This window comes from Phalacrocorax aristotelis, chromosome 7 (genome assembly GCF_949628215.1).
Source record: "Phalacrocorax aristotelis chromosome 7, bGulAri2.1, whole genome shotgun sequence".
Lineage (NCBI taxonomy): Eukaryota > Metazoa > Chordata > Aves > Suliformes > Phalacrocoracidae > Phalacrocorax > Phalacrocorax aristotelis.
In genome coordinates this window covers 42,173,682-42,317,860 of record NC_134282.1, presented here as the reverse complement: position 1 = coordinate 42,317,860, position 144,179 = coordinate 42,173,682, and the positions used below count along the sequence as shown (strand labels likewise).

Below are 144,179 nucleotides of genomic sequence, written 5' to 3'. Positions count from 1 at the left end.
CTTTCAACTTTCTTAAAACCTGTAGCCTAAGCTTAGATTTTTGACAAATGCTCAAGCAAATCTACCACATCTTCTATCAGCCTGGCCAACAGACTACTAAGACCAGTCAGTACCAGCTGTTATTGCTATCCTCACACAATAGAGATTTCCTGTTAGCATCTCAGTTCTGTAGGTATCACAAGATATAGTAATAAACAATATCATAGGTCTTTCAGAGTATCACACTCTGCATTTTTAAAGTAACTTAGCACATGAAATCCTGAGAAATTTAAGCAACATACTGAGAAACTTTACTACCTCTTGGTATTTATATGAAGGCAATTTGGCTAAACAACTGATACAAAAATTTTTTGCAGTTGGAGGAGATTAAAAAAACAAAAGTACATGCAGGCAAATGGTAATGATTTAGTAGTGTCTGGTGATAGTTAATGAAATAAGCTATCAGCCTTTATAAAAAAGTTTGAAACAAAAATATCAGTTTCCCATGTTCACAGGGGACATAACTAAAATCCCTCTTACTTATGGAAGGGTATTTTAGTTTGCTTAGTTTTTTATTTATGAGCTTCTTGTTAGTACAGGAACCATGTAGGATTTTTTTATTACTACTGCTAGATGAAAGCAGGTTCAAAGTGAGATTTGACTTTCAACATCTTTCAACATCTACTGTGTATAACACACACTAAAAGCTTCACCTAGTTTGGCCTTATTACATCTTCCTTAACTGAGTTTTAATAAAAAGACTGTGTTTGAGTGTGATATGTATTAATTGGTTTTCAAGAAGAGAGGCTTGAAGTAGAATAGACATCTCAATTAGGGATGCATTTCAACATAAATACAAAATTTAAGACTCTTGTTATTGCCAAAATATTGACTTAGAGCTAAACATAGTGAACGGATGCACCAAGTCCCTAGATCTATTTTGTACCTAGCTAGCAAGGCAAAGTATTTCTATAGTAGATTGATTTAATGCTGCTGAAGACTAAAGCAGGACTACATCTTGAGTGTGTGAAAGGCTGTCACAGAGGGAAAGCTTAATTTATCAATTTGCCAGTTTCTCAGGGGAAGCCATTACTGACAACAGCATGAGACTGCCTTTTAGCAGGAGTCATTGGACTGATTTTCCTAACTTAAAAAAAAAAATTATAACTTTCCCCCCATAAAATACCAGACCTGTCAGCCACACAAAAGGATGACAGAAAATGCAGCTCTAAGTGCAGAAAGTACCATCTATTCATCTTACAGATTCCTGCTTATATTCAGAACTCAAGTGCCATAAACACAGTATATTTTAAAAATAACAAAACAGAACAAAAAAAACCCAAAACCTAACAAACCCACCCTACAAAACATTATACACTCACTTTGGACATAATAAGAGATGGTGTCTTAAATAGCATGGCTCTGTTTACACTTGTAGATGCCCAAAGTCACACAGCAATAACATATCATGAATAAGTCAGTAACTACTTCCTGTAAGTATCATGGAGCATTCTAGTAACAACTATGCAACTCAGTTCAAGCTTTTTAAAATAAAACAATTTTCAGTACCAACCCTGGAGGCCTTTAAGGCAACTTCAAAAATCTGTGCAGCATAACCAGAAGGAAAACCTTAGTTGCATGTGCAGGTCCAGTCCAGAAAAATATTTGAAAGTATACCTGAGTCTGTGACTCACTGACTCAAATTTAGTTTAGGCCTATCTACAGTCCTAATAAATAGTTAGACCTATGGAATACGCCAAACTTAGGCAGAGCATGTATGACCTCCACTACTAATCACCATTGGCTCTGTTCCACCACAAGTCTAGAAAACATCTAATAAGGAATACTGTCCGAGAAAATAAACTGTATAATGATATACATATAGTTTTCTGCCTCTTAATTGGAGTTTGTAGCTTGTTAAATTAGTGTAATTTTAATTAAAGCACCTGGTTAGTTGCACTGGGTTCCATAAGAGCTACTGCTCCCAATGAGAAGGAGTGATAGCTGATCCTCCTTTCAGGCACTCCAAAGCAAGCTCTCCTTTCGGCTTTGTACATGTGCAGACGTGTCAAGATTCTTGATCTCACCTCTGGCAGATGGATCACTGAGAAGAGGGAAGCCATGCTACTGTGCATTTTCTCCATCGCTGAGCTTGCATGCAGCTCTTGTAGCAGCTTTCCCATCCAATGACCCCTACCTTTGATCTCACAACAGGTTCAGAGAAAGAAAGGCTGATACTGACGTACTGGAAGAGAAAGCTATGGTTTTCTTTGCTTGCAGAGACAGAAGAGCTGACAAGGGAAGGAGACAATGGTGCACTTCCTGGTGTTTCACCCCCTGCTTGAGTGACAGGATGAAATGGAGAAGTGTACCCATATTTAAACTCCTTATCATTTAAAAGGATTCACTGTGTTCCAACTATTGTTAACTCTCAGAAAAGTAAAGAAAAAGGATACTGTCACCTATAAGAATGATCCTCTTTTACCAGGCAACTCTCCAGGGGGTTTGATCACAATTTTTGTGTTTAACCCATGGGAAGAGATGACCTAGGTATGTTTGCCCCAGAATATTAATTGCCCCATAGGAACTGAATCAAAAAATGTTGAGGGCAGAGGAAGGCCTTCAAACACCTTTTTCATCAATTAACAGCATAATGTCCTTCTTTGACCTATTTAGGCAGACTGCAGCAATCACAGAGAGAAGCCTTATGGGACTGGAGTACCATGCAAGCATAGACACACATACTGATTTGCAGAAGACAGGCACTTGTTACTAGAACACAGACACCCCTGAATAACAGTGTTCAAGACATACATCAGGTGTTCTCTGAGGCTCTGAACACTTCCATTGGTACATACAGAAAATTCAAACCTTAAAACTCAAGAGCATGTTACAAAACTTAGGCTCAAAGCCACAGCAGCATGTTAATCAGTGGCATTTCAATGACATCCATATGAATACCAGAAGGACATTAAAGCTAATACTGCAGAGTAATCTTTGCATATTCCCGCACTGACACACCACTGGTTGTATGTTATCATCATGTGATTGGAACACACTGACACCTGAAGCAGTCAGAATAACTGACTTTTTTTGGTAGGGGGGAAAGTCAAGGTTTTCCATCCTCCCTAAAGGTCACTGGGTGGCTCACTCACTGTGATTCTCAGACTGTGAACACGAGAATTAAGGAACAATAAGTCCTGAGTGACTGCACTTAGTGTTCTGAATAAGAATTTCATTTATAACTGCTCAGTATTTTCTCTGTTGTGAAGACAGACCTGTTTTCTTGAGAAACAATACAGTTCCCTGGTCCTTAGAAGCTGTTATTTTTTCTCACAGAAAGACAGGACCTATTACCATTCTAGAATTACAGATATGGGAACAGAGAACAAAGGCAGCTAATCTCCTTTCTTTTAAACCCATCCACACAGGCATGTCCTGATGCACAGCTGTGCTGAGAACCCACAGTCTATTTTGAAATCAGTGAGATTTGTGCAAGCTTTGTACTTCTTGAGCTGGAACCTACATTGGAAAACTTGAAATTTTGTCTCAAAGATCACAGTGAGAATTGGTGTCCTAGTAGTAGTTTGTGATTTCCTTTTACCGCCCATTCTTCAGACATTTCCAGGCAGCTGGAGCTTACACAGCCATTCTGCATAGAGGCTGGATCAACCTCAGTCAAACCATTCAGGTTTTTATGGCTTCTCCAGTGCCATTGCCAGTATCTTGCACCAACCCTATTTTTAGCTGAACTGAACTAATCTTGGGTTTTCTCAAAGATCAAGGAATGTGTGAAGAGAGTCTCCAGACCCAGAAGACCGGATTTAGAGAGCTGTGATTGGTAGGGAAGCAGCAAGCAAGTAGGTTGCCTTCGTGATCCATTTGATTAGCACGCTCCTTTTTCTCCAGCAATGGAAGTTAAATTCTCTCTTGCAAACCCATTATCCTTTACCATGCTTTCATCTTTTAAACCTCAAAGCTGATGAGAATTCACTGAGTAGAAAGGACTAGAGTAGGCTAAGAGGCCAGGTTTTCATCCAGTGTCACTCCAGTCATTTTAAAAGGATATAGATTAGCCCCTGATGGCTATAGCTCCTGTCTGCTTCCAGACTAGACAAAATCTCCCCAAAACAACTAAATATTCTTTAAGATATTCCAAGGATTTATCATAGGGCCACTCCTGAAGGAGCTCAAACTCCTTTTGAATGCAAGGTGAGCTTAACTGTTAAGGCAGTTGAGCCTGAAGAGGAGCACAGATATTTGAATTCAGGTGCCTTCTCTTTCTTAACAGCCATGTAATCCCACTCCTTCTTTTGCACACAACAAATGAAAAGAGAAAAAAAAAAAAAAGACCTTTTTTGCAAGCTAGCTATAAAATACAAATTTAAACCTGCTTTGCCCAGTACAGAATGTGTCTGAATTCCATCTGTATCACACCGCTACATGCCAATTACTTTAATTAGGATGAGATCCAAGACTTGCAAGAGAAATTTCATAGTGTAGTTAAGAAATAGTTTTTCTCCTCAGTGCTCTTCTTTCATCTTCTTTGCTCACTTTCCTGCTTCCCTCCCACTCTTTCTCCATTCAGGGAGTTTCTCATTCTGATTCTTTAGCCATTTTGGCACCAGCATTGTTGTACTTACACCTTCAGGCAGGCATGAAAGCAAAAAAGCTCGTTGCCTTTAATGCTTGCAAGATAAGGTGTAAAGAATAAAAAGCAAAGAAATGAAAGCAAAAGGATTTATACTGTTTTAGAGTGCAGTTTGGTGCAGTGTGGCACAATGCTTTGAAGTGCATCTTATTAAAAACAAAGGCACATTCTGCCAAGAAATGCCACCACTCAGCTCTCAGGGAGCTGGGTAATCTCACACAAACACAACAAATGTACTTGACAATGAAGGAAAGACTGATTAGGTTGTGTAGATGTTCTGCAGGGCCTATAATCAGCTTAATACTTGATGAATCAATGAAATGAGTGTTGTCTTAAAAATACCAGCAGAAGTCATACCACTGTCAAGGTTTCTTCCAACATCAATTTTCATTTTAAGAGCTACCACATCTCAATCTGCTTTGCAGCTGGGAAGAATTAACACCTACAGTGGACAACTATTAACAACTCCTATCTCACCTGGTAGCCAGTGCTATTTATTCCCCACTTTTGATACTTCACAAACCACAACATATCAGAATTTGTCTGAGCAAACTCCCATGTAAAATCCTTTGTCTGTAACAAAACCCTTCTGGGAGTTTCTCTAGATCGTCAGTATTACATAAATTCATCACACAGATATTTCAGAAGTGGCAGGAATTCTCTTTCTTCTGAAGGATTTGTAAAGTATTCACTAGATGCGTTCATCACATCTTAATTCAGCTATAAACCTTTCACTGCCTGGCAACAGAGAAAAGCCAAGCTAAGTGTTATTTCTAATATTTAGCATATTTTGTGAGTGTTTTAAATCACCCCAATATATTATTATTTATTATGTCTCTTTGTGGATAGATGTATAAGCTTGTCTTTATTTTAATTCAGGTTTAAAAGTTGGGTATATTCCTCTAGGCAAACAGGTGCCCCTATTTAGAATACATTATTACAAACTGATTTAGAATCAGGTGCTAATCATAAACTAACACACATTAAAGCTTGGCAGTTAAACTGTGTTATCAAAGTAGATGCCAGAATTAAACCCACCTATTTCTCAATCTTATACACATGCAGGTTATTCATCATACATTAATGTTACACACTTAGACTGATGGTCAAAGTGAAGTGACATTCAACGCAAAATTTTGTCCACCATTACAGCTATAATGAGATATGTACTTCTTTCAATCATGAAACTTTCATAATTTTGCTGTACCGCTGCATCTGAAATGGAGCCTTGCTGAAAATTCAGTCATTAAGAGCCTGACATTCAGCTGTCTGCTGGCAATAGGAATGTCATCATTGATTATAGAGATTAGTGTGGAAACAACATCGGGTTTTAGAATTATATGAAATAATTTCTGAATAAACACTTCTCTGCTTCTGTGATAAACCTGAATACAAATCTATCTTTTTTTTTTTTCAGTGGAGAAAGTAGGTTAATAGAATTTTACAGAATCAGTGCTAACTAGAAAATAAGTTTATTCTTTAAACAGAAGAGGACGGATTCTTAGCCAGGATAAATTATTTAAACACTGATTTACACCAAATGAGAACTAGCCCCTGCCTCATTAAGAGAATGATTCAACCTCTCTCTTGTAGTAAGTGGCAGTATCTCACTGACCTCATCAAGAGCCAGATCAGATTATAGATGCTTTAAAAGTGGAATATATCAGTGTGACCTAAATGCATTCAAGCCAATGTAGTTATACGGTACAAAATCCTCAGTGGGACACTCATCAGTTGCTTCTGAAGGGCCCTTTTTTTTTTTTTTTTAACTAAAACTTGTTTCCAGTTGATTTCAGCAAAACTAGGAGAAAATTAAATATGGGTCTTCCGTATTTTGATCTACATCAACTCAATTTTGGAACTTTACAGTCATACCTTGGTTTGCTGGAGCACCTTTCCAGGCAAAGCCCTGCTACTGCAGACAAAGCAAAATCATAAAAGCTGCTTTATAACCCTTAGTTATTTACTCTGGTGAACATCTGCCGTATTCAACAAGTTGTACAAGCATACAACTAATTTGCAATTCTTCAACTCCTTTTGCATTGATGTAAGAGAACGTGATATGGTGGTGTTTTGAGTTTTGGGGTTTTTTGACTGTCATTATCAGTCATATTTTTTCTGAGATAAAAGGCTGAAAAAGGAACAGATTCTTAAAGTGAGTTTGGTCCAAGAGCATAGGTAGATTTGGATCTACAACATAAGTAATCCTGAAACATATACACAGTTTTTAAATTTCAGGAATGTACATGTGCACACACATTATCATATGAGCGTCAATTTACAATGAAACTGATCTTTGAACAAAAAAAGTAGCACAATGAATTGAGTATATGTACTTCTAATCAACTAGGCAAATTTACATAGAGAGCAAAGGCCACACTTAGGATCAACTATAATGACATTATTTACATTTCCAGAAACATGTATGTCCAAAGTTTTATTCCACTGTACCCTGATACAGTAATTACATTATTATGTAATTCGCGTTTAAATGAAAATAAATAAAACATGCAAGATTTTCTTCGAAGTTGTTTTGCAAGCTCTGAAAGTTTTCTTTAGTTTAAGTTATTCTCCTGGTAAGTAAAATTTTTTCCTGAAATATCAGCATAAAAAAAACACACACTGTGGAACAGAAGTACTGACTTGATACTCAGTTTTGGAGTCCCACGTGCCCTATCATTAGTGGCAGACTGATTGTTTTCTACATTTCAGCAAAACACACTGGGCTAATTATAATTCCACCAACAATGGAGTTGAAGAACACAGATTAATGATCAGCAATTAAAACATCAACAACATCACAAACAATAATGTTTCATACTGTTAATTTCTGTTGCCTGAAGTCATGCTATTTCTCTTCGGGCATGATATACATAACACGATCATTACTTCCAACATGAATAAAATGCTATCATATTATATGCTGAGATTCATATACTGTAGCTGATTTACAGTACCTAGAAAGGAAAGTACACTTGGTGTATTGTGCATATGTAATAAGAAGCTAAATCAGTGTAAGATCTGAAATATTAGAAGTCAGTCACATTGCTCTATCCAAATATATGCAGCACCAAAACCAGATTTTAAACAACCATAGGCTTGATGTAAACATAGTACATCACACTAGAGCCTTTACCTTCAAAGGTTTTTCTCACACAGCGATGCTGTCAGGTTCAGCTGACAGGGGTACAGCCTAGTCTTTCGTGCTACATGTTTTCTTAGAACCTCTAACATCATTGTAATCCTTTCTGTCTGGTGCAGCATCCAATTTAATCAAGTCTCTAGCACAAAGCTCATCTGATGTCATCTCTCATTTGTGCACTAGGAAATCAACAGATGCAGCTGCAAGTCATTGCAGCAGGTAACTACAGCTTGCCCTTGCACTTTGAGCATTTGCCTGCAGAGTTTATGGAGGCCATCACCCCACAGTCAGCATGGCTTGTGGTAGCACAAGTACAGAATTTGAAACAGTCCTTTTGTCAGCACATTTGCAAGGGCATCCCATGAGCTACAGTACAAGAGATTTTGTGATCTCTGTTGCTGTTCCTGATATAGTCAATATTATCTGTTATCTTTTTCACTTACTGAAATTTATCCATCTTGAGATGTTGGTAGATGCATTCAGTAAACTGAAAAATAAACAAATATATTATCTCTTTTTTGAATGGCACCACATTTATGTGATCTGAAACATGAAAAAGCAAGCTGGGGGCACCTTTGTTACAAAAGAATGGTAAGCAGTGGCAGAAACACAGAAGAAATGAAAACAAACACATTAATATCACTAATCATTTTCAGAATGGAAATATTCCTTTCACTCAGATGCAGGAAAATTGTGGAAATTGAAATGGGTAATAAACCCAACAGAGTCATCCATGAATTAATGTTTGCTACATTTAAAGCTTTCCCTATGTAATACAATAGGTTAAAGCAAGATGCCAACACTTGATGTATTATTTATTAATTATTTATCAAGGAACAGCTAAGTGGTCTCTCACCAAGGTTACAGATACTCCTGATAACTACAGAAGTGCTAGACTGATATGGAGTAAAACATCCCAACAAGAAGGAGTATATAACCTGACACTGTCAGGACTAGGTATGTACCAAAGCTGACACAGGTGCAGAAGCGTGAATGGACATATGGATAAATAATTCACCCACCAGCTCGCAGGGATGATCAGCCTGGTATAGCAAATATCAGATCATTACGGGTATCATGGAAGAAGTGGAAGGGAAGGTCAGGTGCTTTATTTATCTGCAAAAACTTTCTGATTCTTTTCTAGTTTTAGATATTTCTGGTTCCTTTCTAAGCAGCTGAAATTAAAGCTATTCATCTGCCACTCATGAAAAAAGTAAGGTTCTCCTACCCTGACTTTCTGCTACAGTATCTCACAATTGTCATTAAAACCAGCTGGTATATTTAGGAAAGAAAATATTACTTTGTGAAAAGCTTGGCAGAATTTTTCATTAATGCATTAGCAGCCCTGGAGGCATTGTCACAGAACTGTGCAAAGCAAGAAAAAGATCTGGTTTCAGTTCCCACCTCAGATTCCCAGGATCAGCAGGGATTACAGCAAGAAAAATCTTTAGTGATTGCAAGAGGCTTTCCTTATGCCGCTTAATGGGATGCCCTCTGGCCAAATGAATGTACTCAGTGGGTTCTGAATATTGCCAGGTTGAAATTCACAGTATGTCTTCCTATAATACAGAGAAGTAAGGATGCTTCCACCTGACACCTAACACATGGCATATGGGCAAGTATTACAAGCGATATACAGAATGTCTGTTACTGTTTTTCAAACATGAGCAATGATGGCTGAAGGCCCAATTTAAGAAAATTCCCCTTCATAGAAACTTTATGGGCATTGTCAGATGCTCAGACAATGGGGCTGATATGCTTAGCTTCTCTGCTTGCCTATGCCATACTTGGGATATGGACTTTATATGCATTTCAGAAACAAAGAACTACAATTCACAAGTAGTTTTGCCAGCAGAGGACAGCCAAAGACACAGCCAAAGAGCTATGCATGGAATTCAGATACCAACTCAGGGAAAGAGTTTCCTCTCAGTTGTGGAATTTTTCATTACCTTGTTCATTAACCTTTCCTTGAGCATTAAAATATTCATTACCTTTTCATGTGCAGTATGTTTATGCTGCATTTTTTTTGATCATATACATTCATGGTATGGTGGCGTCCAGTTAAGATAGTCCTCCAAATGGCAAACAGAGAGTTGAACCACTCTGGAGCTTAGTGTTGTCATGACAGCTTCAGACAACTTCGCTGCAGCTCCATAGGAGGCTTCAAATGCTACTGTGTGTGAAGAACCAGCTTCATATTAACCTTATATCCACCATTAGAGAAATTTTACTTGACCATAGTGTTGTTCTTAAACATATTTTCTTAATTTTGGGGTTTTTTTCCTTGCATAGACTTTTATAGGCCTTGAACTCTGTACAGGGATCCTAGTATAGGAGCACAGATGTTAAAATAACAGACATCATGATTCTGATGATTCATCACCTAATTGTGCTGGCCTGCACTGTCATAACCAACACCTACTATCTGAAGACAGCAGTAAGAGACATCCAAATTCTGTAAAAAACCCTCGATCATTCTGCAGTGCAAAACTTACCAAGAACATTTCCTTGCGTCCCTAGAAATACTACCACAATGATACTAGTTGGTAGAGAATAAGCATAAGCAAGCTCCATCCATCACACAAGCAGTGTTTTTGACTCTAAATTCTATTACCTTCAATATGTGATTGGAAGGCATAGCATTGTAAGAAGAATCAGTTTCAGAGGCAATGTCTCAGGGGGTCTGTGTTTGAGAAGTGTAGAAGTACCTGTACAGCTTGACCTGATATCAATGACATCAACAAGTGCTCAGTTCCAGACCTGCATATAATGGAATCAAACAAGCCAATACATTGACTAGATCTTCACTTCCTCATCCATGATAGCACAACCTTAAAAAAGCCACTGATGACCTCCCCCAGGCACTCTGCCTTCACCTTTTTTGTCTTATCACAAAGCCAAACTCCAGTTCAATGCAACCATGGAATGAAATCACTTCCCACTGCATTATTCATTTTGGATGTAAACTTACTGGGGCAGATGTCACCAAAGGACTTCAGAAATACAAAGACGTGTTCTTACATGGCTTCCAGCAGCAAATAATTAGGAATTTGCTCTCAGAATAATACAGTGGATCGTTTGAGGAATATGTAATCATAAAGGAAGATTCATATAGCAGATTCACAGTCAGCAAATTAAACACATCTTATCAAAATGTGACCTATTCAAATGGCAGGTGATGTAGTGAAGAAAGATCTTCTCTTAGCTGAGTACATATTAAGTTCAGCAAAACTGTCAAAGCCCTTTAAGGCAAACAACCCATTACAGGCCATGAACGTTGTAAACTATTAGCACTGCCAAGGTAACGTGGGAAAATTTCTCTGGAACCAAGAAGCTGATAGGTTGTCATTTGACTTTTCCTCACAAATCTACAGATAGATCATCTGTGCAGATAACACACTTAGCAGTAGAAAGGTTCTCTCCCGTCTAAGAACAGCTAACACAAAATAGATGAAAGGCAAGTCTGTACAGGCTGCAGAAGTTACAGCAGCAAGGAAAAATACAGCAACAAAATCTCTTAAGAATTCCATAATTCTGTACTTCTTTATAGTACAGAGCTTAGAAAAATCAGCTGGAAGACTGGCGGAAGCCAAGATGCTAATTTCTCTGTCAAGATCAGAGAAATATTGCAGCATTGACTCCCAGCAGTAGAACGCAAAATCCCCAGGGAAAGCAGAAGTTTACATGATTAAGCTGCGACCATTTAACTTACTAGGCAGTTGATCAATATCTCTCCTATCACACAAGAAAGGACACAAACTGCTTTGGGAAATGCTAATGGACATCCTGGGGTAAATCTGTCTTATAAGAGCATCTCCCTATGTTTGTACACTAGAGGGACCTAAACCAGTAAAAGTGCTGCAGTTGCACAGGAGAGCATACACAGGAGATATATTCTGCATTGTTATCTCTGTCTTTTAATTACAATATCTAACCATGAGGCAAAAAAGGTTTTCCAAACATATATGACTGTTAAAAAGCCAGTACAACAGCCTAAGGTTCTTCAATAACAAAAAGCAGCAGACCACCTGCTGTACCTATCAGAACAAATTTTTTGTACTCTTCCCACATGCCAGGTTAACACTGGCAGAGTGTCAATGACACTTTTAGAATAATTACTTATTTACTCTGGCATGAATCAGGCCCTAAATACATAAGCACTCTATAACAGATGCAAATAGGTATCCGATAGGAAACAGATAGAACATGAGCATCTAATGGAAAACAAATACTCCCTTAGTCCTTCAAATGACAGCTTTGATACAAAATACTGCAAGAAATCAAATAATCTGACATTTTCTACTCTCAGCAGCACTAGCATCAGTATATTACCACGTCTTATGGAGCTCTCACTGGTTTGATATCACAACGGTCCTGATGTAAAACAGTTACAACAGTAAAGAGAACAAAGACTGAGTTCCCTGTGTGAAGATGCTGAAAACTTGTCCCACTGGAGTTTTACAATAAAAGTTTTGATGACCAGAGACCAAGTTGTTTTAGACCATTGACTGAGTACAAGATTATAAGCCACCGCTTTTCTAACTCAAAGGTATAGATCTGTGCTGTTAAGTATGAATAACAGCTCTAGAAAAGCAGTAAAGTTTTTGTACAACTTTTACTAGCAATATACCTGCCCTCTCATATGCTAGTCAACCAAAACTGCAAATGTCTTTAGCTACAGAAAGTTGAGCTCATATCATACAGATTCCTGGGTTTAGCTGTAAAGATCAGCCTGGTTCAGACTTTAACAAATTTGGAAAAAAATCACTCACTGGACAGTGATTTGATTGAAAAAGTGTGTGTCAACCCAAGAAATTAAAAAGATGGAAATTTCAAAACAACACTGAACAAATTCCTAACATTTCTAAATAGAATCTTTTGGATTTATATGTATTACTTGTTCCAAACAAAACATTTCATATTAGTATTTCTTTACAGAACTGACCTGAGCTGATTTTCGGTTGCCTCTGCCACCCCCCCACCCCCCCCCCCCAAAAAAAAAGTTTGATTTCTTTTTATTTAAAACAAACCCAAAACTCTGAGTAATGCCTGTCTCAGTTTAACTCAGCCATGTTTTTCACACCTGCTTTTCAGTTTTGTCAAGTAACAAAGAATTCCACAATTCACACTGTTCAATTCCTTCATAATTATTTTATTTAAATTCCATATAGCTTGTAAGATACTGTTAGCCACAAAATGCCAAAGGTTTCTGCACCAAGGTACAGTTCTGTTAAGCCTTACTTTGAACTAGGAGATCCTCTGGCTGAATTTTATGCAGAACAAGTTTGCTTTGAGATTCAGATTCAATACTTACGAAAATTACTTCATTTAAAGCTACAGTATTCAAAGGTTTTTCTGCCCAAAGGAGCCCCTTTGTCTTTCAAACTGTACTTACTGTATGTATTTATGTGAGCTTTGAGTAATCCCAACTCCCTTCTTCACACAGCAGCATTGTTTATGTTCCCTGATACCTGTTCTCTGTATCTTGGAATTTTCTCCAACTGAACTTTGCCTCTAGAGGGTTCTCATTCATCCATTTTCTGATAACTCATATATTCTCTTGGGATTTCTAAAACAGACAGCAAGTACTGCAAAAGGAAAAAGAAAAAATGTTTTGAAATTTTAAATACATTTGTCTTGGCTACATTTACTTCTCTCTCATATTTGCTTTACATGAATATTCATTTAATTGAGTTTCATCAGCATGAATGAACACAGGAAGTGAATTTTTAATTTGCTTCTTTCAAGCATTCATTCCAGAAACCAGACAGGTTAGACATCTACAGATAATGGGGAGAAATACAAGTTTATTAGTAAGAACTGCATCCTCATGCTTCAAGGCATTACAAAAATAAATCCAGAACTGGTACTCCTTAGCTCTATAAATAACATCTAATAGAGATTAAGGAGGAGCTTTTCCTTCCCATATTTGCCCCATAATTGCTTGATGGTACTATATTCTGAAGCAAGTTTATCAGAGAGACAACAGACACGTGCACACTTCACTGCAGAGAGAGCTAAGTTTCATCAATTATTCCATGATAACTGTGCATGTTTTTAGCTCATAGAAGGGTGAGGTTGCTTATCCCTTGGTGAAAAAATGCAATCTCTCTTGTATTTTCTGTTGGGTATATGAGGGTATGAATATGCACAAGGGTGTTTCCTATATAGCAAACCAACTGAAAATGATCTCGGAGTGACTCGCCAGTGTGCTTATACACTATGATAAAAGGTAGGCCTTCCTGTCCTGCACAAAAGAGCCATTCAAACTTATATGCCAATACATACACCTCTCTCTTATAAATATTCAGTCTTAGAACAGAAACAGCAGTAAGGGACTACCCGTACTCAGATCAAATCACACAAACACTTCTTAAAAAAAAAAATCTTAATCTGAGAAAGCTACAGGTCTTAGAAGATATTTCACTAAGAAAAAGGTGCAATTCATTAAGTAAATTATTCATTGTAACTTATCAGCAATAACCATTAATAGATGTCTACAAACTTGCAAATGTATCAATTTTCAACACACTTTTCAGGCAACTATTTAGAATATCATGGCATTTTAACAAAATGTTACCAGGTGACACCTGGATGTGCTATTTAATAATTTATATGGACACATAAACTTACTTCCTTCAGCCCATCAACTAGCAGTTACAAGTTAAACAATCAGTCTGGCAGTTCAGAGTTATGAGTCAAGAATGAAAAACTAACTACTCAGAAGCAGTTTCCTATAGAGGCAGGGGGATGCTACAAACTTTACCTGCCCCTTCTTACAATGCCAACTGTAGGAAGTCATCAATTTACATGAGATTTTATCTTTGAGGCATGTACTGAGAAGCAGAAATTAATATGTCATTTTAGGGTTAAACAGCCATAGACAGAAAAAAACAAACAGCCCTAGAATTTTTACATTCAAACTTAATTTCTAAAGTAAATTATATAGGAAAAAAAAAAGAGTGGTTGACCACAAACTTCTCCAAAAATATTTTGATAATATATTTTCATATTTATATTATGTTTATATTATAATGTAATTTGATAATTATATTATCTATAAACAGATAATTCCATTTAGTGCCTTTGATATAGTGAATGCTGCAATAAATGTTTTTATTTCAAGTTATTGCAAATAAATGATAGAATACATTCTATGTCCTTTCTTAAGGGGTTTATTCAAATAGCCATCCCAGAGAAGCATTATTCCTACAGGAAAAAAAGAGACCATAAGCAAGACTGCATTGAGTGACAGACTTTATTGAACTGTACTCTCGTTTCCTACAAGATCTAGAACTTGTCATCACAGACAATTGCTATTAAAGCTCAAACACTTTAATGAAGAAAACTGCAGTATTTTCACTGCTGTAGTCTGCACAACATTATACTAAGGGCGCCCCTAAATGATAAACATTAGATTATGAAATGGTTTATGATGCATATGTACACTCCATCCTCTGTTAATGCCCTTCCCCAGTTCCAACTTCTTCCACATGTAGTAAATATCATCAAATGTCTTCAGCCATTTACAAAACCACACTCTAATGTTGGAAAAAAATATAATAGATAATGCTTCCTTTTCAGTCTTTATCTTCCATTTAAAATGGTATTATGGTACACTTTGATAACAGGAAAACCCAATATGCAGACAGGATAAAACAGAGCCTCTTTTCTGGAATGTTCATCATAATGTAACAACTAAATAAAGCAGAGGAACAAGCTTTTACTAATAACTGGACAAAAAACGAAAATACTTTTAATTAATGCTGTCATGAGGTCTGGAGGACAAGATATTTCATTTAGCCACTTAGGACGTATAGAATAGACAAGGTTTGTGCCTTGTCCTCATCATACAAACCAATCAAAAAGCTCAACTGTATGGGCCCTATGGGGAGGTCAGGCAGCCTCCACATCCATTCAGTCCTAGACCTCTCAGTGTCAATGAGCACCAGGTGATCTGGTCTTCATTAGATGGCTCTACAAAAACTGAGGACAAGAAGTATTGCCAATCTTAATCACCCTCAGTCCTGCCTAAACTCAAGGCAGTGTCTATGACAGAGGCTCACACCCCAAGGCCAAATCTTCAATATGTACTTTTAAAAGGAAGGATTTTTCAGTCCTTCTTGGGCCTTCAAATTCTTTGCTCTTACCCAGTCTTTCTTGCTATTCCAAGTCCAGGAATAAGGCTATATAGAAAAAAAAAATCAAAACTTTATAACTGGGAATTAGAAACTTGTTGCATTTAATATCTCACCCTAGAAGTGTTTCACATATTCCACATTGGTAGAAGAGTGCTGAATGTTTTGCACAGCCACACATGGAACAACACAGGCCCCAGCAGCTTGCTATACTCTGTTGTTTTTAATCACTGAAGAAACAAACACGCGAGCTTTCTACAGGCTCAGAAAGCACTTTGTAAAGGTAGAGGACAAAACCATTTCCATGAGTTTAGAACCATTTTCTTCTTTTCAGAAAAAAAAAAAAAAAAAGAAGGTGGCGGGGGAAAGGAAAGAAGCTACCTGTATACATCTTTTCCCAGAGATGGTTCAGCTCAAAAGATATGCATTGTTGTATGAATATAGAGATTAAAAAATAGTACAGTTGTATATTAAAACTTAATGGCTTATAATAGTCATGCCTGTGTTCTAAGAAGGGAATGAAGTTAGGAAAATTATTTATTTATCGCTATGAGAATACTGATCTATTGAAGAATCCATACATTCCCTCCTACAGTTCGATGACTTGCCAGATAATGGGCTGATGAAATGCTCAAGTCACTTGCACTACATTTTCCATTTTAAGGTGATTTTAACAGAGTGCAAGTGAGCCTACAGAATGCCTAAGGTCATCGGATACAACTGGGTTTAAAACATAGCACTCCATTCATAAAGGCAAGATCTACTCATGCATACTAGTACGCATATACATGTATATTTTCATTGAAATAATTTCAAGACACAGTTGCAAGTGTTTGCAACATTTCAGAAACAATGGACAATATTGCAAAGTGTGTTCTAAATGCCTAACAGATATCCAGGACATCTCTAAAAAAAGTTCCATGCGTAATAAAGACCCAATGGCTACCTATATATTTTGTGGATTAAAATTACATTAGAAATACTTCTAATGTAGTCTGTAAAAACTAGCTTCCTAAATATGAAAATGGCAATTCTGAAGCAAGATGCTATTAAAAAAAGAAACAACTAAAATTCAGATAAAAAGATCTCCAATATAAGCCCTTATGTTGCCTGAAATAACTGAAAAAAAGATATTGGCAGACGTTCAACCTCTAACGAAAAATAGAAAACAGGAAAATTCTATGTTGAGAGCATCTGGGAAAAAGGCAGTGGTTGTTAAATATCATAAAGTTCCACATCCATGTTGCTGTTTTGCAAACATGAACAATTTTTCTACAAAGCTTGGCAATCTAAGAATCAAGTTGAGTTCTTCCCACATAAGAGTAATTTTTACTCAAAAGTACTATGATAACCAAGTTTCCTCTGCTGGGTTTCAATGGAACCATGAGAGGAACATAATAATGTAACTTGTGACACAATGAGGACTAACAATCAGATCAGCATAACTTTTCAGAAACACCTTTTAATGTAAGTTTTTAAGCCCATGTTCTTGGTTATGAGCCTCTGATCTGGTGTCTACAGTTATCAAGTTCTTGCAAACATTCTGAGGTTAATTTAATGTCTCAGAGGACATGAATTTGACAACCACAGCTTAGAGGTAAAACATCTGTAAAAAATCAGAGGGAAAAAAGAGGTTCATTACACCTTATTTCCCACTTCCCTTGTCTGATGCTAGGAAAAATGAAGTTATTTACATTTTTGTTTGATCCACTTCCAATGAAAAGAAATCAAAAAGTTATTCTTCCCATTTATTAAAAGATGTTTTATCTTATAGCTGGATTTTTAGTTCATTTACACAATAATAATATAAAACATTAGCAAAAACACAAGTTACACGCTTAGAGGAGGGCATGTGTCTATGGTCAAACATCACTGAAAATGCCAAGTGTTCTCACGTCACTGCTTGCTTACTGAAATACTAAAACAATAGTGATGAAGACGAATAGAATAACGAGCTTTAAGGAACAGGTATTAAAAGTGGAAGAATTAAGAAACATACACCTGTGGAGAAAGACAAAAAACTTTCCCCCCACAGATTTTTATTCAGTTAAGGTTGAAGTAGTGCCCCTACTAAAGATTCTGTTTTCAATCACTTAGACCAGTGAAAAAGCTCTGATTGTTTGTGTCTTACATCTGCCTTGGCCTGAATTTTCCTGGAAATTCTCAGTCAAAATACTGCAGCTGCTCCCAAGAAAAAGGCTAGCGGAAATAGTATTCTTTTAGAATGTTAAAAGATTCTGAAGACCTTTCTTTAAGAAATCCCATGCTTTAGAATAAGGACTTGCAAGTTGGCAGAGATCTTGTGCCTTTTGCACTCTCAATGAAAAAAACACTCAAAAATGTCCAACTTGCAAGTCTTGTGGTTTGTGCACAGCCAGTACTTCCTGGACTTCAGCTGCTCTATTTCCCAACCTTTCTGTCTGTACTGGACATGCTCCAGGGGCCTGAGAAGGTCCTTCTCTGCAATTGCAGCTCAGTGCCAAATCTGAGTCTAACAATCTGAACTAAGGCCAGAGGTCTTTGCTGCTGTTTCAATACTCTCCTTACTAAGTCTGAGAAATACAGAAGAGGCAGATCTCAAACTCAGATATAAAGGGAGAGGACCAGTCCTTCAGGGGAACAGGCTGGGAAGAGGAGCCTGAGGAATGAAAAAGAGACTGGAGATGGGTGGGGAAAAGACAGAGTGAGACCCAGAACGTTTGGGCCAGAAGAAAGAAGATGGAGAGCAAACGGAACTAGGTCTACTCAGAAACAAGTAGACTGCTGAGCAGAGACTAGGGTAGAATCCAGATGTGAAAGGGAGACAAAGTGCTGTTGAAGAACACCCAATTAGGAGGTATCTGGGAGTGAGGCTGGAGGAGTGAAAGGGAGACAAAAGTGAAGATATGGAAGTCAGACGCCATGGCCAGGTAAATAAACTAGGTCTAATAAAATATGGACAAGGCAATGCACATGAAAAATCTGCTTATCGAGACTGTGACTTTTTTATCAGTAAAAAGCATATGCCAATGGAGGGAAAAGCCAAGACTGGCCTAGAAGGGAACCAGAGATTTCCAGGTCTCATCTTTGCTGATGGCAAACGCCTATGAAACCCATTAGAAAATTATCTAGGTCTTTGAAAACAAAAAATCATGAAGTAGCTTTGCTGCTCCTGCAGTGTAATGACATTGTATAATGCTAAAGCTTCTATGAGCAGAAAGTTTTTCCTTCCTTTCTCTTATTTCCTATTACAGTCATTATTTATCTAATTTTACTACTTTCCTCCAAGGCAAATATTCCAAAACATCTCTGTCTCCCTCTGAGTATTCCAAGCCTTTGTCTGATAAATTCTAGTAAATTCCTCAGCACTACTTCTGGGCTGTAGTGACTGGCACTTAGTTATGAACTGCTTAGCTTCTCCAGGTATAGAAAAAGAAAATATTTCAGGGAAGAATTTTATTGGAGCGCTCCATTGGAGAATGATTCTCAAAGAAACTGTCATTCCTTTGGTCTTCTAGTATCCTTTTTCCTCTTTTGTCATCCTCTGCTGAAGTTCTTCAGTATCTGCTGTGAAGTGAACCTCAAAGTGCTATCTGGAATTGATATGCAGAGAAAAGTAGTGGTAGCCACTTATAAAAATAACTTTATGGCTGCACTTGTACTTTTAAATGAATGAAATGATTCCTCACTCTAAGAACATGGTTTTTCTTCCATGTTCAAACACAAGACATGAAGGAAAGAGAATACCATCCCAGTTACTACTCACTCAGCTTTCTAGAAGTCCCTACTATCTGCCAAAAGCTGGTTGTATCACTGGAACAGAGAAACAGAGATTAAGCCAAATATTGTTGTTGGAGATATTTTCAGGACTAAAATATTGAGTCATCGGGGATAGAGAGGGTGATGGTTCAGCAGACCATGCAAGCATATTAGAGGATGCAAATTTAATTACACCTGCAACAGGAGGGATGAGAGAAGGAATATCTGTTTCACAAAAGCTTTCAAGTTCATCACAGGTGCAACAGCAGAATAAAATTTCCAAACAAACCAATACCCTCTCTCCACCTGTCCCCCAAAAGCCCTATTTTATCAAGATTTCTGAAGCCAAATGCTCAAGACAAAATTTTAATTAATCAATAACAAAGACTAAGTACAAAGAATATTTTGTAAAAAGTGAAAACATGCCAACATTTACAGCATTTACATTTTTCTTACATTTGAAGGAAATAGTTATCTAAGTATTTCCTGAAGTCTTTACTTTTTCTGACATCACAATTTTTTTTTTTTAAATAAAAAGACCATATTTAAATTAAAAAAGAAAAAGCCTTCAATAAAATGTTTCACTTCTGTGAGTGTACATGAAGCCAGCTCGGCTCAAAGGCACTTCCAGGACCACACCAAATTAACCTTTTTGGTTTTTTCTCTTTAATAGTTCACCAGTCATTTTGCAGTAAATCTATTTAGCTCAAATACTAAGTTTTATTTGCTTTGGAAAGCAAATGCAACTGCTTCTACAAACATAATTTTATACAGAGAAGTTCTTTTCAAAACACTACAACATTTCCATTCTATTTTTACAATTCCTTAAGCATCATAGCAGATATGGGTATAACTATATGTGACAACTAGTTAACCATCTTTACAAAATTTTTATTCTTTCTATAGATTGGTTACAACTGAAACAACTCCCAGGCCAACAGCGTCTGACCCACTTAAGCCAAACCTCACCAACTTGGGTATGTAATATCAAAGCCCTTTGATAAAAAGTAGACATTAAAAATAATGAGGAGCATAGCATGTACCCTGAATATCTATATAAATTCCCAGAGATTTTTTTTCAACATTGAACAAAGACTCCAGTACAAAATTAGCCACAGAACCCTCACCTCCTGATTCCCAACCTTGATAATCACAGCAAAAGCATCCCTCTAAGTCCAAAAATGTCTCACGTGTCAAATGATCACAAGTTAATCAATGGGATTTCCTTAAGGATTATTAGAATGAAAAGTTCCAATGAGAAAAGGTTCTTTGAACTATAAAAAAAAATTAGCACAAAGCTTTCTTTAATGGTTTTCATTTCATCCGTTGCTTCTGGCACTCATCAGAATAGTTCTGACAGCTGCATTTCAATTTTCAGATTTCAATATTGCCTTTGATAGGTGTTATGCTTTGTACACATCTGGCTTATTTCTGAGCCTTATTCTTCTCAAATTCACCTCTCAGCTGGATCTAGTTTTCACTGTCAATGGCCTGAACAAGACAATCACTTAATGTGAAAGGACCCATGAAGCAGTATGAGAGAATATGTCACAGTGTCAAATTTTGCAAGATTGTTCTGTATTACTTAAGTTGATGTGACTGAATCACAGTCTGGAAAACTTAATTTTGGAACTCGGTACTAAGTTTTGGAAGACAGTTCTTAATTGAAAAGTTCATTTCTAATGATAGTGTGAGGTGGTGAAAGGTTGGACTAGCAGACTAGATCATTTGAGTCTTTATTAATAACATGAGTTCATTTTAATTCAGTGAAGCACATAACTGGCATCAAGTTTTTCAAGAGCAGCACTCCCTTCTGTGACTGGAATCTAGTATTTTAAGACTTTTTAATGTTATGGTAGATGTTTTTATTATTTGCATTTTTAAATTAGGTTTCTGTAAGATAGGTCAGACTAATTATAAGCTTGTTGATTTTATAGAGCCCAATGATATCCACTGGCTAGCAACAAATCTTTATAAGTCTATACCTGAATTCCTTGTAATTACTCTGCAGTCATCTAGCACTATCGTACGGAGATGAACGGGTCCCCCTGAGATTACTCCACCTTGAACAACCAGAAGAGGGCAATAGGGTCAATTACTCTTTCAGTTTACCCCACAGCTGCTGCATGTAAATCAGTTTACCAGAAGCTCAGGAAGTGCTTTAATAGCATTTATTTCAATGCCTTTATCTCTGCAATTTCAGGCATTCTTGATGTAGGACAATGACATTCAAAATTAAATATACACTGAACACAATGGAAATTGTTTTAGCCATTTAGAACAGAGATCACTACTCTGCAAGTACACAAACTTTCTAATGTTTGCCATACTGATACCATCCTTTTTATTGGGGTACTTGTCTACAGAAGAGATACGCTTGAAAAAACCTGTGTAATACAGATCACTCAGTCACAGGTACCATTCTATTGGATATGACATTTTATTCAGTAAGGGCCTGAGTCCTTTTGCACTCTTAATGTTAGCAATGCCAGGATTTTCTGAATAACTGAAGGTTTTTTACAAATCCATAGTCTGATTCTTAGTTCAATTTTTCAAAAGAATCTGTGATTCAAAAGTCTGTTATATTTCATTAGCCTTTTAGGCACTGACAAACTTTGCCCTAGAACAATTGACAGTTAATAATCTTCAGCTAAGTGATTACCAATTAAATTCTTTTTTGTTATTTTACTTTATTTTACTTAGTTACTGAAAATTGGGAATCTGCAGGTCTAATTTCTTTGAAAGAAATGAGGCTTAGTACACAGGTAAAGATAGAAGCAATCTCAAACCGCCAGAGGGTATGTTGAAACTATCATCTTGCATCTCTGCACAGGTTTACAGCCCTCATTACCTGAATCTTCTGCTTTAAACAGAAGTAACATGTTGGAACAGTCTAACAAAAAATGCTCTAAGGTCTTTTTAAGAAGTTTTCAGATGCATAAATGAGCTACCCATCTAGCAATGGAAAACCATGACCTTTGAATTTTCAGAAAGACTCAACTTGCTATAGTTGAGCAATAGGGTGAGATTTTTTCCATTTTATTAGGTTGATAAAGCTGGTGAAGGTGGCAGGAAGACAGATATGGTATGATGCAAGCTGATGCATTGCAATAACTTCTGGCTTTCAGTTGGGCCAGAGCTGAACAGTAATCCTCATGGCTCTACAGCATTCTCTTGGCTCCAAATACAACCCGGTCCTCAAACACAGCAACAGAAGCTGAACCCTACAGAGCTTGCAAAGCAATAACATCTCTAAAACCAAGATTCTCATTTCTGGAGCAGCATCTCACCAAAGCAGGAGCTTAGCTGGATCCCTTCCCATACATATTCTCTGAAACTGAGTATGAAAAAGTGTCAAACAGGAGACCTGACAGAACTTTCTTGAGATGAATATTCAGACTGAATTGTTTTCACTGCATACATAATTATGCATTTTTAAATAATTCATAAATACAAGATATCTTAGATTCAGTGGATATTCTTCAAGAACCAAAAGGGAGAAGACAGAAGGAGGTACCAAAAGGACAGACAATATCTTAGCACAAAACTCCATGAGGAGTATTTTAGCCAGTCTCTCAGGTCCTCAAGGTTTGAAATCATAACCAACCATGACACTTTTTCCTTAGCATGCTTTCTTATCCATTCAAAGTACTGCATGAGAAATCGATCGCAAACTTTAAACCCCATGTTTTCACAACATTTAGACAACGGAGATACATTTCTTTTATCTGCTCAAAGAAGTTCACAGTTTACTCTGAAAGAACCTGCAGAAGTAATACTGGACCACCATCCTTTCAAAAATACAATTTTAAAAGTGCTGACACAGTGTTTTCCTTCTAATGAATTAAAAAGTAGCATTAAAGATTTTCTACTAAATTGTTTCCTTTTATTTGATGACTTCAGTCTGAACTCTCTCTTCTTTTGCTGTGCCAGCAGCTATCATCATATTGCATGGCACTTCTTTAGAGATCATGTCTGCAGACTAGAACTCTCTATAAAAGAACAAATGCAACTCTGCAGACTGCATGTTCCACTTAAGCAAATGGTTGTCTGCTCAGGGCAATGCTTTCCACTGTGATAGTCAAAGCTTTGTAGCTTGGTCCAACTTCTGGTACCCTGCAATCTGCTTTGTGTCAAGAGCAGCATGCAGCTGCACTCTGGCAGAAGCACACGAGGGGTAGGATGGAGTGCCACTAGTTACGCCAGTGCTTTGACTACTAGAGATCCAGCTTTGCTTTCTGTACAAGAATCTGAGTCCCACTAGCACTGTGCCCTACTCATTCATCACTCTTGTAACAGCCTCTAGAAGAGCTTCCCTTCAATCTTTCATTTCAAAACCTTCCAGAATCTCAGCAGACCCCTGGGTGGCTGTTAAACACAAAGTACAATTTATGAAGCAATGTCAGCTGTGTGCCAGTTCCAAGACAATGGCACAATGGACCAGCTCTTTCTGTCCACCAGCTCTTAAGCAGCAAAGTGAAAAATACTGTTAACAGAACCCCAGGCAAAAAAAGGACACACAGCTATGAAGCCAGACAGTCTTCATGGATTGAGAAACCGTCTGAAGGCAGCCAAGGAACCATGCAAACACTACCTATGCAGTAATTTCTTAATATGTTCTCTCACCTGTCCATGCACACTAAGGACAGCAACACACAGAATCAATTAGATTCAGTTCAGACTAGGCCTTTCTGTCACTCCCAGCTCAAACATAGTACAAGTGAAGTGAGTACCTAGGCAGAAGAATACACTAAGGTCAGATTAGAATGCTTAAAGACCATGCAAAAATAACCTTTGTTATGTATTTCCTTCATAAAAATGAGTTATATTATGTCAAATGAAAGACAGAGCAGTACACATCTAGAAATGTAATGACAACTGGAAACAAGACTAATAATTGTTTCAAAGAGGAAGGAAGGGTTTGGGAGGTGTGGTGAGGAAATTTATTTTCATTTTAGCTGCTACACCAAGATAAGGTGTCCACCCTTAGCGAGTTGTCTGGTCTATTCACTATTACTAGTTCATTATTATTTCCTCTTGCATTTATGTCATTTTAAATACTGAAATCTATAATCAAGGTTATACTTCAATACTAAATAAGCAATTAGCAGTCAGACACTAATATTAAGCTAACATTTCATAGGGATTTAAAATCCTCCAGACCTAAAGTTCAGCCTGTATATCCATTAACTTGTGTGCACTATTTTTTAAGTAGCACAATCTTTTCCAGCTAATTTGGTGATGTAATACCACAGTTTCACAAGACTAAATAAATCATTTGCAGAGGACTGTCCCCATCTCATGACAGGGTTCAGGAACTCCACATCTTAGATTTACTATAACTTTGTTGCTGGGATGGAGATCTGAATTCATTAACTTCAAAAAACCTACAGTTTTGATCCTAAACCTACAGTTTTGATCCTTTATGGAAAAAGCAGACCCAAATTTAAGTATTATCTTTTCCAGCTTTGTGATCTTTGCACACAATGCTACCTAGGTCTGTAACTTAGCTCTAGAGACTAGACAGATGGGAGTTCTGCTTGTAAAAGGATGGCCAGTTGTTGGCAAGAGAAATTCCCCTTTACTCCTTATACCCTGGTGTAGCCTGTGATACTAGAGCTGGATGATATATTCAGATAAAACCACCATCATTTTCACAAATACTCAGCTTTTACTAACTCTAATATGTCCAAACTAAAGACATTTAAAACAGTCTTTTCTTGGAAGTGACACTCTTTTTAAAATCTTTGTTGCATGACAGATCTCCACCAGACAATAGAAAGTTTCTAGGCTGTTCTAGGCCTGCACCTCTGCTCTAATCAGTTTTGCCTTAGTCACATCTGAAACATGTATTCATATCATGTTGAAGCTCAGCAGCTCCTAGACAGCTCACCAACAACGTTCAGCTTAACCACTCAAAGTCCTTAAAAAATCACATGCCTTTCAAATGACCCTTCCTAATAAAACCAGATTAGGCACTCTCTCGATGGTGCTAGCCACGTATGCATTCATATTAGGAAAAGTGGCTGCATGAATGGTAGCAAGGTGCAATTACTCCTCCTCCATGTTAAATCAAACAACAAAGTAAAATATCCAAAGGCATTTTTGTGAGAATAAGTCCACATCTCTAGGTTTTCTCTCTAGAGACACTACCACCTTCCTCATGAGTACGTTGGGATAGGGAAGTTCCAGCAACAGGTAGGAATAGGTTTATCTTTTGCTAATAGAATAAGACATTTTGGCAAACAAAAGCAGCATTACATTTTTCTACTACAGTAGTTGTACAGATGACAGCCAGTAACATGTCAGAAATATTACTTATACGTATTTTAATCATAATATTAAATTACATGTTTGTCTTAGAATGTAAAAAACAAAACAACCACTTTAAAAGGAAAAATTCCAGTTCATAATAGCAAAGTCCCCAGTTTCATGTTATGCAGTTGTAGGCATTTCTGAGGTCACATGACATCAATCTTCCAGGTAGTCACATGATAAAACAATCATTCTTAATGTGATTACTTCACCGTATAATTAAGGGTCTACTCAAGCAAAGGTCCATCATATCTTTACTAGTGTACTTTCCTTTTCCTGTGTGATCAAATGCTACTCAGTAAACAGAAAGTATGAACACATTGTGCAGTAGCCAAAACCTGAGAGTAATGCAAGCACACAAAAATGAGAACGATATCTCATAGCAGTTGACAGCCCTTAGATCACTACAATTTTCCCACAGGGACTGGCTCCAATATTTCTGCCGTGGCACTGAGTTTTTTGATGGAGATATTATCATCTACATTTTCAGCATTGCATGGGATTTAGCCACAGGAGTTATGCAGCTAAATCTTGTTCGTGCAATGCTCAGAAGATTTAAATGGAAATGATTAATTATTACCTTTTAGCACTATCTTCTGCATAAAGAATTTAGAGTTCAGGAGCAGTCCTTCAGGAAATTACCCCTTAATGTTTGTCCCTCAGTGCTTTATAATAAAACATTCATTGCAATGATTTTTCACAGATGAAATTTTTTTTTTCCTTTTATTCTCCTTATTTGAACACTCTTTGTCTAATCCTTTTGATTTATTTTTTTCTCCTCATGGGTTGAAGCGATCATCTCCACCAAATTCTTTAGTACCGATTGTAATTAACAATCACAGCCTGAGCGACGCTATTTACTGGCTGGGCATTTGGCATTTTTCCTGCAACCAGTGACTGAAGGTGACACTGACACACTGGAAAAACCTATAGACAAATCAGAGGTTTCATTGTTCCATTTTTTTATGGATGTTTGAAAAATTACATTATTAATTTGGCAGACACAAGGCTGTTCTTGGTAAACTAATAAAAACAATCATTTTTCTTCCCTCTTCCCCCCAACAAGGTCATAAGCAATTTCAGATTATATCTAAGACTCTTCCTCTGCCTGTAGCCACTACTAGAATTCTGGTGAAATTTAAATGAGCTAACATTCTTCCATTATATATGTTGACACAGCTTTTTGCAGGGCATTCCCAAACCTTGATTACATAATTACAGAATTATTTAGGAAATCCACTCACATGGCCAGAGAACTATGCTCCAAAATATACAGCAAGCATTACAAAAGTTTGCTCCAAACTGTGTTTATAAAACTAACATCTAGTTTGTGAAATAAATACAAATTAATACAGTGGTCTCTGTAGAACAGCTCTGAGCTGACTTCACTTTATGAAGTATTGCATAGAAGATGTCTTACTACCAGAAAAGACTAAGATTAATGCTTATGAAGAAGACTACTACTACACACATTCAGTGTGTAATACAGTTCATGACTCAGGTCATCCAACCTCCAAGGCAGCTGAGGGAAGAAACCAACAATGTGAAATGCAGGAACTAGCTTCATAGATTGGATGACTGCCTAGATACATAAAGCTTCTAACTTTTTTGTCCTTAGCTATATGCTTGAATATTTCTGAATATTCTGAATATTGTATCCACTCCAGTAGGACTGGATAAAAGGAGTGGGAAGGAGAGGGTGTATGAGCATAAATGTTGATCTCCCCACTTAACATTCTGACCTGTTACAGAGGTGCAAGGGGAAAACCATCAGCATGTGCTATCTGGCTTAAAAGTAGAGAGAATTTAGGTTACAAAGACAATGGACGAGTTAGCTCAGGAAGCCATGTGGACAAAATAGATTCAATGAAGGAACAAAGAGAGGATTTCTGCTCAGCTACATCCATTTACTGCATTCTCATTTTTGCAGGAGAGGAGAATATTGTAAAACATTCCATTCAGCCACATCTCCAGCTGATGTTGATCATACAATGCACTGACTTCAGTGACCCTTCAAGATTGACCAAGCAATTCCACCACAACAGCTAGCTGGAGGCATACTCCTCTGCATGTTCAGAAACTCTGTGGCCTCCTGGAATACCACCCAGCCCCACCTTCTTTTAAAAGGAGGTTACTTCTTAAAAGTGGACAAAACTTCAGATGTGAAAGACTTGACATGAGCAGGCAAATTAGCAGCTGTGTAGCTGCAGTAAGGGAAACTTCCTTTCCTACACAGAGGGAGCACCCTTAGGATATGCCAACTACAGAGGAATTCAGATAAAAACAGTAACCTTCTAGAAAACTGCACAGCCAGATCTCAAGGGGAAGCATACAAACTGAAAGCACCAAAGTGATAAAAACGAAAAATATTTTAAATCACACCAAATATTTTTAAATTTAAACCAAACAACAACAACAAAAAACTCCAACAAAGAAATTCACAAAACCTCCACTCAGCTCAAAAGGACATGTAATAGTTCTCTGGAACTATAAATTCTAATTTCCACAATAGATTTTTACTTGCGGGGTCCAAGCTGCCCTGTATCAGTAGCAGAGTGAATCTGACAGTAATATCAAATTGGTCAGGGAAAAGCACATCACAGAAAATAAAAAAAAATTGAAGACTGTTGTAAGGCTTATTTACTGACCAACTTGCTTAAAGCCTGGGAAAGTACAGGGATATGAAGGCAAAAATGCCATTATGAAGATGCCTTGTAAATAATGCTGACAGAGCTAACTGAATATACATTTCACTGGATACCATTAAAATAATAGAGTATCGCAGCACACATTACAAATCCAAGAATTCCACTTCTGATGGAGCATGGATATTTAGAAAAGCTGAAAAAAATTTCAAAAATGGGAAAAGTCTGACATGAACTTTCTTGGTAGGAAAGAGTTAACATCTGCTGCTGTCTGTGGATATTCTTAATTGGCAAATTTGGCGTTACATTTGAAAAGATTTACCTGCAGTATGTTGCATTCCACTGCAAATGGTATTGCTGCAGTAGCATCAAAACCAAATCATGGAACATGGTCAGAGGATAAGCAAGAGTGATAAATTATTTTGCAGCAATAGCAGGGAGAGTCGGCTGATTAGTTTTAGCTACAATGCTGATTGCAGCTACAATGTTTTGTTGCTCTGAGACAAACAAATGGCCAATTAAGACATTCCACTGACTTCAACAGAAATTCACTCAGCCCAGAAAATCTTTAAGGAAATATACAACTGTTTTGTGATACTTGACAGTCTGGTGGATTATTTCTACATAAAATAACCAGGTTCTATTTTTCCTACTTGTCTTCTCAACCAAACTCTTTTTCCAGGTTCTCTTCTTCCAGTATCTCATATATTGCAATACCACCTTTCCCTACCAAAAATAAAAGTGCATAAAAGAATAGCACAGCATAGCATAGAATAATTTCATTGGAAGGGACCTACAACCACCATCTAGTCCTACTGCCTGACCAGTTCAGGGCTGACCAAGTTAAAGCATGTTACGAAGGACATTGTCCAAATGCCTCATAAACACTGACAGGCTTGGGGCATTGACCACCTCTCTAGGAAGCCTGTTCCAGTGCTTTACTAACCTCTCGGTAAAGAAATGCCTCCTAATGTCCAGTCTAATCCTCTGCTGCTGCAGCTTTGAACCAGTCCCACACATCCTACCGTTGGATACCAGGGAGAAGAGCTCAGCATCTCCCTCTCCACTTCCCTTCCTCAGGAATCTCTGGAGAGCAATGAGGTCGCCCCTCAGTCTCCTTTTCTCCAAACCAGATAAGCCCAGATTCCTTAGCTGCTCCTCATCGGATATTCCTTCCAGCCCTTTCATATATCACTGTAACAGTAAGCTCTTCCCACAAAAAAAGAATTGGGGGCGTGGGGTGTGTGTTTGTGTGTCTACTGTAATTGTGTCCTGATTCAGACCTCTTAATAATATGAAAGACAAATGATAAACAACAAAGCTGAAAAGCTGAAAGCATTACACAAAACCCAGTAACAGTTGCAGTTTCCTTAAGTGGTGAACTGCTGATCAGGAAAATTTCAGATACTGCCTCTCATGCAGTGGAGTCCATTTCCACTCTACATATGATTCTTAGATAAGATCATTCAGTGAACCCATGCCCTCAATTCTAGGCACCCTCACATTCTGTTTTCTCCCTTTTCTTCTGAATTGCCTTCTCTTCTTCAGCACTGATTGAATGACTGATTAATTGTAATAATTTTAGTATTGCCTTTGCTGCTTACATTAGAGATGTCATTAATTTGTGTGAGAAAACAAAGACAAGCAGTGCTTAGTTTGCCTTTTTGTCCTTGTATAGGGCCTGGTATTTGTTACTGTGAACTCTGAGTGCCTTGAGGCAGAAAGATCTTGTTACCACAGCATGTTTCACAGGTTTTTGTGACCACTGACAGAAGCGTCCAAAACACATGTCTTGCAGATAAAAACAAGCAGAGAATTTCCAAAAAGAATATTGAAACTTCAATTTTATGCTGTCTGGGAAATTGAACACTTCTATGCTCCACTGACAAAATATCTTCCCAGCTGCCTAAAAACCATACAAGGCCCAGCCTTGTAGTCTCACTGTACAAAGATGAAGGAGGGAAAAAAAGGCTTTTGCAATGCCTTTTTTAACATCCCATCTCCCTGTATCTTGGCCCTTATCCCTGGCTCTGCTACAGCAAACCTGTGATCGTGAATGACTGATATAAAAAAACCCCAAATGTTTAGAGCAGCAGCTTTTATTTTGTACTTTTATGACTTTAGTGAGGGCAGATTTGTTTTAATTACATCTTGTGTTTTAGTCGTACATGTGTGTTCAGACACTTGTCACCCATGATCAGAGTCTATGTTCTACATGAGTACCTGTCCCCTCTGTACTCAGACTGAACAAGGATGAACGCAATATAAAAACCCTATATAAAGCAGGAAGATCAAAGATTATTTAATCCTACCATGACTCAGCTACAGAGAAGCTGGCTGTTTTTATTCTCCTGTACCACCCAGTTCTGTCCAGATTCAGGACCAAAGGCTAAAACAGTCAGATTTGCATTCTTTTCAGCTAACACTGAGAAGTATTGGCAGAGGTCCCAGAAGACTCTCAGTGTCATGGCCCTTGAAACTTCTTCACCCACTGCATTATCGCTCTTCTTGACAGTCAGGAATTCAGAAATTATGCTTTACTTCCTTTGCATCTAATTTACATCTCAGACAGGCCTGTCATTCTAACAAAAAAAAATGAAGCACCAAAGAAAACAGAATGGCTGCAAGAACACCACCAATATACTATATACTATTATTAAGACAGCTGTTTTTAGATACAGATAAATTCTTCTAAGGCTAGGATAAATCCCCCTCACAAACTACCACCTCTAAAAACAACCTTATGACCCTTTGCTGATTGTAGGAAGGATGATAGAAACCATGAGGAAACAACTTTGCAATCAGTGTGTAATGGGGATGCAGTTCCCCTCATCCTGCGCATACTTTGGTCAAGCTCATCCCATAGCCCAGCTGCATCCAAAGTACCATTTTCATTTGGAAGTAATGAACATTTCTGTTTACAGAAGGAACATGAGAGCAAAGAATGCTTTGACAACATAGAATACTGAATCATGCTGCCATTTAATGATTTTTACATCTTAGGAGGATGGGGTAGAAACCTCATTCATTATTCCTTGGTACCCTAAAAGACCTATGCAGCTGCTGTTTTTCCTCTCTTTTCCTTCCAGGGAAGGATTCCACAGTGTCTTTAGGCCAATGGACTAAAGAATGGACTTCTAAGGCTGAACTGATTTATGTCAGTCAAGGATGATGTTCATTTCCAATTGCTCTAGCTTTGGGTAATTCAGTGCTTGATTCATTAACATTCAAGGCACTTTCCTGTCAGTATTTGTGGCAGAGATAGATTGATAAATCCCAGTAGGCTTGCGATTCAGAGTTGTAAGGTGGATTTGTTTTGGTACTAGCATAGTCAATGATTAAATGAATTGCATTTATTATATAAATTCTCTATCGAGTGTTACATTGTAAATAATGTGAGGTGGCTAGAAGCTGCATAAGTGTCAGAAAACAATCACAATCTACGTCAAACATTAAGAAGCTACACAGAATGCATATTCCTTCTTCCTCTGACATTGGTGATTTTATTCTTTTTCTATCCCTTGACACTGTTTTCTCTTTCATTTAGGTTCTAACTTATTTCATAATGGTACAAATGTTTAAAGTCATACAATGTACAATACACCAATTTATTATAGTCACTTGTTCACAAGATATAATCTAGTGATGAAGAATTTTCATTCACTAGAATGCTTTTCTGGTCCCCTCCATACAAAAAGGATGTGGACAGGCTGGAAGGGGTCCAGAGAAAGGCCACCAAGATGGTCAAAGGACTGGGAAGCCTGCCATATGAGGATAGGCTGGGAGAACTGGATTTGTTCAGCCTTGAGAAAAGGAGGCTCAGAGGGGATCTCATCACCACCACGTACCAGTACTTAAGGGGTAGCTACAAAGAAGATGGAGACTCCCTTTTTACAAGGAGTCATATGGAGAGGACAAGGGGAATGGACACAAGTTGCTCTTGGGGAGATTCTGATTGGACACCAGAGGAAAATTTTTCACACTGAGGACAGTCACCCATTGGAATAATCTCCCCAGGGAAGTGGTTGACTCGGCCACGTTGGATACTTTTAAGATTTGGCTGGACAGGGTGCTGGGCCATCTTGTCTAGACTGTGCTCTTCCTAGAAAGGCTGGACTAGATGATCCCTGAGGTCCCTTCCAACCTGTGATTCTGTGATTTAAAGTCAAATTGTGTCATGCATTCATGGGTTAATTAAAGCATTTAAAAGAGTTTATAATTTTAGAGTAAGGTTAGTAGGCAGCCTGTTAATAGTGTTAATGAATTTCCATCTCAGGGAGAAAGGAACTAACTACTCTTTCACTTCAGGTTATGAATAGCTTGGGCTTCAGGCAGTCACTTTGGTCATGGAAACAAATACCTATTTGCAAAAGCATTGAGAATTTAAAATACGATTGCTTTTGACTGTGTATCTTTTTGGTTCTTGACCAATTTAAGAAAGAAAAGAAAAAGCAAGGGCAGATTTTTTTACTTAAATTTGTTTTATCGTGTAATTTAAATAAAATAAAAGCTACTGTCCACAATGTCAGATGAAAAACAGGGCGAACAATTACAATATCAGGAACACGTCTCCTAAAGGACAGTTTGGTGCTGATTCAGCAACCTCCGTCCTCCAGTCTCTTCCAAAATCAAAATAATGTCTACTGTTCCCCTACCAGGCCTAGGCACAAAGTCTTCTATAAACTGCCCTGAAAAAAGTGAAGGTACCACATCAATTGACCATGCTATTAGGTTACCAAATGTGGTAGCTTACATTGTCAGAATATGACCAAGCACTGTCACTCTGTAGCTGAAGGTACACAGGCTTTCCCGTTATATTACCAACATACAGGTGTGTCCATGCAATGAAAACCTTGATTTCAGTTACCTTATGGAAGATGATTGCAGGACTAGAGGATACTGGGGAGCAGGTCACGGGATGGATGAAACAGTAAGGTTTGATTCAGTCAATATATCATCAGGTGGCCTCTCCTGAATTGAAAATGTTTCAACACATACAATACATCCCTGGATACTTACATGGTTGTCTACCTGAACAACATGGGAGATTTATATGATTTAAAATACATCATGTTTCTTACATAATAAAACTCACAGTGTGTGACTTACAGATCACACATTAAAGCTATCTAAGAATATCTTTAATATTCCATTACCGGCTATAGACTCATTCACCCTAGGCTCCCTTTATAATCAATAGAAATCTAGTTAAAAGTCAATGGAGTCTAGTAATTCATTTCATCCTAAAGTAAACAGTTCGGGTAAATCAGATGAATTATTCCTTCAGTGCACCTATAAACACAGAAACTGACCTCATTGCCCCAGAGTTGTAGGATTTACCTGGAATGTGGAGTCGTGGGTTAAAGATTTTTAATCAAGGCAGAAATAATATGGTTTGATCCCAGAGCCTGTATAGTAGTATCCTAACTGGAAAGCTACTGACTAGTCTGCCCTGCAGTCTACTATTTCCCTCTGTTTTTCACCAAAAGCTGCACTGTGGATTTAAGAAACCCTTCTAAAACAAACTTACATTCTTACTAAGAACGTCAGTTTAAAATAAACAGCATTTTCTAATGGGATTTTTGAAACTTAAAAAATTAATAATCAAAAGATCAAGGTAGCAGTCTGTTGTTACAGGGTATTTCTCGAGCCACAGGAAGGGAAGTCTGATTTTAGCAGTCCCAGGGCTCTTATCAGTTGAAAACAACAGATATGTAAAGTTCAAGTATATTCTCACAGCATTCACTTCACTGAACGAAAGCTGGCTTTAAAAAAAAAAAGAAAATTGTACTTACTGAAATACAAAACAATCAACATCATATGCCTTTACTTCCACTTTTCTAGTCCTTTGCCCAAAATAAATGATAGCATACACACAAAAAGGAAAACCCTGACAGCTTTTCAATTTCCTTTTGTTTTAAACAGAAAGGAATGTCAATACATTTGCTCTTAAATTATTGCTCAAGGTCATAAGATTTAAAAGTATTGGAGATAACATAATTTGAACTCACTTTTCAACAAAATATGTAGCAGTTTTTTATAGGCATTTCTAGCTTCAAATACAAAAATGACTGCTCTTCTTTCATATGCTCCCTACAATGTATACTGTAAAGATGACAGTCAAGTATATTAGGAAAAATGTTAGAAGAGATCAAATAAGTAGTAGAAAAAAAACAATGGTGAAGCAGAAACCCAAAAGTCAATTAATAGAATTCCATTATGTTGTTTAAGAGAAAAAAAAATACCCGCAACAGTTTTCCCACATTTTCCAACAGTCTTCCCACATCAAAATCCTCGACTTACAGGTGATGTATTGTCATTTATCACCATGAGGTTTTTACCTCATCTAAGCATATAAGCTCTTCTTGGTAAATATCAGCCTTATTTTATGAGTTGCCTAGCACATGCATGGATATGTCATAAATAACTAATATTTTTATTAATAAATTATTATGGCAATAAATAATTAATGTTTCAAATGACCCACTAGCAAAACATAGTTACTGATTAACTTATTTTAAATTCAGACTTTTTAATTCACTCCTTGTTCCATACTGCCACAATAGTACTATACAGTTCCCATCTGCTGTTTTCCAAAATATAAAATTTATGTTAACTTTAATTTTCTCTCAAATTGCCTGGATTATGAAGTAATTTATGGAATGAACAACTACAATTAAAACCCCACCAGAAAAAAACCCAACACCCACACACAAAAAAAAACCACCCACAGATAAATTTGTTGAAATTGTCACTGAAATTTTAAATGCTATGTACCAAAAGTCTGTGGCTTTATACATCTCAGATCAGATATTATCCACACAATGCTAGAAACAAAACATTTTTTAATTAGAAGCAGGGCCATATCATGACAAAAAAGTGGGGAAAAATATATATTGACAGTTTTAAATTATTACAATGAACACTGTTTTGTCAACTAAGGCATTTGCTACATATTCCTGGTATGGCATTATTTTGCTAGACACCCACTTACAGGTCACTTTTAATGCTTTAGAATGGAATAAGAATCCTCAGAGGTCTTTGAAAAGTACAGAAGCAGGCACTCATGCTAAAGCCAGCAATGAGCCTGTAAAAAACAATCTACCCTTCCATTTCAATGGATAATCCTCCTCCTGCTAAATACTAAGAAAGCAACTCCTCTTAATATCAATATTCTTGGCACACACTGAGTGCTTTCACTTGAAAACAGCATTTTCCTGGAATCAGCCTGACTGTCTGGAATTAGAAACACTGGGCCAAACTGAATGTTTCATCATGGAATAGGTGGATGTTAGACTAAGGAAGAGCAAAGATGACTTTAAATGTAATCTAAATTGTGAAATAATTTGCTAGAAGGATTTCAGTCAAACCCAAAGTGGCTTGAGTTAGGATTTTATACTGCTGCTTAAATCTGTAGAGTGGCCCAGAATTGCTGAACTAGAATCAGACATTATCCTCTCTCCTTTCCATCCTCAGCTTCACACAAAGCTGTGAATGAGAAATACTGACTCATCTCCTAGTCTTACTGGCACAGGAAGAAAGGTAGGGAGCTTTGGAGCTATGCACAATTTATCCTGAAATATTTTGTGGATAAAAAAGACAAGCATCATATAAAAGCAGAATATACCACTAACACTCATCAAAACTACTGTAACCATAAATAAGTTCCTCTGTGAGGGAAAACAACCTCAAGGGAAATAATGCCTTAGAAGGCAAAAGTTGCATATCTGCAAGAAAAAATGCCTAAGAGGAATGCCTGTCCAGTCAAATTGATCTGATAGGCTGTGGGGATTAAGTGACCCAGGGGACAACCATCACAGAGTGTTTACTGTGGAAATATGCAGCTTAGTGTTTTTAATGCGATATAGTTATGCATACTGATCAATATGCAAATCACAGACACTATTTTCACAATCTCACTGCATTTTCAGACCTTTGCCCTTAACAACCATGGTGACATCTAATGTCACAATCCAGTACCAACAGGTATATCTACTGAGAATGAGAAATGTTGCTCAGTGAGACTTCTCCCATGCTGAAAGTCAAGCTTAAATGGAAGCCACTGTTGGTTCAGCAGCTAAAACAACATGTATTCCCCCCTCAGGTGACAGGCTGGTTGACGGTGAAGCAGTGCAAGGAAAGGAGCACAGACGGCACAAACAGAGCTATGTAGCTGTATTATCAGGTAGCAAGCATAGAACATACCAAGAACAAATACTTCTTCACACAACACATAACTGAACTGTGAAAAATTGCATCTGTGCCACAGGTGTTGCAAAGTCTAGACTATAAATGTCTACAAAAAGGTTTAGACAAATTCCTGAAGGATAGGTCTATCATTGGATATTTGATGATAGTTGGGATATAACTTTTGACTTAGAAGTCCTTAAACTATTGACTGCCACAAGTTGCAAGAACATTGTCGTGGTTTAGCCCCAGTCAGCAACCAAGCACCATGCAGCCGCTCGCTCACTCCCACCTGGTGGGACAGGGGAGAGAATCGGAAAAGCGAGGCAACTCATGGTTTGACATAAAGACAGTTTAATAGGTAAAGCAAAAACTGCGCATGGAAGCAAAGCAAAACAAGGAATTAATTCACTCCTTCCCATGGGCAGGCAGGAGTTCAGCCATCTCCAGGAAAGCAGGGCTCCATCACGCGTAACCGTTACTTGGGAAGACAAGCACCATCACTCTGAATGTCCCCCTCTTCCTTCTTCTTCCCCCAGCTTTATATGCTGAGCATGACGTCACATGGTATGGAATATCCCTTGGGTCAGTTTGGGTCAGCTGTCCCGGCTGTGTCCCCTCCCAGCTTCTTGTGTGCCTGGCAGAGCATGGGGAGTTGAAAAAGTCCTTGACCAGTGTAAGTGCTACTTAGCAACAGCCAAAACATCTCCACATTATCACCGCTGTTTCCAGCAAAACTCCAAAACATAGTCCCATACTAGCTACTACAAAGAAATATAACTCTGTCCCAGCTGAAACCAGGACAAACATAAAATTACCCTTTCCTCAAACAGGTCTTTCTATACTTTTCCTGTAAAAATCTGCTGGTCTGATCTTTCATCTGGCCTAGTGAAGTTTTTCTAATCCATCTTCTGTGGGTAATACTAGATGTTGCTTGGAGTCTTTGATCTGTCATCATCACTAACTTTAAGTATAATTGATGAGCGCACTTATGAAGTCACAAGGTATATGCGTACTCATTTATAGTACAGAAGCAGCAGTTTTAAATTCCAATAAATAAATAATTTTTGATGAAATAACTTACTGAACAATGCAACTGTTTTACTGAATTGCTTACAGGCATACTATGCATAGACTGTTCTTACTTCTATATTTTGATTTTTTCTTTACCTGTAACAGTCAAATGATATTTCTACTTTTACTTGCTTAATCCTGTAGAAAAGTATATTCATTGCATATTCACAGTTAGACTTTTCAGAAGTTCACACAGAAGATTTTTTTGTTGGACATGACAATCTTTGATATGCACTGATGAGATAATTTCCTTTAATTAGAAAAAAAGACACAAAAAGTATAGGTCTAGTTGATATGAATCTAAACAAACATCATAGGCATCCAAAGAAAATTTATATGATCTAATTGGATGGTATAACAGTTAGTTAATCGGCTCTCAAATATGTCTAGACATAAAAAAATGTTGTTGACTGACATTTAGAAATTAACTATAGACAAGGTCTGGCACATTGTTCTGAAACATCTTTGCACACGTTATTGCTTAATAACGGAACTATGTAAGGACACAAAAGACAATGCTGTCCTACACAGTGAACTTGCTAGACATGAATCTTAGTGGATAGCGCAGAGCTGCTTAAAAATTTGTAAATTTTCTTCAGATGGAGACTCAGAAAAGATTAATTCAGAGTGAGACTGCAGATTCTTACTGCAGAGTTTTCATAGATGCAGAGGTATCGTAAGTCTGACTGACTCAGATCAGCTCTACTGGCAGGCTCACTTACAAAAGTTAAGGAATATTCTCAACTCTCAGAAACCATAAGAGTTGAGGGCACATGAGCTTCCTACAAACTTTATTACATGCATTTAAAAATGAAAAACACTGGACATCAAGCAAAATCTCATCTAGCAAAATATCTTTATATGTTCTGGCCAAGCACTAGATTTTGTACTGAATGTGAATATAATACAACACAAATATTATATGTGCAATTCAAGTTAAAATGGAAATATACAATGAACATTTTCATATAGCCTGGTAAAGCTTTTTTCTTTTTTTTTTAAGTTTTGCGTCTTCAAGGGGTTTTTTTCTTTATGTTTTTGTTAAAGATATGAGTTTCTCAAGCTATGACTTTGGATATTTCCCTAAGTCAAGAAAATAATTATTTCAACAGTACTGGCTCCATAAAAGATTAAGAATTCAAATGTAATTGTTCGAACCATGATGCTATGACACTGAGGCTAGGTGCAGTGTAATCCTGGGAACTGTTAATGTGAAAGAAATCCATAACCCTGAATTCCCAATTCTGGACTGAACAGACATATCTATTTTCCTTTTGACTGATACTGGACAGACCAGTCCCAAAAGAGACCACACAAAGGTACCACACTCTCTACCGCATTGACTTGTTTTATCTAAATTGTGCAAATCAAAAAATTAAATAAGAAATGCTATCTTATTTAGAATGGCATAGATTTGAATATGCAAGTTAATAAATAAGAAATATTATTTCTGCCTTACTTTCATGTCAGCATTAAACATTAACAAGAAAAGTTTTTCTTCAGTGAAAATCAGTTCAATGCTAAGAATCACACTGGCATAAATCACATCAGGAAAAACCTCTATAAATGTAAAAATGCTTTGCATTGGCAAAATCCTAGTTTACTTATAAAACTGCAGGAAAACAGTAATCTGGTCAAGCCTGCCAAGGCAGAATAGGGCCAGTATTTCTGGGGACATTAGTCCCATAAAAAAAATTACATAACTATTTCTCTCACCATGTCTTCCTTTAAGTAACACCACAAGACCTGGTATATCTAGAATTTGTAAGGAAATACCCCTTCCTCATGAGATTTTGACTTTCCAGTAATATATCTGTTCATCTCCATTTCTGGGCATTGGAAAAGCATTTATTAGAGCATAACCACTGCTGTATTACAGGTACTGTGGACATGTGCAGCCAAATATGAATGGGTACCTCTAGATAGATTCTACGACCCACTACACACCACTTTCCTTTCTAATAAAGAGAATCAATGACTGGGTCTCTGATCATACTGAATCATAAGAAATATATCTACCATGGGTGGAAAAAAAAATCCAACCTACAATTTCAATATATTAGAGCAGTAGTCAGCCAGAATCCAAATGGATTTCAGGTTTCATTACTAGCAAAATTTTAAAAGCCTCTATGCTTTTCTGGTTTTTTGAAAGTTTACTTCCAAATGTAAACTAGTAATGATCTGCTAGTGAAATACTGGTCAAGTCATTACAATCTCTTTCATATATATCTCATCTAAGACTGAAATAAAATTCTATTTCTGACTGAGATATGTGGCTACCGTGGCAGTCAATCAGGGACAATCTTTGTTCACCTCTACTTTCTGAGCTGCTGAATTCATCATACACCACTGCAAAAATTGATTGGTACCTTCTGCATCCAGTTCCTTCACTGTGAATGTCCCTATACATTCAGAGACATGACTTAGAGTACAATGGTTTTAGCCTTATGTAGTCTTATTAGAAAAAAGTTTTCAGCTAGTCCTTTAAGGGAGCTTCCGCTTGTACACAGCTGTACTTGAGGACAGAAAGCAAAATGGAAACACATCTATTTTGCCAGGGAAAATATTGCACTTCTACCATGTAGACATAGTGGAGTTAGTATAGCATTATGAAAAAAGTGTTAAAACAATTTCCTACTTATTTTGTATTCTAAAACTGGTAGCAAAATATTAGAATCTGGAAATGAAAGGTTAATTCTTCAGCACAATGACTTGCTATTATTTCTATTACACAGGTGATAACTGGGAATGGGCATGGGGACAAAGTATCCTTTCTTTTTAAATGAGCAGAAATACAGTGTAAGAGAGGAATCTTTGTATCCTACATATATAACCCTGGTCTCCATATTTGAGCAACATTAATGTAAGATAAGCCATCTGCAAATAACATAGACATCACATGTAGGTTATAGCTTAATGCCTTCTCAAAATCTCTGGCCTTGACACTTCAAGTGCAGGGAACTGACATGAAATCAATACTGTTAGTATCTTTCCATTTGGGGTGAGAGGGGGTTGTTATGCATTTTTTGGACTTTGTGATTTATATTTACTACGAGCTTAACTGGGCAAACATTTCATGAGTTAAAACTGTTTTACTGCACTGCATAGCTATTTCCATAGCTGGTGTCTGATCTCAGACAAAGACAACCTTCTATTGATCAAGCTTATTAAAGTATTTGTTGATTGCCTAGATCTACCAGATATATGACTGCTTCATATGGGAGCCTAATACAAAGCAATCACTCGTAAGCAATTAATCAGATATGTTAAATGTAAACGAAGTAAACCAGAAAAGATACAGCACCAATTAAGGATGTTTGAACAAAATATTTTTCTTAACCAATCTATTTTGAGCCAGTGGGCTGTGCTCCTGGGACTTTTATGGCACAGGCATGGCACTAACCCCGCAAAGCATCATCTGCAGTGCTGACACCATCCAAATGCCAAAACAGCAGAAGCAGGCTCAGCAATGAACGTGACTAATAATATGGGAATTGCACTGAGCATAGATATGCCCCGCTGTAGTACCCACATGCAGACCTTGCACAAAACAGGCATAATAGCTAAGCATCACTCTTTAGCTTTAAACACTCCATACCCTGGGGCTGCTTTTAGTGTTTCCTTTCTCCAGTATCAATAAACATTATAGAAATAGCATTCTGAGCAAGAACAGCTCTGTTTTTTGCATGCTAAAACACTAGTTGAAAGCATAAATGCATTTTATTAAGGACATGTATCCAAGGATTCCTTACATGGTTTATAGATTAGTATCAAAAAAACGATGACATCAGCAGAGAAATTTAAAATTTGACCTTCAGCTAGACAGTGATTGGCATTGACTGCAACTCTTCATGAGATTTCACATAATCAACGTGTTGATGCATGTGGGGAGAGTACATAATCAGTCGCTCTTCATGAGAGACCACTTTGTATGAGAAAACAATCCAGCATTGGCATTCAAAAGTGTAAGGTCTGTGACAACTGTAACTGGAAATTAAAGTTATGGGGAAAATATCAAAAAGAAGTTTAAAAATTATTTTATTTTACTTTGAATAAAATAATACAATCACACAAGTTTTATACACTTAAGAATGAGAAGGGTTTATTGAGTTAATCAGCTGGTTTGGTCTATGTCAGTTGCAAATTCACTGATTAGATTTTTTTTATCTTTGACTTCTACCAGCCTCTCAGACGGATGCATATATTCAAGGTTGTCTCTTCCCTACTGACTCTGTTTTATTCAGCAGTTATTGGGGACCCTACAAATATGATGTAAGAGCTAAAGACAGACATTGATTCCAGATGGTACAAGTCAGACTGGGAAGCAGACCAGTACAGTTCCTTCTACATCAGCCATTTAAAAAAGTATATCCCAGCTAAAACTATATCTACTTACTAATCCTGTTTGAGACGGAGTCTATGTCCTTGTAATGACAGAATCAGTTATTCTGCATTAGATGCATATACTCTTTCCTATGATGCACATCACCAACAAAAGTTACCTACATTACCAAAACTTGGGTATTGCCTAACTGTACAACTGCTCATTTAAATTCAGAGATTGCACATAAGCAGTTAGTAATTGACTCACAACAGGTGATTTTCTGATATCCATGTGCACTTGCAATGACTGCACAGGCAAACACAGGTACACAAAGTAGAAGGAAACCTGGGCCTCATGAAAAATACAGCAGTGGCTACAATTAAATAGACGATTTAGTACCACAGAACAAGAGTCGAGTCAACTCCCACTACAACACCACCTTGTACCTTTTCTGGGAGCTAACAAAGTTCCAGTTTTGATAGTTAAGGGGAAACAGAATTAATCTTTTTTTTTTTTTTAGCACTGATCAGTTACAATTAGAGTTTCCCTTTCAATAAGGTCAGAGTTTCAGGGCTTTCTGGAGGGAAAAGTAATCACACCTCAGCAAAGGAAGAAAGCCTGTGGCTCTTCCAGCTGTATAAACAAACTTCCACCTTAGTAGCTCTCAATTTTATTAAGAGTACAGATGCTATGCCACATACTTCAACACCCACAGATGCAAGCTCAGGATCAGAAATATGAAAGCTTTATCATGATATACTAAAGTTTGTGACTACATTAAACATAGAAGTCAGCTGAACCCAAGGCTCAATACAAATTGTTGACAAAACCCACCTCAGAAGAAGTTGTACAAGTCAAAATAACATTCCTCAGTAACAATATATTCTTTAGGAAACATTTGATGTGAAAAGAAGAGAATATTAAAATGCCTCCCTCATCACACCTGCAATGTGCATTGGGTTTGTAAAATGGTTAATCAGGTCATCAAAAAATGTGAAGGGTAGTTCTTTACACATCAGTTAAACCATAAAAGAAGGAAACTGACAATTCCAATTCAAATTGATTTTATCTTTATCTGGTCAAGAAACAGTAGTTGTCAATCAATACTCTGTTGCTCTGATCATGCATGTGCATTTTAATATAAACTCCATTCAGTGTCCCTGTTTCTTCTCTCATATAAAAGAAATATAACTTGCCTGATGTTAAAAAGACTTTTCATCAAATAAAGTTTCTCAAAGAAATAAAATTTAAAAAAAAAAGTATAAAGTTTAACAGGAACTTCCACCTTACTAGCTCCCAGTTTACACTTTAGTATAAACTTACATTAACCCCTTTTCCAGCCCTGAGCCGTAATACCCTCATATTCCTCAAGTAAAACTCCAAAAAGACAATTGGAAAGGAGACACATCTCTTCAGCTGATTTGCAGATCAAATACAGTGACAGTGTTCTGGTCCTGGCTCTCCCTGTATGGAGTAGCATTCACAGCAGGCACGTTTGCACAAGGCCCTAAATATGCGTCCTGTGCTTATAGCTAAAATATAGCTATATCTATATGAATATGACAGTTTGGATAAGAATTTCTGTGCTGGATGTGTAAACAGAAGCAATTTTGTAAATATTGTGGAATTGTGCACCTTTGCAAGGAAAAATAACATTCAATCTTTCTTGGTTATACACCCATATGTATACATATTGCGAAGAAGGTCACTTGAGCTGGCCCCTTTTTAAATTATTCATTGTTGCACACACAGATTTTTAGTACTATAAAAGGTCACTCCTCTTCTGATTCTGCAATGGTTTCTTGTGGAGTAAAGAAGCGTCCCATGAATATGCAGACGCACACCCCTGTAACACTTCAGTCACTGTGCATTAATGTGTGTTCTCTGTATATTTCAAAGTCAAACAAATAATACCTGTCATGAACATGAATTTCTAATATCTTCTATATTTCATTTTAAATGAAATGTCAAAATGATGGAAAATATTTTCCAGAAAGTTTGCAAAGGGCAGTGTCTAGTAAAAAGCTGCAATATGTAATTCTGCACTGGTGCAAAACATTATTAAAGGGACACTGCCACAGTTTAAATCAGATTTTTAAAATCATTATTTTACTTACCTTTGTCAATCCTGAGACAGTGTAAACTGAGAATAGAAATTTCTTTGTAATCCTGATTTGCCATTCTCCAACTACAATAGCCAGTGAGATGTCCCTGCAGCTGACAAAAATGGATACCAGTATATTCTTCTTCCTTTGTTAAGTAGTATCATGTCGACAGAATATTTACAAAACACACTGAGCTGGAAGCCAATTTTGGATGGGTGGTGTTTGCAAAAGATTGATTTTCCTGGCTCTGTCACCTGCCACGTATAATAGTGCTTTTATACATTCATTCACCAATATTGGTTCAGCTTATTAAGCACGAAGGAAGTCTTAATCAGTTTATGCGAGTATTCCAATCACTCATACTCAAAACATAAGCTGCTTTTTACACCAACAAGCCAGGCCCAGCAGCTCTCCTCAGCTCCTTGACTTGACATCTTTCTGCTGTCCTTGGCAAACCTCCCTTCCTCATAGCACTCAGGTTGTATTTTTTGTAGTCACTCAACAGTCTGCTTCTTTTGCTTTTATTCCCCATCACATAGCTAACAGCTTCTGATGCTCAAGGAGGCCACCGTTTGGCTATCCTATATGCCCAAGTCCTTACTGATCACGCCAGAAGCTGTTCTTACCCATTTCTCTCTCAGGCCGCAGCAGTTCTGTTTTCCCATCCCCTACTTCTCTCCCCTCAAACTGTCCAGCCCCATCTCCCTACCAACAGGAACGTCAGCACTTACGACCACTCAGCTCCACCTTGGATTTCTTATCTGTCACTTCCTAGAAACCCAGATAATGTCAGTCTACCTTCCCCTTGGAAGAAGAGCTTTTCAGGACACTCCCCTAGATGCATCATGATGAGAGACCACAAATGCAAGATTCTTTCTGGCAAATATAAAAATGCTTAGCCTGAATGACCACCAAACATGTAGACAGTGCTACATTGCTGTTCTATTTCACTTCAGAGTAATCCAACAGTTGGTAAGTAGTTATGCCTTCCTTTAATATGCAGCAGGTACAAGTTATTTCTCCTAGTCAGCTCTTCAAGGCCAAGTACAGGTACAGTCTTTCCCCACTCAAAGGAGCAGTTCCTGACTGAAAACACTGGACTTGAACTTTAGCAGGTACAATTTACAGCAATACCATTAATTCAAAGGATCTATGTTGATTTGTGCCTGCAAAGGTTATTAACAAATGACTTGCTAATAAATCCTGCTGTACCCAATCAGAAGTAGCAACATCACTCCTCTTTGGAAGAAATTTGGTAGTCAGTCAGATTTCCTTCTTTTTATTTGCATAAACGTTTTGCCTTAACTACCAAAGCCTTCTCTATGCAACCCTTTTTTTCCTTAGGCATTTTTGAAAGGTTTGGGTCTCAGAGAATGCTTCAGCTAGAATTATATGATCAGTTCTTGGATATTGCTGCTGTTTACTAAAAGACTATAAGCAGATTTTGTGCTCCTGAGCACACTGTGAACCAAGCAGCAATACAATTTCTTTAGTCATTGTTCTAAGCCTTTTGGCAGCCTGCAACTTGCCAAGATCCTAACTCACACTCATTTTTTTTCCATAGTTGCTCTGCAAATACCTTTCTAACCATACATATAATTCCTTGGTAATCACATTTTGGAGCTTTTGCCTCCCTTAGTTTAACCACCCCCAAAAGAGCCCTTCTTCCACCCAGGGAATGATATTTGACCTCTTCAGCTCTAAAATAAAATATTCTTAGGCCACATAGCATAGATTCCAGACAGCCCAAACAGTTTTTCCTTGTGTGAGGGCTGACAGTGACTCCCTTTCATTTCTCATAAAGGAACTTAAATTGTGCTGCTTAGGAGGCAAGAGGAATGGGTGTGTTTTCTTGGTGGGATTGCTTTTCTCCAACATGAATTGTAGCATTCACACCCTTATGTTTCCTCTTTCAGCTCATGCACTGGGAGTTTGGTTTGTGTCCTGTGCTGGTGAATCTTTGTTAACCCAGTAAATTAATCTTTCACTAGATTAGCTCTGTTCATAAAGAGAACAAGTTATTAAGCCAAATTATATAATTTTATCATTAGCTAAAGAATATGGGAGAGTGGGGTTTGGTGGTTTTGGGGAGGGTGGGGTGTTGGTTTTTTTAATGTTGGCATAGTCTCAATTTCTTTGAACATGAATATTTCAGGCTTGTGATCCATCCAAACACAGTTCACACAGATGAAAGGATGAATCTTACCAAAAAGAGAAAGCATCGATTTTCGGGCAGCAAATGAATCCCTAATGTCCATACTACCTGCACTGTGATCTCTAGCAGATAAATTATTAATGCAAGTATATGAACATCATTTTGTTGTGATTAGATTTCACTTAAATTTTAATTTAAAAAAAAGTCGCAGGGGATTGAAGAAGCAGTCACAAAAGATAAGCGAGTCAGTCAAAGTTTTATTTTTCATGTTTGTGTGCTGGGATTATCTGGAATCTTATCATTCATGCAGCAAATTACCAAGAACTACATTAAAATGTGTATAGCCATTTTCATTTTTGAAAGATTCAAGACTATAAATAATTAAATGGGAGAGACATCTGTTATTTATGAGCTGAAATGACAGTTATAATTTAGTTCTTCGTTTAGCTGAGCCTGACACATTGAGACTAAGTAAAAGAAAACATAGGAAATATTTTAAAATTACATCCACAGAGCTTAGACCTTCCAAGGATGCAAATCAAACACTGGGGGGTTTTTATTTGTTTTGTTTTCTTTCAAGGCTCGTCAGAAAACACTCTTCATTCATTACCTAGTATTGCATGTCCATGTAGATTCTGATGACAAGGTAGAGAAACCACAGTGGCTTCACAAAATAAATCAGCCATATTACTTCTTTGCAGACATTCTGAAGAGAAAAATTGTTTATTTAGCACATGGATACCAGTCAGATGTGTTGCTCAGACCACAGCACTATTATGAAGCAGATATTTCCCATACTTTTCCCATTCCTTTTCTCTCTACAACTGCACTCCTGCACTTCTCTATCTAAAACATTACACTGACCTTTTTCAGTGGACCTGTGAAATTCATAGACTGACTTTCTCCCAGGGCAAACAGGAGCTTGGTTTAGTAGCAAATGAAAGGGAACATATGCAATGATATATATACCACTCCTGATGCAAGTCGTATTGTTGTGAATGGAAATATTCCCTGTGAGAAAATAAGGGACTCCAAAAATTGTGTAATAAGGTCTCCATAGAGGTGGCTGAGTCAAATAAAAATAAAAGGTGCCCATCTTCACCTTGCCAACTTGCATCCTGAACCTTGTGCTTTGGTTTGGGGAGGAGAGGTTGGCTTTTCTATTTTTTTTTGCTATTCTCTCTTTCTCTCTTTTCAAAAAAGTATATGTACCATAAAATATCTCTTAGGAACAGGCTTTTAAATCATCTCCCTCATCGTTGATCATTGAAACTACTTAACATCTCATATATCTGCTAACTTTGAAAGAAAATGGATTTGGCCCAGATTACAGATTTGCTAATCAAAGCACTTTCAAAGACTTCAGTAAACAAACAAAAAGAAGTGAACAGAATGTAAAACCAATTTTTTTTAAAGTAAAAAAATTTTTTGTGATCCCAGTTATTTGTATATATCCCAGCTTCAAAAAGCATATGGCCTTCAAAGCCCAAGGACTCAGAAGTCAGAACTCCTAAACTAGAGAGATGCAATTATTTGTATAATCTGTCATTCCAATTAATTTCAGATCAAGTCTACCTTGGAATCGACTGTTCCCTCTCTATATATGTGAAAGCCAGATTCATAGCTTGAGGGCAACACGGGGGGTGGGGGTGTGTTTGTGTGCAGGGCGTGGGGAATATCCTCTGAAATGGAAGCTTTGCAATAGAGAGGAATGTCTTATGACATTCTTGTCAAGCTGAGGAGAATCAGGTCTGGACTCCCAAGTGATCAGTCTGGGACAGAACTGCTTTTCAGAGGTGATGGACATACACAGCTTTCACTGAAATCAATGGCAGTCATCATTGCTCTTTCTCTGAAAAAACACTGTTATGCTGAGAGAAAGCGTTGATGACATGTTGAATCCAGTGATAAAGGAGGGTGGTGGAAAAAAACCACTGGAAAAAGACCTAAGTTCAGAGACATGAGCTTCGTAATAACAAGCTATCTTTTATTAGATCAGTTATGTGAGGCAGACAGAAAAGGAAAATATTCTAGCTGGTCTCAAAAGACTTTATCTGTCTCTATGAACACTGCATTTCTTAAATCCTAGGCCACCACTGACAACAATGTTACTACCATGCCTAGAATCTGTAGTAACTTTCTTTTGATATCTTCTAGTTTCACAGAGAACCAACTATATATTCAGAATCTCAGGGGTAGTGTAACCCTCCCAATGTTACAGAATTGTAATATTTACTTTTGTTGAAGCATGGAAGAATACCAATATCTCAGGTTTTTGTTTCTTCACCTACTGCAATACAAGGAAAAAGGCATTTAAAAAACCTGTATGTTTTACATCTTTTCTCTTAAACAGGAAAAGGCAACACAAAGTAATACTGACATTTCATTCCTGCAGAAGAAAGTAAGAGTCTTTCTCTTCATTTTATCTCACTTTTTGTTGGCCATTGCCTTACCATTCTGTGATTGTGTGATTTATTTAGGAGGATAAAAATGGAAAGTATTGGTTTTTTTACACATACACACAGAAAAAAAGAGAAAATGAGAAAAAAAATGCATCTATCCTTTTCTCACTGGAAGATTAGCTTGACTGAAAAAAAAAATCAAAACTTTTCACAATATGTAAAGAATTACCTTTCTCCCCTCCAATATGTAGCAGTTGAGATACTTATTAAAAAGGAATCTGGAAGAAGGCAGCAGGTGTTGTGGAGCATTCAGGCCAAAGACACCTGCTCTAGATGTCAGGAATACTGAAAAAAAAATAGGGACATACTAGAGAACAAACACAGGTGAAAGCTACAAAATTAACAGGGTATCAGGAGAAAAATTAAACAGTGATTTCATCACACAGATTAAATTAAAAGCTTGTAGATAAGCACTGCTGAGTATATACCCCATGAGTATACTCATTTGCAGCCACAGAAGTAAGTTTCCAAAGTTGCAGCCTGATGCAAACTTGGTCATATACATCCCACAACTTTACAAAGGTACATGAGGTCATTTCAAATCCATCACTATTTTTTATTGTCAGAGGAAACTAATATGTGTCCTGAAAATAGCTAATAAAAGATAAGAACATGAGCAGGACTGCACAAAATAGACTGTTATAAGGTAGTATTTTAGGCATCTGAAAATCAGATGTCAACTGGGTTGCTTTGAGTGAAGGGAGAAACACCTGCTCCAGTCCCAGCGTGTGGGAGCTATTTCAGCAGAGGAGCTGTGGATTGCCTGACCTACAGAAATATACTGCATCTGGAAAACTTTCTGTTTAGCTCTACTTGAAATTCAGATTCATCTGAAGGTCATAAATCATTAAGGCACATTTTTAAATATATTAATGAAGTACAATTTTATTTTTGTGAGTAAAATTTCATTAGGAAACACTAGAAAATGTACATATTAAACTACCAACAGCATTGCTTCTCATAGCCCTGAAGCAAAAGATGACACACATTCAAACACTCTGAGCCTACAGAAGTAATTATTATTTATATGAGCTGAAGCTCAAAGCCTAGCAATGAGAAGGTATTAGCTCTCTTTTAAACAAGAGGCCAACTCTACACATTTCTTTTCTGGACATGGCTCAGCGCTTGTCTGTAACAGGCAGAGAAACATTTGACAGGTTGATGGAAACATGGAGAAACTTTGCCTTCCCAGTCAACAACCCTGAGGCCTTCAAGGCCTTCACTCAAGGCTGCAGCAGCACTGAGGGGGGGAAAACCCTGCTACCTTAACGCTTGCAACTAAGAATCTACATGTGGTTAATACCAACTTGGCAGATTTCTTCAGCAAGTCTTGGGGAAAAGCACGCTGGCACTGATTAAAGGGCAGATAGGTAATATTTGCTGCCACTTAACAGCCCATGGACAGTAAATGATTAAAATAGCTTTGATGCTGAGCCTAGGGCACTGAACTTATGACCATGGTCAGATTAGTAAAACAAAATTTTGGCATCAGAGAAAATAGGGACTGACCATGATGTAAAGCAAAGAAGGAGGCAGGCAAGTGCTGAAACAGGGAAAGATCTGCTCTGTAAACAGGTTTAGTATTCAGTATCTGAAGAAGGTGCTGTTGGCGCTTATTACTATAGTGAATAAGGTGTATGTCATACATCGCAGAGATTCACACAGATTCCTTCCATAATTTGACTACCATGCTATTCCTGCAGCAGAGGTTTTGGGCATTATAGAAAACATTGTCAGATTTAAACACAGATGGATTTAGGTGAGTGTTATATATTAAAAACATCAAAAACGTTCAAGATGAATTAAAACTGCAAACCCACTTTCTCACAAAAAAATCTATAATAACTTAAAAAGCATTAATTTTAAAGCAGATAAGTTAAATATACCACTACTACCATCAACACCAATTTCAGATTAAAAATGAAGGGAGAGTATGTTAAAAATCATAAAGTTAATCAACCCTACACTGTACTCTTTCCAGTGTACCACTGAAAGAGCTTAATACTAGTGTGATAGATCAGACCTTTGCAGAGTCCAAGGATTATGAATTCTGTAGCTATATTATGGGTAAAATAACTCCAACAAACTACAGAATACTTTTCTCCACATTCATGCTACGAAAAGAGTTGATCAAAACTTGCCATTTCTGCTACACCACCAAAGGAAGTCAGAACTGAAAAATTTCTCAAACTAGAGCAAATCTGGAAAACAAATTCCACTTCAGAAATAAACTTGAAGTTTAATATTAAACATAGTCTTTTCTGAAAAACAGTTGTCAAATTTTTAGAATTTTATGAGCTAACACAAAGCTTTTGGAGACAGCTTTGTTCATCGAGTGTTCAGTTTCTATATTTCTGTCAAGTGTCAAAATATCAGGTTTTATCATTACAAATACAGATGTGAGATCTTGATTTTAATTACAGGATGTTTCCATTAGTTCTAAACTGTGGCTATTAATAAGATTTGTTTTTAAAAATGAAGGTAAAAAAAATACACCAGCTTGTCTGTTTCTCTGTCAGGAAATGTCAGTAACAGGACATTGTATATCCCAGTACAGTATAATAAGGTATATTCTCTCCTGTGCCAATACTATTGACATGTTAGGAATCATGGAAGACATAATAAGGTATATGAGTTCCTGTGCCAATACTACTGACTTAATAGGATACCACAAGAAAATAAAGTGACATAAATATTTTCAAAAAAATATTGGAACAAAATTTAATTTTTAAATGAAAGTATTGAAGGGAGAGGAAATTAAGAAAAGTTTCTTTGAAGCTGATGTGATTTCATGACAAAAAAATATATTTAATTGGCAGTGAAATACTGCTTGAAATGAAATTCAAACCTAAGTGCTTTTTCACATCCGCTGATAAAGTATCCTCAAGAGTTAAAATCATAAATACACACAGTCTGTTGGATAAGCAGCTGAATGCCTTTCTAATCCACCCATACAATAGAAAGAACAAACCATTTACCATCTTATAACAATGCTTCTAAAATGTGGGAAAAACAAGTTGATAGGATTTTAGGTTAGTTTAGTTTTTAATTATTATGATAGGAAGAAAGAAAATCCAACTCTAAGCTTTGAAAGGATGAACAGTTCTGCATGTGCAAATCATGTTTCACCACAGTTTAAGTGCATGTGTAACTATTCTCAAGCTATTACATGCAGAACAAAAGTAATGGAAATTTTGTATTCTCTCAGTTGCATAATAGCTGACTGCGTTTAATTTAAACCTTCCTCAAAACTTTTGAGCTGAGACTAATGATGGTAGTTTTGAGACAGCAGAATTTTTCAAAAATGTAGTTGATGGGGATAAATAATGAACATCTGTTTGCAACATTAACTACAGTGTTTACTGGTGCAGAAATACCAGAAATTATCAACATACATCTTTGCTCACGTAGGCTGCAGATAAAAATTGTATGGCAAAAAGGGAAATTCTTCACTGGATTTCCACAAGTGCGAGGTATATTATCCCAAAAGCTTACTGTGAAAGAGAAAAAAATATTAACTTTTATTTCTACAAGCCACTTGACTTGAGTTCCCCAAAGCAGAGAAAACTGTTTGTAGGTGTACAACAAAAAGTCAAGGGCAAATCTTGAAAAAATAAGAACTATGTTAGCATTTCTCATGTGAGTTGTCCCAGTTGTTGTTCAGACATGAAATAAAGGTTTTGTTGATGACAGTAAAAAGTAGTGATACTTCAGTATAGTGTACCAGAAACAAAACCACTGATCAGTTTATACAGATATTTACAGTCATATCGGGGGGGGGGGGGGGGGGGGGGGGGGAAAATAGGTATTTGATGTAAAGACGACCTATCTGAAAGAGTTCAGTAGTCCCTAAGCTAAGGTAAAAGGTACTGAAATTTAAGAAACACTAACATTTCCCAGGGCATATAAATTTACTGTTTATAGGCAATGGAGGTCTAGATGCAGTAAAGGATGTAAGCTCAGAAGCCTTAGTACATAACCCTATAATAGCCTAACAGCCTTCTTGTTTTACTTATTGTCTTCTATGCCAATGTCAGGACATGTGGGACACCCAGATGCTTGCTTCCTGCCTACAATCCTTCCGAAACAAAGAAATCAAGCATCCCTCTGCCTTAGGAAACAACCAAATTTTAACAGTTAGGGCTCTGTTTCTATGAAGGTTTTGTGATGTATTTTTTGACAGAAGCATGATCTGAGCATACATGTTATCTAGCTGTACATACAGCACAGGCTAATACTTAAATGTTGCATTCCTGGGTGGGTTCTCAAATGGAATCAAGAAAGCCAGATCATGAGCTCTGCTGCCTGGTGTAAAAGACAGAGCCAACAGACAGAAGTGGATCACTAACTTTAACACAAAACCAGTCCTAGCCATCATGCTGCAGGGAATGGTGTGCATCTCAGAAATATCACAAATGGCACCACAGGAAAACAGTCATTTTCCCCACTTTCCCTACATCCAGCTCCTTACATTGATTCTGTTCCACCTTAAGTAACAGTCTTCCTGACCTTGAATTTCTAAAGCGTGAAAAGGTGAATAAAAATGAACAAAAATACCCAGGCTTTCCTTAGGTATTTAAGAAAACAAAACAAAAACAACACACCACCACCACCACAAACCCCAAACAAGAAACCAACTCCAAAAAAACCCAACTTTTTCATTGTCTACAAATAAATCTCTCACAGAAATATCTCTTATTGTCAAGCTCCTTCACTTGGATTTGTTGCACTGTGAGTCCAATTTAGAGGTATGTTTCAGTAGTGCAAGAAGTTCATTCACCTATTAAGTTAATCAGGGGTATTTGTTCCCTCTGGATATGTTTCTGAAAAATTCTCTTAATCTAACCTTTCTTTTCAGGATGGCAGTCAAGACTAGAGACGAAACAAAATTAACTGATTGTACCAAGCTACTGAGTTGCATGACTCAGCACTACAGATAGTAAAAATTCAGCTGCAGAAAGGCACAAAGTGCTCACAAATACCTGGGAAGGCCTGCTTTTCTTATTGGCCAAGCTGAGTCTCTAAGAAATTTCTTAATGGACTTGTAGCAGCAAGGAACAGGAAGCTAAGAATACATTTGTATGGGGTGAACAGCCAGTCTTGAGCTGATCCAAGCAATACTTCTACATAGCATAGCACAGTACCACTCTGCAAGAGAACATTAGTGCAGTACTGCACTCAAGCCAACAGGTCCTGCTGAACTCTGCAAGCTTGCATCACCTGCACAATTTCCCACTGCAAAAGGAGCCTGCTCGACATAGTTCAGCTAGCTTAGTGAAAGAGAGCAAAGAGCCAGGCAAAACTACTGACCCCTGGCATAATGGGATATAGTAAAATACTGCATTTCTATCACAATACCTCCTTCTACTTTTAGGCACACCCGACCACACAGGCCTTAGCTTGGTTCCTTAGATGTATCCTCAGAACAGTGCAGAGAAAACTAACTGCAGTAGCCTGCCATAGCTATATAGTGGCCACATTGATTATACATAGCTGGCAACAGACTGGTTTATGTCATTTAGAGGAAGAGCACCTACAATGTCACCCTGTATTTCTATCCAGAGAGTAAATTCTTTAAAGCTAATCAGCTGAATTTTGCTTTGTGTTTATACAAAATTTTACCTATTGGATCCCTGATATTCATTTAAGCCTTGCAGTGCTACTGTAATAAGGACCAGTGATAACAGTTCAAGACATATCAGCTTTAAATAATTTTTTAAGGAAAGTCTTTCCTGAAGGATGTTAAACCTTTCCCGTCTTTCATGAAAAAAGAAGAAAAAAACATAACTTAAGACGATCTCATATCTTGTGACTAACAAGTGGAAAGGATGTGTGTGCGCTACAGTTTTTTAAAAAAACAAAGTCATAGATTTGATCCATGTCATAAATGTGCCTAGGCAGAGATGCGGATATACTGAACCCTGATAACTCCAAGGAGTAGCTCCTCATATTTAATATCTTCCAGTAACACAGATGTGTATCACAACAGAGTTTCCGGAGCAGCATTGCCCTACGGGTCTGTGTGGCTATGACATGTGAAAAGAAACAGCGAAGTGTTTCCACAGAGAGGCCAAATACCGTGCAGCACAGGTCAGCCTGCTCTAGTCCCAAGATCCATGACCTTACACAGCTTCTGCGGTATGCGTGGCTGCAAATCATTACAGCCTAATAGAGCTCTAACAGAAGGACCAGCTCTCTGCTTTGCTCCATGCATCTCTGGAGAGTGAACTGACATCCAATAGAATGGTAATCGATACATACCTGACAAAAGTGATGTACATAAATTATAGATGAAGGATCATTTAAATACATTCAAACAGCACAATTAGCCCTTCAGATGCACTTGAAATGTAGATCTTGTTATATGAAAATTGGTTTGTGTTTCATAATTGTATGGGGAACATTTTTCAGCAGTAGCAGGTCACGTTACAAACTCTGATGTAGGCAAAAGACCAGCTGCTTCAGACAGACAATACCCATCAGACTAAGAACACAGTAAACTGACAGGTATTTCCTGCTTTCCCAAGGTCCAGCTCCTTTATATTAACTGTAAATTACCCTAAGGTATTGATTGCCTTCACCAAAGTGTTTCTTGCTTAGTGATTTTACCCCATTCATTGCCTGCTTCTTATTTCCACATTACTGCTTTCTTGACTGCTTGGACTGTCCTTCAGGCCAAGGAGTGCTGAAGGCACCACTAACACTATTCGTCTGTTGGCCATCCCCTTGCTCAAGGACCTGAGCTAAATACAGGCATACATTATCACTTTCATCTTCCTTTTACCACATTTGCACCAGAATAATTCCTCCTGGAGCAGTTCATCAGCTAGGTCTCCTGTCTTCAGCAGCACTATACTGATTTACACTAGTTAAGCATCCAGCCTATGAACTCTACATAAGCACAAGAGAAAAATCAAGGCCACACGATACCTGTTCTTTCTGTGCTGCCAGTGAGAAATGATCTGAAGCACTGACATAACTAGTCCATGCATTTGTCATGTGTAAATGTCTCAGTTTTTGTCATCTCTATACATCTCACACACACACTTTTCCCCTCCACTTATCACTTTTTTCTCCTCTATTCTTTAAGTGCTAACTGAGGAACGTGAGAAAGAACAATCTAATTCAATTCAGAGATATTCCCTGTCATGGTTTTAGCTGGGATAGAGTTAATTTTCTTCACTGTAGCTGATATAGTGCTGTGTTTTGGACTTAGTATGAAAATAATATTAATAACACATTGATGTTTTAGTTGTTGCTAAGTAGTGTTTACACTAGTCAAGGACTTTTCCAGCTTCCCATGCTCTGCGGGGTGCACAAGAAGCCGGGAGGGGAGAAGGCACAGCGAAGAGAGCTGATCCAAACTGACCAAAGGGATATTCCATATCATATGACGCCATGCCCAGTGTATTAACTGGGAGTAGTTGGCTGGGGGAAGCAGCGATCGCAGCTGGGGAATGTAGGCATCAGTTGGTGGGTGGTGAACAATTGCATCACTACTCCCCACCCAGGTTTCATTTCTCTCTCTCATTATTCTCCTTTTCATTATATTATCATTATTATTATCAGCAGCAGCATCATAATCATTATTATTATCATTACCATTATTACTATTTTATTTTAATTATTAAACTGTTCTTATCTCAACCCATGAGGTTTTTTTGCTTTTGCTCTTCTGATTCTCTCCCCAGTCCCACTGGGGTGGGGGGAGTGAGCGAGCAGCTGGGTGGTGCTCAGCTGCTGACTGGGGCTAAACCATGCCACACCCTCAGCTGAACAAGGAGTGGGCACTCTCAAAAACAGGAAACTATAGAAGTTTATTTTGCAATAAGGTCCAAGGACTAAGTTATTATTCCAGAGACAATTCTACCTAAATTACAATAGCTGGCAACTTCAAAGGTACATTGGAATCGTCTATCTTTATCTTGTCATATGCAAAGTGCTGACAATTTCACATGGTAATTAGTGCATCAGATGACTGATTAGATCTAATTTCCTGACTAACTCAAAGTGTTAGGTCAGTGAGGGAACCACTAAAACAAAACAAAAAAAAACCCAAAACAACCCACTTTCTCTTATGTTAAACTTATCTGAAATCTCCTTCCCTCTATCCCATGTATAATATAGTCACAGCTTCTGAGCCTAGTATGAAGAAACTGCAGAAACAGACTGTGCAGAGGTAATCCACCACACACAAGAAAACTTGCAAGAGTAACCAATACAGAAAGTTTTGAACCAAGAGAAATATTTTTATCACTGAGATCATGCCTAGCTTTTCTCATTAACTTAATTCTTTTGTGAAGAAATGAACTTGAAAGACTGCCCCTAACATAGCTGTAACAGTCAAAATTACTTTGTTCATACTTTAATACCACCCAGCTTTTAATATCTATTCAGCTATATGCAAGAGTGAAATATCCCATTAAAATTTTGACCAATCAATTCTATTGAAAAACTTACCTCTCCCTTCCTGTAAAATCTTTGTCTAGCTTGAATTTAAGTGAAGGAAAGTTGGTCTGCTCACAGGAGCAACAAAAGCCTCTGAGCAGAAAACTCAATTTGGTTCAAAGAGTTTTACCCTACCCAAGATGGCAAAAAGCAGGTACAAATGTGCTCAATCCTCTCAACCCTGAGCATTCCTGTAGGATAGAGGAAACCCCTGGCTGGCATAGAGCTACTTCTACACCTAGCACGTGTAATAACCTAGTAGACACCTAGAGCTCAGTTTCTGCAACAGCTAAGTGCCTGAGTACAAGTGCAGAATCAGTGCAAGAAACGGGACTAATAAATGGTTAAATAGCATGTAGCCTGCCTTGAGCTCTGTGCTGCCACATAGCTGTAATCCAAGGCAATTCAGGTAGATCAATACAAATTGCCGTCACCACAGCTGTATGTGTACCAAAATAGATTATTTTGATTCCAAGTACCCACAAATGCATAAAATCAGACCAGAAGCTGTTTATTATAGATCCAGATTAGCACATGGCGTAAACCCTTTCCAGCCCATATGCAGTCCTGCCTAGAATCACTTAGCACACAAGAGCAGAGGATGAGGTGTGAATAAAACACGGGCTTCACAAGGTTAAGTCCTTACTTCTTTCATCCAGGCCATGATCCTCCCCAGAGGAAGCACGGGAGTGTCTGTTCTAGCCAAGGACAGTCCACAAAATGCCTTCTCTTATGGCCAACTGGCAGCCTAGGGTGCTGGTGTGGCAGCCCTTTCTGTCCGGCCACATTGGCCACAGGTACCACTTGCATTTCCTCATTCTGCAGCCTTCCACTTCACTTTCCCACTGGGAGAGCAGGAATGAGATTAGTAGAGGGGAAAACTGTTGCTGGAGTTATTGGCAGAATCACTATATAATGTGCATTTTTAAAAGGAGGTGCCTGTGGTTGCTTTTCATTGCTGCAGTATGTGAAATAACTTACATAACAGTTACTAAAATAGAAGGGAAGGCCCAAAGCATTAAGAAAGAACATTGAAGTTCACTTGAATTGAGGTGATAGGATCGCACTGCCAACTGGCAGTCAGAGAGTCTGGCAATGTCAGAGATCTTTGTGTCTCCTGATAAGAGACACAGCAAGGGCTAAATGTAACCTCTCTGGAGCGGTATCTGATGTGACTGGTGGACATTTGGTTAAGTGTTCATTATACCTTTTTAGCCAGGATTTCAAAATGCAAATGCCAGGTACTGTAACTCACAGCAGATCAAGGTGGAAAGCATATCTCTCCATGTATTGAACAGCCAAATAACTAAGAATATTCTACGTCAAACTACAATAGAGACTTAGATGTACCGATGAAGTACATGAAATATGACATCATAGATAGATGCTAACTAGCTTAAAACTGCCAGAGTTTAATTGGTCAACAGTCAGTTTGACTCTAGGCAGAGATATCTGCAAACTGTTTTATATTGTGCAAGAAATAAAAACAACAAAACCAAACATATAAAAGCAGGCTTGCAAAATGAAAACAGCAACATTCCCAGCCACAGCTGTAAATCTGGGTACAGTAATTTATTAGTAACACCAAAGAAATGAACTAAATTATAATAATTGTAATAACAGCAGTTACAACAATGGACTGGAGGTTCAGAGGAAACCAGGTAACGCCTGACAAAGAATATCAAAACCTTACCATGACTTCAGTATTTTTCATTCCCATAGCACACTAGGGTAAGAAAATGACAATGCAATCTCACATTTACACACAACCCGTTCCCATCATGCATGCCACCATATTCAGTATAGCCAGATGAAGCAGGATTTTATTCTAGGTTTAAGGAATCTGAGCTGTAATGGGAAAGAGGGACAGAGAATGTGAGATCAAATTATGAGCTCAGCAAGCCCTGGCAGGAGTAACTAGGCTTAAATAAAAGCTTAGAGGTCACAGAATAAAAGAGAAGGAGTTCAGAGAGACAGGCTTATCTGTCTTTTTTGAGTATTACCAAGGCATTCAGGCCACTTCCTGGCAATGCCTAACAAACATTTAAGGCATCAATAAGCATGCTAAAATGTGCTGAATGCACACAGCATCTCCTCTTTACTTGCTTCTTTTCCTGCTGTTTTTTTTCCTAGAATGATTGTATTTCACTCTTTCCTCCTTTTGTTTCACTTTCCCTTTCAATTTACAGTAGTGCGAACCGGTCCTAAAGGGGACTGCCTCGCCAAAGATGCATTTAGCCCAAGCTTGACTGTGTGTGAGTCTACCCTCTTGCTGAGCAGGCTGAGAGAAATCAGCAAAAAAACCCTCACTGCACAAAGGAAGAGTCCCTGGTAAACCCAGTTTCCAGTCAGTCAAACTCTTCATGATGGAGCAAATATTTTTGGCCAAAGGAGGAAAAAAAAAAATCCATATAGCCCAAGAATGAAAATACTATGACAAATATTTAAATTGTTCCAGAATTTTATGCAGGGTTCCAAAAGTTAATTAAATTAAAACGTTGTTGTTGACTAAAGCAATCTTGTATCTTTCATTTTTATATTTGTCCACCAATAAAAATTCCACTTTGCACAAGTGAGCGCTGCAAACCAATGTTGCAGCACAGAACACAGAACCCAAAAAGCTGTACATTTTTAATTGATAATATGAACTGCCCACACACTGAGGATAAGATTATCATTACAATTCAGTCAGCTGGTTCACTACATAAAATAATTCTTTCTAAAGTAAGTTGGTAAATAGTACCAAAAATTCAAAAATAAAGGGATTTTGCTATTGTACACATCCTCCAGCTAATCTTTAGGTGTTGCTGGTTTGGTGCCACACTGAAATAAATTCTTATGTTTTCCCATCTTTTCCTCCCCTTATTACAAGTTTGATTTACATGGCATTTCTACCTAATACAGTTTCTAATGCTGAGACTAATAATCAATATTTCCTGCAATTATCTCAGTAACATCTATATAGGCATGTTATTTTAATTGTTGAAGACCTGGGTCTGGCCAACGGAATCTACAAGCTAGTATCTAACTAATTCCAGTGAAAAAATGCAGTCCAACTACCTGCCTCTACTTACACCTACACATAGTCTTAATATTGCTCCTGTTTGACAAAGGATGTCACAGTGGCTTTGCCTGCATGAAGAGTTGAGTTACTGAGTGATCCGTGGATGACAGGACAACACAAAGAGGACTTGAGTATAATAAACCATGGCCAACAGGACAACACAAGCTAAAATAAGCATAATGAGCCTTGGTAGGACTTCTGGGTTAACAAACGAAAGGGCAATACGTGAAATTGCTGGAACATCGTACCAGTGATACTAGCATGGACTAATTTGATCAGCAGCCTGTGCCGACACCTGGATATTAAAAAAAAACTAGGAGGAAAGGTACAGAGCTGGTGTGCATATGTCTGTCACCGTGTAGAGTGTGCAAAGTAAAACAGTTACAGATTGGCACTGAGCTGCCACCACAACCTTACACTGAGATGAGTCAAAGCAAGTGTCCAGTCCTCCAGGCTTGACTGCACCTACTTACTTGAGTGATAACTGGGGCAGGTCTCCGTTAAGTCTGTGCATATGTGTTTATGTTTAAAGCTTCTTTGACACAGTCTATCCCTCACTTGGTCCACTTACTAAATAGAGCTTAACAGCATCATGTTGTTTAGTGTGATTTTTCCCACGGGGGAAAGAGAAGGCCAAAGGGCTCTCCACACTGAGATACATGGTTTAGCCAATGTATCCTCCAGCTACCTCATCACTGACAACAGCTCTCCAAAGGAGTAAACTGTCAACCTTATTGCTGCTGAGTCAGGATCACTGTGAACTACACAGTTCAGCAGACACACTTGGCTAGTAGATGCTCTTGCATTTTTGCTCATAAGACTACCAAGAAATGAAAGTGGAGAAACACTTTACCTCAATATCCTTAGACTGCTAAAACACACACACTTAAAAATTCACAGATGGCTTTCATCAAATAATCTTACATTTTCAAATACCACCGTTCTTGGTGAACTCACCAATAAAAAACACACTGTTTGTCAACTCATTTGCTAACCACTGAACCAAACAAGCTCATCATCAAATATTCATAATAAAGCAAGAAATCATGCAAGTTGGCCCATTTTTAGGTTTTGCAATAAGCTTAGAACCCCGATCATGGTAGGCTAAATATTCTAATGCTCCAGGTCTGCTGTGAAATGAACCACAGCAGAATTACAGCTTTGTCATACCATCACAAGCAAGAGACCATTTCACATTATTTCAGTGGAGCACAGGTGAAGAGCTGAAGTTCTCAGTTTCCCTCAACTCTGGCAATAGAGGTAGATGTGTGAGCAAGTAAAAATCGATTAACCTAAATGTTGCTAAAGTAAATCTGTGCTCATTACCGTGGAATCCAGGATTTAAAAGAAAAAAAAAAAAGAACACTTGGTCTCTAAAAAGCAAGCACATCACTTTACATACTTCTAAATGACTGAGAAAGCCACTCCACCCCAAACTCTGCAAGACTTCTAAGGAAAAAAGCCTTCGTAAACACCGCTCAAACATTTCAGAAAAATTCCTGAAACTTGTTAATAAAGACTGAAATTCATAATATTCAATGATGCATCATGTTCTTTGAGAAAGTAACACACAAAGAGTACTTCCCCAAAATAAAAAGCTGCCTAAGCATACATAGGCATCTCGGTCTTTGTACTGTCCAAAACTTCATCATATTACAGATACTAACAGCCTAAAGGTCCACCTTCTGAAAATCAGGATTATTGTTGAAGTCGCACACTATGGTTTCTTCCTAGCTTGTTTTGTGTGTAGCAAATGCCAACTCACTAAGGAAACCAATATCCAGGAAAATATTTCTGAGACACCAAGAAGCATGATCTGCTAAGTATATTCTGTGAATATATCTTGAGAGAAGCATCAGAAGGCCCAAATGGTGGAAGGCAACTAAGGTAAGAAGTTAGGCACCAGACTGCTTTGCTTTATCAAGAACACTGAACCAAAACAACATGACCAAAGGTCATGGAACCAAAGGACGTAAGAAACATTACTGAGAAAGTCTGAATTCCTCTGGACTTCTAGCAGGCTGTTCCAAGCTTGGGAAGCAAATGAGTTTAAGGACAGCAATTTTTGACTAGGCTCCTAAATCCTTTTATGTATCCAGCTTTTTATCTTAATTTGCTCAGTCCCCTGTCCCCAATACCATTTGGTTATGAAAGTTTTCAGTCTGTCCTTTCAGAGAACCAATACCTGCTCAGTGCTAATATACTCAGTGTCAGCTAAAGCAGGCTATATCCCTGCAACGGCTTAGAATTACAACTCTCCTTTTCTATACAACATTGATTCTACTAACAGAGCTGCAGTAATTCCTTATTGCAATAAATTAAATTTTCAATTCTTGCTCTGTAAATTAAAGAATTACCTAAACAATTGTTATATGCAAATTCCCTGTGGAAGGGAGGCAGCGGGATATACTGCCATCTCATATGAACAAGCAAGTTCATCTCATATAAACAAGACCCTTACTGTAAAGCTATAGTTCCCCCTCCCCCAGACCCTAAAAGCAAAATACCTGCCATATTCTTAAATCCCAGATAGCCTGTGAAGTCCCAAGAGCTACTCCGAAATGAGTTTCCTTCTTCACAGGAACTACATTATTCAAAGGACCTTGCACTTCTAATTTGTCATTGTAATGTGTTCTTCAATACCTTGCAATGACATTGTGTAATTTGACAGTGTTACATGAATTGGTCTCTGAGGACAAGTTATCCAGTAATATTCCCAGTGCCATTATTTTCACTGCTGAACATGGCCACTTTCACAAGAAGGACAGAGGATGCAGTTATTGCAGAATAATTATTTCCATATTGGTTAATTTTGTTACAGAAAGTAGAAGTGGCCTCACTAAAGCTTAAACAACATCTACCACCTTCTCTCTCTCTGACAGTCTCTTAAAACAAAGCTGAAACTGCTGAGAGAACAGTGATCAGAATTTATCATGTTCTGCAACAAAATGTTCTATTGCTTAGAAGTCTTTGGGGATGACACTACTCTTTTCCATAAAATAGCACCTAAAGGACTTTGTACAGCAGCTCCACAGACTAAAATACATACTTCAAACCATGCATTCCCAACAAATCACTAGCCATCAGCAGCACTCGGCACATGAATGGAGTGCTTTACTAAGCAATGGGGGCAAAGAAGAGAACAGATTTGGGGCCAGTAAAGGATGACAAAACACGGATACCAAGTTTGGCACATCAAGGGATTTGCTTTTTATCCAGGGCATGCTGTACTCTTAATTCACATTTCTCTTCAAAAAACACACTGTTCTAACAAAGAGTACTCCCCCTCTCTCTTTTTTTCTTATGGTGTTATCCATAGATTCATCTGATAATGACTAGACAAACAATGTTATCACACATATGTCCCTTAAAGCATATTTTAACATAGCTTAATTAAGAATTAAGGAACAGCTATCACCGCAATCAGTGAAAAGTGCAACTCATTAGACCAGTCTATTATAGATGTGGAAAAAAACCCTATAAAATATTCGATTATGTTTAAAAAAAATACCAAAAACAATGAGTATATAAAAATTACTGGTAACAGATTTGGCAGAGAGCTTTATTGACATTTCAAAAGAACATCAGTCAGAACAAATAAGGATGTCTTCTAAGCAAAGTAATAGGAATTCTCAGCTTTGTAGGTAGCTGTGCTAAACTAGGAATTGCAAAATTACAGCTCAGTTCCCAATATTACAGCATACTTCTCCCTCTGCTGGAAAATCCATCCTACTACAAAATCCCAAAATATATAAAGATGAAGTATGATTATAACATACTTCTCTGACTCCTCCTGCTGGGAGAGGTCAAGACTTTAACCTAAACATGGTTCGGTGCTTTTATAATGAATGCTGCATTGCCTCAATAACTTATTAAATTTCACTTTAGGTAGGGGCTTCATTATTGTGAGTGACTTGCAATCTGAAGTCAGGGGATTATAATAGTCACTAGTTAGACTCTTAGCTGATGACCACTTTAAAAATGATCATGCTTGAATTTTCATGATTAATGCACACATTGTCTCCTTCCAGGCATTTTTTTCAGAAAAGATGGAAGGAATGCTGTATTTGAACAAAATTCTAGAAGTCCATTGTTTCTTAAAGCGAGGAAAAAATGAGTCAGTATGCAATTACTTTGTAAGAACTTCCACACATAGATACATAAAAGATAAACCAATTTTAGCTTCTAGAGATGCTGAAATTAATGCTTAGGTGCAAACTGATGGTTGGAACCAGTGACAGTGTAGCAAGTAACCAAGCTAATTTGGAGAAAACTGTCCACTAAGATGAAGAACAACTAGCATAACTGATGCTGCTGTTTAATGTTGCAAAGAGGTTTCCATAATGTACCAGAGTACAGAGTTTCTGGGCTGCAAGCAAACCTCTGTACAGAGGAAATACACATGCAGACGATAATTTTTTGAGACATGTCCATACTGCTGGAAGTATCTGCTGCCAAAATAAAACTGACAGACAGTGTTGAATTTGGGTTGGATACCTATCCAGATTCAAACAACTCCAATATTTCCAAGAACCAATTACGAAAATTCCACTCAAGTTGTCAGAAGAACAATCAGGAAAGGAACCAACAACATATCAAAAAGCAATTTCTTATGTGTGACAATTATTGTGTTTAATAGCTACATCATACACGTTAGGACAACAGTCTTCAAGTTAGTTATCTAAATTGCATCCTGATTGAATGCATTTTCTAAAAAGAACAAACTGTAATGAGTTTTGCAAAACAGTAGCTTACTTGGAAGTCAAAAATATAAGATCTTATTAAACGGAAAAGTAGTACCCCATGAAATCCTGAGAATTGTTTTCAATCAGCAAGGCCTGATTCAGACACCCTCCTGTGTTGTGTCTCCTCTTGTGAAAAAAATGGTGTATTATCCTTCCACCTCTAGAGTACTTTAAATTTTTGGTTTGCACCCATGTGTAGCTGGTATGCAGCCAGCTGAGATAAAGGGCACCATCTATCAGGTGTGTTGCTGGGAGGTTAAAAGGGCAGAAAGACCTCACTACTACTCTTGTTCCTATGGCCCTAAGAGACAAACACCTTCAAGTAAGATGCAACAATTTTCATCTTTCTCTAGTCTCAATATTGTGTACTTCTCACACACAAAAAAAAAGTCAGACACAAATTCAAACTGGACCAACACAACCCTTGTGACAATCCCAAGTGTCTTGATGGGGGATAAACCCAAAAAGCTTACCCAAATCAAGTGTGTCTGGATGGCCAGATGCAAAATCATCCCATGTCTGTTGACATCAAAACCAGCTGATCCATTAGCAGAATTAGAATGCAAAAGGATTTTGCACAGTTGTCCATTTAGAAGGTTTCATCTACAGGCAACATTATTTTAATGCAACCATTTATAATACCAACAAAACTGTCATACTTCAGGATCCCAAATCTTTTTGTGTCCCCTAACCATCGTTCAGTCTATAAGATTCTAGCGTATAGAAAGACATGTCATGTGTTCATACTGCCAAGCTTTATAGAGCTGCCTGTTGGGAACAGCACCTACTTGTGCTATCCCCATGAACACAGGGTGAGGGCCAGCTGGCATGAACCATGGCAGCAAGCATGCTAACAGCTAAATAGTAGGAACTATCTCATGTCAATGCATCAGCCCATGATGACCCTTCAGATGAATGCCAACTGGTATTTAGCATAGCAATCCTGTCCAATGGAAACCAGCTAAAATAGCTCATCTCTGCACCAGAAGGCTTGGAAGGGAAAAGCTTATAGCCTAGCAATAACCATTAAACACCACAAAATTACATTTAAAAAAATCTGTCTGAATCACTAGTTTTCCCTTGCAAGTGGCTGAGCCACACAAGGCACACATGGCAAGCAGTGCTGAAGACTGCCTTCTGACAAACAAGCTCACCCCAAACATGTAGGCAATACCATAAGTCCCTGTAACCATCGAAGAACGTTAGCATCTTTGCAATTATTACTTTTTCAATCCAGGCAAGGGCTCTTAAGAATGAGTTTCAAACTGATGAATTTTGGACATATAATGAATTACTGGAAACATGAAATAACATTAAACTGCCACACATCTTTGACCAAAATGCAAATAAACCCAAGAACAAAAAGGATACTTACAGCAGTACCTGGGAAACACAACTGGTCTATTTGTTGCCTACATTTCCCAGTAAGTCACTATGCTGACTACATCTGTCAGCTACACTGACTTCACAATTTTCACAAGGAGAATAAAACAAACCAAAACAAAAAAACCAACAAAACCAAAAATACCACCTCTTCAAATGAACAGCACTGATGACTAATTTCTTTGTCATTCCTCAGCAAGGAAATGATCACCTAAATATGTGAAGACAGAGTGTAAGCATTTTTGAGGAGGGGAATGGAAAATGAGCATCAAGAATTACTGGGATGCTGTTTCATCCAGATCTTTTGGGGTACGCTGGATTGGAAGTAATAATCCAGCAGCTTTCATATTTGTCCTATCCTATGTCATTTTTTGTTGCTGTGCCATCTTACTACAGCAAGAACTGAACACAGAAAAACTTTCATCGACCTTCTTCATGGGATGTCTACTGAGCCCACCAATGATGTGCAGCACTTGAGAAAAAAAAAAAAAAAAAACCCACCCAAAAAATACCAAGTCAATGCTTCCTTACTTCAGATTTCCTTTTTCTGATTACTTGTTCCCATATATTACTCCAAAGTTTTGTCATTAAAAAAAAATAAAATCACTTTTATTTATCTTTTCCTTAAACTAATCTTTATCAGATTGCATAAATAGTACAGATCTACTCCCAGGTAACCTGAACATTTTCTGTAGATGACCTCTTCTTGAAGAGTTTTACCTTGAAGCAAGGCCAGGAGACCACCAGATGAAAAGAGATGATCTCCTTTGACCTGGGCTCCTTTTTCCAAGGATTGTTTTTTGGAGGACATAAAATAGCTATCAGGTATTAGCAGTTTAATCCATTTAGCAAACCCATATAGGCAGTCTATTACAAGTATGTTCTTTTCAAGGGAATGTTATGGTGGCAGCCCTTCCATTCAAATAAGTAAAAATTCAAATACTGGATTTCAGTAACAGCTTTCATAAAACAATATTTTTACAGCTTTTAATAATTTCTGGGGTAATGCCAGAAATTAAAGTATAGAAGACAGTCCTATCAATCTTTTTTATTTAAATAGTGTTTGGATCAAGCTCCAATATAAAAAGCTTGCTAAGCTTTTACCTAATTTCATTGTAAAATGTGTTAGAATGTGCCATAAAATGTGCCACATTAATGGATTTTGTCCTATTGATAAGTACTGTTCAACAGTTTCAGTAAATATTTTAAAACACAATACAAACAAGACAAACTTTGTGCTGGATCTATGTTACTTAATAGCAGAATATTTATAAATGTTATCCTAATTGCAAGTTCCATCATTTTGCTTCCTATGCTACATTTTCAAATCTGGAAATATTTTTCTCCATAACAGCATTTGTGCACTCCGCTCCTACTCCCATGCTGGGTAAATCTCTGACCATGCACCTGTCTAAACCTTGGAGCGGGGGGTGTCATGTCATGCACAGAAGGAACTCTGAACCAGCAGCAGAGCTCATTGCATAATTATTAACTCTAGCAGGAGATTGTGTATGTATGAACAATTTTGGAATTTTTTGTTTGGTTTGTTTTTTTAAGGATTACTTTGCCTCTAAATCCTGAGGTTGACTTTTATTTTTAATTTTATCACAGGCATATTTAGTTTGAATTTACTGCTGCATTTTGTAAATGCTAGTATTTCTTTAAAAAATATATATAGACGTGTAATTTCACAATTTGTCATGATGATTCATTTTGAGGAATATATATTAAATGTAAAGAAATACTTCAGCAGTGTCTGGCAGTGACTGTTATGTTTGGAAACAGTTTGTATTCATCTGAAATTAGAGCTACTACTATTTGTAATAAATAAATACTTCACCAAATTTAGCCCAGTCTTCTTTTCCTGAATTGTTCATGTTGAGTATTAGCAATCTGAGCAACCATGAACTGTGAATAATGAATATATATTTGCACGAATACATGTGAGCCAACAGGTTGATCAAGAACTGTGCGCTTTTCATTCTTCCCCTTTTACTATGGTGTAATTGTTATCTAACTTGCCCCTTGAGAGTATGATTTCTTCTTCTGAATTCAGAAGGATAATAAGAAAGAGTTTCAAATAAAAGGTAATCAATCCACATTCCATGCACATATGTGTTTATTCTTACAATAAGGACCAGAAACTCCTGTGTCCAAAGGTAGAAATAGCAGATGTAAATGTCCTATTCAAGACCAAACCAAGCAGCCGTTTAGAATTCAAGTGAACTTGAAAAGACTGTATTGTATTGGCTCCAACTCACCAGAACTTCACCTGTTCTATTTACATATCACATTTCTCATACGCATTGTTTTTTGAAATGTATACCCTGGGACTGAAATTTTTCAGATGTTCTAACAAAAAATGAACAGTTTGGCAAAAAAAAAAAAAAACACCACACTGCCTCAGCCATTTCCCTTATCTGCCTGTAAACACTTCTCAACAGAAAGATACAACTGCTTGAAAACTGGGTCCTTGGTACCAACCTCATCATCTCTAACAGCTGGCACTTGTGTCTGATTTGTACACCAAATAAAAATAACAAGATTTAAAAATTACATTCTGAGTGTTCATTAGTTAAGACAAACTTTTGGTAGAGTCTAAAAAATTATTGAAATAACCCACAATCTCCTTATAAAAAGTTATTCAGACCATGCCACTCAGATACATTTCTATTTCAAAGAGAAAGTTGCTGTTGCAGAGGTGCTGTTGAAGATGCCTACTTCTCCTAGCAGTTGTTATTCTTCACACTCTTGTTCTTGTACTTCTTGCTGTTGGCTTCTGTGGGCACAGATTGTCTCCTAAGGTCTCTCTTACCCACAGTCCGTTCTTCCAAATAGCTGAACCCAGCCAAGAATTTTAAATACATCTCCTCAGCTGTAGGTTTTTAATGCACAAGGAGAAGAAATCCCGTTGTCAGTTTAATGAAATTTTCTTACCAGTCATGATTTGAGAAGAGAAAATCTCTTATTTAGAGAGATTAAAATCTGATTTAAACATACAAAGAGTACACACAATCGGCCAGAGCAAACCACGTCATCTCATTAATGGTGATAACTCTATGCTACCTGAACTGACAGCTGTGCTCGAGCCCAAACTCCGCCTTGCATCTATAATCTCTTGGTACAAACCTGTACTCAACCAAGGGATAAAGCAAAAAACATTTAAGCCTACAAATCTGGTGGGCCTCCACATATCCATACACTCTTCTGGTGATGTCAAGTGAACAACGGCAGGCAGATATTTCATTTAGAAAGTCCTTCCTTGAAAGACCTGTCACTAAACCAGATGGGATTTGTAGACAACCAGAACACAGACTGTCTTTGTAACACTGAGAAATGTTACACTGAGCAACAAAAGTCCTAGAGCTGTCACTGTGAAGCATCGCTCCTTCATCTTGCTGAGGTGTGCAAGCATATTGTTACTTGATCTTCTCCCATTCACTTATCTCTTGTCTTTAAGCAGGCTCCCACACAGCATCATCTCTTCCACTAAAATTCCTGTTGTGCATAGGAGTCCTCACATTTATAAGCTAAAGGCTAGTAGCCTAAGGCCATGCATATGTGAAAGAAATATGCCTCATCACAACTATGTTAATGTCACACACACATATATGGAACATATATACACCATACATATGCTGCACCTTCACAAGTTCAGCTGACACCAGCTTGACTTTATCTGGCAGCAAAACAAAATACATTGAGCAACTATACCCTGAAGAACCGCTAAAACACAGAATAGGCTTAAGGTAATGAGTTTTCAGAGGTTTGGATCTGACTGTCTGTGACTGCCTATCAAGCTTCATAGTCTAACTGAATATATGCTCAGTACTTTAAATGTAAAAGAGGGTTAAATAACTCGGACTCCTTCAGAATATTCTTAATTCCAGTCTCCTTAATAAGGCTGTCTCCCAGTATCGATAACATGATGAGACATATCAGACATGACAAATATTTTTAATTTTGCATTGCTAAGTTTAGTTAATAAGAACAGATGCTGTTGCTTCCCTCTGTATATATTTCTCTTTGTGTTGTTTCAAAAGTACAGGCTATGTTTACTGCTTTGTAAGTAACTATGAATCTGACACCTTGTTTCCCGGCATTACTTTTCTTATTCCATCTTGATGGGCACTGTCAGAGCACAGCAATCTGCAGAGCAATCTCCATGCTCATGATTAAACAGCTCCTCATGGCATTATTCATTTCTCTGGGAGATATGATAAATATATTCTGTAGTTAAAGGCATGCATCTGAAAAAAACATGAAATTTGAATATTTCAGCTCAAGTCTTGATGAAGTAAGATAGATATAAGAAAAACAATCCTACACTGGTCTCATTTCGATTTCACTGATTCTCCTCTGCAATCATAAAGCGAGTACCAGCCATTCTGAATGGAAATATTACCTGTTCTAAATTGATCAATATTACACAGAAATGGACAGTAAGGGCTATAAAGACTACGTGCTCAAGAGACAAACTTTGAGGGCTGAGTGTCTATTTTCAGGTTTATGGTCAGTTCATTTTGCTGCTCATTCCAACACTCAAAATCAGCCCCTTTACAACAGCAGCATCTCTTTGTGAGACGGATGCTGAAAAAGCACAACCATGCTCCCTCAGATTACCCTTAGCATCTTCTGAAATGGGACTAGCACACTTCCAGGCAAGAAACATGCAGATGTTTCATTTTAAGGAACAAATGTGATAAAAGTTTGGAACAAATTCAAAGGCAAGGACACTGAAAAAAAGTCATAAGTCATACTAGCTAAGCTCTCCTTCTAAAATGGAGATAGAAGAAACTGCTAGGTTTTCTATGCTCGGTAAATGGTGTCTGCCTTTGAAGGAAGTCTTATAGTCTTCCCTAATAGCAGTAGGATTTTATCCTGATTAAAATCAATGCCAACAGGCTTTCTGCTCCACAAAGCCATTTTTTTGCTTTCCTATCAGTGAAAGATTCATTTTCCTTTCTTGGTGAGAGAGAAGGTAGTTTAGGTCCACTAATTCAAGCACCTGCATACTGCACATAAAAAATACTGTCACTAGGCTTTAGGATATTTAGCCTCAAAAACAGGGGAACAGTTTTTGCAGATGAAGACCAGACATAATTAGAACTATACAACTTGCCCAAGTACATGTACAAGCAAGGAATTGAACCCAAATCTTCGTCATGAAGCTTAACATTTATATCATCCCCTACCTGTACAGAGATAGGTTCACAAACTAAGTTTCTATGTGCATTAGATTACCTTTCCCCCTCCGACCCCACCTCCCTCTCAACTCATCTTTCCTTTCTTCCTCGAGCTTTCTAAAGCCCAGAAGGCTACTAGTAAGGGCATATCACCTTTGTGTCACCAGGGTATGAAGCCTTGCTGTCTGACTCTTTCATATCCTCTACTAGAATTGCTACCCTTGGAACCACCCATATTTAGGAGTTTTATTTCCCAGTCTAAGTTTTTACACAAATACTCAGACCTCTTGCTACAGGTTGAATCAAAAAAATGAACCCTAATAAACTTAATAGAACAAAACTCTCACTGACTTCACCAGCAGGTTCTTCTTGTGAATAAGGCAACAGTTGACATAGTAAAAAGCTAAATAGTTTATGACTCGATTTCAAAACACCTTGCAAACATTAATCAATTATTAAATGTGTTTGCAAAACAACAAATCAAGTCCTAGCAAAACAAGCAAGGCACAAAAGGGGAATGACATTAGCGTAAACTACTAAATGCAGCTTTCTGTACAGAATTACCTAAGCCATAGCAGAAGAGAAGAATAAATTATTTGTTAACACAGCATACTATTTTAAAATGTGAAGTAAAGAGGGGAGAGAAAGAAAGGAGGAAAAGGAGCGTATTCCTTACAGCACAAGAAGAGCACTTTCCCCATTGTCATTAAGTCTGTGATAAAGTGAGAACCATTTCAAAACAGTTTGAAGTGCTCTTTTTTTTTTTCATTCACTTTACTTAAGCTTATGCAAATTTGTAAGCCTAAGGTACGGGCAGAATATATACCTAACAGAGGCATGTGGACCTCAAACAGTTCTCCCATGGGTTCTCTGAGCTCCAGTTTTTACAAGGAAAAACAAATGAATTTTCTAATGTGTATTTGTCCATAACAAAATATAACCACTGGGTGTCACTAATGTTCTATAAAAAAAGGCAACAAGTTATTGCATTTTACATGTATTTCCAGGTGGAAATATTTCAGCATGCATTGGCAATCCCCAAGCCTTCACAAAATACCCACATATTTAGGACCAGCATGAAATTTAAACAGATGAATAAATGGGAGTACAGAATCTCAGGAGCTCTGTGTGTTTTTCCAAGAATCAATACTCTCTCTGCCTCAACTCTAACTGAATAGGATTCAATTTAGCAAGCAACAAAATCCTGCCATAGAACAACAATACATGAAAGTAACTGTCTCTATGCAGTCGTTCTGAGAACAGACCAACCTAATCAGTTGGTGTTAAATAGAATAAAAAAAGCCAATGCACTCCTATGGTAAAAATCAACAGATCTTTTGTTATAATTTTTTATCAACTGATACTAAAATCCAGCACTGACAAGAACTTTTCAGTGTGCTTTGTATGTCTGTGTGGTTGATCTGTAGGTGAGGTTTAGAGGTGAGATTCTATCAACTAGTTCTTTTTTTGCTGCCAGTAAATTAACTTTCCACAAGCAATGCTCTATTCCAGCCTGAATAAAGCAAATGAATTAAAAGGATTTTCTTTCATTAGGTTTAAGGAAGGTGTTTGTCAAGTGTGAGGTTGTCAGCTTTCTAATCACTTATCAACAAAAGACAGACAATAAATCATTCAAGACAAAATCTACCCTTTTAAAGTGTTTTCACTATAAAATAAGATATAGTTTCTGTCAGAGTAGAACAATATTCAATATTAAGTCTAAATAGTTCTTCTGATTTTGTATTGGAAGGACGAGCTGTGAAAACAATACTTCAAATCTAAAACTACTAAGATCAAGTTTATTCTTGCACTTTAAGCACTTTCTTTACTCATTACTAACTCTGATTTTTATCCTCTCTGATATTTTAGTTGGTAAGCAGCAGAGCATTACCCATTCCCTTGCTCATTGAAAATTATTATTCAAAAAGAAAAAATTTTCTACTACTTCTTCACAATCTTGCTAGAATACATTAAGCGTAAGGAATACAAAAATGTTACGTTAATAACACTACACCTCAGTATAAAGTTTTTACACCGTGACCAGTGGTTCCATTTCTTTCATACATCATTCCAAACTCATCATTTCCTACTTAATGGGGCTTACCTTTGTGAAAACGGTATGGTGATTGATGGAGGATAGAATGTTTCCCTTGCCTCTACTATTCTGTGATTTAATTTTAACATCACATATGATCTAATATGCAACTCTACAGGGTCATATGGAGACAATACGTATGTAATGTATACATACACAATATGTCACAATGTATGTCACTGCTTCCCTTTCCCCTGTGCTGTGCAACCTTAACATTCAGCATGTATCACTCTGAGAAACCAGTGACATGAACAGAGGCTGACATGAACAGAAGCAGTCTGGTCAAAATAAAGCGTGGAAAAGCTAGCAAATGATCTTGCAATTTTTCTCCATACTTTTATTTTTCATTCGATATTATGTATTTTATGCATTTATTAGAAGAGCTGGGGGGGGGGGTTGGATGCATTTTAATGAGATTGATAATGATCCTGAAATTATGTAAGCAGATAAGGGTCTGTTAAAGACAGCAAAGCAGTGCTGACTTACTTTAACTAAGGTCCAAAATATCTCTGTGGCACAGGCTCTTTCTAACTACACTTTTCTTGATTACAGTATCAGGAAAGATATTCTGGGATCAGAAAAATTACTTCATAACTGAAGGTTCTTTGTTGTCTGTCAATTCCACAACAGCAAAACCCACACACTTCTGGAAAAAAAACAGAGCTAAAAGCCTGGCTTGCACTAACAGAGGAAGATTAATATCTTGTCACTTGCTCTCTGTTGAGACTGAGGAAGGCAGAATTCTTCCATAATCACTTCTTGGCATAGGAAGCCCCATTTCTAAATAGGTGATTCTGAATACGTATGTTGCAATATCTTTGGATATTCCACAGTTTTCATACTTTCTCAGTTTTACAGGTGGGAGGGGAGTTGGTTTGCAACCATCTATGCCCCTAGAGATATTGTCTTTAATTTATAAAAGCTTATAAAAAGTCTGAAAGGCTTCTGTTGTGCCTCTCTAGACATCCATTCTGCCAGTATATGTCCTTCCTGGAACATAACATGTTAATGTGATGTTGCCTCTGAGGATGCTTAGTCATTTTTCCAAGTCAGCTACCAGAGTATTCCTTGGGAAATTATTCTGATGTATTTTGCAGTACTGCTACTTACTAATTACTAGCAAGGAGGGACTGATTTGAACTTTGGGACACTAAAGTAGAAACTGAATAGTTTATGTTTGAGTACAGCATATAACTGAGAAGAAAGCTATATAAAGCTATTTGTTCAGCTAGCATAGATCATCAGAATACCACATTGCATATCTTGTCCCCAGAGAGTTATTTGAAGAAAAGAATCCAGCATTGTTCCAGCCTCCCCTCACCCTTCCTTTTTGGTTCTTCTACTAGGTATCCCATTCCTGGGCTAATCTTCCTACTGCTTGTTCCAAAGCGTGGAAGAAAGAATTCAATGAAAGTGAAAACTCATTTCTCCTTTGATCAGTTAGGGTAAACATAAGGTAAAGGAAAATCTAGCAAATAGTTTTCATTTTTCTGAGTAGATATTTCAGGTTTTTTAAATAGCAAATTTAAGGTCTGCTGAACCCTGAGATGGAACTACAAGCAAAAACAATTTACAATTGCATCTCATTGGGCAAAGTAACCAGGCTGAAAAGTAGCGTCATGAGAAGTTTCCTTTATGTCCAGCGTCACATCTGGTGAGATCAATGGTGGCTTCCACCATTGACTGGACCGACAAGTCTGAAGCTCCTCAGTTGCCATGACAAATATTTACCAAGTGAATCACCAAACTTTCTCACACCTAACACCATCTGGTAGAGTTCTGGAACACTGGTCATCGTATTAATTATGGATGCAACTTTTTCTAAATATAGCAGCACAGACTATTTCCCTTCCCACTATGACCAGGTAGCAATTGAGACATTTTTGACACATGGACAAATAACAGAACATACTTGTATATTTTTGATGCCTTTTCTGCAGTAAGTGTGCTGTCCTCCCACATTAAAAAAAAAAACCCAAAACCAAAAACAAACAAAAACCACCCAAAACACAACAAATTAATCACACTGTCTGTGCTGGCTTGTCATTTTTTTTTCCCTCCTACTCCCATCTGTTCAGTTTCTCTCAGCTGGAAACAAGAGAAAAAGCCAGAAACATTCAACCACTCTGTTCTCTGGAAGTTGGAGCAGTCAAGAGACCAAAGTTTAGAAAAGGACCCATATTGTATTGGCAATTTATGTATATTGCCTATATGTCTTATCTGCATATTTGTGCAGATAACAGGATAATTCCCTTAGGCCTTTGGGCTCTATATAGCAAAATTAAAAAAAACCCTTAGAGTCAATTTCAGCCTCTGCAGTTGGAACTGGAAAGGATTCCTGTTGCTTTTGCAGCATCAGCTCCCAGGTTTCCCACCTTAGGTGGCGGTGGTAGGGAGATCACACTTCAGGCAACTCAGTGTCTGATACTCCCAAATACTTAAAAGAATTACTACTCCAATAAGTAACAAATTTTTATTTGAGTTTTTGGATTCCTGCTTTATAGCTTTCTGGTTTATATTTTTTCAATAAAATGTTTCGGTGTTTTCTACAGAACAGGGATTCTGGTCAACAGCCAGCCCTATAAATGAATCTGAGTTCTTTACTTCATTAGGACAACTGCACAGATGGACACTTAACACCGGTGCTAGAGGTCTAAGCACCCAAGCATCAAATTAAGCTGTATAAACCATAATAATTTACTACATAACTAGATCACAAGGTAGCTGATTTGTATCTACTGCATTTCTTGTTCATGGCAGGACCAAATAATCCAGTCATTTGCAATGCTGAACCACCTCTCCTAGGCATCTCTCCTTTTCAGTGTTGTTTATTTATTTAAGGCCAAGACATACTGGGAATTAATCTTCGTGCTGGCACTGACCCCAGTTCAAGAACCAAATGGAAAGCACTTGGCTGCTTTTGAGCCTGCCGGCATTACTTTGGCTCTTTGATACAAAGCAGGACAAATTCAAGGTTGACCTAACCCATTGCTCACAGCAACAGCTGAGGTGTACTGTGGTGCTACTGGTCAAGAGCAGTTGGAAAACACAGGAGTTCAGCCTGGATGTCTCCTGCTCCAGGGATCAGATCCAGATCTGATCTTATCTTATCTTAACCAGATAAGAGGTAGCAACTACTGTTCTCATCACCAGCAAAACACTAACAGATTCTTTAGCTAAGCAAAAGCTGATGACTCAGGAACAGGTTAATGAGGCACAAAGAGGTGTTCGGATAGAGAAAAGTGGAGACCATTTGAACATCAGAATATACTGCTTACAGAACCCATGTGCTGTACATCAGGTCCTTTAGTACAGTTCAGTAATACAGCACAGCTGGTGTCCAAACAGCTATTTGCAGATGGGAAAATAGTCAAAGATGCCGAACGGTCCTACTCATACTTGCTACTATGCAGCCACTCCTCTTAATAAAAACTTGTATTTAAGACCAGCTGACCTTACCTTTACAATGTAGTATCTGATACTAAAGACTGGTAGTTTGAGACCCTATACAAACAGACCACCTCACAGCCTTGTGAGGCTGCACAGTCAGAAGTAAAAACTGTTTTTAACAGGTTATTTGGCCAAGAATAATGGTGAACTTCCATCAATAACAAATGTGGCAGCAATTCTGATTATTCTGTTTGATCTGCTTAACTCAGAACATCAAATATATAGACTGCCTTATAAGTACAAGGCCATTGTGAAAGGATCCCTTTTAGGTACATTATCAATAAGATATAAAAAAATACCATATGAGCCAAATAACAGACTGCTTGTCCTGCTACCTTAATTACTGGGTTTAATATTTGCAAAGCAAAACAGAAATCAATGCTGATCAGATACAGAAGAAAATATCATTACATAACTAAGACTCCTTTACTTTAGAACATACATGGAAATTTCAACATATTAAGAATAAAGAGACTTGACCTGAATTCCGAGAAAAGAAATATCCAGAGAAAAAAACAAAAGCAAGTTTTTCCACAAGCTTTAACATAAGGAAAAATATGCAATTTTCTGCTCCTCTCAATGCAGCAAACCTTTGTGAACAGATGGTAGCAGATCTGTGTGATGCAGTGGGCAACATTTCCATATCACGCTGCTGGCAAATATCACCATCATTTAACTTATTTACTCCTGTGCACATCCTCAGAACACACACACACATTGCTGACCTGTCAGAGGTGTTCGGCACATACCACTCAATTAAATGGTAATGACTGCTCAATACTAGCTTCTCCTTATATTGTACACAATGAACAGCTATTTTCATTACTCCTTCAACAACTACAAAATTAACATTTCCCCCTGTTTTTCAGGCAAAAGCAGGTAACCTCCATTCACTCATTCGAATTTAGCCAGAGAAAACCAAAGCCAAGTCAGGTCAAGAAAACAGCTGCCACATGCATTTGGCTCATAGCACCAGCCAAGCAGCACTTGGCTACAACCCCTTTTCTGTGAGATGAGTTTTTACATGAGCAGTGGATCAAATGAAGCCTGCCCATGGACTACCACCTCCTTAGTCCCTTTCTAACTGCCCTGCCATGTCCCTTGTGGCATCAACCTTCTTTTTAACACCATCACTTTCTTCCTCTAACCAAGGGCACCACCATCTATTTTCCTCCTGTGCCAAACAAGACAGAACTGTTGGCCTCTCACTGCAGCTTTTCCATCGCTGGGGGCCTAATTAAAGTCTCTCTTCTCTACTTCTCTACCCTGTCAAGAATTTCCATAATTTCCATAATATATGCAAGGGACTTCAGCATTAGATTAAACTGAGTTGGGGAATTCAAGAGTTTGGCAAGATAGGCAGAAAAAAATTACAGGAAAGGGGAAATTGGGGGGTAGGGGAGGGACACAATACACAGGAGCTAAGCAAGCACAACAAAACCACCGAAAAACATTAAGGAAACTAAGGAAAACCTGAAACACTCTTTCCACTGACCAATTCACTGGCAAAAAACTATTTGTTTATTTAGGCCTAAATTTCACCTTTTATCTTGATTTAAGGTATATGACCAGATAGCCAGAATGCACTTTCAATGAATTCACTGCATAGCATAATTAATCATGGCTAGCATTCAGTTCATTTCTCATATCCTGTTTAGAGTTGTAGGAACAAAAAGGATGTTTTTCATAAGCATACATCTTTATTACAATCTCAGAATTGTCTGCAAGATCAGAACACACAGTTCACATCCCAAAATAATCCTAGCAGTTCTCAATACTATATATTATGGAGCCAAGCAAATTTCACCTGAACACATACTGCATCAGTCTGCAGATAAGTTTGAAGACTAGACTAAAATCCACATGTTCCTTACCAATATGTTGACATAGGAATCAACAATCCATAACTGTTCCTGCATTGAGAATATCCACAGTTAGCAACCTGTACAGACCTCTCACATTCTTTGGAGAGAAGGTGCAACGAAGTGAGTTGTTCTTTATACCTTCTGGTACCTTTGTATAATCTTCTGGGAAATATATTTAGTTTATTGTCAACAGTCACTTGCTTTTTATTATTATGAGTAATACAAATCCCACAAAAGAATAAGTCAGTCACCAGTTCAAAACTATGAAGTCCATAAAGCTTTGCAGATCTCGTGTCATCCTTGAACCTACTGCTACCTCTGAGAAACCTTACATGATGAATGATTTCTTTTAGCAACTGAATACATACATAGTAGTTTAGTCTTGAAATATGTGCCTTAGATGCCACTTCCAGAATTTACAAATATATAGTGCATGTACCTTAAATACTAATGTTCTTTATGTATTACTGTAAGAAATTTTCAAAGGCTCTTCTGTGGACACAAATTATAAGCAGGTGTTAAACCAAGAAACCTCAGCTGAAATTCAGTGGACTCCATGGCAGTTACAGCTAACTCCCCTAAGCAAAGATGACAAACCTCTGTCTTCCTGAAAAAGAAATTAGGATAGCAGCAGTTCTAGATAAAATACCCTGTGACTACATGGGCTCAGTGAGAAATAATATCTGGAGGCCTCAGTTGCAGGGCTTTTTAGTACCTTGGAAAAAACCAAACCACAGAAACAATGTAAATAAAAATACCAACTTCAATTATAAGCTCCCCAGGACATATATTAAAGATCTTACATGTTCACTGTCAAAAGAGCAAAGAAAAATCCCAGCCTATTTTTCTGAGTAAGTCTCCAAGTGCTCTGAGTAAACTGCCCACTGGCCACTTCAGCTACTAGCATTTACGCAGAAGTAGCATCTAGAAGTCCCATTCATCAGAGTCATTGTGTCAAACATCAAGCAAATATCAGTCCCTTTCCTAATTAGGCAATTCACAATTGACACTGAACACAGGATTCCATGCCTCTAAAATGTTTGGGGTTTTATCTTTAAAAAAAACTAAAAAATTATAATTTGACATTTCTTTCATTAAGAAAATGTCAGTAACTCAAACCTAACTTACTGAAAGACTGGTCATTGGTGGTACTGTTGCTTACTACCTCCTAAAGTTTACTTCACTAAATCTGTTTTAAAGTGGATAAAAACAAGCTGAATAATATTCAGTGTAACTGATTCCAATGGATTTAGTTTTCAGCTGGAGAAGCATATTGGTTCTTTGCTTCTTAGGACAGCAAGGCAGCCAAATTGGAGGTATTTGGAAAATAAAAAAAAAAATCCTTAAAAGGATTTTAAAAAAAATTTCTTCCATTTCACAGGAGATTTTGTATTTTCAACTTTTTACTCTAATTGATATGGGGGGAAGAATATCAGACTCTTGTGCAGTCCCAGTGGTTACTAAATATGTGCTCTGTTTTATACCCCCAGCTTTTTAAAAGTCAATTAGAGATGAGAACCTCCCCTAAGTTTTAAAAATAAATTTCATCACTAAGCAGAGCTGGTGAGAGATGCCTCAGAGTTACACTAGTAAGAAGGAATATTGATAACCACTTTACTTCATTTCAGATGATTCATATCTGTCCTGACAAGCTCACTGGAAATGCATAAAGCAAATTAAATACTTGTGGTCCCCAAATTGCCCACAGTAAGCACATTTGTACTGCCTAAGCCACAGCCCATGTAAATATGTTGCACTGTTGTCCTCAACACAAGAAAATGCCATTGGGTTAATTACCAATGGTTCAGCTCAAGTGTCAACAAGGTCACAAAGTTTATGCTACAGATGAGTACTTAAGAGTTAATGATTAGACCCTCAAAAAATTACCAAACCAAATTAAACCCCAGGAACTGGCACATAGTACATAAATTATGCTGAACTGTGACACGTTGCACAAGAGGTAAGTCTTATTTTACACCCCTCTCTTCATAACTTGTTCCCTGTAAAGAAACTAGTAAGATGTTCCAGAGAGCAATCTGAAAGACCTAGATAAGTACTTTACATTGAGCTGTTGCTCACACATGCTCTTCAGATGCTCTGCGGAGCACAAAAAGAACAAAAATAAAAAATGTGGATACTGTTTCCACTCTACTTCCTTACCAATGCAAATATACCTTTAGATTGAAAGACAGTGTTTATTGGTTTTTAATATTGCAAACAGAAGAAAATAAGAGGTCCATAGTGACTTTCAACAGTTAAATCCATACATGATTGCTTATTTTATTTGTATCTGCAGTTCAAAGGAAGCAAAAGTGACAGCTATAATGTTAAGAGCTTGGTTGTTTTTACTTACAACTTAAAAGCCCATACTACAGTCTTCTGAAGCTTAGATAATATTACAATAGCCTTAAGGTAGTTAAGGTCTCTCCAAAAGCCAGTCTTAAGAATATGTTGGTTTAGGATACATTCAGGTACCTGAAAATAAGTTGGGCAAAATGACACAGAACGTGACATGCAGATCTACATGTTGTTTTAAAAATGGTCTACATAAGTGCCAGTCAAATTCAAGAAGGGTACCACGTGGAAAGCAAAATGAGAATAACACAAGAGAAAAATTATTCCTTTATGGATTATTTTTCTTATTAGAATATAAGATAGCTATTAATCAAGTTAGGATGTATTAGTGAAAAAGGCACCTTATAGTTGAAGAAATACACAGCACAAGAGCTACTGAGAAAGCAACACAAACCTAAATTGTTGACAAGCTTTTCAAATATCTGTCCAAAATATTTTGGCTTAAGATCCCCAGAAGGGTTTTCAATTCAAGTCTTCCTCAGCCTTCACTGCAGAATTGTTCCTGTGGTGTTTATAAAACAGTTTGCATTGAAGATCTGGTCTGTGCCTGACAACACTCTCATCAGAAGTTCATAACAGGAATCTTCCTCTGGCATCCTCCAGTTCCTGGACATGAGCCTGTGCTATAAATAACTCCATGCAATGCCTTTCATTACCTCCTTAAGGACAGAAATGTCTGCCTTTGAGATATACAGAACTGAAATCTTTGCTGCAGCACAACTCAGTATGCATCTGAGGTTTGTTTGGGGTTTTTTGCTCAATAAAAGATGACCAGGAGAAATTCCCAGAACACTTTTTATACACACCTAGTGCCAATCAGACCATTCAGTATGATACAGGCTGCTTGTTCATATGTCAGGAAAGTTATCTGTGTGCAATTGACAATAAAATAATTTGTCAATCTACTAAATCATCATTTAGAGTGAAAGTTAAAGAACATGTACTTTGCACGTGATCATTTGTGACTTCATGGGAGGAGTTCTATTTTCCAGATGCTTGAGAAAGCATAAGAAGCACCACACAGATGATCAGACTGCAAGAGTACAAAGTGTTATTGTTTCAACCTGAAGAAAAATATTTGTATTAAAAGTCCCTACCATGGATTAGGATCCAGACACTAATTATTCTAAACATGTTTTTCACTAAAAGTTTTGCTAAATTTCTCTATAGCATAAGCATTTAGCAGACAGCACACAGAATAAATTCAGCCAATGGAACTAGTTAATACTTAATCCTACATCATTAAAGTCCAATATCATACCACATATCACTACTAGGAGTAATTTATGTTTATTCTGCCTCTGCTTTCTTAGCATCTAGGGACTTATAACTGAACAATTACAACACAACCCAGCCATTTATTTGGAAAATCCTATCCCACTTCCCAGAAAACCTCTGCCAGTCTGGAACTGCCATCATGATTAAACAAAAAAAACCAAAAGCCCTGAGGGTTCTGAAGGGAATAAAGAAACAGCACTCCTAGATGTAGCCTTCTCCTCAGCCATGGAAAAATCAGCACCTTCAAATAAGTGCCTCAACTCCTCTGTGGTGTTTAAACTATCTGACCTTTTCCCTACCCCACCATTTAATGGATTAGAATTTTAAATAATTAGTTCTTTGCTCCACAAATACCTGATTGTGGTCTAAAAGAATGCTTCAAGAGTTTCATTTTTGTTGCAATTTTTAATGCTATAGGGTTTTATTTTTTTATACTATAAAATTGGAAGCATGGGTGATTACTCTACAGGACAGGGGAAGTGTTTAGGCACCGATGCACTGCCAAGTTTTTAGCATTTGGATACCCCAGGGGAAGCAAGACTGCCAGTTTCCCTGACCACGATCTGTTAAAGGCATCCACACAAGGTGGACCTTGTTGTAGCAAGGTCTTTTCAGGCGTACAAAGTAACCATCTTTCACAGGTGAAGGCCTTCAAGGTCTTCTACAGAAATACACAATGAACAGTTTACAAAATTAAGATTGTTATGGGGACAATGTTTTTCTATCAGCAAATAACAAAAAACCCCCACATTACAGTTCAGAAATTGATAGCAAAGAACAGGTGTTGCATCTTATGGATTGAAGCACATGATTTTCTCCAAGCTAAGTTAACAGCTGAATGAGTTCTAGAGAAAAACAGGCAAGTAGCTTTTCTTCAGGGAAAAATATACAATTTATTCAAGAACACAGTGAAGATTTGAGACAATCATCATGAATCACGAGGAAAATATTCAGAGTCATAAAAAATCATGCTCAGCAGCTCTGTTTCTTCTCGAAAAGTGAAGCTTTCAGGAACACAGAAAACTGACAGAGTGGTCAAAACAGGGTGCGTTCTTCAGGTTTCAAGATACCAAGGCTGGAGTGCAGCATTTCACCTTTGAAATAAAAGGCAGTCCAGAATAAGTAATTATCTTGTATGATGCCTCTTAAGAGTCCTGCTTTCTTTCCCTAGGCTGTGTGCAGCACACTCCTTTTGTATGTGCTTTAGGATTTCTTCCTATGTACGTTTCTTTTGCATTTTCTTCCTTCCCATAAAACGCTCCACCTTTTTCCCAAAAGGCAACAATTCTATCTTTTGCTACTAAGCAAAACTAGGGAAAAAAAAGTTGGATTTTTAAAATATGTAATCATGGTTTCTATAGCAAAACATGTTTTTTCCTTCTGATTATTTTATCTAATACCTCCTTATTCCACCAAGTGGAAATACTTCTTCCTAGAGCAATAGGAACCAAGTTATCTCTCCATAGCACCTGTGCAGTTCAGTGTCTGTTTTCTAAATTTGTACCTCTTTCCTTTGCCTCCCTCTCTTTCTGGAAGCAGCAGCAAAGATGATGAATGTCTCAACCTCTCAATACCTCTAGATTTATCCATCTTTTTCCTTTCCCTGTTGGAGAAGCAGAAGGCAAACCAATATAGTCATCCGCATACATGATACAGACAAGGTCTTAAGGGATCATCTAATCCATCCTGCTAGACTCAGCCAAGAGCAAAGTACCCACAGCATTCTTAACACATTCTTAAAACTCCACCTAAGGCAGCTCCAGCTGCAGCTTATTAGCATAAATTAAATAGACCTTCTGGTTCTATACAGCAGCCACTCTCCTAAGGCAATAGACCTTCCACAACTCCAGCTGACTTCAAGCCAAAGCAGGGGATGACTAGGCAAATTGACTCCAGCAGAGGTACTGCAGGTACTTTTTCTTAGCATTAAAAAGAAAGTATTTGAACAAAGCAACAAATAGTCAGGAATGAAAGGAAAAATTAAGAGAATGAAGGCCCCTTAGATTTTTTTTTTAATATTTTTAGATTTTTTATATATGAGATAACTTCATGCTCTTGGGCATAGAAATCACTGTTGCATGCACTGAATTACTTTCATGTGAGGTATTTAGTCACTAATATGGAAGAATCAATTAAGGTAAATAAAACAAACTGTCAGCAAAACCCAGGTGAAACCACTTGTTTTCAGGAAGAATGTGAAGGCCTTATCTGCAGATACTTGCAGAATACTTCTTGCTCAAAACACTATGCACAGAGCTGACCATGTCTATAGGTTTCCACAGCCACAAATAGAGGCTTTTACTATTAAGGCCATAATTTAGCATTATTTTTACTTTAAAGAGGAACTTTACCTGCTTCAGGATAACACACGGTCTCTGTCCCACAAAGTCTCAGTGGAATTAGAGTACTGCACAAGTTAAACACTGAAAAGTTTCTTATTATACCAAGCAATAAGACGGATGGCATGCCCAAGAGTTACTGGCAGTCTTACTCTGATTAGGCAACAGAAGACTCAGCTGAAAACCAAAACTCTCCCTCATAATGCCTGCTACCCAGGAGCATTGAACTGATCCTGCAGGTACTCTCATTTAAGACTTCTTGCCATCAAAACCAGATAGCTTTACTACACTTAAGAAAGGAAAATGTTTTCCATTAAATCATACTATTCTCCTATCATTCTACTTAGTATTATAACTTTTTGTGCCAATTCAAGGGCCAGCTGTCTTTCAGACATTAGTTGGACTTTGTTCCACTAATTTAAAAAAAACTACCAAACAAAAAAAGGCACACTACTTTTGCCTCTAAGTTGTTGCGTGCATTTAAAAAAAATCTTATCCAAAATAAAAATCAGTTGTAAGTCAGCACATATTTTATGTGGAAGAGCCTTTAATCAAAAAAGTTATGGAATATTAAGTAACAGTGGAAGCATGTGAATATTACATAGTGGTTTCATATGTAATCAGGTCAATGTAAGATTATAATGTTTTCTCTCCTCTTTCACTCCAGCTGGAGATACGGTTCCCTTTAAAAAGAGATTGCCTTTAACAAGCATGCAAGTAGATAATATCTTAAGTTTTATGATAATATTTTTTCCATTCAAAGGTAACTTGATTACATCTTCATTTACTGCTACATTCTGAGTAAACTCATTTATTCAGTAAGAGATATATACTTTCAAGAAGCAGTATAGGGCAAGATAAATCCTGCAGTCCTGACTCAGGCTAAACTGCCACAAACTTTAAAGGAGATTGAATGAAGCTGCAAAACTCATTATCACCAGTAAAACAACTGTGAGACTACCATATTGATCTAGTATAACAAAATGGAGAATTTTCCTTATATCATGACACAGTGTATACAGAGGGAGTTTTTTTTCCCTTCAGAGTATAGAATCCCTTCCAACCAATTTTCAGGATCCAGCCTCCTTCACACATCTGAGACAGAAAATGATAGGCACATTTAAAGGCTTTTGTTTTCAACAGTGTTTGGCAGCTATTAAAAAAAACACAAAAGCCTCACTGTATTTTCTGTGAGGTCATGTAATGTGCATAAAACGCAACCAAACAACTTATATGAGGTGGGAGACCACCTTTTTTGGTTTTTTTTTTAGTATGAAGTATTGGTAATTTTCTCAGAAACCCCCTGTAAATGTGTATTTACAACGACCCTGAAACATCATCTCTTTCTCACTGACACAAAGCAGTTCTGACTCGTAATGTCGGCCCCGCTCTTGAATCAATAACTAAGTATAACCCCTCAAGAATCAAATATGCAATGCACAGCCAGCACACTGGTCAGCAGCTGCTGGTAGGCTCCGTGTACCCGCGGTACGCAGCATCACTGGCAGCTGGAGGGACGCTCATGGATTCCCAAGGGCTTCATAAGCTCTTTGAGATATGGCCAAACGTAAGGATCCTTAACAAAAAAAAAGCCAAACCATTCTCAGAAACACTGTATATATAAATCAATAACAGGTCGCAATGCGAGGCCGGCAGCACACTGCCCGCAGGGGCGGCGCACAGAGCTCCCGGGCGCCGAGGAGACCCCCTGGCAGCCCGCGGTGCCGGCGTGGCTCGCCGCTGCATGGGCGGACTTCCAGGCAGCGACGCACTGCCCAGCTCCTCCTCTGAGGGGAGACACTTCCTCCTGAGCACACTTACCGCTCCTCATTCGGGTGACACGCCTCCCCAGCCGCAGCAGCCGAGAAAACCCCCCAACTACCCTCTCTCCCTCTCCTCCCGCCCCCGTGAGGAGCGCTACCGCCGTCTCACCTCGAGGCGCCAGCCGAGCGCACCGCGTCCCCGGCTCCTCAGCCGTCCCTCCCTGTTCTCTTTTAAACCTAGCGCTCTCCTCTTCCCCCGCTACACTGCCCGCCTCGGGCCGCCCGGCGCGGGGACCTACTGCCTCGACCGACCCCCTCGCGGCGGGCCTCGCACTGACCGGCTGGGCTCGACTCGACTGGGCTTGCCCCCCCGCCCCGTTAGCTGCCTCGCGGGCGGACGCGCGCACAACGACCGCTGCTCGCGCAGAGGCAGTGCCTGCGCGCGCCTCACCTGATTCAGGCGCCGCCCTGCGCGTGCGCCCGCTTCCCGCCCCGTCTCTCCTCGGCGCGCGCTCGCGGCGGCAGCGAGCGGGGCCCGGTCCCATCCGGGTCTCGTCCGCCGCTCGTTGCCGGCGGAGGCGGCGGACGCGGCGCTGCCGTCCCCGGCAGAGCGGGGCGGGAGGGAGGTGGCTGCCGCCGCCATGCATCTCCACCAGGTGCTCACCGGTGCCGTCAACCCCGGAGACAATTGCTACTCGGTGGGCAGCGTTGAGGACATCCCCTTCACGGTAATGGTGGTGGTGGTGGTGGTGGTGGTGGTGGCGGTGGCGGCGGCGGCGGGGGGGGGGAGGTGATGGGAGCGCCCGGGGGGGGGGGAAGGAGGGGGTGTTTTGTAGGCCTGAAGAGAGCGGTGGGAGGGGCTGGGGGGGATTAACCTGGTGAGGTGGGTTGTCGGCCCTCGTACTGGGGGGGCTGGAGTGGGAGTTGCGCGTGGATAAGCGTGGGTGGGATGGGAACGGGGCACCCCCACAGAGCGCGGGTCGGGCGCGGCAGGCCTGACCCAGCCGCGGAGTGCCGCCGCCTCCTTGGCTCTCCGGGTCTGGTGTCGCTGCCCGCCTTTGCCGGGGCGTGGCGGCAGCCGGAGGCCGAGGCCGAGGCCATCGGCGCGGCCGCCACCGCCGGCTAGCGTTCCTTGGGTCGGCTCAGTCCGATCAGAGCCGGGGAAAGCCCCGAACTGTGCTGAGTGTGTGTGCGTGCTCCTCCTGCAAAGAGGAAATGGTCAGCTGCGCCAGGCTTCTCAGGAAGCCCGTCCCACTACTGATGAGCATTTGGCTCCAATTACTGTGCTTAATAAAACACAAATTTGACAAATGCACCTCTTAAACCAGAGAAGAGAAATGGAAAGACTAAGTAAATTTCAAGAGGCCAGTAAGTTCATATAATAAAATCTGTTTATCATCCACAGGCTATTTTTGTAAATTCTAAGGTCAATTTCTACTTTTTTTAGCTTACGATATGCTTGTCTGAAATGTTTTGCATGCTCTCATCTAATCAGTATGTTATTATTTGGGAATAAATTGTCTCATTAATTTTGTATTAACATTTACAAGATTACATCCCAGGTGCAAACCAGTTCCAAGCTAAATGGTACAGAGCATCATTTTTAGTCTAAGATAACAGTCAGCAGACTTGTCAAACATTTAAAGCTTACTTTAGATTATCACAGACATCTGATTTCAGTAGTGAATGCTTGAAAGCCTTATGAAATAAAAAGTGCCGTGTCTTTATTTTCCTTGCTCTGCTGCTATGCAGCCATTCTGCTATTAAAGGGACCTCAGTTACTTTTGATATTTATGTAAGAAGACTTTTACTCATATTATATTCTAAAGTGTTTCTTTTTGCTGTGACAATTTGAAAAGTCAACTGGTATTATGAAAGACAACTTTATGCTAATTCTCATAATAGTTTTGATAACATCAAAAACGAATAATAATATATATTATGGTTTATACAAGAATTTTCCAAGAACAAAAGCGATGTTTTACAAAGAAATGCAGCAGCATTTGTCAGCATGTTAATTACAGAACTCATGTAACAGACCTCACTGTCTTCTCTGGCTGCTGCATCCAGTTTTTATAATACAGTAGAGAAGGAACTAAAGTGATAAGTATGTTTTAATGAATGTTTCTTCTGGACTTCCACAGCTGTAACTTTCTTCTTCCCTTTTTCTCCTTTCTCTGTATTTGTGGTATGCTGCTGTTCTAGACCTTGATCCTCTAGTAAACTGTATGGTTGAAAACATCTGCTTGCAAACAGTTCAGGGTCTTGCGTCCAGATTCTTAGGAAATTAGTCACCTGTCTGACTCTCAGTAACATCATGGTCTATCATCCGCTGCAAGTGTCGCGTTTGTTAGCACCTAACCTTAAATTCTCTTGGTCGGCATCAGCAACGCTGTATTGACACAGCTTTTCTCCCCAAAACTTTAAGCTGTTTGGAGTCGTAACTTTAACTCGGATCCTGAAGCAGGATTTGCAGTTTAGGCAAGGGATCATCTGTATTGGTGACAGGAAGAAAGGAAGTGGGGCAGCTTTCCCTCTGCTCTTCATCTGCCCTTTAACCCCTCTTAAGACCCAATACCTGTCAGCCTCTAGAACACAGCAGAAGCAGAGCAGTAAAAGGCAAGAGGTTAAGGAAGATCTACGTGGTACATGCTGTACTATACGAATCTACATGAAGTTAGGCTGTGGCAGAGGAGCTGTTGTTTGCGTGCGCATGTGCTTGTTTATGTTTTGCTTGATGTTAGGGCATTCGTTAAAAGGTCTGAGCATTAGTTCAAAATTGCTATAGCTGATTCATCACAGGAACTTGCAAATATGGCTTTTTTGTGTGCAGAAATGAATCACACTTGTTAAAGTTACTCCACTTATCAGTAGAATAATGGCTTGGGGGTACATATATATATAATTAATGGTTTTGGAGCTATTTCCTTTTTTTTTTTTTTGAGGAGGAGGAATGTCCTCTTAGATGCCTAACTCCAGCAATCTTAGGATTCTGAGAGGAGGAATACATTTTCTTCTGACCTGATTAGGGATACTACAATTTTCAGGTTCTTCATCCTTTCTTTCCTCTATGGCATGCTCTTGGCTGGTTTACGTGACTTCTTGCTGGGGAAAAAAGTAAGCTTTTAATTTCCGAGTCAGTCTAGCTATAGCTAAGAAGATTACATTTTCTGCCTCAACTCTTTCAAATCTTTGGTGAAAGTCATCTCGTTATTCTGAGAATAAGAAAGGGAAAATAAATAACTTTGCCATTAATTTTTCTTTACCTGTTAAAAAACCAAATATTAGTGACCCCATAAAGCAAATTAAATCCAAAGAAATAGAGACTGCTGTTGTAGGTTGGCTACAAATGTTTTGTCAGTCCTTTATCTGAAATCCACATAGTGTTCTTCCCTCCCTATGCTCCCACTTCTGCCTGCAGCAATCCTGACATATATCTAGCATTTCCCAAATAAGGGATTAAGCACAGAGGTGTTTGGTTAACAGACTGACTTGTGGATGTTGTAGCTGCATTGTGCCCAGTCTAGTAGAGTGAAAATTGTTTGAAGGCTGATTAGAAGCAAAATAGCTTCATAATGCTGTTTTCTACCAGGCAGTCCCTTCAGCCTCCCTTTCAGAGCTCAAACAAAAGGACACTGCATAAGCAAAAAGTTTAAGTACCAAATGACGGAAGTTCTGGTTTTGTAATTTCTGGTAATAATTCTGTGCGGTATTCAACTTGCTGTTGCTTCATGTTCTCATTTCAGCAAATATTGTTAACCATGTTTCACAGATGAATTTACAGAAGGTCAAAGTTGAGCTTTATACAGAAGGGCCTTACAGCACACACCCTGCCTAGACAGAAGACGGGTATGTTATTTGAACCTCATAGTCTAACTGGCAGCTAATCAGTTTTTAAAGGTGGTAAACTGCAATTTTCAAACCATGGTTGATTTAACTTAGATTTTGTTGTTTAGTAGCCATTTTACAATGAGCCAATTTCAGACACCTGGGTGGGATGTACGTTACCACCTGACTTTCTGTGGTGTCGAGTAAGGTGGTTTCAGATGAAGATGATGAGCTGTTCTGATTCTGTTTATAAGACTTCTGCCCTTTGTCCAAGCTCAGGGTTGTTTTTTAACCCTTGAAACTCTGAACAGGATGTAGCTGTTTCTAAGGTCAGTCTAGGTTTTAAAAAAAGATAAAATCCATAGGTATGTCAGTTGCCTAAAAGCTAGGTTCTATAAGTATAAAAATTCCAAGCTCTGGCTTGTGTCCCCCAGACAGAAGATAATGAATATTTATTTCTTGTAAGAGGTATTACTAAATGCACAAAATACAGAACTCTATACATTTTTAATGAAAAGTCAGAATATCAGATTTTAGGGGTATCTGTACACAAGAACTTTTCTGATAGAAGTGGAAAAAAATTTATCTTCTATTTGTCATTTTTGAAAGGGACAAGCTTCTTGGCATCTTCCATGCCAGTACTGACACTTGGCCTGGAACTGTGTGTAATGAATTTCAGAAGCTGTTGCAGATGGAAGTCTTCCACACCTATGTAGGCTCTTTTTTTACCTCATTGAAAACAGCAAAATCTTCATCCACATCATTAATTCCATAAGACACAGCAAATGAGAATAGGTTTTCTCTGCTGTGTAGGGTTCTCCTCTATTTCATCCTCCTTGAAAAATTACTTATTAAACCCTTTATTTGCAAATCCCTCTCAGTTATTTATTACCACTTAAATCTATCTGTACATTTTCCACTGTGTCATGTTTATGTGAACTGGGTTACAGACACTTAACATCTGAATTCTTACTGCATTCTTTTTTTCTCTGAAGCTCTGTGTGTAAGCATATTGTAAAGTATTTAATCATTAATTTGTCTCAAATGTGATTTTAGGAAAGCCTGTTCTACAGGCTATGGGCTAGTAGTGGGTTGGGGTTTTTTCCAGTTATTTTGCTAGTATGTAATTCTAGTTAGATGGGGGAGGGGAGAAGAGTAAATGTTGTGTCCATTGATGAGAGTTTGGAAATGTTTTAGAATTCCAGTATCTTCGTTGCTAATAGGAAGGTGGAGGAATTTCTGCATCTTATATGTTTACTATCCATAGCCAGAAACTTAAGGGTAAGTGTTGTTATGCTGGAGGACTACTATAAGGCCAATACAGGCTTTAATTCAGGTTTTAGTACAGCTTTTAATTAATTTATGTAATTTTAGATGTCTATTAACTTTTTTTCAGTACTACTATGGGCTGGTTCTCTTTCTTCTCTACCATTTACTATCTTGAAATGCCTCTGTACACCAAATAGTACACACTGGAGCTTGAGGATATCTGGTCTATTTCACTTATGCCAAATTTGTAGAAACCTGTAGCTTTAGAAAGAGAAGAATAATTTTTTATATATATACAGAAAAAAATATTTATATAAAGAAAAAACAAGGTAAGAATGTGAAGGCATAATTGTTTCCCTGTCTGTTAGTTCCAGTGTTCAACACTAAAAGTGGAGAACCAAACCAGAAAACATGGGCACCTGTAAAAGGGATATGCACATGCTGCTTTCATGTTATCTGAAAATTGAGGATAAAACATAAACTCTTAGGAGGACACACTGTCCTACTTCTGTCTGGTGTTCCTGCATTCAATTAGAGCCTTGTCATTGTTCAATTCAGTGGTCCCAGATCTGACATTGGCAAACTACAGCTTATTAGTGACTTATGGATCCTGCAAGTCATCCTTGCATTCTGGTGGTTTTTCAAATCCATTTAATTTTCTCTTTGAAGTTAACAGTGACATTAGAAATGGAGGTTGGTGTATACTCCATGTGGGAGGTTTTTACTGCACTAGTTTCATTCAGTGACTGCTTTTATTTCTGTGTATCTAAGACCTCTGTGCTGCTCTCATCCAATACAGTATCTCAGCATCTTATTTTCCTTCTTTCCCTTTTGTACAGCTTACCAATTTTCCATCCCTTTTATCAGGCTATGCAGATTGTTAGTCCATTGCCACAAATACTGTGACCACTATTCTGACAGGAGAGACCTGTGGGGGCACGAATGATCTCCCTGAAGACGTCAACTGAATCCTTAAGAAGGAACTACTGATGTTAAATGTTGTGACACTTCCCTATTCTCTGCCAATGTAGGGTGCTTCTGCATTACCAGCTTAAGGAGTGAAAGGGCAAATGAAAAGAGGATTTAATAGAAATGTGTTCTGTTCAAGTGTAAATGTGTTAATATATTGAGTATATTAGAAAAGCCTCATAAAAGTAATGAAATGGAAAACTTGTATTTAGATGTATAATGTGAAATATGGAAATACCTTTCAGTACAGAGAAGTATATTGACCTTTTCTGCTCTGAGAAATTTGGAGATTATAAATGTGAAAAAGTGAACACTTATTTTAAAACGAGGGGACACCTTTTCTCAAAGGTGGGGTTATAATTGTACTTCTTAAGGTAAATTTAAGATTTAAGGCAAATATACCTTGATATACTTTGAAGAAATGAGAGATGTTCTCAGAATAAATACTTACACTGAGAAATTACCCTAGAACCAAGAGACAGCACTTGCTCAAAGAACCTAGAGCTGAAGGCTGATACCCTGCTCTTGGGAGTGTGTTCTGACTAAGGTCTCTGACAGACTAGATCCTCTCTGTTGGCATAGGACACTTAGGTGTGCTGAGTCACTTGTTGGTGCAGTGCCAAACACAGGCAAAGAGTAGGAAGGATATGAGTGACAGTAATAAGATTTCACTTAGGAAAGAGATCTCCAAATCTTGATGATTCTTTAATTTAAAAAAACATTTTCTACTGTAAACCACCCGTTTAATTCACAGGGACCTTTTTACTCAACTTTGTAAAAATATGCTGAAGAGTATAATTAGCCAGAAAAATACTGCTTTCTTGCTCTAATAAGTGCAGATAGGGGACAGGAGAGAAGAGAAACTAAAACATTTGAAAAGGAAGACACTAAATTCTTTTGCTTCACAGAGTCAACAGACATACCCAGGTATAAAATATTTTCTGTTTCATGCATTATCAACTCTACACACACACACACACACACACACGTGCATGTTTAAGAACAGTAAGCATAAGGGAACTAAAGTTGAGAAGTCTTTTCCTTTCCCTGTATAATTTCCAAGACACATGTCCATATCTTCTGGTAACAGGATTACAACCAGTGATAAATTATATTCAATTTAAATGTATTATTATTATATTCTATTAATTATATTATTGTTACTAAGATCATTGAATAATTATATAATGCATAATAGAGAATATAAAATAGTAATATGAAATAATAATATATAAAAAGTAGTACATAATATATAATATTAGTATATATTACATTATTAAGTGAAATTTAATTTAAATTTTGAACTATCAGTACCAACTATGAAAAAATAGGGTATTAGAAAGGTTTAAGTCCTTAAGTCTTTTAGTAGATTTGTGTTACTATGTATGAGGCAGACTGTTGAAAAGCGAGTGAGTCTTTCAATTCTTTGCTGTCTTAACTGGTCACCCTTTGAAGTAAATAGTAGGAGAATCAATGGCTTGTGAGCATTAGAATTCTAACTAAATTACTGGAACGAGGAACTGCTTTTATCTTCCTCTTTACTTACGGGCATTCAACATCCTGGTCTCCATCTTCTTCCTTCCTACTTGTGAATATTTGCTGGTCTGTCCAGCATTCCACACCGCTGGTGGAGTTTGTTCTGCAACAAATCCCAAGATAAAAAATAGGAAAACAACAAAACAAAGAGACTTTCTGTTCAATGCCGGAACTTATCTCAGAATCTCATCTTTCTTTCTCTTACTTTCTGGAAATAATCCTATTCCATTTTGATTATCCACTGTGGATAGCTGCAAGCTATCATTTTTCTGTAACTTATTCTTAAACAAATTACTTAGGCTGTAATGTGTATTGCACAAAATACAATATATCCAAAATATATCTTTGTTTTTTTACAGTGTTATAGTAATGTATACTTCTTAAAACTCAGAAAAGCCCAGAAATTGGATTCTTATAGAAAAGAATCACTTAATATTCTTTTTTTTTTTTTTTTAAAAAAAAAGCAGGGGGGCACAACACACACATATTTAAGACATTTTAATGCAAATTCAATAATAAGTGCATCTGAATAGTAAACTCTTGGTTGCTGTGCTCTAAGAGGTAATAAGAATTGGAGGGGAGAAAAAAAAAAAACAGGCAACTAAAACCTAAAAAACCTCCATAAAACAAACAAAAGTGGAAGTAAGTACACACAGAGCCTGAGTTCTAGAGTGAGTTTGGGGTTTGTTTTTTGGGTTGGTTGTGGTTTGGTTTGGGGTTTTTGTTTGGGTGTTGGTGGTTTTTTGGTGTTGGTTGGGATTTTTTGGTGGTTTTGGTTGGTTGGGTTTTTTTGTTTGGTTTTGGGTTTTTTTTTTTTACTGTGTTTGCCATGATTTAAACCCTGGAAGATTTAAGGTCTCCTTTGCTACTTTGTTTTTACTTGTTGCTTATTCTGCTGGTGCTACTGAATTGGCAAGGAATAAACCTGCTACATAGTAACATCTTGTTTCAATGGAGATTTTCACAAATCTCTCAAAAACGTAAGTCATATAATAAGAATTCAGTTAGTTTATAAAATACATTTTTAATTGTATTCTTTTAAAAAATATTTCAGGCATATGGCTCTGGTTGTGACATTGTTATTCTGGCAAATGACTTTGAATGTGTGCAAATTATTCCCGGTGCTAAACATGGAAACATCCAGGTCAGTTGTGTGGAGTGCTCACAACGACAAGGCAGGGTAAGGATTTTAATAAATTTGTATAGAATTATTTAAAAATTAGAATACTCTAAATTAAATAATTAAACAGAAACATAATACGTTAATGGTATTAATGAGTTATTTTTGTGACAAAGATCAGTTTTTACCGATCTGTAACTTTCTGAGTAACACCTTTTGTGACTCTGAACTCATGGTCTGTTCTTTTCTTTGGGAGTGTGTTGTTGAAACCTTTCTTCCCGCTCCCCTCCCCCGAAGAGGAAATAGGGTTTCGTAATAAATGTAATGAAACTTTTACCTCATTTCTGTATTGAGGAAGCCAGATCCTGAATGGGAAGAACTTAAACAGTTTTTCTTTCAAGAATCTTTTAAGGAAGAAAAAGCCATTTTAAAGATAGTCAAAACTACTCATAAGTGTATGAGTATTAGGAACATGACCAGATATATTCCTAATAAAGACCATTTTGTGTATGGAGGTTCCTGCAAAATAAGTGGGTGAAAGAAATTGAAGGTTTCAGTAATAAAAGTACTTCGGTTTTTCTGTTTACCATTTGTCTCCCCTCAAAATGTATTTAACTGTTCAAAACAGAATTACATTTCCTCCTGTTTCTCGTAATTATTATTTAGTGGTACAAAATGGAACCTGGGAACACACTGAGACCCAGACACTAATAATTAATTTATTATTTAGCTGTGAAGTAGACAGAATGTGAGCAGGAGTGAAGGCATCATCTTTCCCCTATGCATTAATAGTAGTTGCCCTAGAAGAATATATTAGATCTGATTGACAGTGTTTATCCCACTGAACAAGATATCTTCCCTACTTAGAGTTAAAACCTTAAAGATGGGCTTGTTCAGAAGTATGTATTTCTCAACTTCCTTAAGAAAGCATACCTGTAACAGGTAAAGACGTTTGTATTAATTTCACTTTTCTTGAACAACGGCACATAGAAGAGGTACTGGAAATTCTTTAGCTATTTTGGAATACTGAGGAGCGGTTACACTTATCTCCTAACCTTACATTTTGAGTCTTCAATTTTTTGTTTTTTTCCAGATTGCAGCATCATATGGGAATGCTGTTTGCATTTTTGAACCACTTGGTATAAATTCTCATAAAAGAAATTGTGTAAGTATGTATTTCATTATTGTAGATTGGTTTAGGTTCTTAGAAGAAATAAAAGTCTATCTGCCAGTTATTATATTACATCAACACACAAAACACTAATAAACGTTTTCTACCATCCATAATAAAATTGGATGGGTAGAATCTTCCATGGCATGAATTGAACTGGGGACTGCACTCCTCCTAAGTTCACAACAACGTCTTGCTCTTGAATGTCATGGTTTGAGTCTCATAGAATGGCATGGTGACAAGTTGGAGTATCTTTAACTTGAAGAGGTTGTCGGTTCTGTGGTACAGAAATATAACTTAGACTTATATACATGTACCCAGGCTTGTTCTAACAGCACAGCCATGGCTGAGCACTCAAGCATTAAGTACGTTCTCAAGCAGGTTTCACAACCTTTGTTGCATCTGTACTGCCATCTCTTATGATGTTATAAATGTATGACCTAACTAGTTTAAAGTAATTTACAAGTATATTTGTGTGTGTGACAGGTCCAGATCTGGTTTGCAGAGCACTCTGTGATGCATTTAATTTTTAGAAAAGAATTTATTAAAACTAGGTCCTGAATGTTCTTGCAACAGGCTTAATAGCAATTTTGTAGAGAAAGAAAGAAATACCAATACCTTTGTATTTTGCTATTGGTGTGAGAATTAATCTTTTACTGTTTTTAAACTACAGCAACTGAAGTGTCAGTGGCTTAAAACTGGGCAATTCTTCCTCAGTTCTATGACTTACAACCTGGCATGGGATCCTCAAGGTAGTGTGAAGTTTGTGAAGTATTTGTTCAACATTTGTAGTTAGGAGAACTTGAACACAAATTATTTTTATTGTAATGAAGTGAGAGCATGAATATGGAAATTTTAGGTTATCGGTTCTCAGGCCGTGTTGCATAAAATGTGAGGCTACAGTTACCATTTGTGGGGATACTGTGCCAAGTGTTTGAGCTCTTACACAAGATCTTAGTTTCACAATCACAGTGTTAAGTTGATAATTGACTTAAATTACCACTGATAATCATTTAAAAAGGATTTTATCACAGATATTTATAAGATGTCTAACAGTGTCTGTTTATTTGAGATGGGAATGGCTTTTTACCATCAGCAACATTCATTATTGAATATGATCTGTGATTTTAAGTCATCAAAAAACCTTGATGCACTTTCTTAAAAGGTGTTATCAGTTCAAAATGTTTAATAAAGACAGTTGTATAATATGATTGAACACCCTATCTTCTTTAAAATGAACTTTATAAAGTTGAGTTTTCAACCTTATTGAATAGTTCTCAAACAAATATGATGACAGGCTTAATCTTTCAATATACATGCATCATTTTGGTTTCAGAGCTTTGATATTACTCACTTTCAGGTAACAGGCTGCTGACCGCAACTGACTTTTTGCAATTGTGGGCCCCTCCATCTAGTGACATTCTAGAAGAAGATGAAGATGATGATCCTGACAGTCAGATCAAAGATGATAAAGTTCTCCCAGTTCTAAATGACTGGAAATGTGTCTGGCAGTGCAAGTGAGTGAGGGAATTTTTATTTTAAGACAAATTGTAGTGCCACCTCATATATCAATCCTACCTTCTCTCCAAAACCATATTTTAAAACATGCTTTTAAATCAGCTTAAAATACTATAAAATTCAAACAATGTGAGTTACTTCAAATAAAAATTCCTCACTTGAAAAAGTGACCTATCACCAGATTACCTAGTCAGAGGCTTACCCAAACTGTAGCACTGGCAATGTATCAAAATTGTCCCTGTTTTCTCATCTTTGAAAGTAGTGCTGAGGTATTGGATGAGACTGAACAGAGGAGCAGTAGCAGGCAGATACACTACACTCATGCAGATGAGAGCTGCTTCCTGAATCTTAGGAAGAGGGTTCTGGTCCTGAAACTCCTACCCAGTTCTATTTGAGATCCATGTTACAGAAGTGCTTCACGATCAGCCATTTCTATAATGTGTGCAGACTTGGGAAGCAGCTGCCTGTTAACCTGTTTTCTCTTGACTCTTTTGAAGCCATTTTAAATTTTGTGCCCACAAAGCACTGTATAGGCTGCTCTCCTCTTTCAGACAGCTGACCCATAAGCTGTAGTCACAAACAAATAGTATCACAAATTATCTAAAATGTCTTTGCTTTAGTTTCTTCCTACTATTTGTCTTGGCTTCAGTGGGAATAGAGGACCAGGTGGGACAAACTTTGTCTGTGATCTCATCAGGTCTAGCCTAGGCTTGCTGTACTTAAAACTATTTTATGGGCTGTTTTTCTGTAAAACTGTGAAAATACTAAATATTTTGGTTTATTCTGGCAAATACTTTTTATGCTTCTGCTATTTCTGAAGTGTGCTTAAAGCAACAACCATAAAATATTAATAGATTTCATTTAAATAATGAACAGTAATACTTAATCAACTGAATAGATATGGAATAATACTACAGAATAAATAGACTTTACTTACAACTTAAAACTCTACTCTTGTGTTCTTTAGGACTGCAGTAGCAGTACATTTGATGGCATGGTCTCCTGATGGTGAATACTTTGCAACAGCTGGGAAGGTAAGGACAAAACAAGAATAATTAAATAAGTGATAGCAATGTTTTGCATTTGTTTGACAAAAGTAAATAAGTAATATAGAGTAGTCCTGGACCACAATCTCTATTGTAGTCTGAGCTATGTTAAATTATCATCTCGTGTGTAATGCTATATTTCATGTAATTCCATGAATTTCATCAACAAGAAATTGGATTTAGCTGTGTAATCCTACTGAATACTTGAGAATCAACCTGAAAATAGTGACAGTGATACAGACTTGTGTGTGCATGTATATATATGTTTTAGATAAAGTATACTTAGATAAGCTTTCAGATATGCATAAACATATTTTTCTACTTCTGTTGGAAATAATGAGGGTAAATATTAGATCATTATGATAGAGCACATACACATTTAAACTGGTATAATATGCACACCTCAGTGGATAAATTAGAAAAGATTTTTTATTTAGTGAATTCTGGGTTCAACTATCAGTTCTGAACTTCTATTTCAGTTAAGTTTTCAATTAATTCTTTTTAATGTAACCCTCACATTTGAGTGATTCCCTTTGGTTTTCAAGTCTGGATAAGTAAGCATTTATTTCTTGCAATTAATGTTGGTCAAACAATGAGATTAATTTTAGGAACCTTTTTCTTAACTAAAGAGGACAACTGATTCATGAGCTGCATTGTTTTATGACTAAAAACATACTTGGAACACATTAATAAATATTCCATTTAGAATCATTGTGGTTAGAAAATTATCAAAATATTTGCTTCATTCCATATTTCTGTTTCCTATGAATATACATTTATATAGCTAGAATTTGACTAAGTAGATAAGGCAGATGGTTCCAGAAGTCATTTTCTGTCTGTAGGAGAGCTCTATATTAGTTGTTTCATGAGATACACAGCTTTGATCATAATTCTTAACAGGGCTGCCTGTCAGACTTCCTTCTTGCAGAATCTGTGGTCAGATACTGTACTTTTTGATGCTTGTCAGGAAATACTATCTTTTATCTACACTCTCAGAGGTTTGTAATTTATTCATTTATTTACTTTATTCTGTACCTCCACTCCAGCAGCAAGTCCTGAAATCCAGGAATGTGGCATCCAGCTGTGTACAATGTACTGTTGTCATACTAGTAGTGTTGTCCTTAGCTCCCATCAGTATAGTCATACTCCAGTCTCACATATTAGCATTTGTAGCGCTGCTGGGTCAGCATTTCACTTTTGTTTCAATTAATTACGTCAGTAGTGCCCAACCATTCGAACCAGAAAGGAAGCATAGGTTGTACTGGTGGAGGGGAAGGTTGTAATATGCATCTGCCTCTCAGTTGTGTGCTCAGTAGGTACAGTGCTTTCCACAAAAGTCGAGCTTCCTGTGCATGGGAACCAACAGGGACTTAGAACATAAATTGTCTCAGTGGAGAAACTGACTGTTAATGAGCTTAATATTGGAGCGTGAGTGGCAGCCTATTTCTGGCTTCTATCTTTGCAGGGAAATGGACATGCATTGTGCTATGCAGAAAATACATAGAGAACCAGGAGGAAAGTAGGGGGCCAACTGGACTGGAAGAAAAATTCCTTATGGGAGTGGAGTGTTGCCAGCAGAATATTTCTTTGGTCCTTTAATTCATTGCAGGATGACCAATGAAATAAGTGGTCTCAGAATTGGTTGTCTGAAAAACAGCATGTAGTTCTGGGCCACAGATCAAGTTTTCATGAAAGATACCAGAAGAACAGTTTCCTTATTATTATATATTTTCTTTCTGTGACATTTTTAATTATAGCTAGCTAACCCCCATGGTTTTTTATTGCTTTACCTAGGATGACTGCCTCTTAAAGGTTTGGTATCCTATGACTGGTTGGAAGTCATCTCTTCTGCCCCGAGAGAATGAAGAAAAGAGAAAATGCCCAGGGGTCATCCACTTCTCATTTGTTTATTTGGCCCATCCTCGAGCAGTGACAGGATTTTCATGGCGTAACATTAGCAAGTACATGCCCAGGTTTGAGAGTTTTCTTTTTTTAAAAAAAAACCAAGCAAGCCTTTGACCAGATATTTTTTAATGCTGTGCATAAAGTTTGGTCATCAAGAACATGATTAGATTTCTCTGCGTATACAAGAAAAGAAACATATCAACATCTTCCCATAAGCTTCTGTATTACCTAGTACGATAGTGATAGTCATGTTAACAGGTGAGATTTATTCCAAAATATGGTCTAAACTTCAGTGCCTTCTCAAGTTATGCCAGGAAGCATGGATGTAAGGCTTTGTTTTCACCAAATGGTGCTATGTTATTGGAAATAAAGTATTTGTTTAACTAAGTAGCATTTAATAAGCTATTTTCTGTGCCTTGTTGTATATAATGGTGTTTAATTAGTTCCTCACCTTCACTTTTCATTATTTAGTAAAAGTTATGCATTCTTCACATAGTCCAGGAAGTCAGATAGTTTAGACAGTTTCATGACTGCAGTTCTATAACAACTGTTGCATTTATCAAATAATAACTGTTCTATGTTCACATGCACTTTTGCCAGTAATCTATGGGTTTATCAGTATGCCAAAATTCACTCATGTTATAAAACCTTTAGTTAGGGGACAGGCAGAAATTTGGATGAAACAATAAATACTAAATACTTGTATACTCCCCTAATTTCTGCTGTGCCCATATAGCTAATTTAAATACATTGGGTAGTAACCTTGATACGTCTGTCATTAGGGGTTTGGTATGTAATGTGTTACTCACATCATGTCTTGATGGCATCTGTCGGCTGTGGGCAGAGACGTTGTTACCAGAAGATACTCTTCTTGGTGAGCAGATCTGTGAAACCAGCACTTCCAGCATTAGCAGCACCATCTCTCAATCTGGAAAGCAAAAGGACAAAATACAGCATGCACTAGAGGTACAAGTAAATACTTACTTTATCAATTTTTTATTTTGAGATTCTTAAAACCTAAATATTTAGAGGATGTAGAACTCTAAGAATGTGTATTATCTAGTTCTTATAAGCATGACAGAATAGTCTGAATTATTGCATGTCAGTTTTTGAAGTCTATTACTAAACCCTGAAAAAGTCAGAGACACTGCAACTGCACCCAAGTTCCATGTTCTTAAAACTCAATCAACTTTTTCTATAGCTAAGTAATAGTGATGGGAAGAGACAATGTTTAATATGGAGTAGTAAGGGATGGTTTCATTCTGATGGGGTCTGAAAGTCTATAATTATAGAAGCAGCAGAAGCATTAAATAAACTCTTAATTTTTAATTATCTGATTTGAGAATTGCATTTCCAAAAGGTGGTATTATGGGGCTCTAAATTTCAGTGGCAGTCATATCAAGTCTCTTAAGTTTACAGTAAGAGAAAACCTATCAATATAAAAAGAAGGCGCCAAACCCCCAAAAAACCCCAACCATCGCACCACTCATTTGTAGACTATTACAACCAGACTAAGTTTTTACTTCTTGCATATCATGACCACCAACAAACAGCGAGAGTGGAACCCACTGTACTTTGGGCTGTTCAATCAGTTGCGGTTTCAGCAATTTTCAGATATACAAAAATAATTCATTATAAAATTATATTGCAAAGGTTATTGCTTTTAGATTGTTGTAATCTTGTTTATGAACATTACACAAAATAGTGTGTATTTTTGTCATGTTGTTGGAGCAGATATTAAAGGAACTTTCAGAAGACTGTTAGAAGAGCTTTGCCTTTGGCCAGAACTGATGTACCTAAGTGTTGCTAATCTCTGAAATCTATTTAAAATAATCCTTTTGAAATTAGTCACCACTTCTTCGATAGAAGGAAGTTAAAAAGCTTTAGGTTTTATATTAGCGTGGATTTTTACCTTACAGGTTTTTAGTATTTCTTAATTTATTTTTTATAACTATACCAGACAATTCACCATTTGAAAAATATGAGAAAAGGACAAAGGAGATCTTCAGTTCTTGTTACCCACACCGATGTATTGCCAGATCAACAGGGTACTCATGAAGTTCAGCGTCACATTTCACATCACGCAAATGTGCTTGGTCATTTCCATATAGCAGCAAGCATCAACCCTAATACAGGTGAAATACAACCATTTATAAAACTATAATAATATATTTGCATAAAATGGAAAAAAAAGAAAAACAAAAACAAAGGGGGCTGAGATGCACATGCTTTGCTTTGCCTAATTGAATACAGGAAATTTGTAGGAAGACTGTTATTTCACAGGTCTGTTACTTGGTGTAGAATTTTCGAAGACAAATTAGGCTGAATTTATTCTGAATACCTTCAGCACTTTTAAAAGCCAATTAAATTCATATTTGCCTATGAGAAAACAAAAGAAATCTAAATTTCAAGTCTGCCTGGAGTTTGATTGCTGGGTTTTGGGAGGCAATGATATATGATGAATAGAGTATTTGCATCCTACAGAACATATAGTGAAATTAAAAAAAAAGCCGTACCAGATTTTTTGGCAAGAAACCAGCTGCTTTTTATAGAATAATGCAGAATATTTTAAACCAGGAAAATATTGAAGAGCAATCAAGTGCTTTACCTAAAATCTGTACATGAAATGACAGCAGTGCAACATACGAAACTGAGCAATTAGAACTATTGAGTATCATTTACTGTTCACATAAAAATCAATTTTTAGGTAAACTTATTGATGTTAAAATATCTTCATTTTTCTTATTATGATTGCATGTAGAAACTTGATCTGCATCTTAGCTTTTTCTAATTTTGAACAAGTTATGTTCTAAGTAAAATAAATAATTAAGAAATCTGTATACATGTATATGTATATATGTGTGTGTGTATATATGTATATAAAAAGATGAGCAGTTTAATAGATAGCTTTTCTATTTATTTTAAAATGTCCACAGATATTCCATCAGTCTTGGCTGGAACAGCTTTTAATATAGATGAAGGAAACGGAGGCTTCGTTGTTCACTGGTTGAATAATAAAGAATTTCATTTTACATCCTCTATTGAAGTATTTATGCAGCACCTAAGAAAAATTTCTGAACAACAGCTAGAACAAGATTTTGATGTTGAGGCTGAAGAGGAAGAAGAAATGGAAGAAAAAGAAAGAGGTTTACATATGAAGTTAGATCATGGTTAGTAGCATTGAATATGTAGCACAAGAATTATTTTGAAGCACACTAATGCAGTTATTTAGCACAAGAATTATAGGTGCTAACATTTTATCACTAATCTAAAATAGGTATTTACAGGCTGAAATTTTGGCTGCTGTAATTGTAGGCATGAAAAATTCAGTGATGCACTCTGTTGGAACGCAATAGTGATATACACAGTGAAAAAGAAAGGTAGCTTTTGTCTTTCATTTCCATTTTGGATATATTCCACTGAGCTATAAATTATGACTAAGACCTTACAATCTGATTGTCAGTAATGACGTAACAATTTATGGCAAGCACTAAGAAGGGTTGGACACAGCTCCATTTTAATGCAACTGCACTGTTTCCAGTACTGGTAAGATTTACATCTTAAACTTTAGATCACCTGATGATCCCAACTGTAAGTGTTCACAAGGGAATGGAGAGGCATATTTTGAAACTGGTGGAAAATATATCCTACCAGAAATACTTTACATTGTTGTGGGAGGGTCACTTGTCCAGTAAGAATGTGTAAAAATAAAACTCTGTCTATAGAAACCAGTAAGACCAATTAGTGACTGTAAACTGATGATACATTATGTCATTTATAATGCTTAAGTTCTTAAAATCTGGATTACTAATGCAGTAAAGTGTGTGATAAGTCTTCCTGAATATCTAATACATACTACTTCATCAATGATCACATGCCATATATTTCATGATTACCTCTTAAATACAAAAAAAGCCCCACATTAATTTGGAACCAGCATTCCTATAAAATGTGTGGTTTTCTGTAGTTGACCAGAATAATCTTAGGCAGCTCATTAGTCTAAGTATCTGGATTTTTACAGTTATATTTATTATTACTTGTATTGCATAGTTTGAAGCAATAGTCAAAGGCCAGAGCCTCAAATTTTTATACAGAGAGACCAAAGAAGGATGTTTCTACCGTCGATGTGCATAAATGTTCTTATCAGACGGTACTACTAGCAGATTAAAAAATATTGTGTTGTTTTGAATAGAAACTGTTAGGGAAATCTTTGCAGTGGATAAAATGTCACATTTCTGTTACAGACTTGTCTATAGATAGAGAATCAGAGACAGGGACTGGTACAGGCTCTTCAGAACATGAAGATGGAGAAAGAGAGGGAAGCCCCAAAACATCTCTGCTAGCAGGCCCACGCATGCCTCTTCCAACAGTTTTGTTAGATCGGAAAATTGAGTTGCTCCTAACTGAATGGAACAGAAATCCGGATATGCTTTTTACTGTCCATCCTATTGATGGTACCTTTTTGGTGTGGCATGTGAAATATTTAGATGAATACACTCCAGGCATCTTTCGACAAGTTCAGGTATTGTATATTTGAAATTTGTTTATTATTTATGATCTTAATCAACAATGATTGTGCCCTTTCTTTTATATCTGAACATCAGTGTGAATTTAATTTTAAGTATTTCCTGTGAAGCAGCTAATAATTATTCAGACTTAAGCTGGGTTGTAATATTCTAATATTTTTTTTTTTTTTCTGTTTAGGTTTCATTTTCTTCTAGGATTCCTGTTGCGTTTCCATCAGGAGATGCTAGTTCCCTTAGCAAAAATATTATGATGTATGCTTGCCCTGTCTTTGTAAAAGATAACAGTAATGCTGTACATCAGAAGACAATGGACTTTCCAGACAAGACTCTAGCAAATAAAGGACCAAGCTTTGCCCAGGACAGTGCAAATGTGAATATAATCTCTCCCATAGTAATGATGATTTCCAAACATATAGATGGCTCTCTGAATCAGTGGGCAGTTACTTTTGCTGATAAATCAGCTTTCACTACTGTGCTAACTGTATCACATAAATTTAGGTACTGCGGTCACCGGTTTCATCTCAATGATCTAGCTTGCCATTCTGTTTTACCATTACTGCTAACATCTTCTCATCATAATGCTCTATTAACTCCTGAATCAGACAGTTCATGGGACTCTGACGGGATAAACAGAATAATGGATCCTATTAAACATGTGAAAGGTTCTTCAAGGCAGCAGCTTAAAAATGCAGCAACCCGTACATTCCATGATCCAAATGCAATCTACAGTGAGCTGATTCTGTGGCGTGTAGACCCTATAGGACCTTTATCATACACCGGAGGAGTATCTGAATTGGCTCGAATTAACTCTCTTCATACCTCCGCTTTCTCTAATGTAGCCTGGCTTCCAACACTTATTCCCAGCTATTGCCTTGGTGAGTATACTTCACATGTTTCCGTATAGAGTTAACACTGTGAGTCATAATTTGTTAAAATAAATTACTATTGTATTTGGAGTATATTTATATTAACTTTTCAGCAATTTCCTTGTAGTATGCAAATGAAGCATTTTTATTTCATTTGAGGCTAAGGCAACTTCAAAACATTTCATCTGGTCTGAGTGTGTCTGTAGTTACTGTGGATCAGCTGACATTTTGTAACTTCTTTGCGTGAGCAAGCAGTCATCACTCACACAAAGAACAAGGCAATCCCTTTCCTTAGTGCTTTAGGCAGCTTCACTGCGTGTTCTCTGCATTGGACTGGTATTAATCATGCAGATGTTCTGATGACTTAGGCATCTGGGTTGTTGGCCACATACAGCTGCAGGAGGCAGTGGTTTGAACAGAACTAGTATCTGAACTATTGGGAAAGGTTTTCAGACAAAACTTACAGTATCAAAATCTTTTAACATGCTGGCTAAGAACTCTGCTTTGAAGATCCTGAAACAATACCAAAATTCTTCAGGCTATCAGTGGTTTACAAAAGCCCAGTTAGAATGCAGAATATTTTTAAAGAAATAGATTACATTAACTTTACAGAAGTGCAAAAAATAATTTTTCAGAGGTCAGGCAGTACAAATTCTGATGTGTAATGCCCTAGGACAATTCTTCAGTTTTGTATTTAATTTTAGGGCTTTCTATTGCAGTTAGGAAAACTGCCTCTACAAATGTTACTCTATTCAGCCACTCAGATACTTATTCTTGAATTATCATAAAGATGCTATTGTAGTAGTTGTCATTTTTGTATACAGTACTAAAAATGTCATTTCTGCAGTTGATGTAACATTACATTTTATACTGATAATGCCAGGTTATTTTATTACATTAAGGCCAGTTTGACCTTTACAGTGATTAAATGGGCATCAAAGATGTACAACCTCAAAGATCCTAAATACACTTAATAAATGCATAACATCTATAAAATAAATCCATTTTCTGTGCTCACATAGTAACATTCTTCCTGTCTGAATCCCACAAAGTCTTCTAAACACAAATAACTAGCTGCTTCCCTCTTATAATGTAAGCGGGAAAACATACATCAGAACAGAAAACCTTGTGTCAAGCCTGTTCTTTATGCTCTAGAGAAGCAAAAGAGACACTCTGTTACAGTTTTTCATATATTATTCACTACTGCAGATATATTTCTCCCTCCACTTTTGTATCTGCACTTTTAACTGGAGGGTAGAAGGGAATATTCGTAGAGGTTAATTTTATCCAGAGAGCCTAAAGACAGTAAACAAGGAAAAAAAGCTATAGCTAATACAGCTTTTCTGAATAGTTTACCTTAGACTCCTACTCTAAATCATCTTTGACAAACTAGGGAAGATAGAGTTAGCTTTCTGAGCACCTGCTTAGAAGTGACAGGGAAGAAAACAATCCTTTTAAGGAATGGCAGTGTTCCCTTAAGCGTACTATATACTGGTTTGTAAACATATATGAATTCTGCTTAGATTATTCAACATTTCTGAGGAGTTGCAGTTACACAGATGAGCAGAAAGGGTGTTATTTCATTTCATAGTTCAACTAATGGTGTTTTAATGCACACATTTGCTTAGATTTTTTGCTTCAGTACTTTATCACAATTATGTTAGAAACATATTCAGATATTGTGAAGTGGATTGTAACAGACTACCTGATGCCATTTGACTGGCATTTTTTCTTTAACTATGAAATTTTTGTGTTTTCTATTAGGTACGTACTGCAACTCTGCTAGTGCTTGCTTTGTTGCATCTGATGGCAAAAATCTGAGACTCTATCAAGCTGTTGTAGATGCACGAAAACTTCTGGATGAATTATCTGACCCTGAATCATCTGTAAGTTTTATGTAGCAATGCCTTGAAAGTATTAAAAGTAATTAAGGTAACTTTTTTCCCCTCCAGTGGTTTGTCCTCATTTATTTGTGTATCATTTTTGTGCCATTCTATGTATAGGATCTTATGCATTATAGCTTGCATAATTCCATGTTTTGCGGCTGTCTATAAACGTTAGCAGACAGAAATGCAGCTATTACTACTAAAAGTGGCTAGACGGAAACAACATTTACCTGATAAGTTTCCCCAACCTTTAGCAGGTGGGAAAAGGAAAAAGAGGATTTCTTTCTTTGGCTTCTCAAAAGAGGGGGGTCACGAGCAAGTGGGAAGGTAAAAACAGAAGTGCAAGATTTAGGTGTATCCACCTGTATATGAGGAAGGGCAGAGATTGTGAGAGAGGAGAGAATTGGCAGGTTATTGCTCTTATTTTTTCTGTAATAAGCAACTTTTTAATCCTTTTTATTTTTTCATTTCTATGACTTTAAACAAAGTAAAGCCTGACCTTGCACTGTTATTGTATAAAAGAAGCACATCTTTTTTTTTTTTTTTTCCATTCTTCTGTTATTTTATAAGCTATCCTGTAAGATGGAGCATGTCAGTATTCAGATCAGTCTGAGGAATCTGTTCAGGGGCAATGATTGTGAACATTGCAGCAAAAACTAATAGTCTTCAGTTTATACATAAGCGTACTGATTTATTTTTTTACATGTTGTGACAAAACCTGAAGCTTTAAACAAAAGTGAAGCAGTATATTTGAGTTTCTCATGGCACAGATACCAAGTTATGTTATGAAAGGAAAAATCGTGAAATAAACAATGTTTTGTTTCCGTAAAAACTGGTATGCTATCCCCATGAATAGCTACAGGTTCACAACAGTGCGAATGTCTTGATAAGCACTTTATTCATAAGTGCCAAAATGACAACTGGAAAAAGTCTGTTACGGTTTCTGCCAACACGGAAAATTAAAGCATCGGTTTATTGTAAATGACTGCAATTTCTTTCTGTCTGAAGGAAAAATATGCTAACTCTTCTCCTTTTACTCTGTTTCAGAAACTTATTGGGGAAGTGTTTAACATTGTGAGCCAACAATCTACTGCTCGACCAGGATGCATTATTGAACTCGATGCAATAACTAACAAAGTAAATAAATGGGTAACTCTTCAAGGGTATCACATAAAGGTGTTTAATAGCTTTGTCTGTTAATTAACCTAATCTGTTGAAAAGAGGTAAAAGAAATTACGTTTCTTTATGGTGTTAATGACTGCCCTGAATTTTTGTGAATGTTGAGATACCTTGAAAGTTTTAATCAGGCAACTTTCTTTTAGCTGCTAAGAGCAGAAAGCCAGTTGTTAGAGTGTAAAAATGTTTTCTAAGCAGAAATCTTGATGAAAACAAAATTTAACTAAAGACTCATTTACAAACCATCATAATTTAAAGGTAAAAAAAAAATAACAATCCCCCCCAAGCCCAAACAAACAAAAGATGGTAATTAAAAAAATCCCAAACTTAAAAACTAGACCTAACTATTCAAAAATGTAGGAATCATAGCCACATACAACTTCAATTTTTTTTTCTGTCTTGTAAGACAAATTTTTATCTGTTAACTAATACAGCTATACATTTCAGACAATGAGGAGGTGGTATTATTACACCTTGTTCTTACTCACAGTTGTTGTGATCATTCATGTTCCAGTACTGTTTCCTGTTAGGAAGCAGCCTGTGAAAACAGCGTGTATTACCATTCCTTAATTAGACATCTGGATATTTCTGACATATATAAAGAAGTATTTCTCTATTTGTCAATAAATTTCCATGTCTTTTAAGTATTAATCACATAGGAACTTCAATTTTAGGTTCAGATTTACAAAATATTTTTCTAGAATTTTAATAGATGAGTACAGGGAATACTCTCTTTCCATGTTTCTCTGGAAAAAACTGGGTGTTTTGCAACATGCAGACTTTGCCTTCACTGTCTTTGGGGGACATATTTTCCTTCCCTGCAGGAAAGGATTTCACTGCCAGCAGCCTCCTTTGTAGAGTGGTGGAGGTACTGCAAAGAAATCTGTTGCTGTCAGGAAGGACAGCTGTTAAGGTATTGAAGAGAAGGATAATCTGCAATCCATTACTTTTTTTAGATTTCCAAAACAATTCACTGCGGACATGTCTTTCCACTGAAGAGGGATAAAAATCTAAGAGTTTTTGCCACTGTCATTTATTCACACCTAAAGAAATAAAAAACAGATACTTTTTCATCTGTCAATACCTGCAGCAAAAATGTTATTACAGAATTTGTCTAGCATGGTAGATGTCAGTGAAATTATTTAAGTGTACAAACAATAGTTCTAGAATATGCTGTTCTCAATAAAAGAGGCAAATGTTTAGTTTTTCTGATGCATTAAAATAATTTTCAATGTGATAAAAGACAGTAATCCTCATTAGTAGCAAGATTGCGCAGAAAATAATTGCATTATTACAAAATGTTGCTATACTCTTCTGGAAACATAACTATTACTTAATATTTCAGTGTGGCTCAAACACACAATTGCTTCATGTCTTTCAAGAAGACTTCATTCTGGGATACAAACCACATAAGGAAGATGTGGAAGGGAAGGAAACAGAGATATTTTTCCAGCCATCACAAGGTATAAAAATAACTAACGTGAAATGAAGTAGGTACCAAAAGTGTTCTTAAGGTATATTGAAATCTAGCCAGCATACGCTAGTTTCCTTTTTAATGAGAATCTGTAGAATTCAGTAAAACAGCTGTTTCGTGTTGCTCATAGGAATTGTTGTTTACATGGTAATGGTATTAAACAAAGGCATTCTAATTTGCTTAGAGTGAAACATTTTAGCTTATGTGACAAAGTCCATTTTTCAAAATGCTGTATGTTATATATAAAAATATGTACAAAATAGAACAGAAGTGTATTTTCTACATATTATCAATATATTATTATAACTATATTATATATTATATTATATATTATATATAATATATTATATATTTTTTATATTATATATTATAACTACATATTATCAATATGTAGTTCCAGGTGATAAGGTGAATATATCTAACTTCCAAGTTAATACAATAGAAAGTAACAAGGAAATGTGGTAGTAGACTTAAAACTTTGAAAGAAAAAGGAAGAAAGCAGGCAGGTGGAAGAGAGTCTTTACAATCTAACAAAATAGTTCAAACTGACTGGGAAGGCAAATATATCTAATAAATTAGATTTGCCACTAATACTCAGGTTGTCTCTAAGTCTATCTTTTCATAATTCTTCTGTAGCCACGAGCAAACAAAGTATCAGTTAAAAAATGAAATTTAGCAAGAGCAAGTGCTAGATTCTCCTCCTGGGACTGGGTAATCCTGGTCATACATACAAACTGGGGGATAAGAGGCTGGAGAGCAGCCCAGCAGAAAGAGATCTGGGGGTTTGGGTTGATGGCAAGAGGAATATGAGTCAACAGTGTGCCCTGGCAGCCAAAAGCGCTAACCGTGTCCTGGGGTGCGTCAAGCTCAGCACAGCTAGCTGGTGAAGGAAGGTGATCATCCTAATCTGCACTGGTGCGGCCCCACCTTGAGTACTGCATGCAGTTTTGGGCACCTCAATGTAAGAAGGATGTCAAACTGTTAGAGTCCAGAGGAGGGCAACCAAGATGGTGAAAGGCCTCGAAGGCAAGACTTAGGAGGAGCAGCTGAGGCCACTTGGTTTGGTCAGCTTCGAGAAGGCTGAAGGGTGAACTTACCACAGTCTACAACTTCCTCAAGGAGGGTAGCGGAGGGGGAGGGTGCTGATCTCTCTGATAACCGGTGATAGGATACAAGGGAATGGAATGAAGCTGCATCAGGGGAAGCTCAGACTGGACATTAAGAAAAGGCCCTCCACTGAGAGAGGGTGGTCAGTCACTGGAACAAGCTCCCCAGGGAAGTGGTCACAGCACCAAAAGCCTGTCAGTTCAAGGAGCATCCAGGTGGCGCTTTTAGTCATATGGTTTAGGTTTAGCTGGTCCTGCAAGGATTAGGGAGTTGGACTCAATGATCCTTATGGGTCCCTTCCAACTTGAGGTATTCTATTCTATGATTCTATGTTATTAATGGTACTGTTTGAATATTTTGTTTCATAATCAAGCAATTTCTTTCAAAGAAGAAAACGGGCTTTTAGTATCAATTTTTAGTGTCTTCTGTTAATGAAAAATATTTATGTTGAATGTAAATTGCATGATATTGATAATATGTTTAAATTACAGGGTATCGTCCACCACCTTTCTCAGAAAAGTTCTACCTAGTAGTAATTGAAAAAGATAGTAATGGCTGCTCTGTTCTTCAGATGTGGCATCTTCATCTCAAGTCTGTGCAAGCCTGTTTAGGTGAGTGAGTGACTATAACTTTCTTACAGACAGACATTTATTTTAAATTATATGAAAGAAAACTTAAAGCTTAGTGGTTTAGTTAAACCAAATTGTGTCACCTTTGTCAAGCAGAAGCCTCAAAGTCAGGAATCTTTGGAATAATTTTTCAATGTGAAGGGAGCAGTAAAATTCCTTACAAACACTGGTTGCATTTTATACCAATCGCAGTATAAAACTTTATTGATAGCGTAATATACTTAAGCACTGGATTCTTTATTTTAAACTATCAGTATTTCAGAATGTTATGGCTGTCTTAAAACAAATAGTCATAGCAGGCAATAAAGCTAACATAGCCTGCATACATCATATAATTATTTTTTATGTAACTTAAGCACTGCTAAGGAAAATAAATCTGATTATAGGATATTAATGCCTTGTCCTTTCTTACAAACAATTTTTTAACACTTTTGGGAATTTTTTTTAATATAGCAAAACCAACTGAAGCTACTTCATCAGAGAATAAGCTTAGTGTACCTGAGCAAAAGACTGTGGATTCTTCTCCAGATACATCACCTGGCATAAGTCCCATTCCACGATCTTCATCAATTGCTAATCTTCAGACTGCTAGTAAACTTATTCTGAGCTCCAGACTTGTATATAGCCAACCTCTGGATCTTCCTGTTGGTGTAGAAGTAGTAAGAGCAACTCCTTCAGCAGGTAAATTTAACTTTTTTTAATTCAGTTGGTCCACTAATTTACCTCCTATTTTATAGGATTGTAGACAGATATCTGTAGATAGATATATAGAGCTCCTCAGCCTATCACATTCTGACTTACTGATACAGGGAACACAGGACTAAAAAAGTGCTCTCAAATCCTTGTGTCCTTGTCATGTTACCATTTCATAAATGTATCAAGTCCCCACAGGAAAGCTGTTCCTGAAACTTACTGCTCTAATAGTTGGAAACTTAACTTCTAGTCTTAATTTATTAAAGAACAATTAATACCCGCTCGTGCATCTGCCAGCATTAACATGTTGGGTATTTAGTGGGTTTTTTACCCGATGCACTTACCCCTTCTTCTGTTTCTCTGTCTTTCTGTGTGTCGGCTTTTTTTTTTTTCCTTTTTTTCCTTCCCTCTTAGGTTCATTTTGGTAGGCTACATGAACCTGATCTTAACTTCCTTAATCTCTTAATCTCATCTGATTAAGGCTTTGTATTCTTCTCATTATTCTAACAACGCTTCTCTGAATTAACTTCAGTTCCAGCTTATCTTTTTGAATAGTGACCAGAACTGCAGATGATTAGTAATGTTCAAGCTGTAAGATTATTACCAGTCTTAATGCATTTGCCCGTACCCAATTCCAAATTAGAAAAGCAATACCAGGTTGTAAAGTTCTCTATCAGTAGTTAGACAGTGTTGCATCTGCCTTATTCATATAGGCATTCTACTTCATATAACTAAAAGTAAATGTATTTGTTCTAACTTCAGGTCACCTGAGTTCTTCATCAATATACCCAGTCTGCCTTGCACCTTATTTGATAGTAACATCATGTTCAGACAACAGAGTGCGGTTCTGGAGATGTACTGTAGAGACCGACTTAAACAGCAAAAATGAAGAAAGGGAAACATATCATTGGAGAAAATGGCCTTTAATGAACGATGAAGGAGAAGACAACAGCAGTACAGTGAGCATAGTAGGAAGGCCAGTTGCTGTTAGCTGTTCTTACACAGGACGTCTTGCAGTAGCATACAAACAACCCATACAGCACAATGGTTTTGTTTCCAAAGAATTTTCCATGCATGTTTGTATACTTGAATGTGAGTCTACAGGAGGATCAGAATGGGTTTTGGAACAGACAATTCATCTGGATGATTTAATTCAGGTTGGAAGTGTACTTGATTCAAGGGTCAGTGTAGATAGTAATTTATTTGTTTACAGTAAATCAGATGCTTTTTTGAATAAAGACAAATACCTGGTGCCCAGTATCAAGCATTTGGTGCATTTGGACTGGGTATCAAAAGAAGATGGTTCACATATATTGACAGTTGGAGTTGGTGCCAACATCTTCATGTACGGAAGACTTTCGGGAATTGTAACGGATCAAACTAGCAGCAAAGAGGGAGTAGCTGTCATTACTTTGCCACTAGGTGGTAGCATAAAACAAGGTGTAAAGTCAAAGTGGGTGTTGCTTAGATCAATTGATTTGGTATCATCTGTAGATGGCACTCCTTCACTGCCTGTTTCTCTGTCCTGGGTGAGGGATGGTATACTGGTAGTGGGAATGGACTGTGAAATGCATGTTTATGCCCAGTGGAAACACGCTATCAAGTTTGGTGATGGAGAAAGTGATGTGTTTGCTACTGAAGACTCAACAACACAAGATCCACTCAAAACAAGCTTGATAGTGAAGAAGACCAGTGTAATTGATGGGGCAGGTATTGTGGATGATGTTTTTGGCACTCCAACTGTAATTCAGGATGGTGGCCTTTTTGAAGCTGCTCATGTTCTTTCACCTACTCTACCCCAGTATCATCCAACCCAGTTATTAGAACTTATGGATCTGGGTAAAGTTCGCCGAGCCAAAGCCATTCTGTCACATTTAGTTAAATGTATTGCAGGAGAAGTTGCAATAGTTAAAGACACAGAAGCTGGAGAAGGAACTGGTCCTAAACGCCATCTTTCTCGCACCATTAGTGTAAGTGGTAGTACTGCAAAGGATACCATCACAGCTGGAAAAGATGGTACTCGAGACTACACTGAGATAGACTCAATTCCTCCACTGCCACTGTATGCACTGCTTGCTGCAGATCAAGATGCCACTTTTGTTTCTGAAGAAACTTCTAAAATACCTCAGGGCTCTGAAGATCATGCTAAGAGAAAAACAGAGGATCAGTACTCAGATCTGTTCCAGATTCAGCCTGTTACAACTGAAGACTTTATTGATTTTGAGCCTGAAAAGAGGGAGAATAAATCCAAAGTTATTAATCTGTCACAGTATGGTCCAACTTACTTTGGCCGAGAACATGCTAGTGTTCTTTCAAGCCACCTCATGCACTCGAGTCTGCCAGGCCTCACTCGACTGGAGCAGATGTTCCTTGTAGCTTTGGCAGACACTGTGGCCACAACAAGCACTGAACTAGATGAGAACAGAGATAAGAATTATTCAGGTTAGTAACTGACATATTATTGAATAAACGTTCTTGTTCTTCTCAGCAAAGGTAAATTTAGTCCTTGGGGTATTTTGGGATAACAAAGCTGAAAGCTAGCGTCAGTAATTCAGATTAGATACAGTAAGAAAGAAAAACACTTAAATAGAGATTTATAATTATGTTTCATACATAATAAATAACTTTTAGTTCAAGTCTCAGGAAGTTTAGAAACATATATTCCTCACACACTGCATATAATAAGTTGTATATAGGCCTCTTGTAGTCACCTGCATGTTCAAAAGTCAGTATTTTATATTTTACAGGACGAGATACCTTAGATGAATGTGGCTTACGATATTTGTTGGCTATGCGCTTGCACACCTGCCTTTTGACATCACTCCCACCTCTGTATCGAGTTCAGCTGCTTCACCAAGGTAATTCTTAGTGTGAAGTATTGCCTTCATTTGATCCACTTGAGCTGACGGGATCTGGTTATGTTTGATTTATAATTTTATGATATTTCTATTATCTGCATATTCATTTAGATTATATCTATTCCATTAAAGCCCTTACCTTGCAAAGGCTTGTTTATAGGCTTCTCTAAATGCACTGTGAATAGCAAAAAAGGTATAGCTCTAGAACAGAGAAAGATTCTGCCCCATTCAGTTTGAGGCATAAGTTACCCAACCAGATAACATACAGATTGTTTATGTATATTTCATTGTTTCTGCTGGAGGAATGAAGATACTGCTTTACATAAGCATGGCTTTATCTTACCTTAAAGATTATCTTCTTATTTTCATCACATCAGGTTTTTTCCCTTGCTCAATCTGAGTAAATGCTGTTCTGAAATACGGGAAAGAAAAGCAGTTACCACCTAAACAGCAGACAGAAAGGTTTCTGGCCAAGAATGGGTCTGCCTCTGTGATAATAGAGTATTTTTCCTTTAGTCTTTCACCATATAACTCTAGTACATATATAATGGGGTACTGGAAAATGATGGAAGAAGCACTGAGGAGAGGACATCCCTAGTAAGGAAAAATATATTCACTTGTTCCTTTTGCAGCTCTACTTCCTGCTGAGGGAAACAGTCTAAGATCTACCTAACGCTTGGGTTGGGGATCCCACTTTGCATCTCTGACATACTCCATTTGCTTATTAACAAGTCTTAATCTTCTGAATTTTATTATCTTATTGTTTAGGCCTATCTACTTGCCATTTTGCATGGGCTTTTCATTCTGAGGCTGAGGAGGAGTTGATCAATATGATTCCTGCTATTCAGAAGGGAGACCCACAGTGGTCTGAATTAAGAGCTATGGGTATTGGGTGGTGGGTCAGGAATATCAACACACTCCGAAGGTGCATTGAGAAGGTACTTTCAATTCCTTACAAATTATAGTTATATGCTGCTAGGTATGCCTTAGGAGATACGCACAGTGACTTGTTTATAGCAGATGCCTTTGTACTCTAGCCCAGCCAGGAGGCTGCGTAACTATTTTTTTCTATTCCAACTGATGGTGGCAGTCCTGGCTTAAAAATGTCATTATTCAATAGTAAGATATAGTACAAATCATCTAGGGAAAAGCCATTTCTGAAGCACCTAATTTCTTCCCCCCACATATTTTACAGTATGTTAAAGATCATATTAAGTACTCTATTTTAAGAAGAATCTTGTTTTCAGATATATGAGACAGTATATATCTGCAGATTAAACAGGGACTTACGCTCAGTATATGATCAGTAGTGGGTTTCATTTAAGAAATAAATATATTGAAAAATATAAGTTAATAAAAACCATATAAAAGGTCTTTTCAAATTTTGTAATTTTTTCTAATGAGTACTATAGAACATAAAAGATCTGAACTGCAAATAAATGCAGGTTTTACTCTTCTGAAGAGTTGCAAAATTACTGTTTTTAACCAAAATAACACCAAATCTCATTTGCATGCAGAGTTTTCTTATTGGAGGGCTAATAATGGATACAGTGTAATATATTTTTGAGATAATATCTAAAACTGTTTTCCATAGCTACCAATGAGATTTAAATCCTTGCTTTAATAAGAATTTCAGCTTTCTTGTAACTTGAAGTTCGATTGATTTGAACAGCTGCTAGCTTTTGCTTTGAATTACAAAAAATAATGCAATCTCTCAAATGTCTGTGGAACAGAAGTACTTACTAGTTTATTAAATTTCCAAGTCATCTCTTGTAAAATTACATTTTGAAAAGTTACATGATACTTCAAGAATCTAGGAGCCAAACCTAATTATCCTATTACTCCAAATGAAATGCAATTACATCTGAGTCCTATATGGAAAAACAAACTGTTAATTAAAGAAATACTTGTATTACTTCAGTACATGTAAGTAATGGATTGCAAGAGTAATTTCACCTAATAGTATGAGTTACTGTAGCACTTTTAAAGGAAAGATTTTTATTTGCACTTTTGTAATGTCCCACTGTGGTTGAGAGGGGTTAATATCTGCAGTAGTGTTGTTTTTTCTGACTCTTAAGAGCATTCACAGTGTAATGACAGCTGTCACATATGAATAAAACATTCTGACAGAAAATACTGTTCCTTTGTAGAAATAATAGCCACCTAGCCCGTCCTGCCTGACAGAGAACATATGTGATTTAGCTAAAAGCAGCCTTTATATTTTCAGTAATAATAGTAGGTTTTGTTTACTACAGGTTGCAAAAGCTTCATTCCAGAGGAACAATGATGCCTTAGATGCTGCACTTTTTTACCTTGCTATGAAGAAAAAGGCAGTGGTGTGGGGTCTGTTTAGGTGAGTTCTGCTAGCTCGAAGTTTGAGTACGTCTTAATGGAACCTGGAATGCAAAGCAGAACTCATTGAAGATTAGAATTTAATTTAAAGTGATGCTGTTCAAGTGATTGTATGCTAAGGTTTTCTAATAAGCAGTTGTATGCATTGCATTTCTTTATGCAGGTCCCAGCATGACGAAAAGATGACTGCCTTTTTCAGCCACAACTTCAGTGAAGATAGATGGCGCAAAGCTGCTTTAAAAAACGCTTTTGCTTTGTTGGGAAAACAACGCTTTGAACAATCAGCTGCGTTTTTCTTGCTAGCAGGTTCACTGAAAGATGCTATAGAGGTATTCACTTTTGAGAAATTAAGCTTCAGTTTCTAATTTGACCTGTATAACTGCATCCTTACAAGCTGTTCTCTGCTGATGTTTTCACAAATTGTGGCAGCACAAATGGTATGGTATGTCTACACATGACTGCCTTGTGCCCTACAGGCATACCATTTACCTCCACACTTGCAGCTTGGAAGAGCTGCTTGGAAGCTGATCTGAAGGCCAGAATAATTGTTCAGGTACATCAGTCCTCAGTGGAAGCACTCTTGAGAATACCAGTCATGACCCTTCTGGCAAAACTTTCTGTTTGATCAGCACAGTTAAGTTGTAGCACTCTGTTCAGCCTCCAGCTATTGTGCATGACCTATTGTTACAATATTAAGTAAAAAAAGAAGTCAGAGTTGTCTTCTGAAGCAGCCCTAGGATACCTTCCTAGTGGAGCTGTGATGCTGACTGCCACAAGGGAGGTGAGAGCTGTAAGCAGGATAATAGCCTAAGCAGTACCTCTCAGGAGAAAATGGGAATTAGGGAATCTTTAGTTATCCTGCCTATTTATATGCATTATGTTTGTTTTTACCTGAGAATGTAAAGAATTTTCCTCAGAGATGTAGTTCTGCAGATGAGACAATGTGAAGAATATTTTACCAGTGATGTATTAACATTAAAGTTGGAAGTTATGTTTATTCTATTTAGTAGAATAAACATAATCATCTTTATTTTTACTTCTCCCATATTAATTTTTGACATGCTGGTGTACTGCTATGCATAATCTCCGAAATAGAAGAAAGTACATCTCTTTCCAAACACAGAAGAAAATATGTTACTTAGATATATATATCACATACTGTATTTTTGACCCAAAGATTAATATATACTTTAAAGAGCAGATATGAGAAAAAAATTATCTGCTCTGTAAACATATATTGCTATTCACTTCATTGTTATTTTCAAGAATGCACTCTTTCCCTCATAAAGCAACCTTTTTCCCCACTTCTTATCATAGGTGTGCCTTGAGAAAATGGAAGACATACAGTTGGCTATGGTTATTGCTCGTTTATATGAATCAGAGTTTGAAACCTCTGTCACATACACCTCCATTCTTTATGAAAAGATTTTGGGTTGCGATAAGGATGGAGCTGGGTTCAGCTGTACTAAATTGCATTCCGATCCATTTCTAAGAAGCATTGCATACTGGATAATGAAAGATTACACTAGAGCACTGGACACGTTATTGGAACAAACACCTAAAGATGATGATGAAAACCCAGGTAAGGGAAAAAGATTAGTCTAATGGAACAAACTTATTAAGACAAAGTAGAGAAGGAGAAATACTTTCCATGTATGTATGCTGCCTCTTCTCCTGAGATGCCATTATGCTCAAATTATTAATTGGCTTGTGTACAGGTCTGCTCAATTTCTTCCACTTCTTAAAAAACCTTTTTCCAATTTCTTCCAAGGACTTCATCCTGCTGTCAGATAAGCTCAGGAAGGCCTTCTTTGTTTGGTACTTCCCTACAATATCTATTACTGAATGCTGGCTAATCTTTATTCCAATGGATTTAAATTTTCATTCTTGCTTCTAGGAATTAGCAGTGTTCTAGCAGGATTTCCTATCCTGTCTCTTCTGAGATTAATGTTTAGTGACATGTGGCTACTCTGTGGCAGATTCCCTCCCTTGGTGAAATCTCTGCCTGGCTGATCATCTAGGCTATTTTTAGGTTTAGCTGAGTGGAATGTAACAATGAGGCAAATGAGAGAATTTAGTATCTCTATACTCATCCAGGTCACACCTTTAATCTTTTTGTGGGAAATAAGTAATTCTTTCATTTTGTTTTTGCAACTAGACCCAAAACTGTTTTTCTTTTTGTGTTTTGACAAATCTCTGTAATGCAGGAAATACTGCAAAATAGAACAATTCTATTTTAAAGCCATTTTCAATAGAAATCATATCTGCTTAATTCCGTAGTTATTGTCAAGTCGTGCAATCCTGTGGTATTCAGTTTTTACAATTATCTTCGGACCCACCCTTTGCTCATCCGAAGATACTTCAGCTCACCAGAAGGGACTTTGGCCACCTTAGGTCTAAAAACTGAGAAAAGCTTTGTTGATAAAATCAATCTTATAGAAAGAAAATTATTCTTCACTACTGCAAATGCTCATTTTAAAGTGGGGTGCCCTGTACTAGCTCTTGAAGTCCTTTCCAAAATTCCAAAAGTAAGAAAAAAGTCTACTGTAGCTGCAGAGAAAGATTCATCTAGTCCTCCAATACAGGCTGGTGTTTCAGATTCCAAAGCCTTAAGGAATGGTCCTGGAAGTGGTGATACAGACTGGTCAAAACCAACTTCAACTTCCTTTGCTTTGGAAAGTACTGTTGAATCTTCAGCACAATTTGACTGGAGTCAACCAGCAGTAAAATTTGATGATGAGCCCCTTACTCTTGATTGGGGTGAAGACAAAAATGGGTCAGATGAGGAGGACAAGGATGTTGGTATAATGATAAAGAACTCAAAATCTGATTCTAAGAATGGAGATGATGATGAGAGAACCTCAGACACCAACATTCCTCAAACACCACATGGGGACACTTCTGATGCAGGAGACACTGAGGTTGATGTTATTGCTGAACAACTGAAGTTCAGAGCCTGTTTGAAGATCCTTATGACCGAACTGAGGACTTTGGCTACAGGTTATGAAGTCGATGGAGGAAAGCTCAGATTTCAGCTATACAACTGGCTTGAAAAAGAAATTGCTGCTATGCATGAAATATGCAACCATGACGCAGGGGGCAAAGACTATTGTAGAACATACACCAAAGTAAATGGGGATCTACTTGATCACGACGATATTATGGATAAGCCAGACATCGGTTCGTATGAACGGCACCAGATAGAAAGACGTAGGTTACAAGCAAAGCGAGAACACGCTGAAAGACGAAAGTGGTGGCTGCAGAAGAACCAAGCTCTTCTAAGGGTTTTTCTAAGTTATTGTAGTCTTCACGGGGCACAAGGTGGTGGTTTAGCATCTGTAAGAATGGAGCTGAAGTTTTTGCTGCAAGAGTCACAGCAGGTAAAATAAATTCAACTAATTTATATTCACAACTGTCAATAGTTCTGGACTGTCAGTTTTGTCAAATTCTTGAGTTTGTGTCTAGATAGATGCTGCTTATGTTCTGCAAGTCTTATGGTCAAGATCATTTTAATGTTCTTGGAGAAAGAACCTGATATTTAAGTGTGCTGCTTTTCCACATCCTGATTATTTGGTTCCTAAGGATCTGTCATATGACATTGAGGATTAGACTACCTTTAATTATGGAATATAAATGTTGCTGTTTATATTATAGCTGCAGCATTATATGCATGTTCCAATGAAATTATAATTTTTATCACAATATTCTGGGTACCTATATAATAAATTAAATTCACAGTTGCTGAAATACGGCAAAATCTCATTCCTTACACTTCTGCAAGTCATGCAAGGGAGCTGCAGGAATGGGATCTTAGCTGCAAGACTCAACAAATAATACCAAGTCAGATAGGGTAGTGCTCCCTTTTAGTATATTATGGTATTTTCTGCATTTATTTCATACAAAAAGAGATATTTTCCAGCAAATGTTAATGACTAACCTGCTCTAGTCCTAGATTTCTCACATTTCAAATAGGAGCAGTAGACAACTGTTTTGGTGGTACTAGGGTTAGCACATACTTTTAGGAATTAAAAAAAAAATCTGCTTGTTTCCACTTGAGAAACTCAGATTAGTGCAAATATGACTTTTGTTATTAAACTCAGACCAGTGAGTATTATGACAAGTTATGCTACTGCAAGTGCATTTTTTGTTAGTGTTTCTTAATAGACAATCCCAACTCTTCATAATGAATTACATAAAATTACTTCTCCTGCACTAAATCAAAAAGTGTTCCAGCAAACTTGGCTATCAGGTCTGATCTATGTTATTGTAGGAAATATGAATTTACTTTTGACATCAGTCACAGTAAAGTCCTGTCTGTACTGAGTAGACAGCAGTGGAACAGGATAAATAATCCTGGAAAAACATTTAAGATATAAAATTATCTTCTTTTTAAACTCTTTTTCTCAAAGCAATAATTTTAAATACAATATTTTCTTTTAAACAGGAAACTACTGTAAAACAACTTCAGTCTCCACTTCCATTACCCACAACACTACCGTTGCTTTCTGCAAGCATAGCATCCACAAAAACTGTGATAGCTAATCCTGTGCTGTATTTAAACAACCACATCCATGATATTCTTTACACTATTGTGCAGATGAAATCACCACCACATCCTAATATTGAAGATGTCAAGGTAATGAAAAGCTTTCAGGAAATGCTAAATGATTTTTTATAAAATGGGGAGTGAGCATGCGAAAAATAGAATGTGGTGTTTGAGTTAACTTTTCAACACTTACCCTTTCACAATACTTACCTTCTTTCTCCCTTAAGTCTGGCAAACTGAAAATGCTAGTTAACTGCCTTGCTTTCTGACATCTTTTTGAACCCAGTTAGTTCTGTTTCATCCAAATTCTGGTCATTCTCAAGAAGCTATTCCAAATGCAAATGTTCACTAAAACAATTCTTGGCTCTTAAAACAACATGATCGTGTAAGTTAACTAATTACGTCATTCTGGTCAAATCCTGTAGGGAGATTAATGAAAGTAGAGATGGGGAACTGTAAGTTACGTTATAACCTTCTATTAATATAGATATTATAAACCTTGCCCTAGCATGAAATTCCTCAAGTGTACTGGTTTCTAAGGAGTTGTGGTGAATTACTTTATCTGACTCCATACTCAGGGGCAAATAAATTCTGTTCAGGTTCAGTAAATGGAGGGGGCGAAAAAGCCAAGAGCATGAGACTGTGACACAGTGAATTAGTAACAAGCTAAATCATTATTTTGTACATTTAGATCAGTATTCAGTCGTTAAATTAATTTGAATTTCTATTGACTAAATGAAAGTAGGGAAAATTAGGAAACTAAATGGGTTGTCCCAATGCAAGGCAGTTAAGTTTCTAAAACTGTAACTCAAGCTTAATTATATCTCATTTTGTCTCTTACATAGTTGACTCCTTTTCCATCCTGCATTATGCTACAGGAAGCATCTTTCTTACTCTAAAAACTCGTACCTCACATGCATTTTCTTTTAAAAGAGAATTCAGAAAGAAGAGCTGACACATCTTAACTGCAAAACAACTACTTAGATAATTCATAGCTTTAATCTAAGCTCTAGCATTTGATTAAATGGAAAGATGGTAGAAAAAGATGGAAATGAAGACAGGGTGGAATTTAAAAATTTTACCTTTTTAACAGTTTGACAGTACCGTTTTCTTCATGCTGTGGATTTCACTGGACTTTCCAAGAAATCCTTGCATTTCTTCTGTTTAAGAACTAGAGTGTTTCTGTTCTCATTCTCAGAACAGGACGTACTTAACCACTCCTTCAGCATACCCATTCACTGTGGCAGTTCTATATTAGAATAGAGTTGATTATCTTGACATAATGTTAGAAGGTTTTGACTGCAGTCAAATGATCTTGAGCAAGCAGTTGTGATATTCAAAGTACTGTATTGTAAACTTAAAGTAACATTCAGTTGGTATTTCTTGCACTTCGTTTAAAACTAGGACATTCTTGCATAATACGTTTCCAATGCTCTTTAGAAAGGCTTGTAGTTTACTCATCTTTTATACGTAACTTATGTATAGCTCATTGGCTCTTTTTATTTTAGGTGTACACACTTCATTCTTTAGCAGCTTCACTTTCTGCATCCATTTATCAAGCACTATGTGATAGCCACAGCTACAGGTAAAACTGGAAGTTTTCTTACAGTCCTACCTTTGGAGTACACTTTGTGTATCTAAAATAGAAATTCTTCATGCATATGTCTAATAAAGGGATTAAATATCTGTGCATGGATATAGACATTTATACAGTTTACACACTGCTAGCTTCCATGTGCCAGATCTATTTTACACAGATAAAATAACATAGATCATTCAGATTTTTTCCAATAAACAATAGGAAAATCTGGTGTCCCTCTCACTTGGGATGCTTCTAAAAAATATTTGAATGCTATTTTCCACAGCATTTTCACTGATGAATAGAGGTGCAGGGGAAACATTTAAGCCTAATGAAAGCCAGGTTTCAGACAGTTTATATTCCAAACTGGAACTGGAAGAGTTTTAATGTTGTAAAAATGTTTAAAAAAAATTATTCAGAACAAATATATTATTAAATTTTTTAAAAAAGCTTTTTTAATATCTGGAGCTACGAACCTAACATATTAAAATTGATAATGCCACATGGAAACATTTCAAGTTTTCATAAAAAACGTATTTTGAATACTGTGAAATTATAAAAATCTTGACTTAGGCTTATAGCATTTTAAATGTTGTATTTTCTGATTAAAATGAGAAGCATATATACTATACTTTATTACAAAAATATTCTTAAAGTCCTTTCTCATCAGAAGAAATTAATTTGTATTTAGCAGTCAAACAGAAGCGAATCAGTTTACAGGGATGGTTTATCAAGGACTTCTTTTGAGTGATCGGCGCAGACTGAGGACAGAAAGTATTGAAGAGCACGCAACTCCAAACTCATCTCCTGCTCAGTGGCCTGGTGAGACAAAAATAAGGTTACTTTTAGCACCACTGGACCAGCTCCACATTTCAAGATTATCTCACTGTCTGGTAATATGAAGGGTGAAATGATGGATGATCAATGATGGATAAGTGTTTCTGATTTAGTTCTCTCATAAATAACAGCCTTTAACTTTTTCACGTACCAAAACAAATAAAAATAAACTTTCTACATGGCAAACATCTTGCTTGGAGGAGAGACCATAATCTTTGGGATAAACTTAATAAGATGATAACTTGTCATCCTAAAATGTTTTCTTCTGGTTTGCCTCACCACCTAGCAAAGCTATTTCTATTTTCTACAGCACTGTCTTACACCTATGCTGTGCCTGGTATAGCTATCAAAACAAGTACACCTAATGTATGAGCATAAATTTAGCATTTTGAGGTCAACTGTGGAAACCGCAGGAATCTCATAGGCAAGCTGAACTGTCCATAGTATTTGCAGAGAGATACAGCGCAGAAGTCCTGGAGCCAAGAATACTTTTTATAATTTTGATCTTTATGATTTTAGGAAAAATATTATGTTTTATCTAAATAAAAGTGTCATGCCGCTATTAGTATATGTTTAACACAAAATGTAGAGGTGAAACATTTCCTTTTTTCCATTTCTACTCTTATTCATTTAACGTTGATCTTTTCCTCTTTTCTCTTTGCAGGTGTGAGTTCACTTATAAATCTCTTAAGTTCAGCTCAGGATGAAGACCAACCAAAGTTAAACATCTTACTTTGTGAAGCTGTTATAGCTGTCTACCTGAGTCTCCTTATACATGCCCTTGCGACCAATTCATGCAATGAATTATTTCGACTAGCAGCCCATCCTTTGAACAGTCGAATGTGGGCTGCTGTTTTTGGTGGAGGAGTGAAACTTCTTGTAAAACCTCAAAGGCAGTCAGAAAATATTCCAGGTACTTTGTTCTCTAAAGGTCATACAAATGATTCATATTTTATTCCTTTTAGTAACCTAGTAGGAGAGCTTTCCTTCCTTTTAAAGGCAAAAACCAAGCAAGCAGAATTTAAGTATCTACTGGCCTTAAGAAGCAGAAAAAAATTAGTCTTGTAGTTGTCCTTTGTAATTGCACCCAGCATATTTTGAATTTGCCACAAAAACTGTACAGTTGTTATGTTGCTTATATTACTATTAGATGCTTACTTATAACACTTTTCAGGACTTTCAGTCATTATTTTTTAGTGAAAAAACAGATGGTATAAATCAGTGTTAATACCTATGGTTTTCTATGAGAGAGATGAGTGTTACTGTTTAACAACTGCAGTAACTTGGAAACAGTATTTCTGAAACCAGTTTCTATTGCAAGATATCATTGCACCCTGCACAAGACCACAGAGAAGAAATATCAACTTCAAGTGTCAGAAAAATAGTTCATGCATATGTAAGCGCCAACTAAAACCAGGAGTTTTGCAAAGACAGATGAGCATGTCTTAATATACTGCATAAGGAAAAGCGAAAGTGGAGATTGACTTCAGGCTCTGGAGACAAAAGGAAATACAACCATTTTGTCATATACTTCACACTGCAACAATGTTGAAAATCATGTCATTTAGACTTTCAAAACAACAACAGGCTTGAAACTTATGCAAAAATTAGATATTCCGTATCTGAAATATAAAACAAAAGAGTAATAAAGCAATGCACCATTATAACTATGCACAACAGATATTTGTCATTCATGGAATAACTTAAACTCATTTAGGGCAGTTGTTTTCACAAGATGATAATATGAATAACTTATATAAAGTCATGCCTTCATTTGAGATGTATTCTGTTTTCCTTTAACCTACAAGCTCCTACAGCTTCTGATGTTTCAGAGGATGGTAATGAAGGTTTGTAAAAACTTGCAGTGTAGATGAATGTTAGTAGTGGCTTTTTAAAAAAAAAACTTTAAATATCTAGCTCCTTTGTAATAAAGTAAGTGTCATCTTCAATGTTGCCTGGCCAATAACACTTTGAAAAACAAATTCCACATTAATATTTTGATATCTATTAAGACATTTTAAATCATAACACTTTAAAATAGACTTCAGTTGTCAAAAAACGTGACGGTCTGTTAGAATTTTCTTCACCATCTTAAGAGTTCCTTGGCTTATATTTTGAATAACTACTGCTACTTGTGCAGTTCACAGTTTAGTGAAATTTTACATATTACTTTTATTTCTCAAAAACAAATCTTAATTTATTTCTTGAGAAACTTTTCAGCTAAAAGCTTTTTAATTAAAAGCTACATCTTCTGAGAACTTAATTCAGATAATAAAATGTATTTCTCATGATATATCCAATGTGTAAATTTCACAGTTATTGAATGTATCATAAGTGAACTTCCTGTATGATTACACTTACTTTATTTAGGCTGGTTTTGATTTCTGGAACAGTAGAAATTAGTACTAATAACAATGGATTTAGTTACTTCAATTATAAAATACAGCTGTTTCTAAAGATGCAATGTTAATATCGGCTTTTTATACTACCTGAATTTAGCACCACCTCTTCCATCAGAAGAAATGGATAAACATCGACGTCGGTTTAATATGAGAATGCTGGTGCCAGGAAGACCAGTGAAGGATAGCACTGTACCGCCACCTGTACCTGCAGAAAGACCCTCTTACAAAGAAAAGTTTATCCCTCCAGAACTCAGCATGTGGGACTATTTTATGGCAAAGGTAATTTAAAATGGAAAATATAAGATATAGTTCATAAAAGCATATTTCTTCTCCTTTAATTTTTAAAGGACAAAAAATAATGTGAAAATTTGGAGTGCTCTCCATAGTAAGCTGCAGAATATTATCTGTGTAATGAAAGATGAAGAGCCTACAAGTCTATTACTTAATTTTCAAAACATGTCTCTTGTTGGTAATAAAGATTAACACTTTCCCCCTTGCTACTTTATGTTTTAGGGAAACTTATAAATGGGTGAAGTTGTTGTCATTTAAACTCTATGACAGTGATAACTAAAGTAAGTGTTGAATATTAAGAGATCAGAAAATTGCTTTTATAGCAGACTTATTTTGCATTGCAGCCATTTCTTCCTTTATCAGACAGCGGTGTTATATATGATTCTGATGAAAGCATTCACAGTGATGAGGAAGAGGATGATGCTTTCCTCTCTGATGTACAGATCCAGGAACACAAGGATGCCAATTCTTACAGGTTAGCCAAAATTGCCACTATTTTAGAATAATTATGTTGTATGCTTACCTTTGCTTCCAAATTAAAGAAAATACAGGTCCTCTGCACCATCCAGTTTAAGTCAAATAACTTTAGTACTGTGGATAGACTTATCTGTGGCAATAGGATTACAGAAGTGATAAATTTCATCACAGTAACAGTTCACTATTTACTTGCCTAAAAAAAAATGGAATTAAGCAGTCAAAGCTGTGTGGTTTGCATTTTTGGGGGAGGGGAAAACCAAATTCAAAACCTCCTATTTTCATTTTTAAGGCACAAAGAACATGAGGTACTGCAATGCCAGCTCTAGAATGATGCTTTAGACTACTGATTCAAGCATGATCTTCAGTTTTTGAATGAGGGGCAGATTAACTAGAACTAGCAGATTAACTCTCCTTAAAAGAGAAAATGTTGCAAGATAATATGAAGTAGATGACCTCAGCATTATAATAATGGAGAAGTGTGATTTTTTTTTTTTTTTTTTTTTTAAATGTGCTCTTCAAGTCTCTCATTAGTCCTTACAGCTATACTGTTTAGGATTTGTATCACTAATATCTGTGGGACTCTTTCAGTGTGAAAGCTTCTGCCATGAATGCCAAATTCAAGTAGTGTCTTGTCTCTGTTCATCATGATTTAGTAGAGAATTTCAGGTGTTTCAGGGGGCTGGTACTTAATTCTCAGTCTTGCAGAGGCTCAAGCTTGCACACTCTTATCTGGAGGAAGAGTACAATAATCTGGGATTTGTGAAAGAGAGAAAGGGATACTACCTGTTACAGCAAGGGGCCCTCAGAGGCACCCTTATATTGCATAGCTGATACACAAGAAGTTTTCTCTGTGTCTCGTAAACCTCAGTGAACCATCTACACTGTTTTTCTAAGATGTGTATTTGGTAGAAGGAGAAAAATATTCTGCAGATAATTGTGTTAATGTTGTTTTAACAGAACTCAATCTGTTATTTTTTATACAGCTGGGCTCTTCTGCATTTGACAATGGTAAAATTAGTTCTGCACAATGTTAAGAACTTCTTTCCCATTGCTGGTCTGGAATTCAATGGTATGTTAAATTATGCTTTACATTTTAGTTTTCTGTAGAATTGACTTTCTGTCAGACTTTGCTTTTTAATTTTCATTTTTACATTTAAATAATTGAATACGTTAATTTTTTACAATTGCTAACAAGTACATTTCCTTTCAAGATCTGTTTTAGATGGTTGTATTATTCTGGTTTTTTATACACACTGCAACTTAAATGATTTTTTTCCCTAAGCTTTTATTAATTACAACTATATATAATTAATACATTATTTGTATGTTAATATGTTTTAATATATAATTAATTATTATCATTTATTAATCTGTTTAGATCTTCCTGTAACATCACCATTGGGCATTGCTGTAATAAAAAATTTGGAACAGTGGGAACAGATTCTTCAAGATAGAATGGACCAGTTTGAAGGCCCACCACCAAACTACATCAATACTTATCCTAGTGACATTGGCGTAGGTGCAGGACCAGCTATTCTCCGCAATAAAGCAATGATTGAACCTGAAAACACACCATTCAAGTAAGTTGGTTTTTTTTTCTAGCAAAAACACAATCTTTGATCATAGAAATAGTAAAGAGTATTTCCACTTAAACAGCCAAATGAAGGTTGGCTACATCTTAGTTCTAGCCAATACTTTACAGAAACCATTTTCCCACATCCCTTTGTTACTTCTTATGCAGCTGCCTCCTGAAGCAGCCTTTACTTATTCTGGTGCACCATTCACAACTGCAGCAAGAAGGGAAAATAAGAAGGAAAGAGCGGAGCTTGGAGGACTACAAATCAAGGGCAATGGCTGCTGCTGGGAAGACCCTATTCCACCTCTTTTAGTATTCCTCTGGTAGCAGCTGTCTCCCACCCTACCTTACCAACAAAAGAAGAGAGTTGTATAATATATGCAGACATCAGAGGGAGGAGAGAAAGTTAGTTGTAGCATGGTCCTTGTAAAGCCAATCTTTCTGTGTTTAGACCAATGTTGTGCTTACAGAGGGATCTGGACAGGCTGGATCGATGAGCTGAGGTCAATTGTATGAGGTTTAGCAAGGCCAAGGGCCGGGTCCTGCACTTCGGTCACAACAACCCCATGCAAAGCTACAGGCTTGGGGAAGAGTGGCTGGAAACCTGCCTGGTGGAGAAGGACCTGGGGGTGCTGGTTGACAGCCAGCTGAATATGAGCCAGCAGCGTGCCCAGGTGGCCAAGGTGACCAACAGCATCCTGGCTTGTATCAGGAATAGTGTGGCCAGCAGGAGCAGGGCAGTGATCGTGCCCCTGTACTGGGCACTGGTGAGACCGCATCTTGAACACTGTGTTCAGTTTTGGGCCCCTCACTACAAGAAGGACACTGAGGTGCTGGAGCATGTCCAGAGAAGGGCAACAAAGCTGGTGAAGAGTCTGGAAAACAAGTCCTATGAGGAGCAGCTGAGGGAATTGGGTTGTTTAGTCTGGAGAAGAGGAGGCTGAGGGGAGACCTTATCGCTCTCTACAACTACCTGAAAGGAGGCTGTAGTGAGGTAGGTGTTGGTCTCTTCTCCCAAGTAACTAGGGATAGGACAAGAGGAAACAGCCTCAAGCTGCATCAGGGGATCCGGCCTAGATTGGATATTAGGAAAAATTTCTTCACTGAAAGAATGGTGGGGCATTGGACCAGGCTGCCCAGAGAGGTGGTGGAGTCACCATCCCTGGAGGTGTTTAAAAAAACATGCAGATGTGGCACTTCAGGGCATGGTTTAGGAGGCATGGTGGTGTTGGGTTGGCGGTTGGACTTGATCCCAGAGGTCTTTTCCAACTGTAATAATTCTATGATTCTATGATCTTTAAATACAGATAGTGAACCATGTTTTCGACTGAAAAATAGCTTGCTTTTCTCTATATACAAAAACACAACTTCAAGTTTGCTTACTATATATGACTTTGGATTTGCATGGTTGATACTGCTGTAGGATTTTTATTAAAATATTCTTACAAACATGCACTACTGCTTTCGAAATATTTGTCCTCAAATCTGAGGTAGTGAATTTTATTTGGCTCATATATGAGCTAAATATTTGTGAATTCTTTTGAATGCTGGAAGAAATGTAGGGCCAGCATAATTTCAACATAAAAGCAGTTTTAGTAGAGTGCAAATATAGACATAAATACAAATCAGCAGATTAAACTTGTAGTACTTGGAAGTTAGTAACAAAAGATGGACTTAAAAAAATGCAAGGAAAAAAAGTATCTCATATTTGCCTTGAGCAAATTAGAGCTTAAACTTTGGTTGTTGGGGGATTTTTTTCTTCAAATTGGAATTTCATCTAAAATCTAAAGGAAGACTCTGAGTCACTTATTTTTTTTGTCCACCTTTAATTACATTGAAGCTTTTTTTCCCTCCCTCTTCTCTTCTCTCTTCTGGTTTATCCAGATCAAAGGATTATTCAGCTCTTCCAGCAAAAAGGCTCTGGCATTTTCTTGTGAAGCAAGAACTTCTTCAGGAGACTTTCATAAGATATATATTCACAAAGAAAAGAAAGCAAAGTGAGGTAAACAAAGGATGTAACTTTTTTTAAAAAAGCAAGCTCAATTATAACTGGTCCTCAGTCTCTTCAGTATTTCTTTTCATTTTTCTTCCAGTTTCTTTACTGGCATTTCAATTTCCTTTCACTTAACAGTGTTAGGATTTTTGTGGTTTTGTTTTTTTTTTTTTCAATCAACATGACTGTCATGTTGTTTATTGAAATATCAACTGAACCAAATACTTTTAGACAAGACGTATCTCATCTTACCTTTATATAGTTGAATACTGTCCTAATAAAGAAACAGAACATTTGTGATAATGGTAATAAGTAAATAAATTTGAGTATTCATATAATATTTTTTGTGTGTCATATTGAAAAAGAAATTTAAATAAGCTATTACTTCGTGTATATGTATATATGCATTAGTAATATATACATATAAAAGTAATATTATATAGTAATATATAATATGGGGCTTTACGAATTGTACCAGTTACAACTGTAATGAGTTCTAACGGAAAACTTAAACCAACACAAGTACCACGGGAAATAAGTATACTATTTAATATCTTTAAGAATTCCTGTAAGTATGGAGTTTGTGTGTGTATTACTCCTCCGTTTATTTACTATATCATACATTCTGTGTTCATCTAGGAGGCATTACATTTTAAGTGAGTTTGTTTAGATTCCTGTCTTAGTTTCTGTGCCTTTTATAAAAAGTTAAAAATACATTTGTCATCATTTACTGACAGGGTGGCCTTTAAAATCTAGTTTGGAATGTTTCATTCTTTTTTTATATTTGTTTGTGCATGTGTTTTGTGTTTGTGACTGTGTGATGTTATGTAGTCTGTAGAAGATCGTGTGGAGCAGGTCAAACAAAACTGCGTAGAAGATCACAAAAACAAGGTAGTATCCCTTCTCCCAAACCTCTAGCACATTCTTAAAAGTTCTGTGGAACTGGCTTTTCTTTCTCTAATGTGACTAACAGAAGCTGTATGTTCTGTGTAGTCTGTGTGGCAGGCTTTTAATCAGTGAATTAACTTTGGATCTCCTGATAACTGGGATGAGCGAACACCTTGTAAATAGCGTTGCACACACAACTTTGTGTTTCTTACACTCAAATATAACTTTTGGCTTCTAGAACACCAAAGAGTATGAGAAGTCTAAAGTTTAGCTTCCTAAACAATGCTGAGGCCACTGAACTTTTCTTGCATGAATTTCACAGAGATTTTTGCAGTCTGAATGTTCCACTACAAAATGGATTTTCATGCTAATTGAAATTTCTTACAAATGTTTTGTAGGTTGAAGCAGATCTTGGCTACCCTGGAGGAAAAGCAAAAATCATCCACAAAGAATCAGATATGATAATGGCATTTGCAGTTAATAAGGTAAGCCTCAAATACTACAGTACGTGTAATAAAAGGGTCTTAATTATAGTTGGCATGTATTTTCTATTTGTGTGGCATAGGCAAACAGCAACGAAATTGTTCTGGCGTCTACACATGATGTGCAAGAACTGGATGTTTCAGCTCTCCTGGCTGCTCAGTCATTTATATGGATTGGGGAGGAATATGACAGAGAGTCTAAAAGGTAGGATTGTTTCCTTGTGGTTATATTAAGAGTATTGGTTTGCTGTGAGGCTGCATATATAATACCTGATCTAGCTGAAGACGTCCCTGCTCACTGCAGGGGGGTTGGACTAGATGACCTCTAAAGGTCTCTCCCAACCTAAACCATTCTGTGATTATATGATTCATTCTATGATTCTATACCCGTGTAAGCGCAAGCGGATCATACAAAAAAACGTTAATTATTCTTCTTCAGTAGGTTTCAGATTGCTTTATAAAGGAGCAAGGAAAGGCAAAAGAATAATTACTGTCTTTGTTTTACGCATAGAGAAACTAAGGTTTTGAGGGGCTTGAGTAGTTTGGGCATGTCTGCACTGCACAGTGAAGTAAAATCCCATGGTGCATAAGCTAATGAAGTGCTACATTAGAAACACTGCAGTTGCATCATTGCAGTGTTGAGGCTGGTTGTGGTAGCTGACGCTAGTTGTATAACGCCACGGCCTGGGTTACTGTTTCCTCTGTTGTGCTGAGAACTGTGAGTGTATCAGCTGCAGCAAGCACTCATCTGTACCATACTACTTTGCATGGAATAGATATACACATAGACACGGTCAGGGATATTCCAACAGTATTATTCTCAAAAGAGCTTATACTCTCAACATCTACCTACCACAGTTAGGATCATCTGTCGAGGTTAAACACTGATAGCTTTGGAGCATGTGGAAAGCGTTTGTACAATATAAGTGCAGGAATTAATTATCAGTTTATAGTGTCATTATAATCACTTCCTCTACCCACTGCCACTAGGCTCTTGACAATGAGATAAGCAAACATCATTGATGGCAAAGACACTTTTGTTTAAAGCAGAACACTCCTGTTCTTTTATAGTTCCGATGATATTGACTTTCGTGGTTCTACCACAACACTAACTCAGTCAACTGCACCATCTTTTGGAGTGAGTCAGATACAACCGTCTTCATCTATGCCATGGTTAGGCAGTGGTCAAACTAGCACTGGAGCTGGTGTGGTAAGTACTTCTGTTGCATGTGGCTCGGGAGACTGTTATTTTTTTTAGTGTATTATTTAGTAGAGAGAACTAGTGTGCCTTAGTTATCATACTGTTAATTCAATGTTGACATGAAAGGCCTACAATGACCAAGACCTGGCCACAAAGAAAGCCAAACTAAGCATTTCCTTGTATATGGTGGCATAGCATTATTGTGATATAGAAAATAATGGGACAGTCAGGTTTTTCTTTCTTATGGGGACTTTGAGGTGTAGGACCTGGAGTTTCTGGGGACAAAACAACCAAAAAAAGCCAACCAAAACCAGAACAATTGCAAACTTTAAATTCTTGCACTGGGACTAATATCAAAAGCATACATATCAACATGTGCTTAAGTTCTGTTATACAAAGAAGACAATATTAATACTATTTGAACTTTCATGTCTAAAAAAAGCTGTCATAAACAGGCTTTAATTACTATACCACAACTAAACGTAAATAAATGCAAATAATTTTAGTGTAACAGGCTTTTTTTTAACTGGGGGACAATCACCATGTAGTAGTATAAACAAAATTGAAGAGTGTGTCTTTCTCAAAAATATTTTAATTTTTGTTTTATATGAAGCTTATTAAAAGAAATCTGAATAACGTCAAGAGAATGGCTTCACATCCAGTACATCAGTATTGTAAGTGAATCACACTTACTAGTATGGAGTAGATAATTTTCTATAAAATACTGTAATATTAATGAACACCTGTCTTTTAATCTTAGATCTTACAGGAGCACAAGATGGTAGTGTTCGAATGTTTGAGTGGACAAGGCCACAGCAGTTGGTTTGCTTCCAGCAGGCTGGGAATGCCAGGGTTACAAGAATGTATTTCAATTCCCAGGGCAATAAGGTAAGTACAACATTTAGGATTTTTCCTTTTTTTTATTCATAAGGAAATATTTGGTTGTGCTGTGACCTCTAAAACAGTTTTATCTGATGACCCACAAAACTGTTAAGATATCCTAGAATGATGCCATAAACAGTATCATATTCGCTCTCTACAACTACCTGAAAGGAGGTTGTAATGAGGTGGGTGTTGGTCTCTTCTCCCAAGTAAATGGCTTCAAGCTCCATCAGGGGATCCGGCCTAGATTGGATATTAGGAAAAATCTCTTCACTGAAAGAATGGTGGGGCATTGGACCAGGCTGCCCAGAGAGGTGGTGGAGTCACCATCCCTGGAGTTATTTAAAAGACCTGTAGACACGGCACTTCACGGCATGGTTTAGGAAGCATGGTAGCATTGGGTTAACCATTGGACTTGATCCTAGGGTCTTTTCTAACTGTAATGATTCTATGATTCTATATCCTTCATTTTGGCTGCATATGGAAGCTTTGTAATAAAAACTGACCCTTATTCTCCCTTCTCTTCTGTCATCTTCACACTGCTATCCCATATCCCATTTGCCGCATTTTCGGACTTTTTGTTCTCCCTGTTCTGAAATCTGTGTTCTCATGTGGTGACCTTTTTAAATGAAACATTTTAAAATAAATGTTGAGCTTGCTTATTTTGTAGAAACAAACTTGTATCAATCTAGGCATGGGTCTTCAAGAAGTGCTTCACATTTTACATTCTGGCCAAGACAAAATTTTGACAGAAGGCATTTTCTAGAATATATATATATAAAAAATACAGCCTATTATTTGAGGAATGTAAGTACACTGCACTACAGTGGAGAGCAGAAAGAGTACAAAAGAGCCACATACTTTGGCGATAAATTACTCTGTGATATATAGAAGATGCAGAAAACGGAGTGGACAAAGAAAGAAATTAGGAGGAATGCCCACCTCTTCAGGTTTTCATGTTGCCCATTCTGTTATTTTAGCATGTCTTGTCTGCATTTTACTGATTAACTTCTTTATAGCTAAAAGCCATGAGAAGTAAATTTGAGGAGTTTGGGCATGACTGTAAGATAGCTATGAAACAGCAAAGGTCAACATTTAGAAATAGCTGGAAATACAAAGTATCTCCCAGCATACCTGTTTTCAGGTAGCATAAAATCTCATTTAAACTTTTTTTTTTTAATTAGTCTTTTGATTGTGTTTTGAGATATTGCGATTTAACATTACATGGGAAACAATTATAAGTAAGAAATTAAGATGTACTAGCTGTCCCCACTGGTTCACATGGAGGTCACTCAGGCAGGACTCATAAACCTGACTAAAAGGAGAAAATATAAAAAATCATTCTAAATATTTCTAAAAACATTTTGTAAAAGGTACAGAATAAGGTATATTCATATATATTATATATAAATATATTTACAGATATACAATATGCTGTAAAGAACATACAGTACTAATTGTTATGCATTTCGTTAACCAATAGAACTCAGTCATTTTACCACTCATGATATACCACAGCTCTTCCATAATTGCTCTTATCATGTTTTTGTGGCATGCTGTCATGCATCTTGCTCTACTAAGCACTTTCAAGTGGAGTTCTGGAGTAATGATGCCTCTGTAAGCTTTAGCATGTAACATTAGGATTTAAAAGACAAGGTTCCACACTCAAAAAGCCTCCATTTCTAGGAAGGAGTTCGGTACATAGGAGAGCATCAATCATTACATGAACATTAAACAATCAGGACTGAACTCACTTGGCTTCTAAACTACCTTTTTTGTACCTGACAGTCATTGTTGTTGATCTTTAATGTGCAGGCAATGGTTTGGTGTGTTAGGTGGTTTTTTTTCCTGAAGTCAGCTGTTTACTCTCATGAAGTAAGCATCCAGTACATTATGCTAATAAATGCAGTTCATTCCTTGCAGTGTGGTGTTGCTGACGGTGAAGGATTTCTAAGTATTTGGCAAGTAAACCAAACCACCTCAAATCCTAAACCCTATCTGGTAAGTAAACAGAATTTTTTTTTTTTTTTTCTAGTTATGGAGGAAAGTTAAGTCAAGCCTTTGAGACTTCAGACAGGCCAAGAGCATAAGGATTTAACTGGAACATTTTTTATTTTGCTGCTTTTAATTGGCACACTTTATCAAAATAAATGTAGAGTTTCAATGATAGATCTTTGGAAAACTAATTGTACAATAACCATAAGCTGCAATATAATTACATATACTGCTTCACCATCACCTTTGATTAAATTAAAAATCAGAACTGACAGTAAAGACTATACAAACCCAAGACTTCATAAAAGTACATTCTTCAGTTCTTTTCACTGCCACTTAACAGTACATGAAGATTATGCTTAGTCTGAAATTTAGGCTATTGTGATACACTATATTGCGGATTTGTTACAGTTCACTTATTTTTGTATCTTTTTATTTTGTACTGGATTTTAATCCATTGCTCCATTCTCTGAGGTTTCAAACTGCATTACCCATCGGTTTTTAAACTTTGCTTAAAAGACTGCTTGTGTTATGCTATCAGTGACATCAAACTGATAGTAACTTTTGATGCAGACTACAGCTGGTAAGATTGCATCTTTTTTGTTTGTTTTTTGTTTTTTTTTTTAATAGAGTTGGCAGTGCCACAGTAAAACCACAAGTGACTTTGCATTTATAACCTCTTCAAGTCTAGTTGCTACATCGGGACAGTCCAATGATAACAGGTGTGTTTAAAGAAACAATGAGGAATTTCACCAAAGCTACTTATTCATCTCCATTAGCTTGCTAGCTCTTGTGCATTGATGCATGGCGACATTTTAAGGCTCAATGTTCTAAGCTTTGTTACAACTTGCCAGATGATTTCTTTGAACATCATTCCTTCAGTTGCTTTTTCCCAAATTTAGTTTTTGTGACGAGTGGTCAACAGTTAACCAGCTTTTTCAAGGTGCATTCCAAATGCAACTAGTTAGATGTGATGCTGTTGCTGGCGGGAGAAACATGTTCAGCAAAGGCAAGATAATTCTTTCTCTGAAAAAAACTTCTGTGATTTCTTGGTGCAACCTAGGATTAGTACACATCTTAGTCTTTGCATACGCTCTCCAATGACTGCAGAGAATCAAGGGCTCCTTGTTCAGTTCTACCTTCTAGGCTTTGACATAAAACGTGACACAAGGAGTCACATGGAGAGGACAAGGGGGAATGGACACAAGTTGCTCTTGGGGAGATTCCGATTGGACACCAGAGGGAAATTTTTCACAGTGAGGACAGTCAACCATTGGAATAATCTCCCCAGGGAAGTGGTTGACTCGGCCATGTTGGACACTTTCAAGAGTCAGCTGGACAGGGTGCTGGGCCATCTTGTCTAGCCTGTGCTCTCCCTAGAAAGGTTGGACTAGATGATCTCTGAGGTCCCTTCCAGCCTGTGATTCTGTGTGTCATGTCACCCCCTGAATCACTTAGCAACAGACCATAATGACTTTTTTTCCAACCCCTCAGAAATGTGTGCCTCTGGGACACTTTGGTTTCATCTGGGAACAGTCTTATACACTGTAAGTACTTCAGTGAAAATTAAACCCCTACTTCTTATCAATTAAGGAAATAATACCATGTGTATGCAGTTGGGGCAAGGGGAAAAATTTGCACTGGGGAACTGGTCTAAATATGTGTTGCACACTAATGCATGCATCAGAACTGGTACTATATAGTCTCTAGCATAATGTTAATCTGCTCTATACAGAAAAGTATGAAGAAAGAAGGTCATACACAAAGCTGGTTTTGTGACAGTATTAATAAAGCCTCAAATATCTGAATACAACCCTGAAAAAAAAACAGCAGCAGACTAATTAAGGCTGCATTATTGAACTCTTATGTGTATGCAGGCTTTCCTTTAAACTGGTACTTAATTAACACATCCAGTACTCTGCTGAAGCACAGAGGAAAAAGTAACTGTAGTAATAGTAGAAGCAACTCCTTCTATCTACTGTCCTTGTCTTTCAGCACTTGGGCCAGATTCTTAAAAAGAATTCCTGTCTGTTTGACCAAGTTCAATAATTTCATTTCTGTATAATGAACAAAAACTAAATTCTATCATATTGTGCTATGAAAGAAAAACAGATACAAATCCAAATATGCCAGGCGTTTAAAAGAGCAAATTAAACTGTTATAAACATCTGCAGTACTTGAATAAGCAATAGGTGCATTCTGAGATTCACATTTTAAAACTAGCAGACTGCACAGAAGTTCAGCCTCATTTTAAGGAAATTGAGTCAGAGCTCCTATAAAAATAGGATATTAGAAAATTATGTATAAGGTAATTAATATTTCATTTTTTAGTTCAGCTATACTATTTTAACTCAAGAATGTAATTGAACTTAATATGGTGAATTTTATAATTTCTTAATTTTTTCAAATTCAGGTATGTGCCTGTATTCTAAAATAGACTGCATATCATGCTTTCTTGTGCATTAGATCTATATAGCTCTTACCAGAGTAAAAAGCTGTCAGCTAATATGACATTACCCATATGAAAGAATGTATCTGTCAAGTTAGAAAATATTCAGATAACAACTTACAGAAGAAATGCATTTTAAGATCGAAAGCTACTTACAGTTTGAAATCTATTAAATTCTGACGTTCTTTTTCTTCAGCCTTCACTTGTCATGATCATGGTGCCACAGTACTTCAGTATGCACCTAAACATCAGCTGCTAATTTCTGGAGGTAGGAAGGGATATATCTGCATCTTTGACATCAGACAGAGGCAAATCCTTTACACCTTCCAAGCACATGAATCAGCTGTTAAAGCCCTTGCACTGGATCCTTCTGAGGATTATTTTGTTACAGGCTCAGCAGAAGGTAACATGAAGGTAAGGTATCAGAGAAGCTGAGATGTATAGGAGAGAATTTAGCTGAAGTAGCGTATTGACACATTTTGATTAGCATGCTGTAAATAGCCAGATGAATGCAGTAACAAAACAAAAACAAACCCAAAAAACTCAAACATACATTTGATATACAGGATGCTTGCCTTACATTTATAATGTAAATGTAAATATACTAATATTCTTCTAAAGCAAGTAGGTTTTGTTCTCTGCTCAAGAAGATTAAACAGATTGTTTAAAGTCTTGTGACTGAATTTTAAGTGGATAAAGCAAAGTGCACGATTCTGAAACCTTAGCTTTATTTTTCTCTCTTAAAAATGTTATTGTTTTGCCTTTGGATATTTCTCTTTGTAATACAGGGGGCGCTCAGTAACTTCAACACTGTGTAAGGTTTCTGTTACACCAAGCTCTGTTTATTCCTCTTGATGCTGTAGCCCCAGACAGCTGCTGAGATGTCATAGTAGTAAGAAACAAACAAAAAAAAACCACCACCAAAAACCAGAAATACAGTCCCTGTTTTAAAGGGCTTATTTCCTCAGTCCTAAAGGAAGGAAATACAAGAACATGGTGAAGAGGAGGAGAATGTAGTTTCCTTCCTTTTAGCTGGACTGCATGCTGTTTAATAGGTGCTTTCTGTACCTCTGCACACTTTGTGGCCTGCTCTTGATGAGGGCTCCTGCAACTTAGGACACAACAGACAGCTCAGACAGCCTACCACCCTGCATACTTATTAATTATGCAGCTTACTCTCTGCAGCATTCCTTAGCAGAAAAGCATTTCCAGCTGCTGGAAAGCTGATGGTACTCATCTTGGATAAAAATGCAACCTGTTAATTTCTGTAGCTTTCATAAGGGGGAAGCTGCGAGGGGCACTGTTGATCAGGTAACACAGGGCAGCTTCTCCCTGCCAAGTAACCGGCTGGTCTGCATTAAGGTAGACTTACACTGTCTTGCCTTATGTTTCATCAGGAGCCTCTCTCAAGACTCTTGGACTTCTTGTAATGGTTGCTAATAGAAGACAAAAAATACCCTTGTCTTTCCTGAATAGGGTTTAGAACATCCAGGAATCTGAAATATTAGGGGAAAGTATAAATCCTAATTTTAATCTCCTTCTGTGATTTTTCATTCTTTTGACACAGGTGTGGAGACTGACTGGCTATAATTTAATTCATTCATTTAAACATGAACATGCTAAGCAGTCCATTTTCAGAAATATTGGTGCTGGTGTCACCCAGATTGAAACTGCGCAAGGCAATCGTATCTTCTCCTGTGGAGCAGATGGCACGCTGAAAATGAGGGCTCTTCCCAATGCTTTCAATGTACCTTCAGGCATTTTTGACATTCTGTAACGTTATGTGAGCTAATCCTGTTTTTATATAATGTCCCTTCAAGTAGCTAAAAACACAGTGATACACACTGTGGAGAAAGTAAATAGTCTGTTTCCTTTCAAAGCAGTTACTACAGCATTAAGTATTCTGGGGAAAAGATTTAAAAAAACCAAAACAACAACTTTTACAACAGGCACATTTTGAGTATTCCCATAAGGATCACTGGGATGGAAATGCATGTACCGTAATGTAAAAGCAAATAATTAAATGCAGTGCAGTCAGTCATAGGTAGGGTTATTGCTTAGTAGCCCACAAGCTGCATTTAGTAAGTGTATTGTAAAGATTCTGACACTTGTCGGCCCTTTAACAAGCACTGCAGCTCTGCAAGTCGGTAAGTGTTTCTGATATGTTTCTGATTATTTTTATTCCAGTTTTTCCTACTAAATGAAGCATGTGTACAACTTCTCATTGTAAAATAGTTTAGTTTTAATTAAGGCTACTCACTGTATTTGATTTTTGCAAGAAAGTGTAATGGATGCAAATGCGTGGAACATGTGCAATCAGGAATGTACTGTGAGAAATGTATCACTTTATGCTGAGATTTTTTTTCCCCAGTTAGTATTAATACACAGTTGATACTGTAACTTGCACATCAAAACATTTTTAAATGCGATGTTTTTTAATTTGCACACTATTTTCCTTTCTTTCCGACAGCTATGTTTTCTGTTGGACACCTGCCTTTACTTTAGGAATGTATTGTAAGCATTAAACGTTTGTTGTGAAGACATCCATGATTCTAGTAAGCTTTTAGTTTTGAAATTCATTTGTCCAGAAAATACTTTGTTAAATGACGCTGTTAAGAGAATACCAATAGAAAGTATAATGCCACATTTCAGATGAATGTCAGGCTTTATGTGGCCAGCTAGTAAATAGTGGATAAAATTGGTAATTAAATTATTACCACAGTATATTGTATAAACTATGCAGAGTTCAATATTGCTTGCTTGTAATATAACTAGCTACTGTTGTCAGATGTATTTTTCTGTTGTAAACAAAAATATGTTCTTAAGAGACTGGAACAGATGTCTGTGTATTTAAATGTTAACTGTCTTATTCCTCCAATGAAAATTTTGATGTCTGTGCTGTATTGTAAAATATACTAGAATAAAAAGCACCTTTCGAGAAAGGTGATTTTAAATTGTAGGCTGTGAAGTATGAAAAGAAAGAAGAGTTAACGTCATTGTTTAGTTTCCCCTTTGTAAGTTAAATAAATTACTTTTATTTCATGGAACAGTCCATTCCAAAGCTCGTCCTTATATTTAAATAGATTTAACTAAACCTCCAGTAGATTGACTGGATAGTGCCTGAGCTAGCTTTAAATTGACCTAGGACTGTACTAAGATAAAAAGGATTAGGCATTTGTATTTTATTTTCAGCTGTCCTAGAAAAGCATAAGGTTAACAGAATTTAGTTCTTCATCTCCAACAAAGGCAGCTGCAAGAAGCACAGCCTGGTTCTGTCACTGAGAAAAGAGGCAGAATTTGCTGGCCCTCCTTCTCCAAGAGGTTGATCCAAGTGGTTCAGCAATGACATTCAGAAATTTAACAATTAAAGATACATAGGCACATTATCTAGAAACTGTCACATCTGGCTTGAACTGTATTTGCTCAAGTATATTGCCAAGCTTTTTTCTTATAGCCGAAAAGTCTGAATTATGGTACTAATAAAGTAATTTTTAAGAAAACACCACCACCACAACAACAAAAAAAATCCAAGAAAACCCATGAAAAAAAACCTACCAAAAAAACCCAAACCACACCCACAAAAATCAAAAGAAGCCCACATACACAGAGCCATAGGTCTGGACTTTGAAGTTTTGCACTCTTTATAGGTATACATAGAATTCTTGGTGTATAAGTTTTGATGTATATACTAGGTCAAAGTATTAATTTTCCTTTTCCCTCTGCATCTCCTTAGCATGCAAGGCCTGAATCCTGGCCTTAGTGAAAC

The 144,179-nt window shown here is 37.2% G+C and overlaps 1 protein-coding gene and 1 long non-coding RNA gene across 4 annotated transcripts; one reads left to right on the top strand and one right to left on the bottom strand.

Annotated features, from left to right (window-relative positions):
- Positions 1-82,540: 82,540 nt before the first annotated feature.
- LOC142060320 (uncharacterized) lies at positions 82,541-87,311 on the bottom strand. The gene is made up of 3 exons (XR_012661702.1): positions 87,056-87,311; positions 84,289-84,387; positions 82,541-83,878 (listed from the first exon to the last, which is right to left on the bottom strand). It is a non-coding gene; the product is annotated as an uncharacterized LOC142060320 (long non-coding RNA).
- An 85-nt stretch (positions 87,312-87,396) lies between these two features.
- On the top strand, positions 87,397-143,460 carry DMXL2 (Dmx like 2). Of its 3 annotated transcripts, XM_075100379.1 has the most exons (44): positions 87,397-87,614; positions 95,543-95,668; positions 96,702-96,773; positions 97,453-97,531; positions 98,140-98,296; positions 99,265-99,331; positions 101,138-101,316; positions 102,031-102,214; positions 103,209-103,383; positions 104,185-104,418; positions 105,493-105,770; positions 105,953-106,649; positions 108,405-108,526; positions 109,574-109,663; positions 111,048-111,165; positions 112,775-112,894; positions 113,366-113,593; positions 114,368-116,047; positions 116,353-116,463; positions 117,232-117,401; positions 118,719-118,816; positions 118,979-119,144; positions 120,133-120,397; positions 121,096-122,195; positions 123,260-123,451; positions 124,870-124,946; positions 125,632-125,762; positions 126,442-126,690; positions 128,277-128,458; positions 128,815-128,945; positions 129,931-130,016; positions 130,326-130,527; positions 132,408-132,525; positions 133,348-133,407; positions 133,803-133,889; positions 133,970-134,091; positions 134,958-135,096; positions 135,701-135,761; positions 135,848-135,975; positions 137,893-137,970; positions 138,595-138,686; positions 139,459-139,511; positions 140,610-140,827; positions 141,981-143,460. In XM_075100379.1, exons 1-44 carry the CDS (start codon positions 87,528-87,530, stop codon positions 142,188-142,190), a joined length of 9,219 nt encoding a protein of 3,072 aa, XP_074956480.1. In that variant the 5' UTR covers positions 87,397-87,527; the 3' UTR covers positions 142,191-143,460. The 3 variants fall into 3 exon arrangements, with proteins under 3 accessions (XP_074956480.1, XP_074956481.1, XP_074956482.1); XM_075100380.1 differs by lacking the exon at positions 133,348-133,407; XM_075100381.1 differs by lacking the exons at positions 87,397-87,614; positions 95,543-95,668; positions 96,702-96,773; positions 97,453-97,531; positions 98,140-98,296 and adding an exon at positions 100,244-100,341 and having other exon boundaries at positions 99,266-99,331.
- The last annotated feature ends 719 nt before the right edge of the window (positions 143,461-144,179 follow it).

Bases quoted from the DNA above. Each gene is read 5' to 3' on its own strand.
- DMXL2 (XM_075100379.1), top strand. From the start codon at position 87,528: ATGCATCTCCACCAGGTGCTCACCGGTGCCGTCAACCCCGGAGACAAT. The intron at 123,452-124,869 runs GTAATGAAAAGC...TTTTTATTTTAG, and splicing joins CTAATATTGAAGATGTCAAG to GTGTACACACTTCATTCTTT. The intron at 130,528-132,407 runs GTAAGTTGGTTT...TGGTTTATCCAG, and splicing joins CCTGAAAACACACCATTCAA to ATCAAAGGATTATTCAGCTC.